General features: G+C 36.8%; 3 protein-coding genes, 1 non-coding gene and 1 pseudogene across 5 annotated transcripts in view; 2 read left to right on the plus strand and 3 right to left on the minus strand.

The window, feature by feature from the left end:
* Positions 1-7,520, minus strand: part of LOC104609643 (uncharacterized) — an 8,113-nt gene extending 593 nt beyond the window's left edge. The window contains exons 1-5 of one of the 2 annotated variants that reach the window (XM_088896248.1): positions 7,216-7,520; positions 6,878-7,124; positions 5,129-5,353; positions 606-620; positions 166-385 (exon numbers count right to left, since the gene is read on the minus strand). In XM_088896248.1, coding sequence (XP_088752374.1) covers positions 166-385; positions 606-620; positions 5,129-5,353; positions 6,878-7,005 — 588 coding nt within the window. In that variant the 5' untranslated portion in view covers positions 7,006-7,124; positions 7,216-7,520. The remainder of the gene's footprint in view (positions 1-165; positions 386-605; positions 621-5,128; positions 5,354-6,877; positions 7,125-7,215) is intronic. The other variant, XM_010276009.3, reaches the window with a different exon arrangement.
* Positions 7,521-21,334: 13,814 nt separating this feature from the next.
* LOC104609644 (dentin sialophosphoprotein-like protein) lies at positions 21,335-72,414 on the minus strand. Its single transcript, XM_010276010.3, has 12 exons — positions 71,929-72,414; positions 69,378-69,604; positions 55,185-55,258; positions 49,008-49,082; positions 48,363-48,721; positions 39,656-39,724; positions 39,484-39,572; positions 22,612-24,828; positions 22,412-22,489; positions 22,170-22,281; positions 22,006-22,056; positions 21,335-21,891 (listed from the first exon to the last, which is right to left on the minus strand). Exons 1-12 carry the CDS (start codon positions 72,277-72,279, stop codon positions 21,841-21,843), a joined length of 3,753 nt encoding a protein of 1,250 aa, XP_010274312.1. The 5' UTR covers positions 72,280-72,414; the 3' UTR covers positions 21,335-21,840.
* A 13,458-nt stretch (positions 72,415-85,872) lies between these two features.
* Positions 85,873-85,979, plus strand: LOC148803026 (small nucleolar RNA R71). Its single transcript, XR_016081563.1, has one exon. It is a non-coding gene; the product is annotated as a small nucleolar RNA R71 (small nucleolar RNA).
* Positions 85,980-112,561: 26,582 nt separating this feature from the next.
* LOC148803027 (dynamin-related protein 4C pseudogene) lies at positions 112,562-113,611 on the minus strand (annotated as a pseudogene).
* A 23,275-nt stretch (positions 113,612-136,886) lies between these two features.
* On the plus strand, positions 136,887-137,285 carry LOC148803028 (uncharacterized). The gene has a single exon (XM_088889151.1). It carries the CDS (start codon positions 136,887-136,889, stop codon positions 137,283-137,285), a length of 399 nt encoding a protein of 132 aa, XP_088745277.1.
* The last annotated feature ends 6,894 nt before the right edge of the window (positions 137,286-144,179 follow it).

The following is a 144,179-nucleotide window of genomic DNA, read 5'->3' on the forward strand; positions in this document are numbered from 1 at the left end:
TGGAACAGGAAACCATGTTTTTGCTGATGAGGCAGTTGCTTTTGTTTTGAAAAACAATGTGAAAGATCGTCCTTCAAGATAAGGACACCCCCCCCCCCAAAAAAAAAAGAAAATAAATTGAAGGAATTAAAAAAATTAAACACCTACATCATCAAATAAGCTTACCTCTTTTTGTCTTGCTTCAATAAGAGCAGCTTCCTTTTCCTTTTCAAGTTGAGCTGCAACCTCATCAAGAAGTTTCTTCCGACCTTCCTCAAGTCGCCTCTGTATTTCCAGTTTTATCTCCTCAGAGTTCAAGCTCTCTTCAACTTTTTTCCGAATTGCTTCCTCAACTCTCCTTGCAGTTTCTTCTTCTAATAGTTTCAACTCTGCCTCACGTTGACGCCTGATAGAACATGGGAAAGTTAAAGAGGATAACAACCTTTGATCCAGATAAAGAACTCAGCATTTTTAATTCCAAAATACGTCTTTTTGATGCCAGAGAGTAGAACTGAATCAGCAAGTGGCATGGCAAGCTTCATGTTTTTTTCTTTCACTATGATGAATGACCAACTAATCTCCGCGTTCACCATGACACTATACAAGCTTATGCTTATAAGGCATACCTCTCTAAAAGATTCCTGATCAAAACATATGAGTTCTCAAACTGGTGAACAGTAGATAAACGAGGCAGCAATTGGATCATCAAATACAACAAGTTGAACTATAGCAGTAGCTTCCTTCAGAAAAAAGCCTGTGGAGAAGAATGTCAAGTAATCTGTTGAAAGGCTTAAAACCTATCATGGAAAAAATTTTCAATCTTGGCAAGAAAGTATACTTCTGACACAAGCAAATGTTTATTCCAATACAAAGAATTCTTCAACCATCAATAGTTGGGGACACAAGCAATCAACGACAACAGCCAATGGTTAACCATCTTTAAGCAGACAGTTAATGGGAAGAAATATCCACTACCTAGTTGAAAGTGGAGATTTAGATAACTTCACCATGAAAGATACTTAAAAGCATCTCATTCATGGCAAAAAACAAATCCCAGCATAGCACCAGAAATGAAAGGCTTCCTGATCAATTCACATCAATAACCACTTTGGCAAGAGTCTACCAATGGGGTCAAACAAATCCAACTGCTGATACCAATCCAGAAATGTTCTAAATGAAAACTGGCATTAAGATCATAGACCAAGAGATTAGGATGGATCAACAGTGCCTACAGGATTTATCCTGAATGAGGAAGCCCAGACACCAGGCCCACTTTTGCACTAAAAATATCATCCAAGATTCATTTCATTATCCAGAAAATATTTCTAATACCTCCCATTCCCCTCCCGACACACACACAAAAGGAAAAAAGAAAAAGGAAAAACTGAAGAAAAGGAAGAAAGTGAGAAAAGATGAAAAATTAACTACTCTAGTTTGTGATATGAAACTATTTCAGGGGAAACTAGAGTTCCCTGGTTACTGGTATGACAGAGACAGGGTATGAGGGTAAGGTGAAAAAAATGATATTAAGTTCAGAAAGGTTTATGTTAACGTGCTAAGGGTAAAAACATAAACCATGGTACAGACACATACATCATGAATGCAGAGGTTAATCTAAAACGGGAAGGCACATCATTTTGTACAAGACCATCAACTATTGAGTTAAGCTAATCTCAGAACCCATATGAACTGGTTATTTGCACAACCATATATGACAGGCACAATACAGATCTGGTATAGTCAGAGAGAACATCTATCTGAATTTGGCATCCTAACAGTCAAATGGAATGAGGGTCTTTTCTCAAATTGCTGGATGAGGCAATAAGAACTAAAGTCAACTAGTAATACTTTTGATAAATATCACCAAAGATTCCATTATCTGTGTCATTGATGTTCATGAACCATCCGGGAAGACTAACAAGTTCCCCAGCCTATAGAAAACTCCAATAAATTAGTTAGTTCCCAATCTTGTCCTTGACAAAGTCATTGTGTCCATGACAATCTAAAACTATAGGTATCTATTAGTAACTACTTTCAATTTTAAAACAAAAACAAGATGAATAGCATAGCTACATAAACAATAATCTATAGTTTTCTAGAAAATAAAGAAACATAGAAATCGCTTTTATGTATGATAAGTAATTGTTCCATTAAGAAGAAAACGTGGATAAGTATAAATTCAATGTCCTGATGGTATAAAAAATAAATAAGAAAATGTCAGCACTCAAGTTGGATGGGATAACCCATCTGGGTGAGTGATATGTGTGGTTTGAACTGATGACCAGATAACCACTCCCTCACCAGAAACCAGATGACAAGGCTTCTAAGTTCTAACTGCCTCCAGATTTCTCTCAAATCTAGGAGATTATCACAATCTGACATCTCTTTCAACGACAGAACTCTGAAAGCCTTTGGAGAAACCCTTTTATCCCTTTCATTGGGCTACAAAATTATCCTAAGATCAGATGTGTAAAACCAAGGGTTATTTTTGATTTCCAAAATAAAAACTGTCGCACCAGCAAAATTATATATTGAATACCCCCTAAGATGTCAGGTAACTCATATACCCCAAGTAGCAGTGTTTTAAAAGTGCAAGGTGGAAAAAAGTGCAAGGGGCATTTTGTGCCTGAGGTGCAAGGTAAGTTGTGCACCTTTTTGAAGCAAGGCACAAAAATATAAAAAAATACAAAAATACAAAAATAATAAACATAAAATTAATTAAAATATAAACTTAAAACATTTGCATTCCTGATTCTACGAGCCTTTTTGTACCAAGCTCCTTGAGGCAAGCCCAAACAAGTCCATGTTAGGGTTCTTAGATTCTTAACTCCTACCAAAAAAATGATTTTATAATTTTAATTGTCTTTTAAAAGGGTATTTTATTTGGGCTTGCCTCAAGGGGCTTGGTTGGGGGTCCAGGGGCTCCCAGCCACAAGCCTTAAAAAAAGAGCAAAATGCACAAAATTTTGAAAACGTGCGCAGGGCGCCTTTTGAAAGTGCTGCGCATGCACCTGGGCACACTTCTTAAATCACTTTCATTCAGGTAGTAGGATTCAAGTCTCATTAGCATGCCATACCAATAATATACTATGGTACATTACTTCAATTTGGGCTTTAATAGACTATTTCATGTTTTAATTGACCAACTTAAAGTTAACTTACACCGAGTGCAACTTGGCATAAGAGACAAACCATAAAGGATTCTTTTTTCAGATTTTTCATGTTTTTCTTTGAGCAAAATAATGTGTTCATGAAATGCATGCAACACTTATAAAAAAAGCCATTACCCAATGTTGGTTCCAGCTATCTAGAATCTTGGTAGGGGTAGACTAGGTACCACCTAATCTTTGGCATTTTTCATACAAAAGAAACACCTGATACATGAAAAAGGTGTGCACCTTATATGAGGCGTGCACTCACTTCACACTTTATGCCATTCATGCTTCACACCTAAAGATTTGCACCCAACAAACTAAAAAAAACAATAGAAAAAAAAAAACCAACAAACTAAAGAAACACCTGATCCACCATTTATGCCTCATTTACTCAAAATCCTGGATAAAAAATGCTTAAAGGTGAAGAACCTCCTTATTCTTGATTCTAATTGTATAATAATATCCCTTGGTGAAGGATATCTATCCATTATGCCAAATGGCCAATAATTTGAAATTTTGAAGAGTTCACTGATATGTAATAGTTAAAATTTGTTTCTACCAACTACAGGCTTGCATGCTTTAGAAAACCATGATTCAGTTTCCTATCATAAATGTTATTTTCATGCTCACAGCTAGATTTTGCACTGCCCAATTACTAAACAAGCTTTTCCTTGGATATTGGACTTGCCACTCTCCAGCTCTTTATATTCTCAATGGCAAGCAGCCCACCTTGATGAAGTGATCTTCATCGCTAACAGTCTGAACTGGAGATGTGACAGCCAGAATATTTTATCCATCTTGGGAAAATCTCATCTATACTATACAGATTCTTAGGGTCCATTTAGTTCACAGTCAGAACTGGAGTGGTATATTCCCATAGCCTGTTTGGTTCGGACAGGAATCTGAATGGGAATTGGAATCAGCTGGAATGGGATTTCATTCCCAAGGGAGGGGGAGGAAATGGCCATTCCCTCATATGGGGGAATGCCATTCCACCAGGAATGGGAATGGGATTCCAATTCCGACCAACCAAACAGTTGGAATCAGAATGGCCCACTCCGATTCCAATTCCAGACCCCTATTCCCACAAACCAAACACACCCTTAGTCTTTTCATTTGTGATTGTGTCTTATTTTTTATCTCTCCTGATTGATGTAACAACACCGATAACCTCATATTTCCACCACTGTAATGATAGTAAGAAATTGGTGAGACAGATGCAAAAACAATGACCAGGAAGGGCATTCCTAAATAGTCTATGCATGTGTATGTTAATTAATTGATGGTTTATATTTAGAATTAGAGGATACTAAATGGATTCTCAAGGGATCACATGTTATAGGCACTGCTGAACCTTTAGTACTGACAGCAGGCACACTAGGCCTAAGAAGATCTGATACCTACATCTGAGTTTTTTCCATAGTGTCCCTGTATAAAACCCATATAGCTTAGCATTCTTTCTTAAGGAGTATCCTCAGCCCACTGCTGTCTTATTGTTCCTTCCAATTCTATGTTTTAGACTGCTGGGGTACTACTTAATATCATATTAATTAAACCTTTTAATCATGTAAATTATCAAAGAATTATTTTACCCTTTAATTCAATATGGATTATGGCAACAAGGGTGCAGTTCTCTATATAAGCTCAGTCATTTCCTGATAGCCTCTAAAGTCTAAAACCTTAAGCAACCAATTAAACCATGTGGACACTGTATATCAGAAGCCCATAAATAACAAAAATGATATCAATGTAAACATCAGTTCTTCCTATTGTAGAAGTGCTTGGAGTAATAAGAATCTCTATAAAGCAAGCCATTACAATCATCTTTACGTTCTATTTCATAGAAACACATCTGAAATACTTCAAGAATGCAGAAAACATGGACTAACAAACTAGACTAATGCCCCAACCAACTTTAAGGAAGACCAAAAAAATTTCCAAATAACACGGACCAAAAAATAAGTCCAAACAAACATAAAAAATGGTCGATATACCTTTTCTTTTCTTCTTCTTCTTCTTCTTTTTTCAATTTCTCAATGGCATTTTTGCGCTCTGTTGAACCAAGACTTGGACTGCGAGACCTGTTTATAGGAGAGACTGTAGTACTCCTACTTCTTTGTCTCTTGTGTCGTCTTGGAGTTGGAGAGCGGCTTTTCCGGCGCCTTGTAGTTGGTGAACGACTTTTGCGTCGTCGTGGGGAAATAGAATGACTTTTTCTCCTGGTGAATGAAGTAAAAGTTAGTAAAAGAACACTTGAAAAAAATTCAAGTAACACAATAGAAACTACTAACAAGTCATTCCCACCATCCATAGTAAGTTACAACATAACATCAGCAGTTACCTCACATACTGTTATGAATAATCTTTGTGCGCTCCATCTTTTATGACATGAAGTCTTGTATGTCCCAATCAAGCCAGCAAAGGACACCCATCGGCACCCATCACCTGCTTACTTCCCAATGCAGGGAAGAAACTATATTTATTTAATTATTTTTACAACGAATATGTGTTTTCTATCTCGCTCTAAAAAGTGTTAGATGTTATGCCCCAAAATATTTTATTCAGTGCTTCTCAGATTTGTATGAACAGAATTGTCCTTGAACTTGGATGCCTCATTATAAACAACTACTTAATAGTTAAATGTTGTTTATAGAATCATCATGTGGAGGACAATATTGGGAGGACATGAACAGAAGCATGAGAGCGTCAAGCTTAAGCTTGTACGCAGTAGTGCTCACTGGAAGTGAAGTCCCTCTGGATGGCTGGTGTCAAAAGTGTGACAACACCAATGGACAAAAATATACAATTAATATATCATACGTGCCCACTTGAGAACTGTGGAGTAAAGATTATGTATTGGACAGTGGCCTTGGGAAAGACACATCAACCTAAGTCTGATGGTGATTTCATTTTCACATTCATGCCTGAAAAATGACATGAGGTTTAGGTAAAGGTCAATATATTCTGCAGTATGAGATGTGCACATTCAGTATCCTAACAGAGTATGAGCATTTGAATTACCAAAGGAAATTAAAAATATTTAAGGGATTCCTCGTTTTTTATCGACTCTTCACCATAGGTATAGATATTAGAGTGGCAATCCACCATCAATAAACACAAAACCCTGTTTGTCAAGATTGGCACCTCCAAGCTTCATGATATTATTTTTGAGCTTAACTTCATATGAAAGTGCCTTGTGCTAAAAACACCATAGAGCATTTTTCAATTACGTACAAACAATGGCTTGATTAATCCTATATTTATGGATCTGACAGGCCAGGTGACAAGCACAAGCAGTTGCGCCACAATATGCTGTATCAATTCAAACATGTTCGCATCTTATGAGTTATTCCACCCATTTGTGATAAATCATAAGACCCCCTCTCCCATTCAAAATCATGAATATAAGCTTACTGCAGATATTAAGAAAGTTTAAAACACTGAATCATTGGTCGAATTCAAGACATCGAATCATCATTCGAGGCTCCACCTTTAAAACATGCATACACCGATCCGAGCATGAAAGAAACTTCTGAGCACAATCAAATAGGTTTCAGATAAAAAGGATGAAGTACAGAAAAAACAAAAGAAAAGGATCAAATACGTACAAAATAACTCAACCGAAATCTATTTGATTTCCGAATGACAGATATTTCATCCGAATTGATGATCCTTGTTCTAAAATCACAAATATTAAAGCAATGGATTGTGATAAGGGTTTTCCGTGTTGGTAGTAGTATCACCTGCTATGAGAATACGAATATGGAGAACGGCTTCGATCTCTTCTGCTTCTACGGCTATGTCTGTGTCCAACAGGAGATGGAGAATGCCGTCTCCTGTACGACGGCGAACGCGACAACGTCCTTGCCATCTCGTTCTCTTAAATTAACATAAAACAAGTGTCCAATCCTCACTGCAAATCTTTTGCTAAAAAATTCTATCTGGCGAAAAGAAAACACACACGACCAAGCTTTGACTACAGCGATTCCCCTGTAACATCCACAAACAAGGAATCAAAAAAAAAAATCTTGTAAAAGGAAAAAATAATGAGATAACCCAGAAGAAATCCTAAATAGAATACCTCTTGAAAGCAACCTGAAAGATCTGCACATGGAGATCTTTAGGGACAATTTCATGGTTACAGTTTAAACCCTAACTCTTAAAAAAATAAGAATCTAGTCCAATCGAAACCCTAGAAAGAGAGATTGAAGAAAATAAAATGCATGAGAAATATGCAGGACAGATCCCTCTCGTTTAAGATAAGGTTGCAGATGGCAAAGAAAAATCTCTCTCTCTCTGTCTGTCTCTGGAGGGAGGAGCCGAGCAGCACAGCAGCGCTAGGATGGGAAAACAAGGCGTTTTTTTCTCAGACAATAAGAATTAGGGGGATCCGTGCGATGCACGGGATCTAACCGAATTATAAGGGAGGAAGGAATTCAATGTTGTTTAAAATAATTAATTATTGTTTCAATAATTTGTTTTTTATAATTATTATTTTTTAATAATTTATTATGAAAATAATTTAGTAATTTGAATTAATTGTATTAATAGTTTTAAATAAAAATAATAAAGTATTATTAATTACTTAATAAAATAATTATTTTTCCATCTTATATGTTAGTGTTCTATTTTATTTTATTAATGATAAAATCTAACAATTTTTTGTAAATATTACTTAAATATTAATAAATATATAAAATTAGGCTATAGCCTATAGTCATAATTAAATTAATCTCTAAATTAACTTTTTTAGTCACAATTTAATTAATATAAGCCCCAACTTGAGGTTTAAGACTGTGGGTAGGTTTAGGTTGATCCTCATCATGACCCAACCTACCCAAGTTGCACCCCTAAAAGCAATAGGATTGAACCAAATAGAGTGTGACCCATGCATGCATTATTTTTGGGGTTTTTTTAACTATTTTAGATAATATTAAAGTTGAAGGAGCTATAGGGGATGGGCTACCCCACTATGTAGCCCAATGAACCAAAAAAAAAAAAAAAAGATCTCGGACTAGATTTTGATAGTATATTAATAGTTTTTAAGGTTTCCTAGCCTAGCCCAACCCACACCTCAAGCATAACAGTATTTGTTTAGGCATAGGACATGAATAGGCTTATCTGTTTAATTATAAAACTATGTTTTTTTACAAATTAATTTTTTATTTAATTTTAACTTATTATAAAAAAATATAGCATTCTTTATATATAAATATACATATATATATTAATATAAAATTTTCCATCTAAAATATTATATAATAATATATACTATTTATGCATATAACTTCCAAGTTGAGCTTAGGGGTTGCTTATTAGGCCCTATTCGCTAAGGCAACCATTGGACTTCAACAAGTTTGATACTTGGTTAAACTTCGAATCTAATTATCATAGATTTGGATGTTAGAACTTGCATCTGATTAATAATCAAATTGGATGTGGATTTAATCCCACCAGTCTAATTAAAATCCACGTCTAATAAAAAATATTATTATTATATATATGTAGTATAATTATGTATACATATAGATATTGTATATAATTATATAAAATTTATAATTAATAAATTTAATATTTAATATTTATATGCATTTATTATACATATATACTTTAAAAATAATTATTTTTTTAATTTTAAAATTTTGGGTCATTTTAAACACAATAAGATTGTTGTGGATTAATTTCAAAATCCAACATCATAGTCATATGTGGATGCGGATTTGGAGATTTCATAATCAAATATTGGTGCAGATGTAGTAGTGGATTTGATATGATTTCGAACCATTTATAGTTCTATTACGAACATTATGTGTGAACTTGGTGCAAATCCGAACTAGACCTAGCTCAAAAGAAAATAGTTGTTTGAGCATGGAAATTTATAGGTTTAGCCGATTTGGCCTAAGTTATAAATCATTTGTTACTTTTTATTATTAATTTTAATTATCCTATCAATACTAATTTTATTAATTTCTTAATTTTTAATAGTTGCTAGAAAAAAAGTTGCTGAAATTTAATATTTTTTACTGATTTTAGTTATTAGGTTTCAAATTATAATTTTCTAATAGTTAACCAATTAATATAATCTGAATATGCAATAAAAATTTGGGTGAGAATAAAAATCTCTCTTTCTTTGGAATACAATACACCAATAATGGAAGACACCTATAAAAATATGCTAAAATAGGTTAATGATGGAGATGGTGGGAACGATGGCTTAGAATTCTTCCTCTCATTATTTGTAAGTGATTTAACTATTATGATATTTTATTAACTAATTTGTAAACTATTATTTGTTTATGGGTTGGTTGGGCCCACACATGCCTTAAAGTATTAGGTCCAACTTGGCCCTAAAATATGTGGGCCTAATGGAGCCAAGGCCCGAGCCAAACTAAAATGATCACCCCTAAGCAAATTGCTTTAGGTTTATTAGATTAATGAGGGTAAGAGAGAAAAAAAATAAAAAAATAAAGGAAAATACAAAAAGGAAAAAAGGAAAAAAACAATTTAATGGAGTAATTGAGAGAGAGAATTAGTGGAGTGGATTATTAGAAGAGAGAGTTAATTGAATGATTAATGAAGTGAGATAATTAAAGGAGTAGGAGTGGAATTTCGGTTGATGTTGTTGAGTTCATTTGAAGTTGTACTTGGAATCAACTACAAATGTTCAATTTTGTATTAGTCTATTTATTATTTTATTAATATCTTATGAATACATAATTTTATTCTATTAGTACTTTGTTATTATTATTTTATTAGTCTTTAATAATTAATATCTTAGTATTTAAAATTAATTTATGAATATTTTATTAGTATTTTATTATTACTTTAATTTTATATTAATATTTTATGATAGTACTATTATTTTACAATATTTGTTAATAGTTTATTAGTATTTTATTATTTTATTAATATTAGGGTTTGGGTTTTTTTTTTTGTCATGAGTTCTTTACTCCTTAATAGAATTTGGAATGGGAATCCCATTGTACCAAGAATAGGATTCGGAATCCCATTCCTATCAAACAAACGGTTGGTCATTCCAATTTTGATTCCAGGCATCTATTCTAGGGAGCCAAATGAACTTTTATTGTCTTATGTTGTATTACTATCCCCCCCTCTCTCTCTCTCTTAAATATCTTTCTTTATGTATAATAACACGCATTAAGATGAGAGGCCTTAGAAAACCCAAAAGTCTTTTTTTCTCTAATAATGTAATAGCTCTCTTCCTCTCTCTCTCTCTCTCTCTCTTTGTGTGTGGACTCTCTCTTAATTGTCTCTCTTTAATAATATAATCTCTCTCTCATTTTCTCTCTTTCTTTAATAATATAATGTCTTTATAATAGTGTACAACTTTATTGATATAATTTGTCTAAACAAAATTGACAATGACTATTTTTTATATTTTCAAAGAAAAAGAAAATAAAAAATGTAAAAAAAAAATAGATAAAATACCTTGGTGAAAGGAGAGACCTAATGACACGATTGTACTTTTCTTTGAATATGTGATAGATGTGTGATCTCACATATCCTATGGTTCCAACAATTTACTAAAACACCCACTTTATTATGTCTTATTGACCTTCTATTAGATGGAAATGGAAATGGTGGTTCTAACCCTAACATCTATTTGGATAAATTTTAGTGGATTTATGTTTTAGTCCCATGCAATCCACCTCTGCATTTTAATTTATGTAATCATCCAGTTATGTAGATCAATCTAGGCACGTCAGCTAAATATATTAAGAGAATAGCCAAAATACCCCTTCCATTACCTACCCTAATGAATCCCTCCTTTCACCAAACACAACAAACCCCTCTTTCTCCTTTTACATTGCGATGATTATGGGTTCGATCCCATACTTCCACCATCATTCTTGGCAAGATTCCATTGTTGCTCTAGCCTTTCGTTGTGGCTCCTCATTCCATGCTTCCACTGTTGTTCTTGCCAAGCTTCCATTGTTGCTTCAGCCTTCTATGCGGCTCCTCCTCTAAACGTAATGAAGCTTCCCTACTCATTGGTGATTATGGTGACTATGGCTCCATTTCACTCTTCCATCATTGTTCTCGTCATCTAGCTTGAAGCTTAACAAAGTTTTAAATGCTCAACAAGCTTTAATTCTTGTTCTACGCTTCTGTTGTGCTTTCCTTGCATCATTTAATTTGTTTGTAGCTAAACTTTGCATAAGAGATTTACAATTGCCCTTTATTATAGGGCTATCAACAGGTTGTGTCCAAGTAGAACTGGGTCTGACCCAGAACCAAACCAAATTTTAAACCCTGAACTGAACTGATTTGTTCTTTGGACAATCGGGTCTGACCGAATGGGCTTGATAATAATAAACCTGTTAAAAATATTAAATATATAAGCATCTAATTTTCCATCATTTCTTTTTAAATATAAGTAAGAAATAAATAAAATAACACAAGCAAACAATAAATTTTCCAATTATTTGATTAAGACAGGTAAAAAACATATAAACTATTAATTATCATTCACATAAAACTCAATATATTATTAAATTCAATACCCAATACATAAAATTTATATGCTTTCCAACAATATGTGGGTTGGGGAGAGTCGGGTTTAGCCTAATACCATACCGTACTTGTACCCATATGGGTTGTAGAATCCCAAAACTTGTCCCAGCACCAAAATCCATCATTTAGGAAAAAAAAATCACCCCATCAAGGCGAGTAGGAGCAGGTACCCACTAGGTAGGGTAGAAATTTTCATTCTTATCTCCATTTCCCTCTTCCTTCCCCTCATTAACAGAAGACAAGAGTGAAAGCCCCGACTTGAACCTGGATAATTGTAGTCAAACTGTTTGACCCACGCCTGGGAAACATTTTGGGTTTGTGCCTGGTCTGAGTCTTAACACATTGACAGAAAAAGTATTTACAGTCTTGAAAAGCATATAAATTAATTGTTCCACATAAACCTTATTGATTGTATACTGAATTATGTGGGTCATGATATGAGGCCTAACCTTTTCCACACTTAAATGTTTTTGATGATGCATTTATTCTCTTTGCACTACCATCACTTATAAATTCCTATTTCCCAAGTGTGAAGAACTTATGTACTTTTTTTGCATTCTTTTTATACATGGGGTAAATTGTAGATTAATACCAGGATTTCAAGACGTGCTAATGTAGTATCTGAACTTTCAAAAACTTTTAGTTTAGTACATGTTGTTAGTAGTTTGTCAGTTATTTATATCATGTGACAATAAGTGCGATATGATGGGTCAACACTTACCAATTAGAAAGGTTTAACTTGAAATGGCAATGAATATTGTCTGATGGAGGCTTAAGGGAAATCTCATCAGATGGGTGGATATGTGATCCTTTATAGAAAATGATAATGTTATGCAATTGAAACAGTTGGCCCCATGCACCTACGTGATTTTCCATATTTCTAGAGATATGTATAGTGTCCCTGCCTTTTAGATAGATAAAAGTCCTTTCTATGATACATAACATGAAACAATGATTAGGTCATGGACTAATATATTTGTGCTATTTGTCAAAAATGGCACACGGATAGTTCGCTAAATTGTTAGACAACAACAAACTCAATGGACCAAACTATGCAAACTGGTTTTGTAACTTTAACTTGGTTCTCACGTCCAAGAAATTGAACAAAAGTGCCACCAACCTGGCACCAGAACGTCCCCTGATAGAACCTCTGAGGCAAGAAGAAGGGAATATTAGGAATGAGAAATGAAAAACTCCCTTGCTTAGTGTTACATCATTGCCTCACTAGACAAGTCTATCTAGAGGCAATTTAATAAAGTAGAAAATTGCAAAGATATTCTAGATAGTTTAAAGTCCATGTATGAGGAGTAAAATTGTTCTACACAGCAAAAGGTCCTCAAATTGTTGATGACTAACAAGATGGTCGAGAACCAACAGGTTCATGACCATGTTGTGAAGATGATAGGTTTATCAATGAACTAGAGGCTCTTGGTTCTCAATTGGATGATGACACTAAAATTAATGCTATCTTAAACTCTTTGCTCACATCTTTCAATAAATTTTCATGAAATGCAACATCAACAAGCTAACAATTAGCTTGCAAGAACTTGACAATATATTGTAGAGAGCCGATGAACTGATTAGAAAAGACAAGCTAGTGGCCATACTTGTTGAATGAGGCAAATCTGGCAGGAAGAAATGAAAGGGCAATAAGAGGCCTTAGAGGAAGGGCGACAAGCAAAAGAAGCAAAAAAAAGACAAATCATCAGATGAATGCCACTTCTACAAGGAGATCGAGCACTAGAAGAACCGTCCTCATTGTCTGGAATCTCTTAGGAATAAGAAAGAAGGTAGTTTCAAAACTCATGTCATAGGGACCGATTTGTTGGTCACTTCTACACCTTGGTGTATTGACTCTAGGGCTTCTACTTATCCATGTAACACATTGTAGGGGTTTAAGGAAAGTAGAAGGCTAAATGATGACGAGGTGGTATTCTATTTGGGAACATCTATAACTGTTGCAACTTCTGCTATAGGAACAATAAAATTAATTTAAAAAAAAGGATTATTATTTTGAAAGATTGTCTTTATGTTCCATCACTTAAAAGAAATTTGAGTTCAGTTTCTAAGCTCTATAAGGATGGCTATTCTATTTTATTTAGTAATAAGATTACAATTAAATTGAGTAACAAATTCCTTACTCACGAAGAACTTGAGAATGGTCTTTACGTTCTCACATGCTTGTGGTATTATCAACTTGACCATAGAAATAAAGAATGTATTACAAGATTGGTAAATGATGGTCTTCTAGCTAGATTTTCTCATAGTAGAAGATTTATTTGCGAATCTTGCCTTTAAGGCAAAATGGGAAAAATATCATTTTCAAGTAAGCTTGAAAGAAGTATAGGCACACTTGACCTTATACATACTGATGTATGTGGTTCCATGAATGTTAGGACATAGAACCAACGCTTTTATTTCATAACTTTCATTGATGAGTATTCATGGTATATTTATGGTATGGTTACATGTACCTAATGAGACATACATCCGAATCCTTTGAAAAATTCAAGGAGTTCAAACATGAAGTCGAGAAACAGTTGGAGAGACAAATCAAAATCCTTCAATTAGATCGAGGGGGTGAATATCTCTCCGATGAATTCAAGGACTACTTAAAGGACACTGTGATTATATAACAATTTTCTCATATAGCTACACCACAATTAAATGGTATATCAAAGAGAAGAAATCAGACTTTATTGGATATGATCTGGTCACTTCTCGTCAACTTAGAGTTACCCATATCTTTTTGGGGGCATGCATTAGAGACTATGATCTATGTGCTGAACTGGGTTTCAACTAAATTAGTTCCTAAGACTCCTTTTAAGCTATGGATTAGCAAGAAACCAAGTGCAAGACACTTGAAAATATAAGGTTGTCCAACACATAAAAAAGATAAGTGTAGACACATTGGAATCCAAAACAAGTCGTTGCTTACTTGTAGGTTACCCCAAGTACTCTATTGGGTATATTTTTTATAACCCACGAGAACAAAAAGATTTTGTTAGTCAAAATGTCCACTTTTTAGAAGATCTACTCGTGTTTTTAAACCTTTTTACGTTTTGGCCTTGATCAAGAAAGTTACTTGATCGAAGTTATGGATAGTGAGGAAGATCTCGTAGCTTATACGGACGCTATGTTAGACATAGACTCCTTGTAGTGGGTAGATGCCATGAAAGACGAGATAGACTCAATGAAATCCAATGGAGTTTGAGCTTTCGTGGACTCGCCTCCTAGGGTGAAAGAAATTTGTTGCAAGTGGACTTACAAGAGGAAGAATGACCCTGATGATAAGGTTAAGACTTATAAAGATCGACTTGTAGCGAAAAGTTACACTCAGAAAGGAGTCAACTATGAGGAAACCTCACTCATGGCCATGCTTAAAGCAAGCTTCCAAAAGTTGGAACATTTGGTTTGACTCAACAATCAAATAGTTTGATTTTGAGCAAAATCCGGATGACCCTTGTGTTTATAAAAAGATAGTGGGAGATAAGATTACATTATTAGTTCTATATGTAGATGACATTCTGCTCACTGGAAATGGTGTAGGAATGTCAACCATAGCGAAGGCATGGTTTTCATAGCTATTCTCTATGAGAAGTCTTGGATAAGCTTCTTACATATTGGGACTTCAAGTCTATAGAGATAAATCGAAGAAGTTAATTAGATTGTCCCAATCTACTTACATTGACAAGATTGTCAAAGAATTCAACATATAGAACTCCAAGAAGGGATTTGTTCCTTTTAGGCATGGAGCCATTCCATCCAAAGGAATGTCACCTAAAACCCCTGAGGAGATAGAGAACATGAGAGAGATTCTCTATGCCTTAGCTATAGGGAGCATCATGTATGTTATGTTGTGCACTCGATCAAACATTGCTCATGTTGTAAGTGTAGTGAGTAGATATCAATCCAACTCAAGACAAGAGCTTTGGACTACTATAAAGAACAAAGTAAAATACCTGAGAAGAACCAAAGACTATTGTCTTGTCTTCTGTGGTAGTTCACTACAGATGGTTGGGTATATAGACACCGACTTTCAGCTTGATCCAGATGATAGAAAGTCTACATCTGGATACATTTGGGATCTTACGTAATGAGTTAGAAAACTAGTCCATGACTGAGGCCAAACACATTGCTGTAAGTGAGGCTACCAAATAAGTAGTATGGATGAAGAAATTCATCCATGAATTTGGAGTCATACCACATTATCCATTTCACTATTGTGCAATAACACTAGTTCTATAGGAGATTGTTGGTAGATGAGACATCCAGATTCAGAAGGTAACATCAACGAAAAATGTGGCAAAGCCATTGACATAGAAAGTGTTTAAACAACACGTGGATAGTATGAGACTGAGGCTTATACCTGATTGGACCTAACTGTAAGTGGGAGCTATTAGATAGTGTATGCCCTTAAATCCAATCAAATTGATGTACATAAGGGTTTATTTGTAAATAGATAAAGTACATTGTTGTTGCATGTTAACATTGATATTTTTCTATTTATTACCCCTTAAATTGGACACTTAAGAGACTCGTGTTAGTTTAGAATGTTTTTAGTCATTGGATAAATTTGGGGAGTTTATTGTGACAAGGCTGACAATGGTGTGCTGCCAAGGAGTTGGAGTGACTTGTCTTATTTGCTAAGGTTAGGCCCCAAGCACAACCAATGGGTGTTTATTAGAAGCACTGAACCCGTACCAATTTTCAGTTATGCCTTGGACATTGGACATAGATGGGCAAAACTAGAAAGTTACACATAACCCTAGACTTGATTATGGTATTGTACTAGGTGTTGGACTGGACTGTCTTTTATGTGCCAACCAATGAAATCCATTAAGGGTCAAATATTTGGGTAGTTTAAGAATTCACCTGAGTGGGTGATCATAGTGATATGATCGGCCCTTTTGTCGGACAAAGTGAATATCATGGTTTACACTCTCTCTAATGAAAACTTAAACTGTAGGTAGTGGATTTTACCTGTGTTTGAAATCTGGTTTTGCAAAATGTATATATATGTTATATACTACTATTTTATGAGAAGGTTTGAAAAAGGTTTTTAATCCCATGATCCATCTGAGTAGAGTGTGGCACTGCACCTTGCAGTTAGGGGAGAGGTCATTCCCTGTCGGGCAGTGTTTTTGATCATTATGAGCCGAGAGGTTAAGTGTAAGAGACCATTACAAGATTGATTATCTAATGGGCTTTATCTTATATGAGTCAATTATCCTTGGGTCTTCATAGGGTCGCTGAACCCAATGACCATTTAGGTATAAATGTTGGGCCCAAACTGGACCAATGCTGATTGAGTCAGGGGTTCATTGTCCTGAGTAGCGAATTCGGCATAGCCTCTTTCAAAGGTTGCGCCGAACCCATATGGGCTTGTGTGGTCCCACGCCATACAATGTCGGGTCTAAAGTGGTCATGCAACACCTCGGGTCATCATCCTTTGAAATAAATGGGCCTAAGGCCCAAAATTAATAAGATTAATTAAGTTGTCATGTGCTTTGGATCAAATTTGGGTTTGGTGTTGGGTATAGAGCATCTATCCTTTTAAAATGATAAGATTTATCTCTTAATAGAGTCTAGATCAAAATCAGATTTGGATAATCTCCTAATTAGATTAGGAGAGTGTTCCATAAGGAGATAAAAGAGAAGAGGGCAAACTAGGTCAGGAGTCTTCACACTCTTGCTCTTTCTTCCTCTCTCTTGTCTTCTAAGAAACCCTAATTTGACCTAGGCTTTCAAGAACTGATTTTAATAAGTTTTTCTTCAAGTTGTTGCAAGAAAAACATTGAGGAAGATCAGACTCACTCACCCATTCGATCCAAGAAAGTTGGATAGTAGTTTTGGAGAAAATAGTGTTGCTGAACTGACTTCACCTATACACTGTGCCATCTTCAATGGAGGCTAGTTTTAGGAGTGATTTGGGCGTGAACTTCCACCTTGGGATTTACTTTTGTGGTATCCTTATCAGGTATAATTTTCCCTTGTGATTTGGTTTCAAATCTGGTCCGATTCAGTGCTAGATCAATTCGAAAAAAATATAGTTTTTCAAAACATCGAGAAATCAATCCCCAGAAGGGTTAGAACATTTTTGAAATTTCACCCAACCATGTAGCATGATTCGGCCATCCGTAAGATGGATTCTAACCCTTCCAACAGAAATTACACTTCACAGACTTTAAAAGAGTAGGGAATAGAACAAAAATTGCACCTGATAACTTCTGATAACTTTAAAAGAGTAAGGGATAAAACATAAACTATAGTTCTTTAGAACAAGGTTCAAAATTTTGATACGTATCGAGGCCTTCCCGATACGCCCCTACAGGGGGTGTTTCGGGTTAGGCAGTGGTTCAGGGGATAGACGAGGCCTTAAATTGACCCCCTGAACCAGATTTGAAAAAAAAAAGAGAAACGGGCACCGATACAGGCTGATACACCCTACTGGCATATCGACCTTGAACCTTGCTTCAGAACTCATGCATTTTTGTTGTTGTTTGTTTCAAAATGTTGGAAAAATGCAAAAGATAAGAGAGGGGGTTTGTGGTTAGGTTGAGGTAATAACAAAGGAAGGGGTAGCAGGAGTTGAAGAATATAGCAAAAGAGGGAGAACAAGGGTGACCAAAGATGATGGTCTCACCATAAAAATAGAGTTTGATTGTGTGGAAACCTTTTGAACCTAATGTTAGAGTTGAGTTAGTTGCCTTAAAAACGACTCCGGTACTGCTAATTTATTCCAAGTGAGGAGTTGAGTCGTTATAACAGAATGAAGGCATGTGTTGGGAGTGTCGTCTAGCATTTCCCTTCAATCCATACATGGTTACAGATATTGTCCCTTTTGTTTGCTCTACACCATAGTTGAAGAAAGATTATCAAATCAAAACTTAATACTCCTTGCATGCATCATCAATAATTTATATTTCTCTTGAATTTTATAATTTTTCTTTGGAAATTGTAGATAGATTATGTAGATTCCTTTATTATAGCATGGATGATGGCAAAAAACTCTATTAAACCCAATGCTCCATCACTCCATGTTATGTAAACATGATCTCAAATCTTCTTAATCTTAGGTATGTGAATATGATCCATGCTGTCGGTTTATATGTTTAAGCCGTTGATTTAAGTTCTAAGAACACTGCAAACATGATCTCAGATCCATGTGGAAGACTAAATCTTCTTAATCTCAGATTTGAACATGAAGCACAGGAGTGGGGCTTTTTGCAATGGAAAAACGGTCAACCACAAACAAATCAAAGCTATTTGGTTTTAACAAAAATTGATATTAAATGGTCCAAAATAACCAAATCTTGAGAAGAAGAGTTAAGTAAAAAGAATAAGATAATTACCTCTAGTTGTAGAAGAATGATGGAAATCTAGCGTCGTTTATATGCATGTGGGAGCATAGCACTTGCTCTTGTGCTGCTAAGGTCAGAAATCTCACGTCACCGTGGTCGGAAAGGAGAGATGGGAACTTACCATTGGCATGAGTTTAGCAACAATGGCAAAACACTCACTCAAAACGACACACAATCATCTTGCTTGGTTACCCTCTCGATCAATGAATGCAAATAGATGAGCAGTATGAATAGCAAGAGAGACTTTTTATGAGAGAGAGAGAGAGTTAAGATAAGGTAAGTTATATGTTTGGTAAATAAAGAAAAGCAGGTGACACATGAAAGACATTTTTGCCCTTTCATATGCCACTTAACTTTAATTAACAATTTTAGATTAAACTAATAAATTTCAAAGTTCAAGTACTGCATTGACACATTTTGAAATTAAGGTATTAAAATGAGATTAGCCCCACAAAGTATGCAATTTACCCTTATATTTAATACGGACTTACACATGTATATGGTCTTACACCAAGTGTTGCACCATATATGCTTGGGGAGCCAACTAATTAGAAGTTAGAAGTTGATTCCAAATAGCCTCTACACCATAGAGCTCTAAAGCTCTCCTTTTTTATCTTAACTTGTTCTAACCTAATGGTCTGTTTGGTTGCTGAGAAGGGGATGGGAAGAATGTTTAGGGAATATTCTAGTTTTCTTGTGTTTGTTTTGAGGAAAACACTGGGGTGGGACGAGAAAGAAATGTGATGTGGGTTCTCACAATTCTTTGTGTGGTACGACCCCACTGAGAAGGGAAAGTTAGTGAGAGAACTTTGTCGAGAGCGTCGGCACCATCTCTGGCAACTTCTTTGCGATTTCCATTTGTTTTGGTACCATTTTTATCTCCTTTCATTGAGTGAGTTTCCATTCGAATCTTGCCGTCTTCTACCTCTATCCCTGTTCGTCTAGACGAACCTCCATTGCCAGAAAGCACCTGAACTGCTATTCGAGGTGTTCATTTGAATGGCAGAGCTCCAGATCTGGCTTTCGACGTTTGCCTCGTCCAGATTTGGTGTTTTCCTTGTACCAAAATGTTCCAATCTCTACCAACTTGTTCTGGTATGGCGTCTGCCATTTTTGGTACCATTTTTCTGGCTTCCGAGTGCCGACATTTTGTTATTTCAATTCCAACTTCCGTATCTTTGCGTTTAGAGATCAATCTCTACCGTTTTTGTGTTGTATTGTTGATAAATTTTGGCATTTTATTATATTGATATACATTTATTTATATTTATTTCTAGGCCAACCACCGAGGTTTCAACAGTTTTTTTTTTTTTCTTCTATTGATTCTTTTCTTTTTAATGAATATAACTTAATACTCTAAGCATGTATCTGTATTTATTTTTTTTCATGGAGATTCTTATCAACCAAACGCTGGAAGCAGATTCTATCGGATGGTGGGTCTCAGGCTCTCAACAAATAAGCACAATGACCAAAAATGAGAAAATAAAATTTTCCCTTCCCATTCCATCCCTTCTCATCCCACTGTTTCCTGATAACCAAACGGACCATAAGGGATGCAAAAACTCTAGGGAGTGAATGCCTGTTTGGATGGGTTTTAACACAATGGCTTCTGGTGTTGTAAGGTAGTCCTCACACCCAAGGTTCAAAGTATCGATACGATCGCATTTCAGCCGTATCGTATCAGTACTTAGAAACGGCCGAAACACCTTTTTTTTTTAAGTTTTTTTTTCAAAGTTTGATTTTTTGAGAAGCTTAAAACATGTTTTTTATTATTAAAAAAGTTGAGGGTACAAAACACCTGGAAACAAGCGTTTCAGACCATATCGGGCGTATCGTATCAATACTTTAAATCATGCTCACACCGTCACACGTAAAACCTTGAAATCATGTTAGGTGAAAAACCCATAAAGCCAAAAATACATTTGGATGAGTTGAAAAAATGATTTTTCCAATGAATACGTCATGAATCTATTTTTGCATTGGCAGAAAAATTGTCAGCAACACATTTACTACATCAGTGAGAAGAAGAAGAGACTCGTTTGGACTTGACCTATAGTTAATAAATGATGTTGCAGGGTCAAAGCTTATTTTGCCTCCATGACGTATTACGCAGCATAAAACTCCCGAGACCCGTAGAATGTGAAAATCATTCCTTCACCAAGACAATGCCGACCTTCTCAACAGAAACTTAAATCACACTGATCTCTGATGATACTGTTGATCCATACTGTTGATCTAATCAAAAGATGATTAGACATGACGAAACAAAATGAAAATGGGCTGAATGGCCGATGAGAAAAATACACTAACAAAGCTTAAAGAAACCTGTTAGGGACCTGTACACTTGAATAATCATTCTTGTATCAATGATATGGATACATATTATACAAATTTACCTTCTCAATGCTCACCATGGAGATCTTGATAGCCAAAACACAGAAGGAAGAAATGAATAAAAAACATTTTTTTCCTTGTGGAAGTGACAAAAAGGTGGACCATAATTGCCAAATTGCAGAAAGTGGTGGCCATGCTGATTCTCTAATGTTTCCTTCCCCCCTGCAAGATTTCTGGGTTTACTGGTTGTCCTTTTGTATCTCGCCTGACACATGATCTAGTAGGCACCTGAAGTTATGAACGAGATCGCCATAGATGAAGCTCCATGACAGAACACCATCCATTACCAACAATTTAAACTCTGCCAAGTGTTTTTAAGCAACCCATTGAGCCCTATCTTGAGACCTTATACAGTCGGCTGACATGGAAATTTTCACATGCAACTTTGGAGTGATAGAGTGAATTAAGGAAATTTAATCTTTTGTATATGCATCTGCGTAATCCTTGATTCTCTGCTTGAGATGCTGTTGAAAGAAATATAATGTGCATCACTAGCCAATAGATAAAATAAAAAGAACCTAGAATAGGAAAAGGATGACAACTTGAAATAAGAAGGTAACACTGGCATAATTAATTACGTTCAGTTCTTCATGAAGCACGATGAATATCTTCTTCAGTTGCTTATGTCTCTGCATAAGTTAGAGTCCCCAATTAATTTATTGATTTGGAAACAAGAAAAGAAAAAAAAAAAGACTACACACAATCAAAACTAGCAATTTAAAATGGTGCAAACATGAACTACCATTCCACACTGACGATACATTTCTCTTAATTGCTCCAAGATGTTATAATATCCTTCCACATCCCTTCCCCTTGCAAGTTCAAGGTCATGTCCAAGTTTCTGGAAGTCATTCCTGCATAGTTGTTTCACATGATTGGTTGAACAAATTTACCATGTTACGGAAGAAATTATGGGCTGCAAGCATGTAATAGTATCACCAAACGAGGAGGGAGGGGGGGGGGGGGGGAGTCCTAATATAATACCTGTAAGCCTCCAAGCTCTTGTTCAAGGAGCAATAAGTACCATATTTCTCACGATACTCTTGCACATATTCCTTGTATCTGTAACATGCACACAAGAATAATCAGCAAAATATTTTGAGCCTGTCCAAAATCAACTGAATATACAATGTCATCAAGGGAAAATGATAAGTTATATGCAACCAATTAGGGAAGTTACTCACTGTGAGAAATCCTTTATTGGACCTCTGAGCTCTGGTTCATCTTTTTCATACTTGGAATAAGAACAACTATCCTCATCAGAAGAAGATTCTCTCCTCCTGTGACTATTATTGGTTCCAAGCCAGAAATCATCCTTTCTTCTTTCAGTGATATCACTTGCAGCATTAGATCTTTGGGATTTAGTTTCTTTCACAATGTCACGAGCTAATGTCTGGCCTGCACCTTTACCATCACGCTGCTGTGATACACTGATAGGAGCCTTCTTATTAGTGCTTCCATAACCTTCGACACCGATGACCTGGTTCGTTGGTGTCTCATTCTTCCTAGACTTACTACCCATGTCTACTGTCTTACTGAACTGCAACCCAACTTCAGAGTCATCAGCATTTACTCTGGAAAACTGCTGTGCCTGTGAAGGCACAACCTTCTGATGAGGCCTCATTGATTCAATATCATCTTCTGGAGTCCTCTTCCTAGATGAGCTATCTTGGTTATTGAAAACGTTAGCTCTCATGTTTGGTGGTGACTGCTTTCTTGATTCTTGAATTGCTTTTGCTGCAGTTCTTCCTTTACTTGAATCTGAAGTCCAGTTATCTGATGCATTTTGTTTACTATCTGATAGTTTGAATGAACCTTTTCTCTCAAACTGCTTCTTAACCCCCTTGGCTTCCTCACCAGGTATGGGCTCACGAAGTTCACCCAGCTCCAAGTCTGAATACTCTCGTCTCAGCATATTACTTTTCCCATTAACTACCGGAGATTTGTCCGCATCACTTCTATTGTTATCCTTGGGAGAAGAGTCCATTTGCGAGTATGCCATATGCCCATCCTTGAATTTTCTGATCTGTTCTCCATGCCTTCTATAATGTGAATCAGAGAGCATTGGGGCTTTGTCTCCATAACCACTCTCCTTCCCACCTTTTGTCTGTGATTTCTCATAGGCATAACTGTCTCCACCTTGTGTTTCTCTATGAACTTTATCTTTCGATATGGGGGAAATTCCATGTGGACGCATGCTCCCCATGACAGAAACTTCTGATTCATCTGCAAAAGCAGAACTCTTTTCAGAAAGTTTAGCACCTCGGCCCAAGTTCTCAACATATCTGCTGGGTTTATCTGACATGTCTGGAGTCTTCCCCCTGGCACTAAGATCAGCAGATCTTTGACCTGGCTTTTGGATGTCAACAACAGATCTTCCAGTTGTTTGGTTGTATCCTTTCTGTGAGCGAGTATCTAAATTTCCATCCCTGCCCACTCTCTCAGTTGTCCTTACAGCTTGGTCCTTATATGGGGCTTGGCTAAACCTATCAGGAGAAGAGTCATTTGGGCTCCCTGAGAAAACTGTCTCCTTATTCCTCATGGAGATTGGTGGTTGAGATGAACCTCCTGCTTTAGCCCTTCCAGCAGTTTCAGATTTCTCATGGAAATTCTTTGTGTCAGAACCTCTTTTAGATTTGACTTTGGATATTCTCTCTGAGCTGTCAGACTGCTCATTCCCCAAGTCATCCTTCATTGCACCTTCTCTTTCATCATCATGGTGCACATAATGAGAGAACTGTTGGGTCTCCTGTTTCTTATCACGGGACACTGGAAAGGGAATAGTCTCTTCTAAAGATCCTGGCTCCACTTTGCTAGGAACTGGATCAGTGATCTCAATTATTTCATTTTCATGATCATCAATGGTTATATCTTCATCAGACATGTTCCCATCCTGTTTAGCTTCAACAATGCCATTTTCTCCTGGTAGGCTAGATGTTCCTGCTTGAATGGGGGAGGTAGGGAACATGGGTTCATGGGTTGGCAATTTATGTTCAACTTCTTTGTCATCATCACTAGTCATAATATCGACATCAACATCAGATCCCTCCTTGCTGCTAGAAGAACCATCACTTTCACTATCACTGCTGCTCCCACTCCCACTTCCTCCTGGGCTTCTGCTTTTGCTTCTGCTTCTACTCTGGCTTCCGCTGTCACTACTGTCACTACTATCACTTTCACTATCGCTATCACTTCCACTATCACTAGAGCTGCCTGCCTGCCCTTCACTGTTGTCAGACAGCTTTTTATCACCAAAGAGATCTGGAGAGTTTTGTGGAATATCAATTTTCTCCACCAAATTTGATTCTATTTTTGGGATCAATTGGCTTTGCTGCTCTGGTTCCTTAGTTCCACTTTTATCTGGAAAGTCTGGGTCTGGAGAATGTGTGCACTCAGGGGAACTGGACGAAAAAAAAAAAAAAAAAATGAACCAGTCATTAAAGCAAAGATAATATCAAATAATCCCATAGAGATAGTTCTAGATATTTTCTGAAGATGAAACTTATATGAAGATTTTTTCTCATGAAATATTTTAAAATACAGTTTTTACGTTTAGAAGCTTCTGCCACATTTTTGTATTTGGAATTTCTGGACACTGGATTTGCCCCATAAAGACGTCGTGATTAATTTAAGAGAAATGAATGATAGAAGTAAATGTTACCAAACATCAAGTTCTTGCAAGTTAACAGAATAATTGAGTGTCTTACAACAACTCAGGGAGGGAGAAAGTAGGGGTAATACATCAAGAAATTATAAGATTTATAGCCCAAGAAAATCAGAAATGCCAGAGCTCTTGGGCTTTGACATAACAGAAGATTTTAACATGAAACTTGAGCATAAAAGACCACATAGATTACACCAGTATAAAAGGTTTATCCATACAAGATTTCTGCCCATCTGTTTATACACTGCCCACTCAGCTCCCAAACTGTAAGATCATTTTCTTTGTTAAGCGGGGTGTTTCCTAAAACTTCCACAGAGACCCTCCTCAGCTGGCATGTCAATGGACCGAGTAAAAACGATAAAATAGCTTGGTGTCTAATTCCAGCAGCCATATATTGGACCATCTAAATGGAGAGGAACCTCAGAATTTTCAAGAACATTAAAACTCAAGATGATGAAATCCTTGGGAAAGCTGTGGCAAAGACCTTTTCATGGCTCTTGGCTCTCTTGAAGAATTTCATAACATCCATGCATCTCACTTTTTTGACCCCAGTAACTTGTTTAAGATGTAATTGATTTTTGTATTTCCGTTTTTTTTTTTTTTTTTTTTTTGTACAGCCAGTCTATATGGGTTAGTTAGACCTGTTCACGGGCCAGGCTTTGGGCTCATCTTTACACTGTTTCAGGCTCAGGCTTCAGGCTGGGGCTGATTCAAGTTTTGGCAAAAGCTAAGCCTGAGCCTGGCCCATGAACAGGTCTAATAGGGGTAGCCTTCTCCACTCTTGCATTATAGTTTCAGATTAATGAACATATCACACATAATCCATTCTCAACAAATAAATAAATAAAGTATTAAGAATAAATGTAAGTAAAAGTGCTGCTACACTTCACCTTTAAATCACATTTATAATCCTCAGAAATACCTAACCTAGCACTTTTCCATTTTTTTTGGATCAATATAGCACCTTTCATTCTCCCCTTGTTTACTACACAAGGAGAGTTATTGTCACAAATGTTGTAAAACATTACATGACCTACCCTTCTTACAAGTTCTTGCCATTACTTGCTTTGTTTTCTGTCTTTTGAGCCAGCTAACTTGTTCCACGTGTTGTCTACACCTATCTAGCCAGTAAATAAGGGAAAAATGGTACAGTTTTTTTTTTTTTTTGAGAAAAAAGGGAAGGTAATTTCATTCATGTGTTACTCTAAACATATACAAGTATGCTTCATGTATGCAAGTAGTCTACACATGACGCTAAAGGATGCACAGTAAACATTCCAAGGATCAGTCTTTTGCACTACTTTTGCACTACAAAAAAGTTAGATATGCAGCAGTTTTAACCGAACAGAATTGAGTGATCAAAATACTCATGAAGGGAGATTCCTTTGAACATCTCATGAACTGAGAACCAGGAGTGCAATGTTGCAACAGCCCACTTAATCTCTTCAGACGCAGCTTTAGCTCTATTATCAAATAATCTGCTGTTCTCCCGTTCTCCGTCCACACCACCCACATCATCACCAGAGGGATTATGCTCCACAAGATCCTAACCCCTTGGTGAGTCCCTGCAGCTTCTGGCTACTAACATGCTCCCTAACTGATCTGGGATAGCATCAACAGCAGTTCACTATGCTGCAAAAAAACGTCCAAATGTTCCTAATCCAATGAAAAGGTGATCAACAGACTCAGAGTAGGAGCCACTGAGAAAGCACTCCAAAGAGTTTTGATGTCTCTATGCATCAGATTCCTTTAGGAGAGTCTTCCCCAGCACAGCAATCCACACAAGGAAATTTACTTTTGATGGGGCATGGAGTAACCAAACCTCGCTACAAGAGAAATCAGCAGCTGCATGTACCAACAAACTACTGTAGAATGATTTGACAGAGCAGACTCCATCTTCAGTCCACCTCCAACATCTTTCATCCTCCCATTCTTGGAAGGTCTAAATCTCCACAACAGTGAGAGGAGCCTAAGAAGGTTCTCAATCTCTCAATCATTTAACTACCTTCCAAAGGATGGGCATACCATCAAATTTCCATGCACCGAATCTGGTTAGCCACTAGAACCTCCCTACCTTCTGCAACGAGAAATAATGATGGGAATGCCTCTATAGGTACGACCCACGGGTGGCCAGTGCTTTTGGCGGGCCGGGCCATGCTTGCTACTTCTTGGATACTTCAGATGTCTGGCCCGGCACAGTCCATGGCATGGGCCCGGGCCATGCCATGCCATGCCATGGGCCAAGCCTTGGGTTAGACCAGGCCAAGCCATGAGAGGTATATTTAAAAAAAAATTGAAAAAAATAATGAAGATTTTATTTTATATGAGAGATATATTTAAAATAAATGAACAAAATAGACAAAAGAAATTGAAAAAAAGTCTTAAAATTTTATTTTATATGAAATTTGATGTATACAATTGGAGTATATATATATATATATATAGACTGGGTTGGGCCGTGCCACGTGCCAGCCTGTGGGCCTGAAAACTCAAGCCCAACACCAGTCCATACCATCGTGTCAGGCTGCGGGTGGCACAACCCGATTTACAGCTCTAAATGTCTCCATTAAAGGTCTGTCCCCACACCAACTATCCAACGAGAATCTGACCCACACCCCGTTCCCCAACCCTGTACCTCTAATGAACTTTCTCTATTCCCTTCCACACCGAGTAGCCAAAGCCACAAGACATTCCTTGTGCCAGGGTACTGGAGATGCTGGTGCCAAACTTTTTGGTTATTATATTTCTCCACATACCATGTGGGGAGGTATTAAACAGACAATGCAACTGGCCCAGGAGAGCAGTATTGAACTGCTGGAGTCTCCTAATACCTAGGCCCCTGGCCTCCTAGGAACTACACACCAGACTCCAGTCCACCTGATGGATTTTCTGGTTTCCTTTCCAACCCATCATAAGAAGTCCCTTTCCAGCTTTTCTAGTCTGTCTTCTGCAGCAACCAAAATAGGAAGCAAGGACATAAAATATTTTGGGAGATGTGAGAGAGTTCCTTTGATGAGGGTTATCCTAGCACTTAGGAGAGGTACTTCACCTTCCAAGCTGATAATCTCATATTAATCTTTCCAATAACTGTACCCCAGATGGCTTTGGAGGTACATTTTGCACCAATATGCAGCCCCTAATACCTTGTTGGAAGACTTTCAGTTCTGAACCCAAATGTATTTGCAAGCTTGAATTAGTTCAATACTTCCCTCGCAGGAATATCATCACTTTTGTTGTAGTTGATTTTCAGAACTAAGATAACCTCAAACCATTCAATCAGTATCCAGAGATAGCTAATCTCTGCTAAGATAAAGAATATCATCAGCATAATGAAGCAAGGGCACATTACCTTCTGAATTGCTCACCTGACAATCATCAACAAAGCCTCCCTCTAAAGCCCTCATGGTCATCCTGGAGACTGCCTCCAACACACATATGGATAATTGCAGTGAGAAATCTCCCTGCTAGAGCCCTGTCAAGCTATTGAAGAAACCTGAAGATGAACCATTTATCAAGCAAGCAAATTTGGGTGTGCCAAACATATCTTGACCCAATTCCACCACAAAGACCTAAAGTTCATTCTTTTGAGAATGTAGTCCAAAAAAGACCAATTGGTGTGATCATAAGCTTTTGTTAAGTAATCCTTGCATAGGACCCCCGGCCTTCTTCTCTTGATTCTAGAACCTATAAGCTCATTAGTCACTAGAACTCCTTCAAGCATAAATCTTTCTGGTACAAATGCCCCATGTGTATTTGAGATAATGCATGGAAGCACCTTATTCATTTGGTTTGCTAGGACCTTTGCCAAGATCTAGTAGAAGCTGCCAACAAGACTGGTTAGCCTAAACTCAGCAAGCTACCTTCCCCCTCCTTTCTTAGACACAAATTTGAAATGTACTATTCAAACTTCTTTCCAGCACAACCTAGTCACGGGGCTTTGCATTGCTCTCATGAAGTCTTTTTTTACGAATAGCCAACGTTTCTTGTAAAATAGCACAGTGAAGCCATCGTGGCCAAGATTCTGATATTCAAAAATTGCATATTGCATGATTCAAAGGGGCAATACACTTGGGAAACACACACACAAAAAAAAAAAAATCAACTTTTGAAAGTTCACCCAGGCCATTTCTAGGAAGGGTATTACCCTTCAAAAGTGGCTAAATGTCCCAACTCTCAAGATTTAGTGTACTGAAAACTGAAACAATATGCCCGATATGCTCTGTATTGTATCCATACTTTGAATCTTCATCATGGCCCAAGGCCGTCTCCCCCTCAAACTTTGATCTCTGCCTGTACTCCTTGTACAGATTCTTGTAATAGCTTACCACTTCTTTTTTAAGTTCTCCCTCATCTACCACCACCCTTCCCTCAATTTCCAGCTGCTTTGTCGAATTTTACCTCCTAAAGTTAGCCATCTGATTGAAAAACCTGTTTCTATCATGAGCGTTGAGCCAAACAATTCTAGGCCACTGTCTCCATTTAAGTTCCTCTTGATAAGCTACTTTATCATAGCTTTACTTAGCCTCTTCTCTCTGCCTTCTTTTTTTGACCACCAACACAGAATTGATTTTATTAATAAAAATCAGGCATGAATACAACAAGAGGTTGTGAAAAAGGAAAAAACACAGCTGTAGAAAAGCTGACCCAATCCAAAATTACAATTGATCCCAAAACAATTGAATTCTTTGTACCCAATGCTTAGCTAGACCATTTGCCAACTCTTGGCAGTTCTTCTTACCCACTTGACTCTGATTGTCATGTGCTTTGATAACCATTTAAATCACCTGAATTCATTCCTCAAGTGCAATGTCACCCCTTCCCCTCCTTCAGCCATTTTACAATAGTTCTTGAGTCACCCTCAATGATTAGTCTATCAATGGCAATCTCTTTTGCCTTCTCGACCCCATATACTGCAGCTAATAGTTCTGTTCTTGCCACATTACAGGTCCAGAATATAGGGCTATGATGTTTCCTTCCTTATCCCTAATGACCCTCCATACCTGAGGGGCCCGGATTACCCAGACAACTCCCATCAAAGTTCAATTTCTTCCAGCCACATAATGGGGGGTGACCACTTCTCAATAGATTTCTGTCTTCTAGATGATGAGGCAGCAATAGCATCCCAAGCCCTAAAGAAGTTTTCAACCTTAAAGTCTGAGAAAAGTTTCAAACTTTTTGCCCAGTATGCCACTCTTAAGGTTATGATTTCTACCAAGGCTTTCATGTTCCTTTCTTTTCCTTCAAATATTCTTGAATTTCTTTCTTCCCAAACTGTCCAAAGCACCGTTGTTCTTGTACCTCTCCCCAAGATCCTGCCCCTCCTTTTAGTGCAGCTAAAACAGTAGGGCTAAACAATCCTTCCAACCTGTCAGGAGAAGACCATCTGCATCCAAAAAGGGAAGAAAACCAATTTCAAATAAAGCAAACAAGAGGGCAAGAGATTAGGAGATGAAAGGCAGTCTCACCACAACTTACACAGAACACACCAGCTGGGGGATAAACACCAAGTTGGTCTTTTCCTTTGAAGCAAGTCAAAGGTATTAATACAACCATGAAACACTTCCCAACAGAAGACACTGATTTTCGGGGGAATGGGAAAGCACCATACTTCTTTTACTAGGAAAGAAGGAGAGGAGGAGGTGGGTACCAAAGAATTAAATAAAGATTTACAAGAGAACAAACCATTAGGACTAAAGCTCCAAACCCTGGAGTCCAAACACACTAGGAACTCAGCAAGCCTAGCAACTCAAACACACTAGGAATTTCAGCTTCTCTAAGGTTCCTGACATGATTTAGAAAGGTAGGAAGAATCTCATGGATGGCCTTCCAAGGAGAAGCCAAGGTAGCTCTACAGCTGCCATCTTTCTTGCTCAGATATCTGATCCATCTCCTTGTCAAAGCTCATTATTATCGTTAGCACATCTGCCTTCTTCTTGTCCACAGATCTAATGGATTTGGACTTCCTGTCTATAATCCTTCTCTTAAGGAGCTGCAGTTTCTTAGCAAAGCTGTGAGGCCAAACCAGACACCTTGAACAACAGCTACTATTCCTTCAACAGATCCACAAACCCCTCCTCTAATAGCCACATATGCTCCAAATGAAATGGCCCAGGCTTCCTATAATCAGCTTTTCTAGAAAGTATGAATGCAACATGATCTGACAACGGTTTTGGAACAGCCGACTGGTATAGATCTAAATAACATTCTTCCCATTCTGTAGGCACCACAAATTTGTTGAGCTTCACTAAAGTTGGAGCTTTCTGATTATTGTCCAAGTATATTTAGCACCCACCAGAGCTAAGTCCATCAGAAAAGTTTATTTGTCCAATGGTACACTTTTTTATGGTAAAATAAAAAAAAGAAATATTTAAGGTTAAACAATTTGCAAGATATATTGAGAACTCAAATAAAAAAGGCCATTACCCAATGTTGGTCCAGCTATCTCAGGTCTTGGGAGGGGTGGACTGGATATGGTCCTAACCTTTGGCCTTCTTTTGCACAAAGTGGCTGCTCTCCAACTCAAACTCATGTTCACACGCTTTACAGCCCGATATTTTGCCATTACACCAAGTAATGGCCCCTACAAAGACTCAAAGGAGGAAAAAAAAACAATACGAGCCCCAAAGGATCATGACTCCATTAAAAGATGCAAATCCAAAGTATCCCAAAAAACTGATCTGAAAGAACTTTGAATCTCAGCAAATTCTCTCTCTATCTATATGGGAATTCCCAAAAATTCTATTGCTTCTTTCCATCCAGATACATCAAACAATAGCAAACGGAACACAACTCCAGATAATCTTTGCTTTATTGCATTCTTACTACCTTGGATTCTTGGCCATGATGCAAAGATGTCACTTGAATTTGAAGGTTGCTAGCCACTTCTTAACAAAGGAAGGAACAAAACCCAAATAAATTTGAAGTACAAGAAATAAACAGATACTTTGAATCCTTTTATTTGCTGAAAGACAGATTAACAGATGCTAGTAGAAAACTGAAAACCCCTCTTCTTCAACAGAATAGTGAGGACGCTGTTCATCGCTACAACCCAGCAAAGGCCTTGACCCTGGGATTGGTAGAGATATTGGTAATCTGTCAAACAGATTACCAACTAAGGAATTGTAGAAGGATCTCACTGTAAATTGATCATTCTTGCAATCCTTCCATCACCTAACATCAGGTTCCACAGGAAAACTAATTTCCTTTTCTAGCTTTTCTAGCAAAACCAAACATACCTCTATTTCCCTGTTAAACAATTGTCTTCTGAAGATGTCACACAATTTATTTATGGTCAATATTCTTCTCTCTCAGCCTATACTACTTGCAGAAGATGTTACACAATTTACCAGCACCACACCAAACATCATCTCAAAAGTAATACTAGATCCATCCGCAACTTTGAATTTTGTCAAGAAAAGCTTTCTGAGAAGACATGATTCCTTTCCAAATCAACACTCTATACATAGAAGTTACTTCTCTAGTATCCCTACTCAATCTAGCTACCCCATATTTGGATATGATCACCTTTCTCCATAAAGATTCTCTCTAAATCTGAAAACTCCAAAGCCATTTAAGTAAGAGAGCTTTATTCATTTCTTTTATCCTTCTCATACCTAGACCACCAAACTTCTTAAGTCTACAAACTCAATTCCACCCAACTAAATGGATCTTCCTCCATTCCACCCTATTATTCCAAAGAAAACCTGTCAGCAACTTCTATAACAATTCAGCAATAGGATCTGCAATGTGTTTTTCTTCTTTTTTTTTTTTTTGATCAATAACTGTGAAATTTCACTAAGAAACAATAAGAAATACAAATGATCAAAGTTAAGGGGAGATAAGCTATCTTAAGTCCCCTCCAACATTTCTTACATATTACAGCTGAGCCCAGAAAAGATGATCTTTACCCACTCCTTTTTTTGCTGAAGTGTCAGCAAAGGATTTAGCACATCTTTTCACAGAATGCAGTCTTACTTCTGTGTAATTTGTGAACTTCTTTCTTTCATTGCTGTATCTCCAAAAGCTATTTTCCTTCTGCAACCAGCACACCACCAGTTTGGAATCACCTTCAATAATCAGTTTACTAATATTCATATCTCTTGCCCTTTGTTCACCTTCCAAAACAGCCAAAATAGCAATCCTAAAGGAATCACCTAAACCAATTGGTCCAGAAAAAAGTACAAGAACTTTGCCTTTTTCTGAACATGCCTCCAATGCCTGAGAGGCCCGTGTTACCCTCACTTCTTCCATCAAAGTTAATATTAACAAGACCACTAAAAGAAGAGCTGTGACAGCCTTGTAAGAAGCTGAATTTGCCACTTTCTTCCAATTTCTAAACAGAACAACCACAGAATTTATCATTAAATATGTCTAAAGTTTTAACCCAATGACATATATTGCATAGGCAAGCTTGACAACACACTTTCAATTAACATAATCTGACATCCTAAAGACAGCAACTTTCCCTTCCAGCCCGCCAATCACTTGTCAATTCTATGTACCATAAGCTGCCACATAGATGGTGATGATGCTCTATCTCCAAATCTCCAATGGGAAGTCCAAGATAAATGAAAGAAAATGGCACACTTGGTAACTTGTTCCTTATCTCTCTTACTACATGCCCTATCAAGCAGTAAAATCATGGGGGTTTCCCCAACACGAATTGTTTGTTGTTGTTGTTTGTTGCAAGTTCCAAAAAACAGTCCCATCTGGCCTGAAAAGATATTGATTCCTATAACAAAAATACAGAGAACATTTTCTTGATTGTGTAACATATTCTTGTTTCCAAAACTGAACCAGAAACACACTCCTTTTTTTTATAATAACCAGAAATATGTTCTTGAAATACAGAATACAGGTTTTGAAAACATGTTTTCCTCTGGTGGTGGTGGTTTGAAATTATGTTTCATAAAGCACACAATATACATGTTGAAGGTAAATTTTTAACAAACCTAAATAAACTTAAAATAGTAAGTGGGTTGGCTAGTTCGGTAGCTAAAGTCTTCAAGACTAAGCAAGGTGCCCCATAAGGGAGTTCCCTCTCTTTAAGTGGGAAGGCCAGGTGCCATTTACCTAGGGGGAGGGGGTAGTTGCATAACTACCCCACTCCCTATTTAAGCTCCTTAGAGGGAAATTAGAAGCCTCCTTGGAGAAAGATTGTGTCTCAGAGCATACCACTCCTAAAGATTCTTAAGAAAAGCCATAGTAAAGAGAGTTCTCATAAAAAAGAAAGGGAAGACAGGGAAGAGAAGGGAAATCTCACTAACACAGGTAGGTGAATGGAAGTCCTCTCTGTAAATACCTCCTATATGTGTCTTCTGCTTTCATAATATGTACTCTTCTCATTCTCTCTTTTGTTTTACTTCTAAAAAAGGAAATAGAGGGAAAGAAACCATCTATGACCAGGTACTTTTACTTGGTTGATACGGTCCCTTTATCAGGATAGGTTAGGGATTAAGCCATCTACAGCCTTATTCCCAAAGGCTGTGTTGAAATAGCTTAGTTTATTCTGGTTATTTTGTTCAGTTTATTTTCTCTTGTTCTGTTTAGAATAACTTAGTTTTTTATTCTGTTTATGTACTGTAAGTGCTGCAGGGGCATAAGGCCCATCTTTTAAGTGTCGCCCTATATAATATAATATATTCTGGTGCCGCCAGAACAGAATTGACTCCCAAACACTTTCTCTTCTCTTCTCCCTTCTCTCTTCTTTCTGTCTGCTCTCCTTCTTCCTTATTTCTTTTGTATTTTTCTGCTAATATGGTATCAGAGCGGTGCAACTGGGTTTAAGAGCAGATTTAACAAGTGTTTTTTGTTCTTCATCTTGCTGTTTTTCCAGACTGAGGTCAGAAAAAGATAACCTACGACTGACAATTTTTGTTACTTCCTTCTTCCTTCTCTTGGTCGTGTACCAAGAAAAAATTCATATGAATCAAGACTGATGAATGCTGCCAGTGGTTGTGAGGTTCAAACCTCTTTTCTGTGGATCATGGGGTCCTGTACCTGAGAATGAAATACATGTAGGTCTCATATGACCTGACTTTACCCTTTTTGGTGCAATGACACTGTTGTATGATCTCTCCTGATAGCTGGTGGGCTTGATTGACTTGGAAGAGTGGTGGACTGTGACTGTTAAACCTGTACAGCACTGAAATCAACCTAAATTTTTATTTTAAGGAACTTGGAGCTGGTCTATGAAGAGTGGTGGACTGTGACTGTTAAACCTGTACAGCACTGAAATCAACCTAAATTTTTATTTTAAGGAACTTGGAGCTGGTCTATGAAGAGTGGTGGACTGTGACTGTTAAACCTGTACAGCACTGAAATCAACCTAAATTTTTATTTTAAGGAACTTGGAGCTGGTCTATGTTCAGATTGTGTCCAGCCTTGAGTGTGTGCATCTCTGGTGTGTTTCTAGGACGGTTTTTGCTGTCAGGAGGGATCTTAGGGTGTGTGTTGAGGTTGAATAGTGACCTGAACCATGTCCTCTGAGAATTCTGCAACTTTTGGAGTTTTTGGAGGTCAAAACAAAAGGAGTTGGGGGCTGGATATGAATTTCCCCATGGCTGTAATTCCCTTTGATGGACTAAATTACCTTCAATGGTCTAGGGGAATGGGGAATTAAACTCTACATTACTACTAAGGGGAAAATAGGGTATATTAATGGTAAAGTGAAGGAACCAAAGACTGGAAGTGCTGAACATGACAGGTGGAACCAAGAAAATAGTATGGTGATGTCGTGGCTCTGGGTTTTCATGCTGTCACAAGTAGGAAAGACATTCATATTGGCTGAAACAGCTTGTGAAATTTGGGAGCAAGCAAAATCTACCTATTTGGAGCAGAGGCACTATGCAAAGATATACCAGTTGCAAGCTGAATCCTCCACTTGCAAGCGGGGGAAGAGAAGTCTCTCGGCGTATTACTCAGATTTGACATCAATTTGGAAGGAATTGAATCATTATCAAAGTGTGAATTGGAAATGAGACGAAGATGCAAAGGCCTACAAATCACTTGTTTCCCAGCAGTGAGTATTTGCTTTTCTTTTGGGGCTGAACCCTATGTATGAGTCTATCAGGGTACAAATCTTGGGAAGTAAGGACTTACCTTCAATCCAGGAGGTTTATGCCTTAGTTCAATCCGAAGAGAGTAAAAGAAGTGTGATGAATTGTATAGAGGGGGAGTCAGTTGCATTGGCAGTCCGAGGAGGTAATAATGCAAATGGTGGAGGTTCTTTTAAGAAGGGTGATATGCAGAAAAGAGTGGATGAAAAAGACAAACTTTGGTACACCCACTGTCAGAAGTCCAGGCACACTAGAGACCCATGTTGGGACCTCCATGGGAAGTCTAAGTGGGCTCAGGAATTAAGTAAGAAATTAGCATCTGATCAAAGTAAGAAGCTAGCTTAGCAGACTCAAAAGAAATATAACTCAGCAAATGTGGCACCTCAGGAGACTAGTCCCATGATACTTCAGGAGCGCCCCCTGGTTTTGATCCCAAGGAAGAGGTATCAATTTTTTCGTGGCCAATCGGAACTATATGGTAGGACACTTCGCCAGATGGATTCTGGCCCTACTCCTACCACCTTTGTGCCTACATCAGGTAACTCTGCCACTGCCTTCCATGTGTCATCTCATACATCTGATTCCCCTTGGATAATTAACTTTGGAGCTACAAATTACATGATTGGTAAGTCAAATTTATTTCAGACATATAACCTCCTCTATGGGAGAGATAAGGTGAGATTAGCCGATAGGTCATTCTCTATGGGTTTCCATGCTGTCATAAGTAAGGAAGACATTCATATGGGCTGAAACAACTTGTGAAATTTGGGAGCAAGCAAAATCTACTTATTTGGAGCAGAGGCACTATGCAAAGATATACCAATTGCAAGCTGAATCCTCCACTTGCAAGCAAGGGGAGAGAAGTCTCAGCGTATTACTTAGATTTGACATCAATTTGGAAGGAACTAGATCATTATCAAAGTGTGAATTGGAAATGTGATGATGCAAGGGCCTACAAATCACTTGTCTCCTAGCAGCGAGTATTTGCTTTTCTTTTGGGGCTGAACCCTATGTATGAGCCTATCAGGGTACAAATCTTGGGAAGTAAGGACTTACCTTCAATCTCGGAGGTTTATGCTTTAGTTCAATCTGAAGAGAGTAGAAGAAGTGTGATGAATTGTACAGAAGGGGAGCCAGTTGCATTGGTAGTCCGAGGAGGTACTAGTGCAAATGGCGGAGGTTCTTTTAAGAAGGGTGATATGTAGAAAAGAGTGGATGACAAAGGCAAACTTTGGTTCACCTACTATCAGAAGTCCAGGCACACTAGAGACACATGTTGAGACCTCCATGGGAAGCCTAAGTGGGCTCAGAAATTAAGTAAGAAATTAGCATCAGATCAGAGTAAGAAGCTAGCTCAGCAGACTCAAAAGAAATATAACTCAGCAAATGTGGCACCTCAGGAGACTAGTCCCATGATACCTTAGGAGCGGTCCCCTGGTTCTGATCCTAAGGAAGAGGTATCAATTTTTTCGTGGCCATTCGGAATTATATGGTAGGACACTTCACCAGATAGATTCTGGCCCTACTCCTACCTCCTTTGTGCTTACATCAGGTAACTCTGCCACTACCTTCCATGTGTCATCTCATACATCTGATTCCCCCTGGATAATTAACTTTGGAGCTTCAAATTACATGATTGGTAAGTCAAATTTATTTCAGACATATAACCTCCTTTATGGGAGAGATAAGGTGAGACTAGCCGATAGGTCATTCTCTACCATAGCCTATCAAGAAACCATCTCCCTTCCTCTCAGTCTTACCCTCTCTAATGTGTTACATGTTCCAAAATTGCCTATCAATTTACTTTCAATTAGTAATATTACTCACTCTTTGAACTGTTCAGTAACTTTCTTCCATTCTTCTTGTGTGTTTTAGGATTTGACCTCAGGGAGGATGATTGGTAGAGGAAGCATGGTGGATGGTTTCTACATATTGGAGAATAAAGTCGATCTTGTGGCTACAAAGTCTTTGAGTTCATCTTGTGAGAGTCACGCCTACTTATGGCATAGTCGTCTTGGTCATCTTTATTTTGAGTCATTAAAAGCTAATGTTTCCAGAGTTATTGAAGTCTTTGTCAGTAAAAGAGTTACAGTGTTAGACATGTCAATTGAGTAAACATTGTAGAAGTTTTTTTTTTTTTTGTTCCTTTAAGAAATAAAAGATCTCAATTTCCTTTTCATATTGTCTATTCCGATGTTTGGGGCCCTGTTACTTTACGGTCTCTACCTTTTGAGACTGGATACAAGTATTTCATTACTTTGATTGATGACTATTCTAGATATACTTGGATTTACCCTATGCGATCTAGAGATGAAGTGTCAAAGATTGTAAAAGATTTTCAGCACATGATTTTTACTCAATTCTAGACCGAGATTCATATTTTCCAATCGGACAACACAAAAAATACTTTCATAGTGATCTCACGGAGTTCTTTGCTTCGTGTGGTTCTCTTCATCGGAATTCTTGTACTAAGACACCTCAACAAAACAATGTTGCTTAAGAGGAAAAATCGTCATCTTCTTGAGTTGCCCGTGGATTACTACTCCATATGCATGTTCCAAAATGCTTCTGGATGGATGTTATGTGTGCTGCATATATTATCAATCGTATACCGTCTAGGTTGCTAGAGTATAAGGCCCCACATCAAAAGAAGATGAAAAACAAAGGGATAAAAACTGTCTACAGTCAAATAGTCAATTTGACTGGCTATGGTTCCCTTCTCGTATTCAAAGTCCAGAAGATTAAGGCTGTCTACAGTCAGAAATTTGTCTGATTGACTATGTCTTATTGTGAAGAAAGGAGTGAGAAAGAAATTTGCTCTGTATTAAAAAGAAAAGAAAGAGGGAAATGTATTGTTTTAAGTTTCTCGATTGTATCTTTTTGTTTCTCATTCTTGTACACTTAAGTATGTAAAGAAACACAAATGAAAAATTCTTTTCAAGAAGTACTCTTTATTCTTTTTTTTTTTTTTTTGTTCTTTATGTTCATTTCTCCAAGTCAAAATCAAAAGGTATTCTCTACTTTCTTGTAGAGGATGTAATTAAGGGGAGCAATCTATATGATTCCCTGAATGGGCCTTAGATTTGATTGAGTGAATTATAATTTTGCACACCAACAAAACAAATAGTGATTCCAATTGAATGAAAATTACATCATTTTTCTTTTAATCATTATTTTTTGTTTATTCTTTAATCCACAATAATTGTTACAAATTCGCTTATTGCTTTTGTTTTTAATGACCTTGATCTGAATAAGAATAAAGAATCTTAAAGAAATCATGCAATTGAAATAGACCAGATTAAGCTAACATTTTTGTTATAGAAATTACAGGGTACCTTCCACTTTCAGATGAAGGTTTCTTGAACGTTTCAAAATCCACTCCTTGTTTTAGCAAATATCTTCCTGGAGCTTGAAAAGTTGCAATCTGATGCTCAAGATAAAAATAAAAATGAATAAGTTCTTTTCCATTTGCTATATGCGTTTACATAAAGGGGTTCCACTACTTACTCTTTTAAGAATAGGATCAATCTTCCTTGCAGCATTGGGAATTGTGTCTCCAAATGCTTTCTCCAGGGCCTAAAGGGGGGGGGGGGATCAAGGTTAGTGTTTGATTGGCACCAGCAAAGTTAACTTCAAAGCATAACAGATATCAACATAGAAAAATCTTTAGAAAAAAAAAAAAGGAAGAAGCCAATTAACATAGTAAGATGCAGTAGCCTTTTAAGACAGGATACATCAATAAGATACAATCCGAGTCCTGCAATTGCATACTGACAAACATACAATTTGTTTTTTCTTCTAATAATTACAAAAAGTGTAAATGATATCAGGAGCAAAAGTTCAGATTAAATGTAATTCACAATGAACAAAATAAATAACTAATTAAAATCACCTGATAAAAAAATTGAAACATAAAAGAGAGAACATAATATGATGCAATAATCATTTCAGCCAACATATATAACATTATACAATCCAGGAGCTGATACTGCACAAAGATGTTCAATTTTTTCCCTCTTCCAAGGAAAGATATTGTACCTAAATAAGACAAATTTTAGTTGTGAGAGCTAAATAGATAGACCAAGTCAATCTACACTCTTTTCTCAATGTGTATGCCATGTCATTGTCATCACCAAGTGTGGTGAGCAGGTTGAAAGAACAAGTACATTTCAGGTCCACAGATCCATCATCTCTTTTTACCTTTTCCAAACTACCAAAAAAAAAAAAAAGACATTGCTTCTTTTGTCTGTTCTTGTTTCCTAAACTAAAGAAAAAGAGATCAAACATAAGTTCAGGTACAGTGATCAAAATACCCCTGGCCACCCAAAAAAAAAAAAAAAGCATAAAACAGCATACAAAGGACTATAAAAACTCAGCAACTATAGAACAGCAATAAAACAAATCTGAAATGGTTTCTTGATACTCCCTCTCAAGTTGTGTATAGATGCCAATCATAGTAAACTTGCTTAAATTTGTTTGTAGCTTAAGTTTTACCACTTATTTAACAAAAACAATAGTTAGTTATATGTCTGAAGTAAAGGCAGGAAAACTACTCCAAATTAGACTTTATAATAAAATGTCTGTCAACTTCTATATGTTTGGTTCTGTCATGCTGAACTAGGTTGTGGGTGATAGTAATAGTGGCTTGATTATCACAATACAACACCAGTGGCTTCTCAAGATCAACTCTTAGCTCCCCAAGTAGAGACCAAATCTAGAAGATTTCTGAAACACCAAGTACCATAGCCATATACTCTGCTTCAGCACTGGAGTAGGCAACAATTGGCTGCTTTTTACTCATCCAAAAGATAGATTCTCACCAAGCAAAGTGCACATACAGACATAGAATGCCTATTATCAAGAGAATCAGCCCACTCTACATTAGCAAAAAGTTCCACTTTCATGTCACCATGATTGGCAAAAAATATACCTTTGCTTGGCTCTTTCTTGAGATAGGCTAAAATCCTCTACGCCATAACAAGATAAGAGCTTTTAAGAGCATGCATGTGGCTAACAACACCTACTACATTTGAGATATTTGGCCTAGTCCTGCATAGATATAGAAATCTGCTAACCAATCGCTAATATCCTCCAACATCTTTAAGAAGCACTCCATTAGTAGCATTAAATGTATGATTCAATCAATTGGAGTATACATAGGTTTTACTCCCAATGCCCTCTTCTTACAAGGACTGGGCTTGGGCCCAAACTCCAGGTTTTTTAATATTTTAGTTTATTTTGGCCTTGGAGTGAGCAGATTGAGCTTGACCTTGGGCTCAAGTCTTAGGTCCAAGTCTAAGTTTGGGCCAGGAATGTCTTAAACTTGCCCAACTTGCCTATGTTGCACTTCTCTTGTTAAGTAGGTTAAGAACATACTTGCATTGGAAGACAAATATCCCATGTTTTAACCTAGCAACTTTGATGCCCAAGAAGTACTGAAGCTCCCTTAACTCTTTAGATCAAATTCTTGGTGCAAAAAGTCACTTAAGCCTATCTATCTGAATAGGATTATTACCAGTCACTACTATATTATCAACATAAACAGTAAGTGCAATCAACAGAGTACCTTCCTACTTAATAAATAAGGCATGAATTAAACAGATTATGAATACCTAAACCTTTGCAAAGATCCCCTAAATTTGTCAAATCATGCCGTGGGTGACTGATAACCCCTTTAGGGGTTGTCCTAGCTCCTACGTGCATGCATGCGTACAGGTGCACACTTGCATGCAAAAATAATATAATATATTTTCTTAAGCTCACAACCGCTATAAGGGATTCTTCTACCACAAGCTGGATTAATATTAAGCTTGCTAGTGGGCACTTGAGTGCTTCATGCTCAAGCTTTATAGCAAGCTATAATTTTAGGGGGTTTGGGGGACTATGTCCCCTTAAATAGCTGCAGCTATACCTTCCCCTTGTTCTCATTGCCATGAAAGCAAGGTGGTAGAACCATATACACCTATTCATGTATATCACCATTAAGAAACACATTCTTTATATCAAATTGGAATAGAAGCCAGACTAAGATGTAGCAAGTGATCAATGTTTTTAAAATCATGTGATACATGACGATTCAAATCAAATCAGGGTCAAAATGATACAAATCATATATATTAATCGCCTTTGGAATTAATCGTACGATTTATAAATAAATCGGTAATTTAAATCTTGAATCATGATTCATACACGATTCAAACGATTAGGTCTGAAAGCTTAATTTAAGAGTAAATGACCATTTAACCCTTCTCCATTTTAATGTTTCACTTTTACATCAAAGGGCAGAATTCTCATTTTAGTTATAAAACATAAGATAGCCTCTTTGGTCGATCAAATGTAACTTACCATTGAAGGCCTTTATGATTGCTTGGAGAGAATAATTCCAATACATGAGATTGAATCATAGTTGGGGATCAAATGGACAAGTTCAAGGCAGCAGAAGGTTTATTTGGTAGAGAAACAACAAAGCTTACTCGGAAGACAAAGCAACCGGGTATGTAATTAAGGCAACTAATTAATTTCTCAATACTTATTAAGTACATTATTTTTTCTTTTGAGTTTGTTATACTTAATCACTTACATATTAAAACTTGGCAAAGCAACCATATAGTGGGATAACTATGGAGATGACACACCAGAATTGAAGAAATTGGCAATCTGTATTTTGAGTTTGACATGCAGTTCTATGGGTTGTGAAAGGAATTAGAGCACATGGGAGCAAGTAAAGTTCCTATTCCTATAATTATTTAATAGATTAAAATTTATGAAAAGGGTTTATTAAATATGAATTTATATAATTCTTGATTTGTAATGTTTCTAGATACATTAAAAAAGAAGGAATCATTTGGAACAAAAGATATTGAATACTTTGGTGTTTGTTAAATACAATTGCCAACTTGGGAACCACCGTGAGAAGAGAAAAGTTGAGCAAGGGCTTGATCTAATTTCTCTATCAGACATGGAGTCAGATGATGAATGAATAATTGAAAAGGAAGATCCTGCCTTATTGATGAAACCACATGGATGGATATAGGAGAGTATTTTACTGAAGTTGAAGGAATTGTAGATAAATAGAGGAAATGCAGTAGGTATTATTTTGTTATTATTATAATTTATAATTTATAACTTTATCATTTTATTCAAAATAATCATAATTTGCTCAACCTTAGGTCCTAGGGATCTACACGAGGAGAAAAAAAGGGACAGTCCAACTTCAAGATGAAGAAGAAGATGACGACATTCAACTTGATGAGAATGGGGATGATGATATAGAAGATGATGGTTGATATATTTTAATGGACTAGTATGTGTGTGCGTGCTTTGCACGTGAATTTTATGATGATGATGATAGTACATAATATGTTTCCAAAATTTTCTACAATTGTTTTTATATTTCTATGTCTATAAAAATTATTCTTATTTGTCACACTTATTATGGTTCATTAATATAGAGATGTGCCCAAATGATTTCTACATAATTTATAACTTCATGAGTTAACACATTTGACCTGAAATGCTGAGTTGATCTACCACTAAACAGGAAAACAATTTCACTTTTGGATTCGCTTTGAATTTTGTATTTTATTTATATCATCCATAAAAAAAACAATTATTGTTTATCGTGTCTAATTTTTAATATGATTAATATAAAATATTAGAAATGTTACCAAATATTTTCTACAAAGTTTCTATCTTTTTCATTTTTTTGTATTTTTATCTTTTCTTGATTTTTATTATTTAATTATGACCCACCACCAAGGAAACAATTTCATTTTTGGGTTAGTTTTAAATTTTATATTTTATTTCCAACATCAATAAAGTAACTGTTATTAATTTTTTTTGATAAATAAGTAACTGTTATTAATCACACTTATCCTTCTTTTATATGATTAACATAAAATATTAGATAAGTGCTTAAATGTTATGTACAAATTTTGTTTGATAGATAATTATGTACAAATTTTTTATGTTATTACATAATGTTTTTGTGTTTTTATATTTTCCATTTTTATTTAATAATGATATCAAGGGTTGACACATTTGACTCAAAAGGTTGAATTGTTAACCTGCCACCACAAAAATAATTTTTATTTTTGGATTGGTTTTAAATTCATATTTCATTCCAACATCATGGATTAGCCCACTTGGCCCAAATGGTTGAATTGCTTACTCGCCACCATGATAGAAAAATGATTCCATTTTGGCTAAATTTTATATCGTTAAAAGTATTAGATGTAGATCTAATTGATAGAATTTATTTGTTTAGTTTTGTGAAAATAATATCTTAAATATAGGATTCAATAAAAGAATGAGAGTAAATACCCTAAGATAAGCCTTAATGAGAAGGAATTGAATGAGGACAAATGTAGTTCAAATTACATTTTGTGCCCTCAATTAGAGGGACCAAATTCAAAAATAGGGGTATTCTAGTTAAGAAGAGGAATCAATGAATGTTAGTAAGAGCTAATACATTAAATATGAGTGAGAAGGATATGAATGAGGATTAAAGTGGTTTTTCAAATTACATTTCTGTCCTTAAAATTAGACAAGGACCAAATTCAAAATTTGGGGTAATTTAGTCAAACAAAAGTTCCACACCATTATTCACAGTTTTAATAATAGTATAGATAATCATTAAATGAAAAATGTAAAAAGACATTTTTTCTTTAGCTTGTTTTCCAATTACTGAACAAAAAATGTACTCTTGTGTCTTTTTTATCAAATAAGCACTAAATGAAGTAAAATAACAATTTTGCCTTTGCTTGTTTTCCAATTCAAACTTTAGAGAGAGGGTATTTGTTGTCCACTGAAAATTCTGGAAGCCAAGGACACCTATTTGCACTTTTATAGATAGTATAAGGCTTCTTAGTTCTTAGTTATTTAGTTGACTTATGAAGTTCTACAGTGCATAGTGAGGCACTTTTTTGTATATTTTGTATAGGGAACCTAAATAGTATATTGAGTTGCCCCAATCATCTTTTTTGTTGACTAAAGTCTTGGATCTATTGTCACTGTCATGTAAAGCTCATATTCATATCAAGACGATTAAAGATATTGATTGCTTTTTATTGCTGAAGAAAAGAATGAAATTAGAGTTGTCATTAGCGTAACTATCAGTCTGTCATTACTACTACCTATTTATATAGTTATAAGATGTTTATTGGTTAGAAAGCTTGTGCAAAGTCATTTTTTCTTTTTTTTTTGAGAGATTTAGGTATATTTTTAGAGTTTTTAATCTATGCCATACATCTAAGTGCAACCCTTAGCCACCAATCTTGCCTTCTACCTTTCAATAGTACCATCAACCCCATATTTCATAATGAATACCAACCTACATTCCATAGGTTCTTTGTTGTTTGGTAAATTAGCTACATCCCATATCTGATTCTTCAACAAAGAGTCCATCTCTGCTTGCATTGCCTCTACATTCCTAAGGACAAACATAGAAGAAATAGAGGCAAGGAAGGCTTTGTAGGATGGAGACAAAAATTGACAAGACAAATATTGAAACATATAATGAGTGATAGGAGAATGATGTTTGCCTTTATGCGAGGCGATGGAAAGATCAAAACAACTAAAAACATGAGATAATGAAGGTGTAACAACAAAAGCCTGCACCATACTAGAATTGTGTCTACTTGGACAGGAACTTTTTTTTTGAGGAATGGTAACTTTCATTTCAAAAAGAAAAAGGTTGGATATACAAAAGAGGATTTATAGGACAGCTCAAATAAGAAAACAAAACAAGATCAAAAAAGATTTCCCTCCCAGCCTGTTTTGTTAAGGTAATACCCAAAACAAAACACTCTCAACATCCTAAGAAAGCAAAACACAATCATTCAAATAGCCAATGTCAATCCCCCTGCCCTCTTCTAATGCCACCACAACTACTACACTCCATCTAACACCTCTTTCCTTTCAACAACCTCATCCCATGATTCCCCTCCCTCCCCTACAAAAGTTTTTTCCATTTTTTCTTCCTTTCTCCTTTCTAATTCTTCAAAAGCTCTTCTAACAAATGCCTCTCCCCCCAAGTAACCCCAAGCAATTTCCAACCTCCACTTCCCTACTAACAATTCTTTTAGGACCTTGTTGTATCCACTTTTCTATTATGAATAAAATTACCTTAACTTCAAAAAAACATTCAGCTTCATGTTTCTCCTTTCCTCCCAAAGAAACTTCAACAGCTTTTTTCCTTATCTTTATTTCCACCATTCTTATCTCTGTCCTCTGCAGCTATAGAAGTCCCTCACTCCACTTCAGAGCAATCTATCGATTGATCCTCATATCTCTGAGAAACTTGATGCACAAAATCCACCCCATTAGAGACCACTCAAGTCAAATCTTTAATTTTTGCACCTTTTCTCTTATACACACTTTTTTATTTATTCGTAGGATCTGCCACAATATATGAAATTTATTATATGCCATTTTATAATATTTGTTTTTTGATAGTAAAATAAAAAGATGCTAAATACAACCACCAATAGGGTGCTAAGACAGAACAACCAAATAAACAGGCAACAACCCAAGAAGAAAGACACACCTACACACCCAACACCCTCTTCCCATCACAAACAAAAACTCAAGAACACTCTCTCATCTCTGGACAAACAGAAAACAAACAAAACAAAAATTCCTACACAAAGCAAGCATCATGACCCCACCCTCTGTCTTCAATCCTTCCCATCAAATAATTCTTCCTGCCCTCCCTCCTCATTCAAAATTTCTCCTTAAAAAACGAGTTTCTTCAGTCTCTCTTCCCTTTTGTTTCTCTTAAGCTCTTCAAAAGCTCTCCCAGCAAAAGCCTCTCCACCTAAGAAAAATAGGCCTACAAATTTGCTAACCTTTACATCTCCGTTGACCTACTTCTCGATCTCTGTACTACCTTCCTCCTCCCACTGACCCTATGAAGAAACCCCAACAGTTCTTTCCAGTTTCCACAACTGCACAACCACCTTCCCTTTCCTTCTCCTCCAAGACTCCACTTGTCAGTAGGGCCTGCACCTATTAAACCTACTTTTAGCCACGAAACCACCTCAGTGACATGCATAATATGAGATTTACTAGAGCTCCTGGGAGTCTTTGAAGGTACCAGAACAGAACTAGGCTCATCCTTTTCGCAATCCTTCCTTTGATGCCCCAAATCAACTCCTAGCTTTCCCACAATACTTTCAGTAACCAGCTGACTACTTCCAACTTCAGAAAAGCACACATAATCTTTCAACACACCTCCTTGATCAAAAACCTGAGGACGATGCCTAGCTACTGTCTCCACTCCCTCATATTTTCCTTCAGCAATTCTTTCTTCCATATCATTCTCAACATACCTCTCCACTGTCGTTGGTGCCTCTAACAAATTTATAGGCCCAATCCCTGCCCCCTCTTTCTCTCCCCCTGTTCTTCCATTGACCTCAGCTGAAACTAAGTCACTCCTCCCTGAACCTTGGAAAAACTAGGAAAAGACCTTGAAACATCTAATAATGTCTATTTTATAATGTATGTGTTGATTAAGGGTTCAATACAGCATTTAGTAATGTATGTGTTGATTAAACCCTAACAAAAAGAAATTACTATATTAACACAAAATGAATATTTTAGTTTAATAATGTCTATTTTATAATTATATCTCAAAAAATTAAGAATATAAAAGTATTTTATAACACAATGTACAAAACTGCTTGGTGATTAGGCAAGGTGAGCCTCCAAGGGCGCCTTGTCGCCTAGACACCTGCCTAGGCATAGCCTTGACGACTATGAAACAACATAAAAAATATTATAAAAACTATAACAGCAACCATAAAACAGCAATGAAACAAATCTTAACAGACCTCTCAATACTTATCTTTTCTTTCTTTTTCTACATAACAATTATTTGAAGATTGGAGAAGTAAATAAAATTTAAATAAGTACAAAAAACCAATCTTACCAAAAAAAGTGCAGAAAACCAATGAAAGGTGAAGTGGAGTTACATAGCAGGTTGGCTAGCCTAAGTCTATGATGTCGGGACTTTGATTGTAACTTATTCTTTATTCTTATTAATACTTAATAAAGTTTCAGTCATCCATAAAAATAAACCAATGAAGGAAAGTTCCAAGCAAATATCATAATGGAAAAAGAAAAATTAGATTCAAAGATCAAATGATCAATCAATTCACTCGAAACAAATGACATGATGATTAAAACATTGCAGTCTCAGTTTACTCAGTTTTACCTTTAAGGTCATCCCTTTTGGGTTCTCCATAAGTAGAGTAATCAGCGTATTCTGCAAATCCATTGGTTTATCTCCTAAACTCACTTTACTTCCTGATGCTTCTCGTGTGGCTCCATGAACAGCCTTCCGGGTGATTTCTCTCTCATTGTTGGAAGCGTTCTCTTTGCTCATCACTGGTGTAATTGCTCCTTCAATGCTTGTATGGCCCTTTGTAAGATTTCCACTTCTCAAGGGAGATGTTGAAGCAGCAAATTGTTCAGGCGGAGATGGAACAGGTGAAACTGATGGCCTGCCCTTAGCAGTAGCAGTTGAAGACAATCCTGGTTTGAATACAGATTTAGGAGGACCACCCATTGCAACTGATGCAAAACATATTTAGGGAGGGGAGTAGAGTGCAGCATGTCAGTATTTTAACATCACCAGTATTTCTAATCAAAAGTCATAACTGTAGAGAACCTACTAAATGGTAACAAGAACATCAACTCCCAGGTGTATGAGTTTTGATGATTATAAGAAAATTCAAAGCAACAAAAAGCTTCAGATAATGAAAGTTGGGAAACACATTTCGTGAGTCCCTTTGTTCAAGCCACGAGGATGGGTTTTCAGGTATTTTTATGAGATTTAAGATTAAGAGTCCCTGATCACCTTGAGTTGATTCAACTTTCCGCTTCTTAAATGCAGGCTCTTTCTTTGACTTGAAGGGCATCCACCGTGAATTAACTATCCAAAGAAAAGAAGAATTGTTAAGTTAGACATGCTTCACAAAGAAATGAAATTCAAAGGGTGAATTTTTTTTTCAATGTGTGATACCAACTGATGATAAGAAGAATCAGAAGCCTAAAAACTAGGCATTGAAATTGAAAAGCATATATTCTGAGTAAGTTTTCTGAAGCATGGGTCTGCAGGTACTTTATGAGATCTATGATTTTAAGACCATCCTCTTAACCATTTGAAGTTAAAATTAAGGGAAAATATATTCATATTGCTATTAGCTATTGGCTATTTTTTTGCTTCTTTCTTTTGGATGAGTAGACATAATGCACCAATGCAAGAAAACAGACATAATCCCATATGCAAATCTCAAAATATACTACCAAAAAATTGATATATCTACACATCTAACAAGGATCAGAAATAATCTTTCCCCAATTATTTAGTCAAAAGACCTAAAATCTATGTCAGATGGATATGGGTACAAGTGTTGGAATCTAATATGGATATGGAATATCAGGGTTTGCCAAGCCTAGTAAAATATGATTTGGGGATGGAATGGATATATTTGAACCTTTATTTTTCAATCAAATACTTTTTACAATAGGTGAATAATGAAATAAGTGTTGGGAAAGCAAACAAATTAAATGCAGAAGATAGATCAACACAAATGACACTAAACAATCAAAATAATATATAGATAATTGTACTAAATAATCAAGTATAACAAATAAAGAATTCATTCCCAAATTTTTCCTAAGATGTCTAGGTTCTATTATAACATATTATGGATTCAACAAAGAGAGGATTATACTCTACTTTGAAGGTGTTCTTTCAGTTCCATTGGTAAAGAAGATTCTAACAAAGCTGAAAAAAGGCCTATTGGATTTCATTTGCCTTTCTAAAGATAATCTTGAAGTAGAAATCAATCTTGTAGCATCACGTACAAAAAGAAATAGCTAAATATACTGAACGGGAACTATCACTAAAATCCAACATCCAATTTAGCAAAACAACAGCCCCTTTGCACAACAGAGTCCAATGAGGAATCCAAGACAAGAAAAGGCATAAGATCCTGCACTCCTTAAACACACTTTCTTACCGGTATTTTAGTCATTGACAAAAATTCCAAGGCATTCTTCAGGAGAAGCCAACAAACAGCATGAAATTTGTTGTCCAACCTCTACTAATAAGATGATCAACTTTCAGAATCTCACGTTGAATTTCTACCCATAAAGCAGGAAAGCCACCTCTCAAACCCAAACCCACAATCTCATGGTTGTCAAGCTGAGAGTTTACCATTACACCAAGCAATGGCAATTAGAATGATGTTATTATGCAATGCAAATTTAGCATAAAAGCAATTAGAATCAGTAAACTATTATGCAAATTTAGCATAGAGGCAATCAAGAATATCAATCACACAAACCTCTTCTCTATCTATTTTTGGTATGTGCCCCCACTTCTTGCATTTCATTAGATATGATATGTGCCCTAGCAATAAGACCCTTTTTGGAAAGACCTTTGGGTGGGAACAGACTTTTCAAAGACTGCTTCCCAAACCTCTTCTCCATCTCATCCTACAAATCTAAGTCAGTTTCCAATTTTGCCCCCTTTTCAAACTTTGATTATCATGGGAATTGGATTTAGAAGGGACTTTGAGTAACATAAAACTAATGAAGTTCTTAATTTTCTCAAAACCGTAGAAGTAGTAATCTTGGACTCTTCATTACCTGACACTTTGACAGAAGGATCTGGTCAGCCACCTCCTCTGGACTATTCTGATGTTCTTTCTTAATTTGCAGACCTTATTGTTCAGTGATTTTTCACTTGAAGGCCAACATGTCTGATTTCCTTCAAAAGAAGAGACTAAACTGGTGCCAATCCCCAGAAATTGGTCTTCTTGTAAACCAAGTGGAGAAACTACTTACCACTTGCTAATTCCTGTCAATTTGCTTCTAGTAAAATGATGTGCAAATGCACAAGTGTCACAAGTAAACTCTTCACCACGCCATCAAGTGCCTTCACTATGCCCGCGACGTGCCACCAGAGCATCATCAAGTGTGTCTTGGGTGGGACAATACATGTATTTTGTATGGGGGAATGCCAATGGCGTTTTTGTAATTATCAGTATGATTTTTCAGCAGTAGTGATGTTTCCTGCTGTCACTCCCCCAAAAGCTTAACTTACTCTTTGAGGGGAGGTAGGTAGTCGAGTGAACTAAGAATGCGCAAAGGTTAACACTAAACTATGTGCTTGTGTTTGCCATCATTTTATGCAATACAAAGAGCCTTTTGACTAATTTGTGTGCCATTGTTGTTGCTTTGTTCCATATGCTTTCTCGACACAATCGAGCGCCACATGGGGCCTCATCGACTAGCCCCATGACACAAGGGCTGCAGTTTTTTTTTTTTTTTTGAAAGAGGTAAAAATGATATCTATATTGGTCAAATTGTCAAAGACTTAAAGTGGCTCACCAATATTTGAAAGAATTGAACAGCTTTACACCTTGCTCTATAGACAATATCTTTAGAGGGTCACAAATGGTGGCCTCTTATTCAACTACAAGACCAAAAGCTTCAGCATTGCAGACTCCACCACTGCCCAATGAAATCAAACTAAATTTTGACAGGTATGTTTTGGACAATCCTGGTATTTCACGAATAGTAATATTTAGAGATGAACCTAGAATCATATTAGCCATGTGCTCCAGACCCATAGGTGATAGGTATTAAAAATTCCATCAGATCTGAGCTGTTAGTGGCACTGAAAGGACTAAGAATGCCCAGATTATTGAAATACAAAAATTTGAAGACGGAAGGGGACTCAAGGGTGGTGGTAAGCTGGTTGAAACAGAATAATCAACGACAATGGCAATACCAACACAAAATGAGGGAGATTAGAAGTTGGTACGAGGGGAAAAACTACATGTTCTTGGGTTCAAAAATCAGAAAGTAACTTGGCTGACACCCTTATCAAGCAAGGAGAAAACATCACTTAGTTGTTTTGAAACAGTGGTGAATACAGAGTTGGAAGTAAGTAAAATTTTGAATTTGTTTTTTAGCGAAGGAGAGGAGTTTGTAAGGAAAACGTTCGAAGAGTTGGAAGAAAAATACTGTGAGAAACCAAAAAATAAGGAAAAGGCATAAGGAAATGATGAATCGGGGGAAGGAAAAGGAAAGTCAATGAGCATTCAAGAGGGGGTGCAAGGCTATGACAAGGAAGAAGAAGATTCTGAAGGTTTTGGAGAACAGGTGGCGGCTCAAACTTTTAAAAAGAATGTGATTCTCGAATTAGAAAGGATTATTGACAAGCATAAAGATTTTTTTTTGGGAAAGCAAAAGTTATTTTATTAAATTGATTAAAGGTGGATTAATACAATTTGATTACAAGAGTGTAATCCCCACATATAAAAAAGTATATTATAAAGATGCCCAATAAAATTGCTGCCTTGCAGCCCCTTGTTTTGCTAGGGCATTAGCTAGCCCATTTGCACTCCTAACCCACTTGAAATCAGCATTTAAGTCCTTCGCCAACCTTTCAACTTCCCTGAAAATATGTTTGAGTCCAAGGAATTTGTCTATTACAATACACCCATGTAATAATTACTTTTGAATCCCCTTCCACCTCCACCTGTCTAAATCCCAATTGCTTTGCCAACCGAAGTCCATGCAGCAATGCCAACAGCTCTGCCTTCACAGAGTTAGTAATGCCAATTGGCCCTGAAAATAAAGCTAAAATCCTGCTCTCCAAATTTCTGATTGCTCCACTTATTCCTGGTATTCCTGGGTTACCCAAGGAAAGTGAACAGTTGCCTAATACCATAAGAAGGTTGAAGAATAGAAAGCTTCATCAAACAGCTCAAGTTTCAAAGGCTTTTTCAAGATTGAAGTTAGGCTTCTTTGGGGCTGGTCCCAGTAAGAAGATGAAGAAAACAAAGAAGCAAAGAGAATCTTCTAATGCTTGTGGAAATCTGGAGTGAATAAAGTGAAGGTAGGTTGTTTGGTCAGTCTTGGGTTGAGATCATGCATGGATGTAATGTTCTATGGTTTTTCTTTGTTAGGTCTTGTTCTATGGGGGGCTAACTTTATCAAGTTCTGACTTCTGAGGGACAGTTAATTTTTTGAAGTTTAAGTTTGGAAGGAAAGAATAGTTGTGTGGGGATTTTGTTGGTTCCATGTTTCCAGGTTGTTGGCATTGGGTTGGTCTCAGTTGTAGTCTGGAGAAGGAAATTGGGTTTGGTCTCTATGTTTCTGTGTGGGTGATATCTTATCACCCTTTGTGCAATCTTCTTCTCTTTCTTCTTAATAATTTTCTTTTTTATTTACTACCAAAAAAAGGGTTTGGGTTAAGCTGCGGCTAGCCTAAACTTTATGGGATGTTTGGCCACTGTAATCAGTGTTGCATGGACATACACACAGACACAGGAGTCAGAACCCAACAAGTGTCCAAGAGTCTGACTCAACAAGATGAGAAAACATGGATTTGCAGACATATCTATCGAAGAGCATATATTATTAAAATGATTCATAAAAATTGATATGAAAGATGGCATTTGTTACCAAGTAACAAATGTTGTCTTTGTTACTAAGTAGCGTTTGATACAAACAATGGCATCATCTTGTACATTAGCTGTTCAGTTATATCAAATAAGCTAGGAGATAAAAAGGAATTGTTATATAGAAGTGTCCTCAAGAATCCATGGAGTGTCAATCTTTGATGCATTCCAACATGGAGACATTGTCCGTTTGGGAGAGTCCAAGCAACATTGGCTGTAATTACTCTTTCTTTTTGAATACTTAATAAAAATTATGATACTAAATCATGTCAAAAGGAAAATTTTGTAAGAGAACCATAAGGTCACCAATGTTGGGATACAGAACTATGGAATATAAAGCCATATGTTATGGATGGTGGTATTTTATCAATGTACAGTGAATTAGGGATGAATATTCTCACCACACTGAAACCCAAATAAATACTTAAAATAAGTATAAGTGGTTTGGGAAAGGACCCCCCAAAACACTAATAAGTACTTATGAAATAAGTGCTATTATTTCTCAAACCACTTATTCACCAAATATACCCTTACTGGTTTAAGGATAGACAAGCAGCCTTGTTTCTTCTTGTTTTACACGGGTGATTCAACCAATACACAGATAAAACAGAAATGATGGTAGCAGGCCTTAGACTTGTTTGTTTCTTTAATGATATTATGATCTATAGAGATCAGATCAGCTAAGATTAGGTGGACCCGAAGAGACTAAATACTATAAGCTAGCTAGATCAATGATAAAAGGGCCTTTTGTTATGGGGAATTGGGGAATAGCTCCTTACCTCATTAATCTTTGAAAGGGAGGGCTATCCATGTTATTTTGTATAACCTTGTGTAGCTCCTTATGTATGCCTTTCATCCGGATAACATAAGATACAGTTATCCTCTTTCAAAAGAAAATGTTTATATGGAGCTGAATGTTGGGAAGTCAAGAAGCAACAAGCAAGAAACCCCTCTCCTCCCAAAATCCTCCCGAAAAAGAAATGACGACAGTAATGACAACAGTGTTTTGTGTTTAGATGAATAGGTGGCAAATCAGAAAGAATAGGATTAATGAGAACAAATTCACGGTAATCTAGCAGTAGCCTCTGTGGGTGATAAAATGAGGGAAAGTAGATTAATATAGCTTCAACATGTACATAGAAGACTACCTATTGCAATAAGAAGTGATATGCTCCAAGTATATAGCCCTTAATAGACATCAGTTGAGGTAGTGAAAAATTATCAATGGCTCACAATTCAGTAGAGGACATAGCCCTTAATCGACTGATATAGTGAAACAGAATTTATGTAGCCGGGCCCATATGGTTGGGATAACCGGATAAGTTTTAGCTGAATTTGAGTATATCAAGAGTCAATTCTTAATTTTTGTCATATCAGTATGTAATATGCCTTCAGTGCAAATTGAATGTTGATTTCACCTTGATAAAAAGTTAATCTATGACAAGAAATGTTTTCACCCCTAAAAAAATGGGAGGATGCTCTGAGAAGCTATGACAAAAGTCAGCTAGGGCATATGGGGAAACAAGAAGTGCAAAAATTCAAGAGAAACTCACCATCAACTGCAGCTGCTGCTAATGTCTTCATTTCATTCTTTACAGACGGGTTTCCATGGTCTAAGACAATGCTTCTGTTATAAGAAAAGAATAATAAACAAAGTCAATACAACAAAAGAAGCATAGCACATGAGGAATGCTTAAAGACATCTTGGAGAATCATACGTATTTTTTTCTTTGATTTTTTTTTTGATCAATAACAATTTCATTAAAATTCATTAAATCAACAAAAGAATAATTACAACAAGGAAGACAAATACTCTTACCTTCCAAATACAACTTAAGCCCTCAAGAAAAGAAAAGAAAAAAGAAAGGAAGAAACAATTAAGTTACAACTTAGCCCAAAACATTGAGCCCCTTTCTACCCCTTGTTTAGCTAATCCATCAGCTACAAAATTAGCTGATCTTTGAACCCAACTCATCTTAACTTCCATCTCCCGCACCAGCCACTTAAATTTCCTCCTCTCATTGCTGTAATTCCATAAGCCACTGTTGTCTTTATTCGGCCACCCTATCACCACCTCCGAGTCCCCTTCAATTATGAGTTTTCTGATATTCATCTCCTTAGCTTTCTAGACTCCTTCCATAACTGCCAAGATCTCAGCTCTAAGGGAGTCACCCACTCCAATTGGGCCTGAGAACAAGGCAGAAATGATCCCATTCCCATCCCTAAAAACACCCCCAATCCTTGATTGTCCAAGATTCCCCCTACTACTCCCATCAAAGTTTAATTTTAAGAATCCAGCAGGTGGGGGGTCCAAGACACTCATTACTGATTTGGTCTGTGTACAGTTTGCAATCTCACCCCACTTCCTCAACATGTCATCCACTGTGTAATCTATGAATAGTTCTAAGGATTTCAGCCACTGTACAGCCCTTATATGGATTATAGCCCTTAGTTCTTCAGCCCCTCTCAACTTCTAAGAAGATCCTAGAATTTCTTTCTTCCCATAATGACCAGCATACTACAGCCCTCGGTCCTCTCCACATAGTCATTCCCCTTTTCATACGCCACCTGAAAAAAGAAGGGGAGAAAAGACTTTGCATGTCTGATGAAGGGTTCCAACTACGCCCAAAGAGAGAAAAAGCCCACTACCAAATTGACTTTGCAAATTGGCAAGACACCAGTAAATGAAAACCAGTTTCCCCATCCGCTTTGCAAAGAACACACCAATGAGGTGACAAGCAAGTATTGGGTCTCTTCTTTTGGAGCAGATCACCAGTGTTGAATCTTTCCAGATAGGCTTCCCAACAAAAACTACCAACCCTAGGAGGAATTGGTCTGCACCAAACCTCATTAACGGGGAAGGGGGGGGGGGGGGTTGCAGGACTGGTGGATTGGCTTAAGACTTTGAAGAAGGAAGCACAAGAAAAAGAGCCAGTGGGGGGTAGGGGTCCAAATTCTAGAGTCCACCTTAGTGGGGTCTAAGAAAACATTATCAAGAAGTACGAGGAGGCTCGAAATACTGTCAAGGTTTGAGTCCCTCACAACCCTTCTCAGACCCAGGTTCCACCCAAGCCAAGAACTGGAAGAGGAAGGGGTGATGAAAGAAGAAACTGGCTCATTTTTAAAATCAGAAAGAGCATACAAAGAAGGAAACTAGTCCTTTAGAGGAGCATTCCCCACCCAAGTACTTTTTTTTCTTTGATAAGTGAGAATTATAATGAATTTGTTCAGAAATACAGAACAAGCATGGAACTCAAACTCTGAGATCAGAGGAAAAGAAAATGAACAACCGAAAATTGAAGCATAATAAATTTAAACAGAAGGAAAAAGGCATTATCTTTAGGAAAAACATTCAATTCTTAATTATTTTATGCATAAATAAAATGTGGAGAAAATAATAGTGCTGAAAGTGAAAACAATGCTTCTTTTTATTTATTTATTTACTTATTTATTTATTTTTTCAATGACAACAACCAATTTGCATCATTCCGACTTTTTTACACATGTATAGGAGATCAATGTACTAGTCTAGGAGTACCAGGACATACTAAACATTTTTTTATAAGGGGCAAACCACTTAAAGCTGAAAACTCTATAAAATATACTATGGATTAATGGTATCTTTATCTTTTCTTTTCATGTGTTGGCCTATTATAATAAGACATAGAGTCATGCACCCTTTGCAGGGTCACAGAATGGACATCCTTTTTCAAAAACTTGAGACTTGAGATTCTGATCTTTTTCATTTTTTCTTTTTTTATAATAAATAAAAGGGGAAATCTCACTGAAACCCACCCAATAAGTTTTTACTTCACCATATACTCACAACAATTTAAAACTTCCAACACCCCCACTTATGACACCATACCCCCCTGATTGGCATCAACTCCCTCACTATCATTGTTCCCAATTGTATGGTGAAGTAAAAATTTGTGAGGTGGGGGTAAATGAAGATTCCCCTAAATAAAAAAGAAAAAATTTATTAAAAAAAAGAATAGGTACATCACAGGGGTGATAAGGGATCACCAGCCATACAATCAAACATAAGAGAGAAAAAATAGATAATAAAAAACATCAAAAGTACAATAGATTAACCCATTGGGAAATTTTCAAATAAAGAACAAAGTCCATTTCCAAGTGCTTCCTTTGAGACCCCCTCAAATTCTGGTAAAATTAGAATCCTTTTTTTTTATGGATTAAATGTGTTTAACAAGATTTGAACCTCCGACCTCTTATTTTCATATATTGCTTAATTGCGACTAATCCACCTCTTAACTTGTAAACTTAGAATCCATTCCATACTTCTTTTTACACAAATCAAGGCAACTTGGTCCCTTCTTCAAGATTTGTATTCAAAGATTTTTCTATCTCTCCTTCCAAATTTCCCAACAAATGGCAAAAGGAACATGGCTCCATGCTATCTTTGCCTTAATGTAGGTCAATGAGCAAAGACTTCTCCAAGGGATCTTGGCTTCCAAATGTCCATGTTAAAGAGGCCGAAAAAGAAACCCCAAATCTGATCTTCCTAGATTGTAGAGATGAAATTGCTTTCCAAAGAAAATTCTGTCATCTTTCTACATTCATTGCATTGGCTAGGGTTATGTTGGAGAAGGTCGATTCAGGTTGCATTTGGGGGATTCATGTGCCCCCTAGAGTGGAAGCTTTCAAGTGGCCATTGTTCTCAACAAGGTGTTAAAAATTGATCATCTAAACAATAGTGATTTGCTGATTCAAACCTGCTGCACTATGTGTATAGCAGCTGAAGAATCAGTTAACAATTTCTCTTGTCCATTGACCTCTTTTGTATCAGAGCTTGTTAGCTTTTTATTTTGGGATTCTTGGGTGTGCTTAGCTTCTATAAAGCAAGTGATTCAGGCATGTCCTTCAGTTGCTATTGGTAGCAAGGTCAATGTGCTTTGAACTCCATTCACAATTTGGTGGCCTATTTGGAAGGAATTAATTAAAGAATTTTTATGCAAAGAAAAACCCAATAATTTGAAAGTGTGTGGATGTTAGAAACTTCATTATGGCTTGGGCTCTTGTTCGTAAGAAGCTCAAGAATTTCAGACATAAAGATTTTGTCTACAACTGGTGAGATTTTCCAGGTATAGAAGGCAGTGTACTATAAAGATATCACTGCTTCAGGCCTTTTGTAAGTCTTTCCTTATAATTTCATATTATTTTTTTCATTACGTATCCAAAAAATCCATACACCCTATGAGTTTTTTTCTTTTATTTTCTTATAGAGCATATTTGTTGTCTAAGTAATCTTTTGGTTAAGTAACCTATTTTTTTTATACTAAAAGCAAATTTTTATTAAAAGAAAAAGAAAATACAAGAGGAAGGTGATAACAAATCACCCAAGAGAAAAATGAGCCTCCAACATAAAAAATAACTCGCTCACCGCCAACAAAACCCCAACCCAAACTAAACAAGAAGAACAGATGGATGAACTTCCAAAAACCAAAAGAGCAAAGGCACGCTACAAGAAACTTCGTCTTAAGCCAAACTATTCCTCCCCATCAAGCTTCTCTTCCTAGTCATCACCCTCATCCCATCTCTCTCCTCCTTCACCTGAAGAGGTCTTCCTTCAGTTCTCCTCCCTATGTCTGCTTTCAAATTCTTTAAAGGCACATCTAGAAAAAGCTTCTCCACCTAAAAAAATAATCCCAACACCTTACCAACCTCCACATCCCTATCCACAAGACTTTTAGCACCCATATTTCCACTAAAGTCCTCCTCCACCATAGCCATTGGCTTGTCACCTATTCCCAAGAGAACACAATCACCCACCTTCTCTCTTTGTTCTTCCCCCAAGGAATCAAACTTCTCCAACACCCCTTCATTGCCATAGGCTCCTTTAGGCTATTGGCACAATCCTCACCATGAATCTTCTTACTTGTTTTCTTTTTTTTTTTTTTTTTGATCAGCAACATAGAAATTTTGTTAAGATTTAAAAAGACGGATTACAACAAGAGGTTGTTAAAACTAGAACCCAATACAAAAAGAATCTCATCACCTTGTTAAAAATGGGCCCAATACAAATAATGTTTGTGTACTCCTTGCTTAGCAAGTCCATCTGCTAAACCATTTGCAGACCTTCTAACCCAACTTGCCTGAATACACACATGCCTTCACCCCTCTTCTCCTATATACTCGTGTATACTTGTTGCTAGGCCCAATTTCAACAAGCCTCGCTTTCAGGCACAAAAAGATCTTCACAACATGCACAAGATGACAAGATGAGATTTACTTGTACCTTTATTTCTCTTCACAACACGAACCCCTCACCGGAGACAATAGGACCTTGCGACTCCCTCTTTCTGCCCAAATTATCTCCAATTCTTCCTACTACCACTTCCTTAGCTGAAAAATTTTCACTAGTACACTGGGGACTCGAATAGTCCTTTGTCTCAACTAGAAAACCGAGCACCTGATTACCAACCGAAGCTTCTCCAATTTCTGGTATCATAGTGTCATGAGGATCCAGACTAGAACCAAGATTGGAAAATCGAAAACTCCCCATAGGATCAGCAGAAGATCAATCAACTCTTGAATCATCTTCAACTGGAACTTGTCGATCAACCAAACTTGACTGTTCACACTAACCCTCCACCAGAACAACACACTTCTACTCCTTCAAGTTCTCCACCCTAATACCTCATAATTACCCAAATCCAATCTTCACTAGAAGACTTTGGTTGTGACAAAAAACCAATTATTTTCCCCTTATTCAAGAAACCCGGATTCTTGAGCCTTTTTCATAATCCCTAAAATGCCCCTCTAATCCACAACTACTAACTCCCTTCCCAAATTCAGGCCCTTCTTGCCCAAAACCCTTAGCTTCACCTTGCACATGTCTCAAACCCAAAGACATAACTCCTGGTCCAGCCCTCAATCCTTCACCTATGCCCTTATCTTCAACTTCCACGCCCCCCCTCCCGATTCTTCAGCTTCCACCAAACTAAACGCAGCATCTTTCATCTCCCTTCCTTGTCCAAACACCACCACCTTATCATCATTGAGCCAACACAAAGGAAGGAATCCTCCAACAAGTCAACGAAGATCAAACCTTTCCCCTGCAAAGTTCAAAATCAAGGATGATGAGACCAAATGGATTTGAGAGACTTCAACCAAAATTCTCGCCAAGTCAAGTTCTTCCCACAATTAGTCTAAGGACCAACCTTCCTAAACTCCCACATGTAACCCTAACAAAACGAAACGTCCGCAAGCTCCAGGCATGAGGGGGCTGCTGAAAACGTTGATCCACACCAAACTCTTACACTTGACTTCACGTAACGTTTCGACCAATGGGCACCATCCACCTACCTAACCTTAACTCTGGACGCCTAACCTTGTTGATTTCACAATCCAAAATATTCTACGTCTCCTCATTACTGTTAGGACAAAAAGAAAAAGGCCAGAATTTAGTTTCCTCACTCTAATACTTCTCGGATGCCAATCCACAGCCACCCACTTCAAAACTTCCCCCTCCTCTGGCTTAGCAATGACAAAACGACCAATAAGGCAGGTCTCTAGTCATCTGACTTGACCGAGGGTACCCCCATCAAGCCTCATGATCACTTCCCTGGGCATTCTACATTGACCTCACAACCACCACCTGGGCTTTCACTGAGCATGAAATGCTTAATCTGGCATGGCTGGAATTTTTTTTTAAAAGAGTTAATTAAGATTCATTAATAAAAAAGGGGGGCAATGGGAAGATGTACAAAGCAGGGGAAGAACCCCTGTAAATTACAAAGGAGGAAGCTTGTCGCTATAAAGATGCTCTAAGAACACTCCACATTTAGCTAAGCCATCTGCTGTAATTTCAGGCTCTATATTTAATGATGGATATGGCACTGAACAGAACAGAATGGTGAAATAGGATTCATGTAGCTGACCCCCTGTAGATGGGAAGGGAGTCTCATGTGAGTGACATGAGATCATGAAAGGTTTCCCCAAGTGAGTAGCCTGAGATGGTTTTTATTGATTCAAGATAGACAGTGGTAAAGGTTGCAGGGTGAATGGAAGATTGTCAATGGGTGCTTTAGAGATGATACATGATAGTGAGGGGCCTTGGGTTTCTGACACTATGTGAGAGAGATTAAAACCCTAGCATCCAGAGCGAGAGTGAACATCTCATTCAGATGGACCAGAATGTCAGTGAACACCTGGTATAGTCCATTGTATTGGTTTCCTTATTGTACTTGGTCATAGTTCTGAACTTGGTCACTCTATGAGAAGTTTTGGGTTTATTTGTGCCCATTATGTGTCAAACTGCTGTTTTTACTATTCTTAATTTGTCTTGGTTAATAAAGTTCTTGTTCTTTCTTTTTCTCTTTTTTTTTTTTATTTGATCAGCAGATTAATAGAGTTATTGTTATCAATTACCAATCAAAAAAATGTTACTAATCCAAAAAGTTTCTGAACTGTGTAGGACATATATGGGGAGAAATCCACTCAGGCATTCCTTTCTGCTCTTCTTTTTCTTCATCCTGCCTTCATCTCCTTTAATTACCTAGGCTGTGCTGCAGAACACAAGGTTGAGGAAGGAGAAGTGAAACCCATTCCTTCTTTATATCTATATGGGCTTTTCAATGGCTCTCATGATGGTTGGGTAACAGTGTTGTGCACAGATACAAACACAGGAATCGGAATCCAACATGTGTCCAAGAGTCTAATTCAGCAAGAAGAGAAAAAATGGATTCACGGATATGTCTATGGAAAAATATATACTATTAATTGGTTCATATTGTTTGAATTCTAACATTATATTGCCAAAAATATTGCATTTTTTGATAGAAAAGAAAAAGAAGAGAACTGATTACAGTCATTGCCAGAGTGATAAGACAGCATCCAAACCAAACACAAAGCCAAAACAAAAATGCAAATAGAAAAGCAAGTAGTTCCTCCCCTGCTTGTAAGCATCGTTAATCACCTCCTTCAAACACTTCTTCCTGACCGTTTCCTTCATCATTCCACACCTCTCCTTCCCCTACTATGTTCATCTCTAATCTTTCTTCCTTCATTCCCCTTTCAAAAGATTCAAAGGCTCTTCTTGCACACTCCTCTCTGCCCCAGAAAAACAAGCCTAAGCCCTTTCCAACCCTCTGACATTCCTATCGATCATATTCTCAATCTCCATTCCTCCTCTCTTCTCCTTATTATTGACTAACAATACCTCATCAATTCCTTTCTCTCCATTGCTGCCTCTTTCTTTCACCTTTAGCTCTGAACTTTCCTCATGTGAATCCAACAACTGGAGCTCCATCCCAACTGAATCTTGAACCTCAAAGCCCCACCCCTCAACAGTCTCCTTGTTCAAAGCCTTGGTCTTTGTTCCTTTTTCCCTGAAGACTCTTATTATACTTGTTAATAGAACCTGCCCCAACCAAACCTCCTTTCAACCTTGAAAAAAAAAAATTGGTAAGATGGATAATTTGAGACTTGCTATATACACGATCTTTCTTTAGAGCCTCTGGATCACTGATAGCTCCACCAATGATCACAGTCTTTCTTTTCTGACCCAAATCAACTCCAAGCCTACCAATTGGAGCCTTGATGTTCAAGAAATCCTCACAGTCTTCCAGCAAGCCACTCTCATCCTCTTTACCCACATTCTTTGCACAACAAAAGTCTTCAAAAAACTTGTCTTCACCTCTTATAGAAGCCTCCCTTGTTCTCCTTCCCTTATCAATGCTCCTTTCCCGTATTACACCTTCCTCCACTTCATCTTGCACTCCAACCTTTTCTTCCTCCTTCCTTCTGAACATTCAGCAACCCAATCCATCAAACCTCTCAACCACTTCAGGTTGAACCTCAACCAAGAAAGAGCCAAAGTGAATCTATGTTACCAACTTGCCAATCGAATTCCAACCTCTCATTCTCAACACTCCCAACAATCTGCTCCCCTCAAACAGCAATCTGCTCACAACAATCAGGGCTTTGGAGCTTATCCGATCCATCCCGCTAAGCGACCTTCGAGATTAGTCTCTTCTTACCATTGCCATCATACCTAGCAACCACCCAAACCCAATTCTCGAGGTTTATTAATGACTCTTCCTTTTCTCCTCAGTTTTATCAACTTAAACTTAAAATCACTCTCCTTGACAACCTTTAACCTGTTAAAACTGAGATGAAGGATCTGTTAATCTTAGAGGACGTTTTACACAAAACACAAGGAAGTTTATTGAGTTTTCTTCAGCTTATGCTAGCTATGGTGAGGGATTCCCATGCCCTAGAGTGATTCTAGGCGCCTTGTGAGAGAATCCGGGTATTTTCTCTCTTCTTTCTCTCCCTATTTTCTCTCTTATTCCTCCAAGAAGCCATTACAGCCATAAAATTCTGATCCAAGAAGACCATTCAACATTCTCTAAGGACTAGAACTGAGCTGGTCCTACATCAAACAGTCATCCCTTTTTCCAGTCCTACGTTTTGAGTTTAAGAAGTGGATCCCAATAACGATGCCAGTCCCTTTAATGACTAGCTGCATCCCTTTGAGGACCTCCTTTAATTTGTCAGCATCCAAGTCTTCCACAGCTTCCTCGCTAGGGGTGTAAACGGATCGAATTCGAATCGGATCAGGCAATATTCGAATTCGAATTCAAATAGAAAATTCGATATCCGACGGATATTGAAAATTAATATCTGAATTCGAATCCGATTAAATATTCGAATATCCGATTCAATTCGAATTCGATTAATTAATTGTTTTAGATAATTAATAAATATATAAAATAAATATTTTATTGATATAAAGTATATAAATACATAAATTATTTATATAACTTAATTATTATATATATTATATAAAATATTTTATATATTATATATAAGAATTAAATAATCGGTCGAATTTGGATATTTATCGAATCGAATCAGGTCATATCCAAATTCGAATCCGATTAACTATTCGGTAAGAATAGGATATCCGAATTCAACCGATTAGATATTTGAATTATCCGAATTCAATTCGGTTATGTCGAATGTTGAATTCGAAATCGGATTTTCGAATACCGTTGACACCCCTATTCCTCGCCAACTTTGTTCACATGTTCCTTAATTAATGCCTCATCCCCGCCCAATTACTTCCTTGCCCCTTGGTCTATCTCCCCTATCGTCTTCAACCGTTGAACAACGTTTCACATTCCCCAACTCACCAGAGCAAAAAGTCTGAGACTCCATACCCCAATCTGCTTTATCCTTCCCCTTGCCTTCTCCTTCTCCCCTTTTGGCACTAGTTTCTACCCTGAAGGATGTATTATCTTCTCCTCTATAAAAGTCCTAAGCTTGTATTCTTCTCCTACAAACAAAATTGTTGATGAATTTGGAACCAGCAGAGATTTCTTCAACTCCCACTAGGATTCTTGCAACATCAATTTTCTCTCACCTTCTATATCTCCCGTTATATTTCAGAAATTTACCACAAAAATCCCTAATGACTTTAAAGAGAAAGAGGCACCATGCATATAGGGGAATGCCCATACCCCAATCCACATTGCTCTTCTTCTACCTTCTTGAATCAGACCTGTCACTGGAAACCACCAGCTTAATCTCAAATCGCATACCCTGCTCTTCTTCTCTTCTTCTCCAAAACCCACCTAGCATCAGATCTGGCTATGGAACATAAACAAAAACAGACCCCCATTCAGCTTCCGTACTCCCAAAACTCTCCCCATACCTCATTGCAAATTTGCCCAGGATTCCATTTTCTCCTCCTTCAGCTTAATTCCAACGAACCTACTGACGAAATTTGCATTTGGAACTTCCATCCTCTCAGCCATTTTTTTGGCCATACTCGAATCACTCCATTTCCAGACGATGGTTTTGACATTGATCATGCAGATGATCACCAAGAGATGGGAACATCTATTGCTGAAAACAAGATGAAGACACATGGACCTTCAGTCAAGAGGTGGGTCAACACCTTCAAGAGCCATGTTACTAAGTAACGTCTGATATAAAATCTGATAAAAAAAAGTAATGTCTGATATAAAAAATGGCATTCATCTTGTACCATAGCTGTACATTTATGTCAAATAAGCTAGGAGACAAAAAGGAAATGTGACATAGAAGTGTCCTTGAGATCTGTGGAGTGTGAAACTCGATGTGTGTCTGACATGAATATGTCAACCATTTAGGAGAGTCCATGCACCAATGTCAGCTAACCAGATTTTTTTCTAATCGGAAATGGTAAATTTCATTAATAAATAGAAGAATTACAACCAGCCACCCCAACAGGAGCACTGACCCCATACAACAAACCCCTGTTACAAAGCTGCCCAGAAAAAATCCTCCCTGCTGACCCTTGTTTATCTAATCCATCAGCCAAGGCATTAGCTGAGGTTCTAACACAATTAAATTTTACATCAAAATCCCTTATCAGCCACCGAATTTCTCTTATGTTTTGTCTATAATTCCAATTCCCAAACTTCCTTCCTGTACCCGACCTATTAACAGCTTGGAGTCTCCTTCCACTTCAATCTGATGAAGGGCCCAAATGTTTAGCTAATCTCAGCCAATGGAAAAGAGCCAGTACCTCAGCTCTTAAAGAGTCTCCCACGGCCCCATCCCTGTTGGCCCTGAGAAAAGGGCCAGTAGATTTCCTTCTCCATCTCTTAGAGCTCCTCCTACTCCAGATGGTCCTGGGTTGCCAAGTGAGTTTCCATCAAAATTCAGCTTGACTCTTTGAGGTGAGAGTGGTGTCCAAGCCTCCTGAGAAACTGATTTAGGTCTTGAGAACTCTTTGAATAAATCCAGTACCTTTACCCAATTGCTACTTTGATGATTGCATTATCAATCAATTCCTCCTATGACTTCTCTTTCCCCTGGAAAATTCGATTGTTTCTTTCTTCCCCGATCACCCATAGATTGCCACTCTTGTTGTTCTCCAAGGTGGTCTAGCCCCTTTTCTTCTGCTATCAGGTAATCAGATATTCACAACAAGTATATATAAAAATTCAAAATTGAACAGCTGAAAAACCTAAGTTATTTGATTCTACTGATTTTTATATAGAATTTTTTTTTTTAATTGGGACTCATTCAAGTATGGGTTCCCATCACTGAAACAAGGGAGAGGAATTTATCAGAACCGTAAGCTATCCATAAGCCCCTGTTATACACCCTTAATGATAATGTGTATATTATATGACAGATATAAATTCCCAAACTTGACATGGAAACTTGAAAGTGAATCTAGGACTTCCCAATAACATCCCTATGAGGATTTGAAAGAACTCCTAAACCAATCCCAAAAGCATCTCCTTGGCATTAGAAACTTGCCTTCTTTATTGTGAACCATAATCATACAGCACATACTGATACAATTAATGATATGCAACCCTGCCCAAGATCTTTCTCCAAAAAGAACTGCATTACATAAAGAGACCCTACCAAATATGAGTTTTGATCGAACTTATTTTCAGAAAGGCATCACCTTTGCTAACTCACCTTAAAATGAAAAAGATACTCCAACCAGGAAAATAAACAGATCTTAATTCCATGGTGCTGATAAATAGTTGCTTACTTTCTCAAAAAGTATATCAAAGAAAAAAGAAGCAAAATTAATTGCGGAAAGGGATTTCATACACATAGTGTCACTGTATCTTATGAATGGTTTAAAATGTCCCTAATTTCCCTAAAATTTCAACGACATATTTCCATTTTCATGGGTAGCAACACAAAATTTTACTGGAATTGACATATTCCTCAATGAACACTATCAGCACTATGTGGAGCACAAGAGATAGCTTCGATGACATATTTCCATCTCTACTTCCATGGGTAGCAACATGAAATTTTACTGGAATCGACATATTCCCCAGTGGATACTACCAGCAGTATGTGGACTACAAGAGATAAGTATCATAACATAAGTTGATGACAATATTGTAGATATGTGGAGTAACAATGTGGTTGCCTATCTAACTTACATAATTACCACTTTGAGCTAGTTCAATATTCATTTTAAACATGAAACATGAAGTTAAATATTACTTTTTGTTTGTGTAATAGATTATTTGATTGATCTATCATGAAACTTTGAATCTTAAGGTTTAACAGGTCAACTTTTTTGTTTTTGATTGGAAACAGTAACATTCATTAATTCTTTAAGAAACTTAGTACAACTGTCACCTTCAAAAAACAAGGTGACCCCTCCACAGATTACAAACAGGCCCAAAAAAGGTTTTGCCTACTAACTCCTTGCTTTGCTAAAGTATTAGCCATTGCATTGGCTGATCTCCTACTCCATTTAAACCTGACTTCAAGCTCCCTTGTTAGTTGCATAATCTCCCTTATAGGTTGTCTAAGGGACCAGGCACCTAAGCTGTTTGTTTGCATCCAACCTATTACCAATTTTGAGTCTCCCTCCACTTCCAACTGCTGAAAACCCAGCTGTTTAGCCAGCTTGAGCCCTTGTAGGAGTGCCAAAACTTCTGCTCTAAGAGAGTCCCCCAGTCCTATCGGGCCAAAATAAAGGGCCAGGACATTTCCTCCCCCATCTCTAAAGACACCCCCGATTCCAAAGGGGCCTGGATTACCTATAGAACTGTCATCAAAGTTTAACTTAACATCCAAACATAACGGGGGCGACCAGTCCCCTTGAATAGCTAAAGAGGGGCAGGAAGAAGCTGCTACCACACTCCACCCTCTAATTAAGTCATCTACAGAAAGTCCTTGAACAGATCCAGCGATTTCAGCCAATGTATGATCTTGATGGTGATCCCTTCTATGACTTCATGTGCTGATTTTTCTTTCCCTTGAAAGATTCTGTTTTTTCTCTCTTCCCACACTGTCCAAACAACTGTTGTCCTCGTTACTCTCCACATTACCCTTCCTCTTTTCTTTGACTGATGAAAAAAGATAGATTCAAAAAGATCCACCACGCTTGTAGGAGGAACCCACCTACACCCAAAGAGAGGAAAACCAATCCCAAATAAGAGTAACAAAAAGACAAGATATTAGTAGATGATTTACCGTCTCACCACTCTTCAAGCAAAGGCTACAAACATGAGGGGATAAGAACCAATTCGGTCTTTTTTCTGAAGCAAGTCCAAAGTATTGATTTTCTGGAGAACCATTTCCCAACAAAAAGCTCTCACCTTTGGAGGTATAGGAGCACTCCACACTTCTTTTATAGGAAAAGAGTAAACCAAATTGGAAGAGTGCACTAAAGAATTGAAGAAAGAAGAGCATGAAAAACAATCGGAGGACTTTTCAGACCAAATTCTATTATCAGGACAAGAATGATCCAAAAACACTGAATTTAAAAGGGAGAAAAGATCATCTGACTCCCTCAACCCTCTCCCGAACCCTAGTTTAACAGGTCAACTTCAGAATGTATTCTTGCCTACAACCTTAGTTTCTTAGCTTTGTTTAATGATTTGGACCAAGATAATAATTTAAAAAGGTGTGTCCGTGCTTCTTTTATCATTTTATAAAATACCATTCTATATTTTTGCACATTTGCATATTTTACAATGTTTCCACCATATCTATAATTTTTACCGTATTTCCATACGATATTTCCAACATTTCCGACATGTTTCCTATATTTGGATGACCAAGATTTCCACCAACACTGACATTTCAAACCTTGCTTATGACATACATATGCAAAGATATGTCCCAGACTTATGAAATAAAAAATATCAAAAAGTTAAAATATGAAGATTTACAAACATTTACAATTATAACAAGTACAAGAAAAGTAAGTATCCCTAATTAACAATATCTTTACATACTTGCGAGATCTAAGTTTACGTTCAGCCTCCTCTGACCGCATTTTCACATGGTTCTTTGTAGATTCATCCAAAATACGTTGTACATTTAGTTTGCGCCATGAACACCCAGATTCAACAAGCAAACCATTTCCATCCCCACCACCTTGTCGTTCTTCATAAATATCACAGAGGTTTGCTGGTTCTTGTGACCATGTAAATCTAAACTCCTTACCACCTACATCAATAACCTGGTGCACTAGACTTTGTAAATCTTCTATTGCTTAAAATAAGCAAGTTAAAAGAATATGAAACCATATAGACTGAAAAGCAGAAGCAATAAAAGTTCAATCAGAAGAACCATGCAATAAGCTCTGACATAACATTTAAGGAGAGAACTAAATATACAAGATATGAATAGAATAACTGCATTTTTTTGATGAATAATAATAAGTTTATTAATTCAGAAGTTGATTTAGAGTTGTGAATTCATACAACATCCAAGGAAGAGGCGCGAGCTGCAGCCCCTCCTTGAATTTTACAAGTAAACTAGGAAAGGAATACAGGAATCACAGCTGAATAGAATAACTGCATTTTTTCTGATCAATGAAATAACTGCATAAAAGAGAGAGAGAAAAGTAATTTGAACCAAGCAAAACAATTCCGTTTAAATTGCTTGTCCGAATAGATATGGTGAATTTCAATGATTAGATCTGTTAATAAACCTTCAAGATGTTACACCTTTATGTATGATTAGGTGGCTACAACTTAATAGATTTCAGTCCATGCATAGAAGCTAATTTATAGTTATGAGGGACAAAAGAGACAAAGGAGAATTGCTTTACATTTTAGACAATCCAAATCTCTATTAGATAAGTTCCTAATCATAATCATTGCACATCCATAGACCAAGAAAGTGAAATTCCATGCATCTACTGCAAATAGTTAAATAAAAAGTGATCAATAGATTTTAGCTTCTCTGAAGAAAATATACAAATTATAAGAAAAATTTTAACCTAACCCAGCATTGAGTCCATTACTCAATACATGCACTAAAGTGATTATCAAAATAGATGAACCACCAAAATACAACTCTAATAAATGCTAGGGATTATATAGCTAAAAGAACAGGAATGAAGATTAAAGAACTAATATTCTAAAAAAGGAAAATTCAGAAGGCCAATGGTACAAATTCCTTGCAAGAAAAAAATGGAGAATTTGATGCCACCAAATAACCCTTGGTCAGGTAGATAAAGATTTAGAAAAAAACATTCAAAACAATAACATGAATTTGTAGTCCCCATTTACAAATAGAGAGAGGAAAAGTATTTCATGGATATCTTCCTCACTCAATGATCTGAAAAAAAAATCAACCTTTTTATGTTGTTAGTAGGAGGTTGCCAGGGCTGTAGCAAGGTATCACCAGATCTGTTGGTCACATATGCAATTGTCCAATCATGGAGATAGCCTTTTCTAAGGCATGTTGCATGCCTAAGAAATAATGGCCTAGTCATTGGATCATTTCAGAGTACTGCTGCTTTGGCACCAAGGTTCAACGTATTGATACCATAAAGAGTTTTGCTTTGACCAAAACTGGTCTTTTTTTATCTTTTTTTGTGTTAGACTTTGGCAGGGGAATAGCAACATTTTCTTTTAACATATAAAAACATTAAAATCATCTAATTCCCCTTAAATAGCATATCGGGGACCTAAAGATATGATATGATAGGCCCAATAGGAAGCATATTGTATCACTACTTTGAACCTTGACTGGTACAGCAAATTAAAAGGAAGAACAGTAAGTAACTAAGGAGTTATAAGTTTTTTATGAATGAACCTATAATCCACAGACAAGCAAAAGAAAGAAAAGTTTATCTTTATAAGCTCCTGTTGCACAAAAATGCTACTCAAAAAGATTCTAATGGAACAGAAAGTAATTTCCAGTTGCTTTTACAAAATTCACTTGTTTGGGAAGGTCCTGAAAGGAATGATGTTTCCTGATTTTCTGTCTCTTGTACTCCACGGGTCAGAGTTTCATCATTTTGTAGCGGCACAAAATCTGAAACAACTTCGTGCTTTTTAGCTACTTTAAGGCGTTCATGTTTGTACAATTTAATTTATATGATCATCATGCCTACCTCATCTAGGTTGCCTTGACAGATTATATTTCTACACCAGTTTTACTAAACAATAATACTATGTGTCCATTAGAGAGTAGTTAAATTAACATTAGTTGGCGTTGGAGGTTCCAAAAGTTCCAATGAGAAATAAAAACAAGGAAACAGATAAACCCAAAAAAATAATGGAACACACTATTCAAAATAATAAACAAAATAGAATAATGGTTGAATCAGTCAATTGCCTCAAATCTCAATCACTCCAATTTCAAGAATTAACAAGAGACACCGTTAGAATAAGGCAGATAGATGAGTTCAATTCAACCAGAAGGAAAGTAGTAACAGAAAATGGTACTCAAGGACACCAAGAAGTTCTAATTCAAACTAAACAGCAGTGCTGAGATCGAATCAAATTAAAAAATAGAGAAGCTTTCAAAGAAATTGAATCAGTTACTTACATTTCCAGACATATTGTTAGTATTGGAGTCGAATTTGATTCGGGCAGTACCTCCCTGCGATTCAACCCGCTTGATCTCGTCGACTATGTCGGGGGTAAGCCGGATGATCATGGCGAAGGCAAGTGGACTTTCCGTGACAAGGCTGAAGGTCTCTTCCGGGGCTGATGGGGCGGCAGCTGGGGTGGTGCTGGCTTGGCGGTTACGAGAGCCGGCGCCACCGATGGTAAGACGACCACCGGCGGCGCCGGCAGGGCGGTTGGGAGGCGGCGGAGGGAAGGGATTGTGGATGCGTTTCGTACCCCGACCACCGCCTCCTCCACCTCTACCGAGTTTTGACGAACCCCCGTACATTCTTGCTCCCTCTCTGCAGATGTTGAGACCGGGCGTACTTTAGCAAATACACGCTTCTGGAGGAGGACGCCGGAGGTAAGGAAGATGGAAGAAGAATAGGAGAGAGAGAGGGAGAAGGAGACGAGTTAAAGAGGGTTTTTTTTTTATTTTCGAAATTTATTTCTGCAATGAATGGATTAATTACTGGAGTACAGAGATCGCAACTTGGGCCTATTGGGTCGGGCTCCTCAAGAGGAAGCCCATGAGTTTGAGCTTGGTTGGATTCGAGTTAGCCCGTCCCAAATTGCTCAGTGTTATTCTGTCGATAGTTGAGCTGAGCCTGCACATTGACTAACTTCATTTCTAAGGGCCCGTTTGGGAGGGCTGAAGCGTTGGTTCAGCTGCTTCCATTGGATTACTTTAGAAAAGAGAAAGTAGCTAAAAAAGCTTCAGCATAAAGCTATGTTTTGGTTTTGGAGTCATTTTTGGCTTTCCAAGGTTTTTACCGTTGTATTGAAAATTAGACCAGACCAAGCGGTTGAACCACTTGAATTATGACCAGGCACCTGGTTGGTTTGGTTATATCCCTAAAATCAGAAGTCACAAATAGACTACCTAAAAGGCTAAAACTGCCAATCTGGCAGGTCCAACTCAGAAAACCAGTGAACCGGTCCCAATTTTAGAAAATCGGTCGATTTTTTGAAACTCTTCTAAAACATAAATATAGACTTTTGGAGGCCATAATTTTGCACTCAGATATCCAATTGAGGTGATCTATTTTTATTTTGGGTAACTTTTCATGATCTATGTGTCCTAAGGGTGCCTTTTTCCACTTTTTTGTTAGAAAAAATACATTTTTTTAGCCTCAAATCTTAATTTTTAATATAAAAAAATTGAAACTACAATGGGTTTGACCGTGGTTGAACCTCTAACCCATGAAGCACTCCCTTTTTCAAGTCAATGCCCAATCTAATTCGTTCAAAGTTAGTTTTTACCAAACATGATCATAGATTGCCAAGGTGAGGCCCACCTCGGACAAGTAAAAGTTCTTGTGTGAAAGCCTTCCCAAATGGGCACTAGGTGGCATATATACCTAGTGTTATGTTGTGGAATTCTTTAGGCTGCATTTGGTTGCAATGGAAATCTAAATCAGATACAAATTTTGCACCTCGTCCAATTTTGCATTTATTTGTTTGTAACTATGATTTGCACTCATTAGTAGTACAAAGTTTATGTTTTTTTTGTCTCATGCACTCACTAGTAATGTAAAATTTGAGTGTGGTTTTGGATAAGAAAACTATGAATGTTGGTCAACCTCCATTGTTGTAGGGGAAGTGTGGGCTATATGGGAAGCCCATCTCTTGGTTAAAAATTACAGAGGGTACAACATCATTACCATTTTAGATTAGTGATTGAATGTTTGCAAGGCCAGGATTGAAGTCATGGGAGCATCAAGCTGATCATATATGATGATAGTCATGAGGCATTGGCCCACCTCAATATTTGTTGCATACATGTCTATCAGGAAGGAAATGCAATATGGAATTGGTTGGTGGATGTTGGTCATGCTAGAAGTAGTTCAAGTAGGATAGGTCCTAGTTCTTCATTTAAATTTTATTTGTTTCTATGATGCTTGGTGGGAGAGCTGCCCCCCAATTTTGTGTACCTCGCTCTCTCTCTCTCTCTTCAGTAAAAAAGAAATAGATTACAGATTACTACTCCATTCTTTGGGGTAATGGCAATTATCCCCCTAAACTTTCATTTGCAACAAAGACCCCTTCAACTTTAGATTCTGACAAAGGCCTCCCTTTCAATTGAGTAATGGAAGAAGCTAATTTACCAAAACACCACTCGAGAAACTTTTATAAAATGGAAATTGCAACAAAAATAAAACCAATAAACTTCTATGGAAAACTTGAGTTGCAACAAACACAATATGCAATTGATATCAACTAATCTAGTAACAAATGGAAATTGAAAAAAAAAAAAACAAAATTGAACCTCCAACACTTGTTTTAGAAAATCAATGGAAAAAAGTGTAGTTTAGGCATTTAGAAATTTTAAACAGTTGTATGAGAATCTTGTTAAGATTAATTGATGGAATGCTAATGGAGGGGGTCTTTGTCATAATCTAAAAGTTTAGGGGGTAATTGCCACCACCCCCAAAGTACAGGGTAATAATATGTAATTTACCATCATGATAATAATAATAATAATAACAACAACAATAATAATAATAATAATAATAATAATAATAATAATAATAATAATAATAATAATAATAATAATAATAATAATAATAACTAACGGAGGGCCCTGAATTGTAACATTACTATTTGCTACATTAAAAAAGACAATGGTTTCTTAATAAGAAACTTGCAATTATAACTATTCAAGTCTTGAAACTCATATAAAGACTTAAAAGAGATCATCATGTGCTCGTTTTTTAAATATTACTTCAGCAAAGCATCTCATATAAAAGAATATGATCATATAGTGATAGTTATGAGTTCTACTTCATATCTGTCCTTTGGTTCACATTGAGAACTCCCAGTTGACTTAGACAATAGGACCGTTCGGCTCGAGAACCGTCCAAGCAACTAGTTCCATTTTACCCCAAACCCAGTCCTTGGTCAAAAACTGTTGAATCAGTCAACGACCTGTTGACCTGGGCAATCAAACCTTCGACTCGTTCAACGGTTTTGGCCATTTTTTATTTTAATTATTTTTTTATATTTTATTTTTGTTTTTAGAATAGGCCATCCGTTCAAACTGAATGATTGAACCGTCGACCTAGAAACCGGTGGCCAAAACGGTTCTGTTTCCATACCATTTTTCTAGATGTCGAACCGTGGACTTGGAAACTAGTGGCCAGAACGGTTCTGTTTCTAGGTTGTTTTTTCTAGATGTTAATAATTAGACGAAATAACTTTGTAGTAGTCATAGTCATGGAAAGGGTGGACATTGCAAGGGATTCCAAAACCTTGAAAGATAAATCCAGAGTGACCTTAAACACATAAAAAAATTAGCGATAAATCCACCAAATTGGAAAAACCAAGGAAAAAAATAAGAAAATTGAGTCCAAAGTTCTACTTTGAGACGGAAAAAAATTGCATGTATGGAGCTAAACATACATGCAATCAAAGAAAGAGAAAAAGCAGATCGTCTTGTAAGAAAAAAAAAAAAAAACATTGCACAAGAAAATCCAAAGAAAAAACAAAAGGGAAGAAATAAAATGGTGGTAAACCCTAGACCATTTTGGAGGATCTTGAAGAATAAGACCAAACACAAAAAAAAAACAAAAGCATAAAATGAAAAAAAGGAACATACCGCACATGCTCAAATAAAACCCACAGTAGAAGAAACCTTTGAATAGTGATAATCCAAAAGCATAAAAGCCATGGTTTTCGAACCGTTGTTGACCTGGACAGACAAACATTTTGGCTCGGGAACCATCCAAGCAACCAGTTCCATTTTACCCCAATCCCGCCCCTTGGCCAAAAATCGTTGAATTGGTCAATGACTCATTGACCTACGCGGTTGAACCATCGACTCGTTGACCCGTTCAATGGGAACCATCCAGGAAACCGGTTCCATTTTATCCTAATCCTGGTCCCTTGCCAAAAACCATTGAATCGGTCAACAACCCATTGACCTGGGCGATTGAACCATTGACCCGTTTAATGGTTTCTGGTCGTTTTTTCTATTTTTAAATTTTTGTTGTCAGAACGGGTCATTCGTTCGAACCAGATGGTTGAACCGTTGACCCAAAAACCAATGGCTAGAATGGTTCTGTTTTCGAGTCATATGAGTCACACGCTCAAATGACATAACACGTATGATACTGCTTAATATACCTCACAAACTCAATTTTTTGCTTGTAATTTTTGTTATCAGAACGGGCCGTCCATTCAAATTGGATGCTTGAACCACCATTTTTTTATTTTTTTAATTAGGAACTGTGTAGGCAACCAGTTTCGTTTTACCCCAATCCCGGTTCTTGGCAAAAAACCGTTGAATCGGTCAATGACCCATTAACCCGAATGGTTGAACCGTCAACCCGTTGACCTGTTTAATGGTTTTTGGCTTTTTATTTTTTTTTTAATTTTTGTTGTCAGAATGGGCTGCCTATTCGAACTGGGTAGTTAAACTGTCAACCCGAAAAATGGTGGCCTGAATGGTTCCATTTTCGGGTCGTATGAGTCACACGCTCGAATGACATAACACATATGATACTGCTTAATGGACCTCACACACTCAATTTTCTTCCTGTTATTTTTTTGTCAGAACGAGCCGTCCATTCGAACTGTTGACCCAAAAACCGATGTCTAGAGCAGTTCCATAAGTTTTTGCTTATAATTTTTGTTGACAGAATGGGTCATCCATTCGAACTAGACGATCAAACCATCGACTCGAAAACCAGATGGTCGAACCTTATGTTTTAATGAAGAATCTTATATATCTATATATAAGATAATAATAATAATAATAATAATAATAATAATAATAATAATAATAATAATAATAATAATAATAATAATAAGGGAAAATTCATGATTAGTACCTTGTACTTTGGGCCTAGTGCCACTTTGGTCCCAAAACTTTAAAGCGCGACAGTTCAATACCCAAACTTTCAAAATGTGTTGTTAGAATGGGCTGTCCATTCGAACCGAATGGTTGAACCGCTATTTTTTTATTTTTTTTAATTAGGAACCATCCGGGCAAGCAGTTCCATTTTACCCCAATCCCGGTCCTTGGCCAAAAACCGTTGAATCGGCCAATGACCTATTAACCCGAGTGGTCGAACCATCAACCTGCTGACCCGTTCAATAGTTTTTGCCATTTTTTATTTTTTTTAATTTTTGTTGTTAGAATGGGTTGTCCATTCAAACTGGGTGGTCAAACCATTGACTCGAAAATCGGTGGCCTGAATGGTTTCATTTTTGGGTCGTATGAGTCACACGCTCGAACGACATAACACGTATGATACTGCTTAATGGACCTCACACACTCAATTTTTTTGCCTATAATTTTTGTTGTCAGAACGGGCTGTCCATTTGAACTGGACGGTCGAACTGTTGATCCGAAAACCGATGGCTAGAACGATTCTGTAATTTTTTGCTTATAATTTTTATTGACAGAACAGGTCGTCCATTTGAACTGGACGATCAAACCATTAACTCGAAAACCGAATGGTCGAACCTTATGTTTCAATTTAGAATCTTATATATATATATTATATATATATATATATATATATATTGAAGGGATATACTACCATTTGGCTTAAGGGGAGACCACCCCTTTCCCTTTAATATATATATATATATGTGTGTGTGTGTGTGTGTGTGTGTGTGTGCGCTAATCCAATGCTTATCGTTAACTAGCCCTTAAGTGGCATTTGAAAAAGACATAAATGCCCTTCAAATGTCTTCTAATTTTCTTTATCAACCATCCAAATGTTAATAAAAAATGACCATTCCCAAATCCTTGCCTCTTTTGTTCAAGAAAGTTGGGGTCACCAGAATACCTACAAAGATGTGACCCCTAACTTTCTTGAATAGAAGAGACAAGAATTTGGAACTATTCATTTTTGGTCAATGTTTGGATGGTTGATTAAGAAAAATAGAAGACACTCTAAGGGCATTTTTGCCTTTTCAAATGCCACTTAATGGTTGGTTAATGGTAGGTACTGAATTGGCACGTTTTAAAAGTTCGGGTACTAAATTGTCACGTTTTAAAGTTTAGGGACCAAAGTGGCACAAGGCCCAAATTATAGGGTACTAAACAGGAATTTTTCCTAATAATAATAATTTGCACCACCTTTCTCAAATTCTCCTACATCAATTCTCTCAATAAGTGGGTATAATATCATCTTGCTTCTTACTTCACTCCCAAACAAATAACCCTCCTATCTCCATTCTCTTGTTTTTGAGACTAATGGCCTTATCCAAGAGAATGGTGAATTAGGTAAAGCTTTAAAAATTTGATTGTCTTGGAATTCAATCCGTATTCTTAGACTCTCGACAATTAAGCTCAAGACCCTTTCCATCAAACTAAACCTTAGCCTTCATAATCAATGTGTAGCATAAGATTAAGGCTAGGTCAATTAAGTTCAATAGTTTATCAAAATAACACATTTGAAACAAATAAACTATTTGAACTAAAGAAGCTACAACTACAAAACAAATAAACAGGATGGTAGTAGGAGCTACAGGGGTTAATAGTCAACAATTAAGCATAACAATAATAGGGACTACTAGCAAGTAGATAGTAGCTGAAAGATAAATTAAATAGTTAAGAACTAAAGCCTACTATCTTGGTTAGTGCTTCTACAGTAATAACGAATAAGGAAAATACATGTAACTATAGAAAAGTAAAGGAGTAGTTGAATGTATATATGTTCAAAGTAACGGTAGTTGCACCTGGTGGTGCATGCCTTAATAGCTGGAGAGAGAAGACCAACCGCTAACTAGTAGCAAAGAAACGGACCTACTACACTTGGATAACTAGGATATGGACTAACTATCAAAATAACCAACTAACTATAAAAAGGTAAATGTTGTTTAATGTAAATAAACAATAAATGTAAACAACATAATAATAAAAGTAAAACAATTAGTGAGTTAGTGCGGTTTTAGTAATGTTAGAGCTCAAACTACACTAATCTTCATTGTATCTTGTAGATGTAAATGAAAACAAAGAAAATAAGTGCAAATTTGCAAGATTTCAAGGTTTCAAGTATTGTTTTGTTAAGTAAGTTAGTACATACAAATAAGATAAACTACAAACTTAAAAGGAAAAGAAACAAAACACAAAAGCACACCAAGAATTTTTATAGAGGTTTGGACAACCCTGCATACACCGTATACCTTAAACCACCACTAAGGATTTCTACTAACTAGGCTTCTCGAGTGACAGCCAAGCCTTTGAAGGGATGAGAGATCCATTATATGGATGGCCGAACCCTGTAGGAAGGTTGGGTGAAATTTAAAAAATTTTTCTCTCTCCCCTCTGTGAATCGCATTCCCTATTTTAGAAAACTGCATATTCAAGGATCAATCTTGAACCAAACCAGACCAGATCTGAAACCAAAAAGGGAGGAGAGAGATATACCTGATACAAAATAACAGTAACTCCCAATGAAGGTGTTCACACCTAAATAGAAGACCAAAAACTGCTCCCACTGAAAATGACAGTGTAAGGTGAAGTAGAATCAGCAGGATGATTCTTCAGCAAGAACTAAATTCTTCAACAAGAATGTGTGTATAAAAACAAATGGATGTTCAATCTAAGGCTAATTCAGGTAGTTTTGATATGCAATAAATTAGTCATCGGCAACGACGCCAAAAACTTGTTGTTTAATTTATGCACAGTTAATTTAGGGAAGTGTACCTTAGTCAAATGTGCGTATAATGATGAGAAAAGTATCAATCCCACAGAGACTAGATCACAGTACCAAATCACTTTTAAACTAACCTAAGTTGAACTCGTGAATCAATTGAAGGAAAAAACTAAAAGAATTAATGCAAATCCAAGAACTTAATAAAAACTGAATTGATGGATAAATGCAACTAGGGTTTAGATTTCATTAAATCAAGGTTATATAATTATCTATTTAATCAAACTCAAGACCGAAATCTTTTAAAGCATCAAGTGTAGCAAAAAAAATTCCTCATGCAAATAATAAAGGTATTGAATTGAATTAAACAAATAACTATATAATCTTAAGATCAAAATCCATCTAAACCCTAGCTAAGAGAATTTAGATAGACATCATTAAATTCAACATACTTAAGAAAATTAAAGGGGAAACACAGCAAGAACACATCAAAGAATGAATAGAATAACAAGAAAATTTTAGCCTTTGGAGGTCGAAGACAAGTGCAGCAACTAAGCCTTCCTCCCTCTTGGATTCGGATTGTTCATCTCCTTCTCTAGCGTGCTGAAACTGCTTCATCTCTTGTTCTAATGTGCTGAGATTACTTCCTCTTTTTTTCTCTTCTGAATTCTCTCTAAGGATGTGCCCCTTTGCCTTGAGTCTATGGTCCTTTTTATAGTGCAGTTTTCTCTCAATTGCTTCTCAATGTAGATTCCTAATTCAACACAAATTAGGTCTCTTAGTTTTTATCTTAGTTGAATTCTTATCTCTTCTGCACTGCCAACTGCCAAACCTGAAACTTGTAACTCGAATTTCACTTGATTGGCAGCGAAATTAGGTTGAGTGATAAACACAAGAGTTGTAGCCCTATCTCTTAGCTTTAATTATCCGTTTGAATAACCTCAATCCGAGTTATAGGCAGAAAGTTATGCCCAAAATATGGGAACTATATCAAAACAGAAAATTTCCCGATTTTTGTACATACATATCAAATCTGATTTCAATGGATTCTCTCCTTCATGGCTACATCTATGATTATATTGATCAATTAAATCGAACTCCTCTTTAAAATTGCACAATTTAGATCCAAATCATCTTGCAAGACAATTTCATCATAATTAGTGCAATACCATGCTAATTTCAAAAACATTATTACCAAAATCATCATTTTAGAGGTATGAAAGTATGTACAAATATAGGCTTATCAAATACCCCCAAAATTAGCTTTTGATCGTCGTCGATCAAAATATGAATAAAATCATACTTAAGCTAATGAATTGATCATGCTTTGCTTATCTTGATTTTCCAAAGTATATGCCTAAAAGATTGTATAAGGTATATAACTTAGAAAACATTCAAAATACCATCCAAGAATTATCATGAATCTTATGCTAACAAAATCTCATCATGAAAATTGAAGTGTTGTGTGTGTGTTTGCCAATTTTGGAGTGTCCTGCATGATTCTTAGTTCAAATTATGCAAACCAATGGATCTTTGAAATTTTTGGATATTCCATAGGCTTGCTCTTCATAATCTTTCTCCACTAATGTAGACAATCATAAAACTTTAGATCAATAGGTCTTTATTAAGCTTGTAATGTAAGGCCTAGGTAGGGGCTAACAAAGAAAGGATAAGGAATTACAAAGCAAGAGAGCATAGAAGGATATGCACATATAAATATACTCTCTAGATATCCCCATATTCTTTATTTTTTCACATGTATTACAACCTTCAAACTTATTTATTTTGATCTTCTTAGGTAGTGAATAAATTTTTCAGCACATAATTTTAGGCTTATGATATATTTTTGAAGCCTCTTTTCTTTCTTTTTCAACACTTTTTTTTTCTTTTTCTTTCATCTTCCCTTCTTTCATTCATCAACATCATTGTGCAAAATTAAGCTCTCTTGAAGGGTAGATCATGGTTTTTCGGGTTTGACAGGTTAAGTACAATGAGTGTTAAAGAAAATAATTCGAATGGTGGCTAATCATATGCTTTGCATATGCCATTCTTTTGAAAAAACTCAAAAGGGTAACTAAGGATTGAAATATATCAAGGATGGCTTGAAAAGGCTCAAATGATCCAAAGATGGCCTAAATCATCTCCAAAGTAATATGTTGTCTAGGATTTTGCCTTAAAGGCTAATCAAACAAGCTCTACAATAACACATAATGATCATATTGTTCCATATAGTTCACATAATCATTCACCAAGTTGTACACAATTTACAAGATCATGATATAATGTGCTCAAGAATTTGAACTTTCATGATACAATAGAGTTAACACGAGAATCAATCAATCCTCAGGATTAGCATTTTTTTTTCTTTTCTAAGTCATATTTGATTTCAATTAAGAATTTATCATAGGCTTTTAGTCATCAAGAAAAATTTAGCAATCACAAACTTAAGCTAAAGCATATTTCGAAAAAAAAATTGTGCAATCATACCATGCTCATGCTTTCGGGTTCACAAAAATTGCAATCTTCTCCCCCCCAAACTTAAATTTAACATTGTTCTCAATGTTAAATAAATTAAAGAGCAAAAAGAAGGAAACTAAACTTCCTTTCGAGTTGGTCTTGGTTTCAGCTATACATGCTGAAATTTCTTGTCCATAGACTCCAAAATTGCAACATACCTTTTATCAATTAAAAGAGAAGAAGGAAACAACAATAACAAGAGAAAGCGAAAATTAAAACAAAACTTAAAAGGAAATAAAGAAACATGAATATGCAACGATTAAGTGAAATCGCTAAGACCATTGGTCCACCTAACCATTCCAATGAATATTAATGGATGAGATTAACCAAGATAATTTGTCATTTCCATAAGCTGAAGTTTTTTCAATTTTATTTAATATTTTTTTCCAAGATATATTAAACCTATTTTTACCAAGTAACCCCCCGATTCCTCAACTAGAGTTCTCAAGTTAGAAATGCATTAAGTGCAAGAAAAACTTATACATTCAGATGAATCATGTGCATATATCCTTATATACCATTCAATTCACACCATGAATTATGTGGTCTAATATATGAATTCCTCTCCCGATTTATTCATATAAACCTAATCAATTAAGAGATGGCCACTCCTAATCGCATTAAGCAAATAACTCATAGACTATATGGCAATCACGATCTTGGAAGAATCATAAAAATACCTTCATTGTCATGGTTAGGCTTTCCACAACCCTAGTTATAAATAAATCAGTTCATAATAAAGGAAATAAAGCAAACAAGAGAAAAGAAAGAACTCATGATTTCGCCCTTGGAGCTGAGATCTCCTCTTTTTCTTGCCGCCACATCCTTCTTGAAGCTTTCTCCCTTTGTTGATCTCCTTCTTGAAGCTTTCTTGATGATCTTCTTGATTATTCCAGAGGAAACTTCAGTAATTGATTGATTCAGTGATGCCACAAGCTGGTCCGCCCCCCCTTTATATAGCTTTAGGAGGAGGGGCTCTCTCCAACTCCTCTTAGGAGATTATCCTCAAAATTAGAAAGTCCTAATTGGTTTTGATCTAATCCTATCCTATTTCTTATCTTATCTCTTATCTAATGATCTCAATCTTCTTTAACTTTCTAGAATTACATTTAGAGTTCAAATCTAAGAGGACTCTGGATTCTTGATTCGAGTGGGCTGCTTTAATAAGTTGGGCTATTACAAGGCTTTTCTGCGAATTGGGCTTCAGCTGTAAGCTGAGCTTTATTATGGATCCGCTTCGCCTTTGGGCCTGATTTTGACTTCGGTGCAGGCCGAATCTGTCAAAACCCAAAACATGAAAGTTGTAGATCTCGCTCTTATCTTTGCAGTGCATCTTGAATCAGCCAAATCGGAGCTCGGATATGAGAGTTAATCTTAGATTACTGAGCAGTGCTGAAACTATAAAAAACTATCTGATTAGCCTTGTTTTCCTTCTTACAACCTCCTTGTTTGCCCTGAATCAAAATACCAGAGTAACGAGTCCAATTAAGTACTAATTAAGTATAAAAGATTGAATATTTAGGAATAAAAATATGATAATTCTTATTCTCATCAATTTCCTATAGTCGATACATACCCTCCACCATTTTTTGGCACAACTTGCACAGGACTTACCCAAGAAGAATTAGAGATAGAAAAGATGATACCTGAATCAAGTCATTTTATCACCTCTTTCTTTACTATCTCTTTCATATTAGGATTTAACCTCCTTTGGGGCTGCACCATAGGCTTGAATCCTTCTTCCATCAGGATTTTGTGCATGCAAACTGATGGACTTATTCCTTGAATGTCGCCAATGCTCTATCCAATCACCCTTTTGTGTTCCCTAAGCACCCTTATCAACTTTCTTTTTCAAGACCTGTCAAGTAAGAAGAAATAATCACAGGTAAGGTAGATGAATTCCCCAAATAAACATATTTTAAATGCGAAGGAAGAGGTTTAAGTTCAAGAGTAGGAGGCTTCTTGATTGATGGCTTGGCTTTTGAAGAAGAGGAAGAAATATCCAAAGGCAACAATTTTTCTCTTTTTGTCACAAATCCTCTTTGCTTTTTTCCCAAATAGCCTACGACCTCCTTATGCTTCTCATCTAAAATTTGTTCTTTCACATCAAAAGAGTTAGCAATGCAATTCTCTATAGGATCATCTAACCTAAATGCATGAAATTTTCTTTCTGCTAAATCATCAATGCAATATACCATTAAGACTTCTTTTTCATCATTGGAATGTTTCATAGCCTTAAACACATTAAAAATAACTTCCTCATCATTAATTCTAAAGCTAAGTTTTCCTTGTTGGACATCAATTAAAGCTCTTCGTGTGGCAAAAAAAGGTCTCCCTAAGATTAGGGGCATATCATAATCTTCTTCCATGTCCAAAACAATAAAGTCAATAGGAAAAATAAATTTATCTACTTTTACCTAAACATCTTCCACTACTCCCCTTGGATATTTGATTCTTCTGTCAGCCAATTGTAGAGAAACAGTGGTAGGTAATGGTGCACGAAATAGAGAAGCTTCCTGAAGAGACAAAGGAGAAGCTCCCTGAAGACAAAAAAAGACATCAAATTAATGCTTGCACCAAGATCACATAAAGCCTTATCAAAATTAATTTCGCCAATGGTTTATAGAATAGAGAAGCTCCCTGGATCCTTGTGTTTTGGAGGTAATTTATTTTGTAGGATTGCTGAGCATTCCTCATTAAGTTTTACCATTTCAAGCTCCTCCAACTTTCTTTTGTTTGAAATTATTTCCTTAAAAAATTTGGCATAACTTGGCATCTGAGAAATAGCATCAAGAAGAGGAATGTTAATATGCAACATTTGAAACACCTCTAGAAATTTAGCAAATTGCTTATCCAAGTTAGCCTTAAGAAATCTTTTAGGAAAAGGAGGAGGGGGTTTGTAGGATTTTAAATAAAGAGCAGAAGAACTTCCCTTTTTCTCCATTGATGACTCGTAGACTCCTTCTTTGACTTCAAGGTTTCGACTTTCTTCCTCTTTTACATGCTCATCATCTTTTTCTTCTTTTCTAAGTTCTTTACTACTTCGGAGAGTGATGGTCTTTACTTGTTCCCTGGGATTCTTCTCGGTATTACTAGGTAATCCTCCTTGTGGTCTTGTCGAAATTGCTTGAGCAAGTTGTCCAATTTGAGTTTCCAACCTTTGAATTCTTGCCTTCGTACTGTTGATAAATTTTTCCATCATATCCTCTAAATTTGGCTTATTTTCTTGTGGATTTTGTTGTTGTTGCTAAAAGCCGGAAGGTGCTCTTTGTTGGTTATTACTCCAAGAAAAATTTGGATGGATTCTTCATCCTAGATTGTAAGTGTTGGAGTAGGGATTGAAATTGGACATGTTGCCACCATAAAAAACAAAATTAGTTTGTTCGGAAGAAGAAAATGAATTTCCTACTTGACAATCTGTACTAGCGTGTCCCCCTTGCCTACAAAGCTCACACGAAGGAAAGGGAACAAAAGAGACACTCATAGCTGAAACCCCCAAATTTTCCAATTTTTTATTTAATGCAGCAAGTTGAGCCGATAGAGCAGTTATAGAATCAACATTATAAATTCCAACTCCCTTTTTATTTGTTCTCTCATTGCCCCATTGATAACTATTGGTTGCCATCTCCTCCAAAAGTTCATATGCTTCTTCGGGAGTTTTCCTCATAAGGGTACCACCTGCAGCTGCATCTAACATTGAACAATTAGATCGATGAATGCTACTATAAAAAGTTTGCACTTGCATCCAAATATGTAGACCATTGTGAGGACACTTCCTAAGCAGTTCCTTAAATCTCTCCCACGACTCATATAAGGTTTCATTATCAAATTGAGAAAAAGTTGTTATGTCATTCCTTAATTTAGCCATTTTAGTAGGTGGAAAATACTTAGATAAAAACTTTTGTGCCAAGTCATTCCATGTAGTAATCAAACCTGCAGGAAGAGAATTAAGCCAATCTTTTGCTTTGTTCCTTAAGGAGAAAGGAAATAACCTAAGTCTAATGGTATCATCACTAACTCCATTATGCTTAAAAGTATCACATATTTCATGAAAATTAGCAATATGAGAGTTAGGGTCATCATTGGGGCCAGAAAATTGCACATTCATCTAGATCATCTGAATAATTGTAGGCTTAATCTCAAAATTGTTTGCTTGCACATTCAACCTCCTAATGCTTGATGTAGTACCATCTAGAGTAGGTATAGCGTAAAAGATCAATGTCCTTGGATTATTTTGGTCTTGAGCCATCTTGTTCTTTCTCTCCCTCGTTTGTTTTTTCAAAGTCCTTTCGATTTCTTGATCAAGGGGTATTAATTCTCCACCCTTAGTGCGTGTCATGCACTAGGAACCTTCAAAGAAAAGAAAAAGAAAAAAATTGAAAATTTCCTAAAAAATTTTATAAAGCCGAACCCAACAAAGATTAAAATGGAAAATTTTAAATCCGAAATTAAAAACAAATAGATGTTCAATCTAAGGCTAATTCAGGTAGTTTTGATATGCAACAAACTAGTCCCCGACAACGACGCCAAAAACTTGTGTAATTTATGCACAATTAATTTAGGGAAGTGTACCTTAGTCAAATGTGCGTATAATGATGAGAAAAGTATCGATCCCACAGAATAGATCACAGTACCAAATCAATTTTAAACTAACCTAAGTTGAACTCGTGAATCAATTGAAGGAAAAAACTAAAAGAATTAATGCAAATCCAAGAACTTAATAAAAACTGAATTGATGGATAAATGCAATTAGGGTTTAGATTTCATTAAATCAAGGTTATATAATTATCTATTTAATCCAACTCAAGACCGAAATTACCCTAAGGTATATTAAAGTTATTTGCATGTGATGATGGATTACCCTAAATTAATTAATAAGCTTTCTCAAGTCATATTAATCCTTTATTAATCAAATTCTACCATCAAATTTCTAAGTGGTTGTCAAAAGGAAAAATAAGCATTAATTTCTTTGGAAACCTCTAATCGTAGAATGGGATTTGACTCACTAAGCTCCCTTGATTCCCATACATGAGCTAATCATCTTTCGATATCATAGTCTATCATGCGATTTTTATTGCCTAGGGATCTAATTCATAACAATCCTTTGGTTAGTCATGCATGAATCATCAAATCATTAAAAGATTGGCCAAATCTTTTAAAGCATTAAGTGTAGCAAAAAAAATTCCTCATGCAAATAATAAAGGTCTTGAATTGAATTAAACAAATAACTATATAATCTTAAGATCAAAATCCATCTAAACCCTAGCTAAGAGAATTTAGCTAGATATCATTAAATTCAACATACTCAAGAAAATTAAAGGGAAACACAGCAAGAACACATCAAAGAATGAATAGAATAACAAGAAAATTTTAACCTTTGGAGGTTAAAGACAAGTGCAGCAACTAAGCCTTCCTCCCTCTTAGATTCAGATTGTTCATCTCCTTCTCTAGCGTGTTAAAACTGCTTCCTCTCTTGTTCTGATGTGCTGTTTCATCTTTTTTTCTCTTCTGAATTCTCTCTAAGGATGTGTCCCATTGCCTTGAGTCTATGGTCCTTTTTATAGTGTAACCACCCCTCAATTTCTTCTCAATGTAAATTCCTATTTCAACACAAATTAGGTCTCTTAGTTTTTATCTCAGTTGAATTCTTATCTCTTCTGCACTGCCAACTGCCAGACCCGAAACTTGTAGCTCGAATTGCACTTAATTGTCGACGGAATTAGGTTGAGTGATAAACACAAGAGTTGTATCCCTATCTCTTAGTTTTAATTAGCCATTTTAATCACCTCAATCCTAGTTGTAGGTAGAAAGTTATGCCCAAAATACTGGAATATATCAAAACAGGAAATTTCCCAATTTTTGTGCATACATATCAAATCCGATTTCAATGGATTCTCTCATTCATGGCTACATCATGGAGCATCATTGCTGCATGGTCCTTCCTCTATGATTATCTTGATCAATTAAATTGAACTCCTCCTTAAAATTGCACAATTAAGCTCCAAATCATCTTGCAAGACAATTTCATCATAATTAGTGCAATACCATGCTAATTCCAAAAACATTATTACCAAAATCATCAAGTTAGAGGTATGGAAATATGTACAAATATAGGCTTATTAGTGTGTCCGGAAGTGTGTCATTAAACACTTCGGAACACTAGTTTAAACATTTATAATTTTATTCCGATTCTCAAACAACTACTAACGTAGTAAAGGGGTGAGAATGGGTTGTATCCATAGGGAAGTGAGGGAAAAATAATCTTGTACTTAGATTTGGGAGAAGAGAACGCAAGTGGGAGTTGTGGAAATAAAAAATTAATTAATTAAAAAAAATAGAATTCATTAAAACCAAATTCGAAAAGTACTGAGAATAACAAGTGCATAATGATCTGTAAAATGCTTATGACTTTATAAGTTTTTGTCTGTTGGCTGTATGTGCTATCTTATAATCACCCTTCATTTCAAACACCTTGAAATGCTAGGGGTTGCCTTTTCCTTCTACCATATTAGTGCCCATTTGGGAGGGATTTCGGGACACAACTTCTTCTGTTTCGGGCTGGGCCCCACGTAGAATTCATAAATGCTGTTGTATTTAATGAAAATCCGGAATTCTTAAAAGTTGTGTTTGATCTCAATCCTTGGATTTGTCATTTGTTTAACATTAGGCTTGGAAAGTAGACAAGTTGCATATATACTAAATCAAATTTTCATACATGATTTTATATCGCCAAAAATGTGATTTCTAACTTATTTTCTATTATTTTCTTATAGGTTGAACATGGTAAAGGAGGATACTTCACACGTGTACATGAAGACATTTGATCAAACTTTACATGACAAGTTTCTTTTTTTGGATTGAGTTTCATGTATTTAAGAACCTAGAATTTATAATAAACACATGGATGTTAAAGCACCTTGAGATATAGTTTATGTATTCAAGAACATTTTTATGGAATTTTAGTTGTGCTTGTATTCGATACAGGAAAGTAGGCTTCAAAAAATAATAGAAAAAATTTAGGATCTAGGTTATGTTTTTAACTACAGTCAATGAAAACCGTTGCTAAAGGTTATTTTAGCTGATTGTTGTTCTTCTGCTACAGACAACGTGAACCGTAGTTATAGGTTATTTTTTTAGCTATGGCCAGTTAATATCCGTAGCTATAGATTGATGTCTTTTGCTACTGACTATTTAAACCGTAGCTATAAATGCAAATTTTGTAGCTATGGCTAGAAAGTCAAATTTGTAGCTACAGATAACTTAAAAACCATAGCTACAAGTACATATATAATTATTTAGATTAGGCTTTAGCTACAGGCACAAACCGTAGTTATAGGTTAGTTATAGCTACGGATTCGTTCATCTATAGCTATTGCCTATAGCCACTGCGATTGTAGCTACCATTTCTTAACCATAGCTAGTCCGTAGCTATAAACCTACGGTTTTTGGCATTTGTACCTACGATTTTGTCTGTAGCTATAAGCGTATTTTCTTGTAGTGCCTGATCCCCATCAATGATAGAATTTGATACGCCATCGAATCACTCACCATCGACAAACATCAAGAATCGAATAGCATGTCAGACCACCACACAGGGGGGCTTCGCCCCTAGTAAGCCATTAATGATATCACCCTTTGCCAACCCCTCCCCCGCTGACAATAGTTAGGGGGCTTGACGCCCCAACCGATACCTTCCCACCAATAGCCAAGGGGGCTAAAATTTACACAAGCTTGCCCATTGTCACAAAGAAAACGGTTGGCAGAAGTAACTCTTAGTATCTTTTGCCAATTTCCTTCCCGTCAATGGTCAAGGGGACTGAAACATACAAATAGAGCATATAACACTAATCGTTGACAGGAAGGAAATCACCAAAAGACAGGGGGGCTAAGCCATAGAATGTAAGAAACTACCACCGTGAACATAAAGCATACAAGATCTATACAAAGCTATAAAACAGGGAAAATCCCCAGACCCAATGCACACAAGCAAATCCATTACAAAACCCAAAAATAAGAAGGCAAAATGCATATCGATAAGCTCCCACTTACCGATAATCAGGGGGGCTAATGTAGGTATATAGTGTCTGCTCAGACCCTCAAAGAACATTAAACACTAAATTAACACCACGAGGTTGCATGCGAACAACCCACAATCAACTTTCCCACTACGATGAACCCGCAATGCATCACAGGTTCTGTGATGAACTCACAAAGCGCATCACAGAACCGCGGTAAACCTATGGTTCGCTGCACGAATACGAACCCATTCACGACTCTAGCCAAGAGAAACCCAGGCTGAGCCCTTGGCGAGAGGCCCGCACGTGCCCAAAACCACAATAGACCCACAACCCATCAAAAGACATGGTGGAGCGCCACGTAGGGTTAATAGGATGCCACCCACTAGGCAATGACGTCACTAAATGCCACGTCAATTAAATAAAGTGCACGAGAGGTAGTAGCACATGTGAGTAATGAGGGATCTTGAGGGGAAGGAAAGCTGATCCTCAGGAAAATCATAATGAGACACATGACGAAACCCTAGTGGTGCACTTAATGATTGACAACAAATCCAATATTCCCTTTCCCAATACGAGACAAGCACTTTTGTCTCCTACCTTTTAGGGTCTCGGGATCTCCCCCATAAATAGAGATCCTCCTCGTATTGAAATTCATTCGGTATTCAACATTCAGCATCCAACACTCTCTCACTTTGATCCCTTGCCCTAGCATCCTTACCCCGAAGGCCAATCTTCCCACTTCCCGGGCTTTCTTTGTCTTTCAAAGAGATCATTCCCCATCCAAGCCTTACCCAACCTACACCTGATTTACATCATACAACTGATTTACATCAATAGGACTTCATTACATCGGGTTCCAATAAGACCTAAGATAGTGGGGCTTTTGGGTGTAATTGGGCTTAATAAAGGTGCCAACAAGACCTTAAATGGTGTTCAATAGGTTGAACATCTAAATACTCAAATATTCTTCACTAATATTACATAGGAGCAGATTTGCATGTAAGAGTTGTCTCTTAATATAAGAAATTACAACACAAACAAACTCATTTTTTAGAGTGGATGCTTAGTTCAGGGAGGAAAATCCCAACAAATGAGTGAAAAATGAGCTCAAAGACTTCAACAAAACTCACCTATAACACTGATGAAGCTCAAGAATCTCCTAAAAAAAGCTCTAGCCTTAACTTGCTCTCTTTAAAAAACAGCTATATACAACATGTACAAAATATGCATAGGTTGTTTTTTACAAGCTTGGTTCAAAAACCTTGCTCTTGCTTTCTTATATCATGAATCAAGTTAAGAACCTCTATTTATAGAGGAGTTGAGAGCAAGTGAACATTTATAGCCATTGAAGGGATTTTACCTTCTTTTTAAATGAATCAAGTTAAAAACTAATTGCTTCTGCCATGATAAGACCACTCGGTTCGGACTTATATTTTCATTAGTTGACAGGTGATAAAAGTGCATTAATTACTTTAACTTGCTTCATTTCATCTCCCATCATCATCATCATATAGAATGGACACTTGCACACTTACTAGTTAAATATAAAAATACAGATTGGCACGTTAAAAATAAAGAAATAATAATAATAGATTTACAAAACAAAGTCATAAAACTTAAAAGGTTAAAGGTTAAATATGTGCACTAGTAGATTCATCCCTTTCAAATATGCATGTATATTTTGACACATCATACAAAGAAACATAAATAATTAAAGCAATAGTATAAAATCAATTGAGATACTAGAAAGAATCAAAGATAATACTATTTACATGGAAAAATAAATAAAAAACAAAGCATAACTCGTTTTTAACTTGATTTCTTAGAGAAAAATTATGAGGAAAACAAAACCATACCTGTTATGCAAGATTTTTGTTCGCCCAACACTTTAAAATATGTAAAACACCTCCGAATGATGATTCTATGCAAAAAAAAAAAAAAAATTCAAAATTGGTTAGGGAAATGTAAGTTGCAAAAATCGTATTTTTGTAAATAAAGAAACAGAAAAAAATAACAAACCTCCAACTCCAAATCCATGGTTGCCCAAGCACAAGCAATATAATCTTTCACAAAAAATGGCACTCAATTTGGTTTAGATTGAAGGGAGAACCAAAAGGTTCTCTTCCAAGTGAAAGCCCTTGTTCATCGTGAAAACCTACTCAAAGAGGGGAAAACACGACTCTGGATGTAGATAATCTAGGTCTTACATTAAACCAAACACAACTTATTGGTTCTCTCTTATTTTCCATTAAACCAAACACAACTTAGAGAAGCTTATTTACTAGGTCTTACATCTTACAAGATAAACTAAAGTTTTCATTATGACCACCCAATTTTATAGATGCGAATGGGTTGGGTTTGATATGGAATTAGAGTAGATCTGGTCTTGAATCGATAAGATAATCATGCAACGCGGTCCTAAACCAGACTTTATTGTTTTTATAAAACCAGGCTCAAACTTGAATTAGTTATTAACCAACAAATAATATCCGCCTAGAATATACCCAATTATATTTAATATCTAACATGTAGTATAACATTTTGAACTTCATTTTTGATGATATAACATTAATTTAAAAGAAAGTAAATGGTAAACCTTAAAATGAATGATTTTAATTAGTAAACTAGGTTCGATTTGATTTGGTTCTATATATAAATAGACCTGACCCATTGACAGGCTGATAGTCCTATTCAACTTGGACTCTTTATGGGCTTCCAGCTACTTAAAAACTTAACAAGGCTTGGATTACACTATAATTGGATGATATATGGTCCGATTGGTGAAATAAGCTTATACACGTTCAACATAGGAGTGAAAACAAATGTCTAACCATTGTCATGAAACATATGCCAAGGGTCTTGGGGGAACATCAGCTTCCTATTTGATGAAACAATCTAATAACTTGTCTCATAGTTAGTGTCTTACGTGGTAATGTATAGATATATTCCGGTGCATCATATACAACATTAGCTAACCATTAGATGAGAGTCACTATAGTAAGGTGGTGTTGTATTGGATATAAACTTTTCATTCAACAACTTTAGGTAGGAATGTCAATACCAACACAATACTACTTAAAATGTGCCTTTGGTTGTGAGGTAGGTTGCACTCAAGTTCAGTTAACAACTTGTTCAAAGACAAAATAATAGTCAACTTCAACATGTTTTGTTCTCGCATGAAACACAAAATTGGTTGTGAGGTAGGTTGCACCCAAGTCATCACATCAAAGAGTAGGAGGTTTCTCAAGGGAAGTGTAAAGCTCATGGAAGAGTAAATGCAACCATATGAGCTTATAGGTGATTATAGCAATGAAATGATACTTTGACTTGATACTTGATTTAGAGACATTGGGATCTTTCTTGAAGGCCCAAGAGATAAGATTGGAGCCCATGAAGATGCAGTTGCCTCCTTGAGAATGTCGGTTGGAAACCGGCCTAATTAGCGCCAGAATAGGCTTGTAAGCATAAGGAGGAAGATGGGCATGAGTAAGCCAAGGTGAATGGTGGCTTTGAGATAGCAAAGTATCTGCTATGGCTGTCTAGTGAGAAATGGTGGGTGCATGTAAGCATTGGCACACTTTGTTGATACTAAATGCAAATTGTAGGATGTGTTAGTGTAAAGTATTGGAATCGCCTGACATTGCTTTGGTATTGAGGTGGATCCAATAGTAGTTCACCATTAGTTTTGGGCAAGGGGGATGTGGGCAACATTAGAGTGCCAATCAATTTGGCACCATTCATTTGGGCTAATGCTAGAAGGTTTGCACTGTAGCACCTTTGAGAGAAGAATAACCTAGTATTGGAATTAGAAGCTTCAATTTCAAGGAAAAAATGAAGTGGCTCAAGTCCTTTGAATCAAAGTAGGAGCCCATAGACTGAATAAGAGAACTAACTATAGCAGGAGAGGAGCCTATGAAAATTATGTCATCAACGCAAATCAACACAAAAAGTTGAAGATGAGAAAAGCACTTAGATAAACAAAGAGATCTTAACTTTGGAGTTACAAAAGCTTTCATTTATAAAAAAAGATGTCAACTTTGGATATTAGGCTGGTGGGGCTTGTTTGAGTCCATAAAATGACTTTTTGACATGACAAACATGATTTAGGAACTAAAGATGATTGAACCCTAGAGGTTTAGTGTAAATAGTCTCACTTAGGTTACCATAAAATGCATTTTGTAATTCAAGTTGTTGAATAACCTAGTGATGAAAAAAACCAAGGAGATAAAAACACACATGGTGGTGGGCTTTCTTATGGCGTTGAGATTTTTAGCATAGTCAATCCCCTATCTTTGATGAAATGCCTTGGCAACAATCCAGACGTTGTACCTATCCACACTTCTGCTGTAATTCTGTTAGGTTTCCATTTTAGGTGGAAGACCCATTTACAACCAATTAAGTTCATATTAGAAGGTAGGGGAACAAGATCCCACATCTCATTCTTAAGTAGAGCATTAAGCTTGTTAAGCATAGCTATGTTCATTTTGGATAACACTTGGCATCACTTACATTGGTGGGTTCAACTTCATCAAGATTGAGGGCATGTCGGGACATAATATAAGACTTAGGCTTACGATTCCTGCTTTTAGCCATGTGATCATGGGATGGTAGGTCTTTAGTGCATGGGAAGGGCCCACGATGGAGTCAAAATTAGGTTGAGTTGTTAAAGTAATAGATGGGTCCACAAGGGGAGTAGTGATGGGATGGGGATTGATGCATAAGTGACAAGAGTGGTCTGTTGCTTCTATGACATGGGGACCGCAATGACCTATCATTGTGTATTTGTGTTGTAATGAGGAGTCCAATATAGGTACATTGAAGGACTCATGAGTTATTTGTAACCCAAACTGCATGAGAAGTGGTCAACATAGAGGGAATCATCGGTTGGGGGGGGGGGCAACAAAATAACTTGATGATGGTCATGAAGAGTCTTGTAATGACAAATTAATAGCAAATGGGAAAGCGTTCATTAAACACAATATGGCAAGAGTTGATCACTTTATGATGTTGACATTTATAGCCATTGTACACTTCAGCAAGGCTGCAACTTAGGCTAGGTTGGCCCAAACCCAACCACAAAAATGTCAGATTGGGTTGGGCTGAATTGATGCTTGAGTGAGTTAGGGTTAGGGTTAAAATTCATGAACCTGACTTTACTTTGGATTGGGTTCGGGTTGATCCTTTGGGCAACCCGAACCTGACTTTATAGTACATGCCATATATAAATATATGTTATATATATGATTTATTATATATTGCTTTGTTTAGATGCATGATAATTGTATAACCCCCACAACATACTATCATGCCTTTATTTGAGATAATCACTTCACTTATCCTAATTGGGAAACCCTAATAATATATTTTATGTTTTTTGAATATTTTATTCTTCACATCCTCTCTATTGTTTGCTGCCCATAAAAGATTTATCATAAGTCATAATAAACTATAGTCATTTCAAACACTTTTTTTGTACTAAAACAACCAATAAAAACATCAATAAAAAAAATACTAATAAAACATAGATTTAATATATGTAGTGAAATTTGAGTCAAGATCTAAGATAAAGAAGTTCTACGAGATTTTAAGGGATGGACAGAAGGTTGAGTTAGGCCTAACTTGAGCCAGCCTAACCCAAAACTGACTTTGGGTTGGGTTAGGGTTGAAGGAATTTAGTTAGGGTTAGGGTTGGGGGTTTATAAGTTAGGATTAGGCTAGGGTTGGCCTCAACCTGAGCTAATCTGGATTGACTTGCAGCCCTACACTTCACTATAACCCATAAATATGCAATATTGAGAGTAGAAGCACAATTTATGAGAGTTAAATGGCTTAGTGAGTGGATAACACTCGCAACCAAAAGCCTAAAGCCATAGATAATCAAGTGGTTTTCCAAAAATCTTCTCCCATGGAGAATTATAGTCCAAAACATAGGTAAGCATATAGTTGATGAGATGCATGGCTATGTAAAAGGCTTCATATATACCAATACTTGGATGGCATGAAGGATGTGGTAAGCAAGTGAATCTGAGCTTCACAATGTGTTGGTGTTTGCACTCAACATGACCATTTTTTCTCTTGAGTGTTGGGACAAGGTACATTATGAGAAATTCCATGCAAGTCAAGAAATGGTTTTAAATTCATATATTCACAACCACTATTACAAAATAGATTTTTCACCTTAGCCATGAATTTGATAAAGATATCATAAAGATCATATTTGTGCATCATTGGAAATGGCCAGCAAAATCTAGTATAAGCATCAGTGAATGTCACATAATAACAATACCCACGAACTAAAGGTATTAGGGATGGACCCCAAACATTAAAGTTGATCAATTCAAGTCAAGTAGAATCGTATTGATCACCAAACTCCAAAATGGTCTCCCATACCATGACTTAACATAAGAACTATTCAAGTAACAAATGCCACATCCAGGAGAAACAGTTAGGAACGAAATGGGGGAGCCACCTGAGGATTCTCGAGGTGTTCATTCCTTTGCTTCGGTGGTTGCTCTTGCCGCGAATCCTTTTCCTGCTGTTCTTGATCCACTGGTAGTGGATATTCCTTTGAAGGTACCTTCGATCAAGTGGGGAGAACTGGCGGTGCTGTTCTTAGAAGAAGATATTGAGAAATCTCTCTCCCCTCTCCAATTTGCTCTGGTTGGAAAATGCTCATATGGTCATCCTTCCCTAGCGTAGATCGAGGAAATTCTGGTTGGTACTTTCAAACTTTAAAAATCCATTGTGGTTACTGCATTAGATCCAAGGCATGTGCTTCTCAGATTTGAAAGTGAGGAGGAATACCTTAGGGTTTGGATGAGAGAGGCTGTAATTATTAAAGACTTTCTGCTAAGATTTCTGAAATGGACGCCTGGGTTGGAGTTAGGTTGGGAACCATCAGTAGTTCCTCTTTGGATTTCTCTACCAATGTTGCCGATTAACTTGTACAATGACAAGTACTTGCGATCAATTGCGTAGGTAGCAGGAAGGGTGCTAAAAGTTGATCCGTCTATTGCTCATTTGACCAGAACAACCATGGCTAGGGTTTGCGTGGAGGTTGATCTGTTGAAAGAAAACACTAGTCATGTTTGGGTTGGGCTCGGCAAGGAGGGTTTCTGGCAGAAAATTGTTTATGAGAACCTCCCCAAATATTGCACTTTCTGCTTCAAAAATGGTCACAGTGAGGGGGAATGCAAATTAAAACTGAAGATAAATTCAAAACCTGAGGGAGAAGTTGCCAAGTCTAAACCCACTTCAACTAAAATGCTTGTTAATCTTGAAGCACCCAGGAAAAAATAAACCGTGAAACAGGTTTATCAGGAAGTTCGAAGAACCCCAACAATGGTCCCAAAAGCTGTATTGATAGAAAACACAGACACAGAATAGATCCAAGATCAGCCACCTGAAACCCCAGAACAATTGATATTACCTGCAGAGGGGGTGCATACATCCTTTGCTTCTAAAGATGATATTAGTTTGAAGCCTGTTCGGCCAGTTAGTCTGGAGACGATCTCTTATCCGTCTAAGAAACCTAACAGGATCTAGAGTTTGGAGGAGCTACAACAATACAAGTTGGAATTGGACGAGAGGCTTTCTCGTAGGGGGTACAACGCTGGCCTCAGTTCTGATGCCGAGCTGCTTGATAAAATTACTGAGAGAGCTCATTGTTCTTCCTGCGACTTATCTAAGGACGAAGCTGGGTTAGAAGTGGAAGCAAAGTGAACGCAGGTGGTTCGCAAGAAAAGGCCTTGCAAAAAATATGTACAGAGTGAGAACAAACCAGTTACTAGATCGTAGACTGGCCAAGGTATGACTTTTTCTATATGTTCTCAATGAATGATCTATTCTGGAATATTAGAGGGATTGCAAATGATCCCTCTATCACTCAACTGAAAAAACTTTGTAAACTGCATAAGTTAGGTGTAGTAGCAGTTTCTGAACCCATGATTGGGGATGATAGACTTTCCCAGATTTTCAGGAGACTCAATATGACTGGTTTTATGGTGAATATCAGTAGTAAAATTGTTATTTTTTGGAATAGCCTTTTCTTTGTACAGTTAATTGAGGACTGTGATCAAATCCTATCGATGAAAGTCACCACCACTGCCAAAGAGAGTTTCGTTCTTTCTATGGTTTATGCCAAATGTGATCGGTTGGAAAGAATGTCTCTTTGGGATAATATTCAAAACTTAGCCTCTGGTATTTCTGAACCTTGGTTATTAGCTAGAGATTTTAATATGATTACTTGTAGAGAGGAGAAAGTGGGGGGAAGAAATCCTGATGTGTCTGCAATGGAGGATTTTGTGGATCTAATAAATGCTGCAGGACTGGTTGATTTGGGTTTCTTTGGAAGCAGATTTACTTGGTGGAATAACAGAGAGGGCTTGGACTATGTTTGGGCTCATCTAGATCGAGTTCTAGTTAATTCAAGCTGGGCACAATCCTTCCCTTTGAAGCCTGTGACACATCTTAATCACACCTATTCAGACCACTGCCCTTTGGTTTTTTCTGTTGAGGAGGAAAGACAGACAGGTCCTAAACCTTTCAGGTTTTAGTAGATGTGGCTCTCTCATCACTCTTTTCACATGGTTGTCAAGGATTGTTGGACTGAGGAGGTTCACACCAATTCATTGGTGAGTTTATTTCTCAAGCTACATAAATTAAGAAGTAAACTTAAGCAATGGAACTGGATGGTCTTTAGGAATGTTCATTAGGCTGTCAAGGAGGTAGAAGACAAGGTCCAATAGGATGAATTGAATCATTTACAAATGAACTCTGCTGCTAGCTTCATGGAGTTAAGGGAGGAGAGGAAGAAACTTCATGAAGTTCACAAATAGGAGAAAATTTTTTGGAGGCAGAAATCTAGAATTTAATGGTTGAAAGAGGGGGATAGAAACTCAAAATTTTTTCATCTGTCATTTAAGCTGAACCAAATGTAGAGCATAATTAAAAATTCTACAGGTGATTGGATTTCTGACCTAGAGGAGTTGAAACAAGGTGCTATAAACTATTTTTGTAGTGTTCTTTCAGAGGAAGGAGTTGTTGGTGATGAGGAGTTGCTGGAAATCATTCCTTGTGTGGTTATTAGGAAGACAATGCCAATCTTTTGGCCGTTCCTTCTGAGACTGAAATTCAAGAGGTGGTTCATGCCATGGACAGAGATAGTACACTAGGGCCAGATGGTTTTATAGGACATTTTTTTGTCTCTTGTTGGGACATTGTTGGAGCGGATGTGGTAGGGGCTGTCCAATTCTTTTTTAATGGTGGTCAGCTTCCAGTGAGTTACACTTCCTCCTTTATTTCTTTGATACTAAAATGCAAGGTCCCTAAGAGTTTCACAGATTTTCGTCCCACCAGCTTAGGTAATTTCTGCTACAAAATTATTGCAAAAATCTTTACTAAAAGACTGGCTGGTATTTTGCCTAAGTTAATTTCACTAGAGAAGGGTGCTTTCATTCAAGGGTGAAACATCATGGATAATGTAGCTTTGGTACAAGAAATGGTAACAGATATTGACAGAAAGGTTGTAGGGGGAAATGTAGTGCTTAAACTGGATATGGCTAAAGATTACGACTGGATGAATTGGGACTTCCTCTTCAAAGTCTTGAGACGGTTCAGTTTTAGTGAAACTTGGATTGATCTGATTAGAAAAATGGTTGTGAATTGCTGGTTCTTAGTTCTTTGGAATGGATGAGTCACAAGGTTTTTTCAGTCCACCAGAGGGTTGCGGCAAGGTGATCATCCCCTTTCACCATACTTGTTTATCATTGCAGAAGAGGTACTCAGTAAGAACTTGTCCAAGTTGGGCGAAAAGAATCCTACAGATGCTTATGTGACTCATAGGGGTTGCCCTCCTATTACCCACATTCTCTATGATGATGACACCATTATCTTCACAAGAGGGTCCAAGTAGGTGTTAGAAAAAGTAATGTCAATAATCCGAAGGCACGAGCAATGTTCGGGTCAATTGGTGAACAAGACGAAGAGCTGCTTTTTCACCTCAACAAAAGCCTCTCACAGTAGAATCCAGATCATAACTTCAGTCACGGGCTACGTGCATAAGCCTCTTCCCTTCACCTACCTTGGGATCCCAATTGGTAAGGGCCGTGTGAAAGCAGAAGCATTTGGTGGGATTGTGTAGAAAGTGGCAGCAAAAATTTTGGGTTGGAAAGGGAAAATGATTTCAACGGGAGGTAAGTTGGTCCTAGTTAGACATGTGTTGAGTAGTATTCTGATATACTTGATGTCTGCAGTTGTAACTCCCAAGAATGTTATCAAGCGACTCGATCAGTTGATGAAATGATTCCTTTGGTCTAATTCGGAGACAGGTAGTCATCACCATTGGATAGCTTGGAGGAAAATTGTGAGACCTTTTTCTGAAGGTGGGTTGCACAGTAAAAGCTTATATGATGTCCAAAAAGCCCTCCGGTTGAAAGCTTTGTGGCGAAGGTGCTGAAGGGCGATCACTTCTATACAGCCATCCCTCTGTGCTATACTTCACGTACCTGAAAGGTGAACATGGAACTACGAGGTGATTTAGTCCTTCTCTCGAGGTGGTTAGTTGGAAGGGGAGCAATCAACTTCTGGTTAGATAATTGGACCATGGATGGTCCTTTAATTGAGAAAGTGATTCATCTAGATGGTCTTAATTTGCAGTTGAGAGTTTGTGATATTGTTAATGAGGCAGGAGTTTGGAGTCTAGATCAGGTTAGGGGTTCTCTTGAGGATGAGGCTCTCTGACATATTCAGAGGTCAGGTGTGAAGCTCTCTAACAGCCAAAACAAGATAGTTTGGCTTCCTGAAATGACAGGGGAGTTCTCTGTTAAAACAACTTTGTCCTTCTATAGGGATGCTCATCCTACGATGGAATGGTACAAGATAGTTTGGAATGCTCTAGTGCCCACCAAGATAAGCTTCTTTGTTTGAACACTTATGGTGGGGAAGGTAGGGGTGGACTTTGATATAAAGGAGTTGGGGATCCCTTTCGTATCCAGATGTGTCTGTTGCCGTGATCACTCAAAGGAGAATGTGAATCATTTGTTGGTGCATGGCTAACTAGCTCAAAAAGTTTGGCTTTTCTTTTGATTGCTTGTTTTGCCGTATGGGAAATCTGGAAGGAAAGAAATAGGTAAATTCAGATGCTCTAATATGGTGATTTGGGTAATTGTGCGATGGATTCATGAGGTATCATCTCCTCTAAATCTCACCCGTAAAGTGAGTTTTTCTCAACAACTCTCTTTACAGGGTTTGGGGATGCGAATTCACTCAATTAAGAATAGGTACGTCAAAGTGGTGCATTTATTAGCAGTTTTGGAGGGTTACTTTAAGTTGAATGTTGGTGGTGCTTCTAGACGAAATCTTGGCCCATGTGGTGGAGGGGGTATCATCAGAGATGGAAGAAATGGTTTTATTAGTGCTTTCTCTAACACTTACAGTTCAGACTCCAATTTAGTCGCAGAGGTTATGGCTTTGCTGGATGGCTTACACCTGGCGGTTGCACTTAATTTAGAAAAGATAACGGTGGAATCAGACTCCAAACTTCTGATAGATATTCTCAATGGTACTTGTGCAGCCCCTTGGAAACTTTGGTTTTGGTTGTCTCAGGTTCAGGAGCTTAGAAATAGATTGGATTTCTTTTGTGTTCATATTTATAGAGAGGCTAACCAACCGGTGGATGCTCTTGCGAAGCTTGGTTGCTTAGAGTCTTAGAAAACTGTTTATGATTGCACAGATACACTTCCTTCACACGTACAACACTTGATTACAGCATATGGTTTAGGTCTTCATTTTTTGAGAATTCATTGATTTTAGGTTGCCTGGACGCTTAATGTTTATATGAGCCATACTCCCTTTTGTATAGAGTGAGGGGTAAGGCTTCACGTCCCCCCCTCCATGGTTTTCTACATATTAGTAAAATTTCGGTGGCCACCCCTCCACCAGGAGTAAACTTTGGGGCTTTAAAAAAAAGTCAAGTAGAATACTTTTGTCTTAATTGATTTGTTCTTTATGTATTTGTCTTCATTTCTTATCCTAACCTCTTCCTCTTGAAGTATGTCAAAGCACCTTGTGGGTATGTCAAAGCACCTTGTCCCACATTACTTGGGAAAAGAGGCGGAGTTCAACTTCTCCTAACCTCTTCCTCTTGAAGTATGTCAAAGCACCTTGTCCCACATTACTTGGGAAAAGAGGCGGAGTTCAACTTCTCCTAACCTCTTCCTCTTGAAGTATGTCAAAGCACCTTGTCCATTACTTGGGAAAGAGGTGGAGTTCAACTTCTCCTAACCTCTTCCTCTTGAAGTATGTCAAAGCACCTTGTCCCACATTGCTTGAAAAAAGAGGTGAAATTTAGCTTTATAAGTAAACTTGCTATCCCTATGGGTAGGGACCCGTAGGAGGAGAATACACTATACATTATGTTCACATGCTTGTAGGGGCTTGGGGGTGCTTTTCATTCAAGCACATTGAGCCAAGTTAGGCTAGGCTTGGGTGTGAGTGAGGGTGTGTACACATGCTACACGATATCCTTTTTATATTATTATGTTAAACCATTTGTTATTAAATTGTATTAAGTGTTTTTCTGGTTTGAACATTATGACATCTTTTTCTTGTCTCTTCGAATAGGTGGTTTGCACACCACTTGGGAGAGACATATCTCTTTGTAAGGATAGTTATGTTTCTATTCAGGTGGCTAAAAACTCTCAATAAATAGAGTGTTGGTCAACTTGCTGGCACAAATTACTCTAAGAGTGTTATGTTCTTCTCTACCCATTAATTTTGAGCATGTTCCATTGGTTATTCATGGAGTTTTGATAAGCGAGTGCACATCTATTAGAAGCATGTGAGCTGTTTCATCTTGGAAATTGATTTATAAAGACCCGGTTGCACTTTAGGAGTAAATGCAGTTTTAAGGAGAGTGATCAAGTGGCACAACTCAACTTGTTCATATTCTATACAAGATATAATTTGCTATTTTATAGTTTACAAACAACTTTAAAGGTGATTTCACACCACTATCATGCTTTAGATTATTATTTTGCAACTTTAGATGCGATCTCGCACCATTATTTCACTTCAGTTTGTAAATTTGCACATCAGATCATAGGCATTACAGTGTTTCACACTTTTCTACGGGTCCGAAAGGCACAAAATAATAAATTCCATTCTCCCTTTACTACTATATTTCCAACAACTGATGTGACAGTTTTTTATTTTGGAAAAAAGTCATGTGGGAGAATATTCCTTCTTACTCTTGTTAGCTTTATAATATAAACCCTTGGACAAATACTTTCTCTTTCCCAATATAATTTCTTAGCATGAACAATGAATCAAAACATGACCATGTTGGAAGAGTTTCTTGTTATTTTGTGCAACTAGGAAATGTGCATGTGTGTTGCACATAACAATTTGATAAAGATAAATTAGGGCCTGAATTTTCAAGTGTGACAACCAAGTACCTTCATCTTTGGCAAATATATACACAAGTTCAGTACTATTAACTAACATCATTACATGTGGTCAAATTATAAAATTGCTCATTATTTACTAATTTATGTAAGATTAATGCCACAAATTTAGAACAAAAATAAAACAAATTATAGAGATTTTTCTCTATTGATTAAATGGAAGGAATCGAAAACAAAGAACATGCTATATGCTTTGAGACTAAAATCAGTCCAAGCCTCTAATGATTTGATGTAAATACGTCCACTCAAAGATTTCAAAGTCATAAAAGAAAACAAAAATGATTACATTAAGTACATCAATGGTGGTTCCCACATTTAGCTGTTCTCGACAAATACAAAGGTAAACTACAATAGTTATCTAAATTCACATCACTCTTAAATTTGATACATAAAGAACCTTAGTATGTGTATCATGTGTCCCATCTACAACCATATAAGTGAACTTTCCTTGTTAGGATGGAAGCAAAACTTGTAGCCTGTATGTACTTTGTACATGAGACTACGTAAGTGTCATACATATGACAATTAAGAATTTGACTATTTGCATTTAATATTATTTATATCAGACAATTTCTATTTTTTGTGAATTGCGTGTGACAAAGCACCAGATTTCAATCAAGAGGCTCTTACTTGTTTGGGCATTTTAGTATGAGAATAAAGATGGTTAGAGGGGATTATGCTGTAGTTGTCATCGCTTTCTATGTAAGTTTCCTTTAAAGTATTATAGTTTCCTATTTAGAAAAATCAACTTTGACTAGAATGAAACCCTTGAACTGGGTTGGTGATGTTCAGTTGGTAAGTCAGTGGTAAGTTGGTGCTTCTTCTTAGGCAACGTGATCGGTAAATATGGTTCGTATTTTCAATCCTTGTAACCTTTACCTTGGTGGTCATCTCTTCAAGGTAAGTGCTTTTGGTTGTTTTTGTATTAGTTTTTGCTTAGTTAGTGCTTAATCCCTTTTGAGCAGAGTCCCAGGTGACTGGCTGTAGAGTCTTCACTCTCTTAAGTGTTGCTTTGGTTAGGAGAGATGGAAGAGATCAACTTACAAAGTAGTTCTTTATTCGTAACACATGAGTTTTAGTTTTTCTTGAATGATACGAGTTTTAGTTAGATTGCTTAGACCCAGTTTGGAAGGAGCACAAATACAAATATGTACAATACAAATACATATAAAATGTAAGATTTTGCACTCTACATATTTATATCTGTACGTACTCCTTCCAAACAGAGCCTTAGCTCTTCGTTGCTATTTGCTCCTTGAGGGCTAATTAGCTGGTTTCATCCGTTTGTAACCTTCTTTAAAGTTGTAATAATTTCTAGTTGGCTTAAGTCCTTTTGACATTCATTCAAAAGTTTCCCAGCCTTGGGCCTTGTGCTTTCCTTGGAAAGTTAAGGCTTTGTCTTAGCTTTCTCTTTTCTAGAGATCCCCCTTTCCTTCTCTTCTCCTTCCTATTTCTTCCCTGCCTTGTTTCTTGCTCTTTTTCCTCCCCTCCGTCGCCTTTCCTGTGTTTGTTTCCTTTCCTTTCCACGTGGTGTGAGTCCCCCTCCAATATATGGAGGACATCAATTCTTTGAATGCTGAGTTCCAAAATATGTTGAACAATGAACACCATGCAAATATTGGTGTGGTTAATATCCAGGAACACATACCTCCTCACATCCAAGAACAATGGCAATTATCATTCATTTGTTAGTTATTCCCCCTTCTAACAGACCAGTTTGACGAATTAGAGCAGGGTTTGTATATCCTCTGGAGATTAGGTCAGAATCGGTTGATTATTGGACCCTTTCAAAGAGCCCACTTTAGGCTGGAGTTCAGATTTGAAGATGATTTTACCAGGGTTTGAGACAATGGTCCCTGGTAGTTCAATGGCCAATGGGTGATTCTTAAACCTTGGGTCCCGGGGCATGCACAATATGAATGGAGACTGCATGAAATAGAAGTTTGGGTCTAAATCCATGACATCCCTTTTGAAATACTCTATGTGGATGTCGAAAGATCTTTAGCCCAAAGGATAGGTCTTGTTCACTCCGTCTTGGTGGTGCAAAACTTCATTAGACCAAAAGCCAGGATTTTAGTGGAGCAACCCTTAAAGATAGGGTGCTTTTTTAGTGCACACAATCGGGTAACTTTTTTGGTATGAAGACCTTCCCTGTGTTTGTTACCTTTGTGGCAAAATTGTCCACTTCTTTTGGAGATGTTCTTAACTGATGGTTGATAATGATAGTAACAGCAAATACTGTAAAAAAAAAATAAGATAGAAAAAAAAAGAGTAGAACTTGGTTGAACGGGAGAAAGGTTTTGTAGTATTCTGATTTTTCTCTCTTATGTATCGAACCAGTACAGAGGTCTATGTATACTAGATGAAGTCGGTTGAAGGTGAACCGACTTACATTGGACTTGGGCTGACATTAATTACCTTGGGAGAAGAATCGATAGACCTTGAGAATTAACTAGATTTGGAAGATGCAACGAGTTACATTGGAATGAAACAAAAACATTGAAAATAGATTATCTTTACTGATCTTCGAGAGAGTTCATTTAACGACTTCTGAAAATGTGTACCAACATTTAATATTAACCTATGTCTCATACCCATGGTTGTTCTCTGAAACAATTCTTCAATCAACATGTCATGAAACATCCTAGGCCTTAGCTAAGGGATGAACTAAACCTTTATAGAAATTGGAGGAGACCCCAGTTTAGAGATTTTCTGCACATTCCTAAGACAAGCCCGGATCTTGTCCAAGCTATTCCACCAGTCGTTAACCCACCTCTTCGTGAGGACCAAGCTGACCCAACCCAAGTGCACCAGGAGGATGTCCAGTCTGATACTTTAGCCCTTACTTTGTCATCTCCATCTAATCATCAACGAAACCCTAACCACTCTGGCCAGTTGTCACTTAGAGATTCTGTGGAAACCTTCCGTATAGCAGCGAGAATGCATACTCTCAACTGACTCCTATTCAATGACATTCCAAGTTCTTCTTCTCTTGTCCGAGGAAAAAGGCCTCGGATTGATTTCCTATTCACTCTTGAGGTGGAGGACGAAAGGCCTACCCGTACTTGGTTATTTTCTCATTGCATTTTTTATCCTAAGGGCGATGGTGGTTGGCCCAAAACAACTCCACCACCGCCAATGATCATCATAAGTTAGAATTGCTGAGGGGCGAGCTGCCCTAAGGCAGTTCAAGGGTTAGGAGATTTGTGTAGGAAATATAATCTAGATTTAATTTTTCTATGTGAAACAAAAATCCCCATGTAGAAAATGGAGAGTCTTGCTAATCGATTAAAATATGCTAATTCCCATATTATCCCCCCTGAAGGTCGAGCATGAGGACTAGCGTTTCTTTGTAAGTATGGGGTATGTCATTTTGAAGATTCACTCCTCTTCCAATTTTGGTTCTTGGATTATTGGATTTATTTATGTTTTCCCTCGGTTAAAGCTCACAGAAATATATTTTAGCTTAATCTAAAGAATTGGTTTAAGGAGATAAACCTGCCTTATGTGCCCATAGGAGATTTCAACAAAGTAGGTTCTGTTGAAATTCTGGAGCCCAATTGTTCTAATGCAGCAATAGAAATACCTTCAGAGAGTACAGGAATCTAATTTTAGATCTCAACTTATTGCAAATTGGTATCATGGGTAGTGGGTTTTCCTAGTCAAATAAAAGAAGGATAGAGCTGTGTCTAACTAGAACTCTTGATCGAGTGGTTGCCTCTCTTGATTGGGTATCATTATTTCCAAACTCGTCCCTCCATTTATTTTCGATATGGGGTTTTGACCACCACCTAATCATTTTGGACTTAAATCCTTAAAAAAAACAGTACCCTAAACCTTTTATTTTTTTTTGAAATGTGGATGTAACACCAAGACTGCAAAAAATCTTAATAGAAGGTTGGGACTTGGGAATCCAAGGGTATCCTGCATACAGAATATACCTGAAGTTGGACACAAGTAAGAAAAGTCTATGCCTTTAGAATAAAGAGATTTTTCAAGATTCTTAAAATAATCTAAAGAATCAAACCCAAGAGATAAAGTCCAAATTAACCACTTCTAGAAACAATTTGAGGACCTATCTAACCAAGTCATGAAAATCCTTCGGAGTCAAAAATCCTTTCAACTTTGGTTGCACCTAAGAGATACAAACACCTGCTACTTCCATAAGAGTACAATCTTCTGTTAGAAAAGAAATGCCATAGATGGGATAAAAAATTACCAAAACAATTGGGTGACTGATCATAAACAGATAGGACAAATTTTTGTGGAGTATTTTACTAACCTGTTCTCCTCTCAAGCAAACATTGACATTTCTGGGGTTAGTGATTTTTTCCCTTTTATTTCTGATGAGGATAATCATATGGTCCTATCCACCCCCTTTGCAGAAGAGGTAAAGAAGGCTCTTTTTAGTATAGATAGCCTTAAATCTTCTAGCCCCGATTGGATGCCAGCCTTATTTTTTAAGGAATATTGGGACATAATGGGACAAGACTTAGTTTAGTTAGCCTAAGAATTTTTTTTTGAATAAAAAGATATTAATTAATGAGGTTGAACCACACATTTATTTGTCTTATTTCAAAAAAAGTGGACTGCTCCAAAGTACAAGGTTATAGACCGATAAGCTTGTGCAATGGCCTATACAAGCTCCTGGCTAAGATCATAGCTTCGGGGCTCTATAGGCTTTTAGAGAAATGTATAGCTCCTACTCGAGCTGCATTTGTCCCAGGTAGACAAATGATGGGTAATGTTATAATAACTTGTGATCTAGTGCATTACCTTAAGGGTCATAGAGGAAGAATTAGGTTTGTGAGCTTAAAGTTGGACATGTAAAAAGCCTATGATAGATTTGAATGGCCCTACCTCTTAGAGGTTCTTAAGGCCCTAGGCTTTTCTCCTAATTCTTGCTTTCTAATCCGTGAGTGTATGTCTTCAGTCTCTTTTTCAGTGCTTATTAATGGCACCCCTGAGGATCATTTTCCCCTTACTAGGGGGCTGAGGAAAGGTGACCCTTTGTCCCCTACCTATTTATTTTGGCTTCGGAAGGTCTGCCAAGGTCTTTGCTTAAAGCTGACTCTGATTGTCAAATCAAAGGCATCCAAATCTCCTCTTTATCTCCCTCATAGAGAGGAGTTTGATAATCTAAAAATGATTCTTTAGGATTTTCAAAGTCTTTCTGGTCTGGTTATTAATTTTGAAAAGTTGGGAATTCTGTTTAGTAAAAATATACACCCCGACATTAGAAAATGATCAAAAGACGACTTCACATCCAAAGCCTAGATGCTAGATCCAAGTACCTTGGAGTCCCCATGATGTGGGGAAGGAATAAATATAATAGGCTCAGCTTTATTTTGGATAACTTGAGAGATAAACTTAAGAAATGGAAAATTTCAGCCATTAGTAAAGCAGGAAAAGGGTGTTAATCCAGTCGGTTATTCAAGCTATCCTTGTCCATTGTATGAATGTTGTGCAATTCCCCATTATAACCATTGACAAGATAGATCAAATAGCCAAGGACTTTTGGTGTTCTAGATTTGAATCCAACCCCACCCTTTTCGATGGTGTAACTGGACAAATATAACAAAGCCAAAAGAGTGGGGTGGGCTAGGGGTTAGAATTGCTAAAAATGTCAATTTAATTTTCCTTTAGAAGCTAGTGTGGTGGTTTTTAAATGAGCAACACAATCTTTGGGCCCAATTATGGGAAGCCAAGTATGTAGGGAATGAGCACTTCTTTCTCTATAGAATTAAGAGGAATGCATCCCCATTCTGGAAATCTATCTATCTTGAACTCATGGATCTATCAAAGGAGATTGGAATCCTGATATCTCCTCAATCTATGTTCCCAGTTGGTAATGCCCCTTGGATTTAGTCTTAGGGGTTTTCTGCTATGATCCCTCAACCAATTCCCTCGAGCCTTAGACAGGTTCCCATATATGATTTTATTTTCCATGATCAATGGAATCAAGAGAGATTAGAAGAGTTCCATATCCAGGAAAATGCAAACTCTTATTCTCCTTGAAATAGCCCCATCTGACTGGACCTGGGTAGGTCATAGCTTGGGTAAATTTTTTATGAAACAAGCTTATTTGTCATGTATTAGCAGTGTAGATGTTGGACTTAGTCCTCAGGATAAACGAGTTGTTAAAAAAATTTGGAAGCTCGCTATATATTCTGCCTCGGTTTCAGTTCTTCATGTGGAGAGTCATGTTCGATTTTATCCCTATTAAAGAAAAACTTTTTTTCAAATGATCATGACATCCGTAGTGTGCTTTGCCAGCATGAGGGGAAATCTACTAACTGAATGTTTTTTCATTGTTTGTTTACCCAAGCAGTTCTTTTTTCAGCTCAATGGAATATAAATTTGAACCACATTTTCTCCAACTTGTGGAAGGACCATCTTCTAACATTAATTAATTCTATCCCAGATAAGGGTCTTCTATCTAACATTTTAGCTTGGTATGCCATTGCCCTTTACTACATTTGGCTTGTCAGAAATGATAAAATTTTCAAAGAAAGAGTTGTGAATGTTCAATGGACTATTGGTATATATGACAGTTGGTCAGGTAGGAGATATTTCTATAAACAACTCCTTACCTTCCTCAAGCCCAGTAATCAAAGTTTCACGACAGATAGACTTTATTCTTTTCACGGATGGTGGAACAACTCCTAATGCAATCTCTTATGGATGCATTTGCTTATCTCAAAATTTGTCTTGTTCAGGGATCCTTGGTGGTAGGTAGGTCGGAAAGACAGGAGAGGAGCACGAAGAACTGGAAGCAATCCTTCAAGGTCTCTCTTTTGTTCCTAGGTTTTCTTCTGGCTCTGTGGTGTTATTCACAGTCTCTTTGCAGATAGCAAACTCTCTCCAGGACAGGCCTCCTGTTGACTGGACAGGGCAACATCACAGCACACAAGGTAGTCCAACACGCAAAAATGTACCATGATAATTTTTTTGTGCTCCAAAGTTACCCACACTGACTACCAAATGTGCTGGACTGGACTTTGTAAATATTCAGTTCCTCTAATATAGTTTCTTTAACCATTAAAAATCTTTGACTATTGAAAACTTTTCCGTAGGAGTTGACAACATTGGATCCCATGTCTTCTTGTGATTAAAACATTAAAAGGAAATTTCCTGCATGGCATGATTGAATTTTGATCCAAAATTTCAGCTTTTGGTCTAGTAATTAACCATCTTGTTTGTGAGCATCGAGGATTTCGAATTTTGAAGAGGAGATTATGAGGTTCGTGAAGAGGAAATGAGGGAGGAATATGAGTGTTGAGATCTTTAGTGGATTACCTTCTTCTTACCCACTTTCAAACCCAATTTTTCAAGGTCAACTGATGGTTGCCAAGAAGATTATTGCTAGTGCTGGACCCATGGAAAAAAGGAAGAAAAAGAATGGAAGTTTGATGGGAAGTTGATGAGCAAGGTGCTTTTGGGACTTTCAAAGTTTTGAAAATTTACATGACATCACTTGTCCAACATAACTAACGAAATGCTAAGGGTGAAAATTTAGTCTATATGTACCAAGGTTCAGGATGCTCGGTTATTGCTCTTGAAAGCTTAGGCTACCCCCAAAGTATAGGGTACCTATCTATAATTTTTTTTTTTGGTTTAGATAACAATAATTGTAATAGCAATAATTATATGGAAGATGTATCTAGATTTTTTTTTTTAATTTGTTCTATAATCTTTTATATTTCCATATACTTTTAAATTTTTATTATTTGATTTTGACGCTTTTTTTTGTATAATATAATGAATGTATAATATTAGCGATGTCTCCTAATTTTTCTATAAACTTTTCTTTTTACTTTTTTTCTATAGATTTTAGTATTTTTATCTATTTTTCATTTTTATCATTTAATTGTGGCATCATGGGTTAACCCAGACTATTGAATTCTTGAACCATTCACCGAATGCAAACATTTTCCTTTTTGACACAATTTTAAAATTTGTATTTCATTTCCACCATCAATAAAATTAATTCTTATTTGTCACACTTATTTTCTTTAATATGATGGCTATATAATATTAGAGATGTGCCAAACTTTCCACTAAAAATTTTCTTTATTTTTTATAGTTTTTAATTTTTATTATTCAATTATAACAACATTGGTTGTGCCACTTGGTTTTAAATTTTGTATTTCATTACATTATTGATAAAAAAATTCTTGTTTATCACACTTATCTTTTTTTAATATTAATTAATATATAATATTAGATATGTGTCTAAAATTTTTCTATTTAATGTATTTTTATGTAATTATTTTTATATGCTTTCTATTTTTCAAAACATATTATTTAATGAGGACATCATAGGCTGATCCAATGATTTGGATAGTTGAACCATTAACCCACCACTCAAGGAGCAAAATGGTTTCATTTATGGATAGTTTTAAATTTTGTATCCAATTTCCATCATTAATAAAAATACTTTTTATTTATCATACCTAGTTTTGTGTAATATAAAAAATATATAATATTAGAGTTGTGCATAAAATTTTATAATTTTTCTTTTTATGTATTTTTAATTTTTTAGTATTTAATTAAGGGTAAATTACAAAGACCCTCCCGTACTATGGGGTCTATAACAAAGACCCCCCTGTACTTTATTTTGCAACAAAGATCCCCCTGTACTATGACCATGAGACAAAACCCCCCTGGATAGTTAAGATAGATGATAGAATGCGTTAAATTACCAAAATACCCCACTAAACTTTTTCTATTTTCTTTTTTTGCCCTTTTTCCTTTCTTCTCTTCTTTTCCCCTCCCTCACCGTCCTCTCTCATTCTTTCCTCATATGGGCGATCCTCCAACCTTTCAAGCCCCAGTTCACACTGCAAGACGCTACAGTGTACTAGTTTAACATCTCCGACGGGAACTTCCTCACCTAAAACTATACATATTAGCCTCCTTACAGAAACTATATCTGTGTGCCAGAGAAAATGGCAATGGAGTCAATTGGCATCCAAGAAGATTTTCTTGAGGGATTCCTTTATAGACCCAAGAATCTGCATGAAAGTAGTCATGGCTTCCGCTAGGGAGGATAGATGCTGGGGAAATTTGTTAAGCTCAGAAACGTTCAGGTTGAGCTTGTCGTTGATGCTCGTCACGATGTCCGGCAAGCATCTTGCAAGACTAGAAGCTTGGATTTGCACCAGTCTCCTGGCCAAAACAGGGATGCTCACGATGGATTTGTCATTCTGCGAGAGAAAGGGATCCAACTGAAACAGTCTCACCTCCTCAACCCTAGCCTCCTCGTTCTTGATGCGATTCCTCACACAGATCTTTAGGAGTTTTATCACATTTGGTAACCACCGCTAGCATCCTCTCGCCGGTGGTATCAATGCGCTGAGACATTCTAATCGATTCGCAGGTTGGGAAATCAACAATAGCTGTAAGACGTTCAGAATGATGCACTCCTTGGGCGTTATGGACTCCATTATGATGTTGGAAATCTGCTCGTAGATGTCCTGGGGTTGGCCAAGAATAGGGACCCTAGTTATCCCAGGCAAATCAACCATGGTGAGGTCAATGATGCCCTTCTTTTTCACCATGGGAAATGCCTTTGTTGTTGCCGGCGATCTCGTTGGTGGCATCTACAATGGCATCTCTGACATGGGTTTCATTAGTGTCAACCTTCTTGTCATGGTACTCCAAGTAGAGTTCTGGGTCGGTTGCAGAGTGATGCTGCAAGTACATTACGAGAGGAACCCGAGTGCAGATGCCTATGCCCTGAGGGAGGCTGATGCCGGTGCGGGACTCGAGAACACTAGACTTGCTGGAGGATTGGTCTCCGATGATGACAATGGTGGGGAGCTCAATGCCTTCCTTCATCGTCTTGAGGTGGCACAGCTGGTCAACAGTGTCAAGGAGGGGCCGAATCTGGTCACTATACGTGGAGTAGAGAGGGACGGCATCGTGGATAAGCTCATCGTCTTCTTCCCTAAGACCAAACCTAGTCATTTTCTCTTGGATGCAAGTAGTTTTGCAGTTTATAGAAACTCTATCCATGTGTTGTCTTGATCAAAATCAAGATTAATGGAAAGCTCAGGTGGAAGGTAGGTACTTGGATCTCCGGCTTATATCACCTTTGGTAGTCGGAACACAGGGATTCCCTTCAAAACAGCCTTCAAGTACCAGTTGGTACAATCCTACGGCGTCGATGCCTAAACTCTCAACTCTGAAGTTTGAAACAAGCAATCATCGTGGCTGTAGTTGGGATTAAATGGGTTCAATCCAGACGTTGGGGTATTTTCAATTCCCATCTTCAAGGGTAGTATGGGGATTAAAAAATATTATAACAGTCTTTTTGGACGGAAGGCTAATGGAAGGGGATCTTTGTCTTACAATCATAGTACAGGGGGGTTTTGTTACAAAACAAAGTATAGGAGGTCTTTGTCACAGACCCCATAGTACAGGGGGTCTTTGTAATTTACCCTTTAATTAATTATGACATCATGCATTCACCTATTTGACCCAAATGGTAGAACTACATACTTGCCACTTAGAAAAATCAGTTTAGCTTTTAGTTGATTTAAAAATATATTTTATACCATTAATATTAGTGTTTATGGATTTAATTAGTGAAAATTTATGGGGATGGAGTGAAATACCTTAAATATAGGATTCAATGATAGAGAATAGGAGTTAATGCCTCAAACATGAGACTTAATGAGGGAATGAAATGCTCTAAAAAGTAATATCCAAATTACAATTTTTGTCGTGACCAAATTTAAAATGAGGGATATTTTACTTTAAAAAATCCAGAAACAAGAGGAGATATTCACACTTTTTATAGTATATATAAGTGTGAATTTTTTTTGGACTAAAATTACCCACACTTCTTTGTTTGAGAAAGGGTAAAAAGCCAATTTATTATAGTTTTAATGGCAGTTTTATCTACCTTAATGACAACATTTTTGTATTTAATCCATCTCTAATTGTAAGGGTTGAAAATGAAAATTCAATTATTACTTTCCACCTCATTTAATCACCTCTCATTAAGTCTTATACTTAAGGTATTAAATCCCATTTTCTCTAATTAAATCCTATATTTTAAGTTATTTTTCACTGATAATTCCTACTAGTTAGATCTATGTCAATATTTTTTAACAATATAAACTCATATATTTTAAAACTAACTCAAAAACAAAGCCATTTTTTATCCAAGTGGTGGTTAAGAAATTCAACCATCCGAATCAAATTGATCAAACTATGATGTCATAGTTAGGAAATAAAATTTTTAAAATAGAAATAAATATAAAAATTTACAAAAAAAATGTATAAAAATTAGACACATTTATGATATTTTTGTTAATCAAATTAAAAAAGTTTAATAAACAATAATTATTTTTATTGATAATTAAAATGAAATACATAATTTAGAACTAACCAAAAATGAAATGTAAAAATTAATAATAAGTTGTTCAACTTTTGGATTAAATGTGCTAACCTTTAATGTCATAAATAAATAATAAAAATTAATAAATATAAAAATACAAAATGAAAAAAATATAAATTTTGCAAAAAAATGGATTTCAGCACATGTAAAATATCATGTATTTGTCATATTAAACAAAAATAAATGTGACATATCAGAATTATTTTTACACATAAAAATACAAAAAATATATATATAAAAAATTGAACACATCTATAATTTTATATTTACACTACTATTAAAAATATGAATAAGATTGTAGAACTTTCTTTTGACTAAAACCAAGGTTTTAAAAACAACCTATAAACGGAATCACTTTGGCTTCTAATTTCCGGATTAGCAATTCAACCATCCAATTTGAGTAGGTTAAACTGATAAGATGTAAAGTATAATATAACTTTTTATTTTGGTTGTTAGATTAGGATTGAGTTAAAGTCCACCATATATATATACTTTATTATGAGAGGGGAGTGTAAGACTTTGAGAATGAGGTGACTGGTTAAAGTTGAAAAGTGAGGAAGAAGAAGAAGAAGAAGAAGAAGAAGAAGAAGAGAAGGAGGCATTGTTGGAGGTGGTTGTCACCACTACAACACTGTTTGCCCTCTTCTCATATCTCTCCCATCTCACTAAATCACTCTCAAATCACAGATTGTTTGCTTCATTGGTGTATCTCAAATTTTAATATAAGATCGTTGTTTAATCTCTCATCTCTTGCATCACTTTTTCAATTTATTCATTGGAGTTGCAATTTTTTTTTTGCTGTTATAACTTAAAAATAATCACAAAAATGAGAAAACTCAAAATCAAAATGAAGAAAACTAAAAATCTAACTAATTTTGGCCATTGGGAAAAATCGAACAAGATTATGAGATATGAAATTTTCTTTTTCTTTTTCATTTTTTTTTTATTTTTTAATTTCTATTTTAAAATAAATAAAAAAGTTGGAATTAGTTTGGAAGCAACCCAAGAACTATTAATCCGGTTGAACATTTTAATGGCTAAACCATCTGGATCATCGGTTCACTTACCATTTCAATGGTTCTTTGTAAAATAGTGGTTTATGGCTAAAATGGAATTGGTGATTGACTGGTTCCCATGCCAAATGGTTTGATTGTAATGTTTAAATTGTAAATTGAATTACTACTTTCCACATCATTTAGTTCCCTCTATTTAAATATTACATTTTTTTATAAATGAACAAAAGAAAAAGATACACCAAAAAGATAAAACATTACAAAATGAAGAGTCTAGACAAACAAGTAGGCCTATCAATGATACTTGAAACTTCACAATTTGGTCTAATTATCACATATTTGGATGAGGTGTTTATGTAATTAGATTTGAATTCTGTAATCTACATCTGATTAATAATAAAAAACAAAAAATAAAAATACATAAAGTTTATAGAAAATTTTGGATATATTATTGCTATAATTATCGTCATCTAGAATTACCATGTACAAAGCATGTGCATACTTACTAGTATAGATAAAAATACCTTAAATATAGGATTCAATGAGAGAATATACAGGAGTTAATGCCTTAAATATGAGACTTAGTGAGGAAATGGAATGCACTAAAGAGTAATATCCAAATTACAATTTTTGTTTTCACAATAGAGAGTGACCAAATTTAAAATGAGGTATATTTTAGCCTAAAAAAATCCATAAACAAGAGGAGCTATTCACACTTTTTATGGTAGAATTGATATAGATAAAGACAAACTAAATAAATTGTGGAGGGGAAATCATGTTTTTACAGAGCACATGGAATTGAATTTAAATATCTAACATGGTAATGACATGGGATGCTTAGGCTATGTGACTATGTTAAGCAAAATTGAGGTAAAAGGACATTCCCAATTGGGCCAAGTTGTACCATCTACCAAGTCCAACCCAAACATTATCTTTGGGTTATTTTGTGTTAGATAAATTTATGTTAATATTTTAATTGAATTTCAAACTAATAAAAACTATTTTTAAAGCTTATATGATAAAAGAAAAAACAAAACTCTTAGCATTTCTTCAAACCACAAGAGTAGTGAGCATGAGTCTTCGTTTTCACAACAATAATGGAAGGAAAACAAGAGACTTTGACATGTGATTCAAAACCAAAACCATTAAGTGCCATTGACAATAAAGACAGGCACATAGTTGTTTGTCATTTCCCCTTTTATAATTAACTAATCTAACCTACCAACTTTGTTTAGTGCTTGAGGTTTGTCAACACCTAATTTTTACTCGGTCCATTGCCTAAACCCTAATTCACCCCAAATTTCCGATCAGACCCTTCCAATCTCTCCAAAACACTAAAAAAACCTAAAAAACTCAACTTTTAGCCTAAAAATACCTAAATCCACTATCAAATTTGCTTGATACCAATCTGATGGCCCCGATCAACCCTCGTCTACACTTTGACCCTCAGATAAGACATCACCATTAGAATCAAGACCTCAAAGAATACTTACCCAACAAATCTCAACTTAAAATTCCTTTGTTAACCCTCTTATCAAGTGAAGATTCCATTTCGACCCCTCTCATTAACATAAAACAAAAATAACCTAGATCCCCTTGATCCAAACATATCCAAGCTGATCAAACCATACGATCAACCCCTAGACACACTAAAACATCTACCCATAAAGTTTTAACCTAAGATTCTCCCATTTACCCCTTCATCAAACTAAGATTTTGTTCTGAATTCCTTTATTGACCTAAATGCCTTGATCTTAAATCCCCTGAATCAATCAACCATTATCACCAGATCCCGGATACCTTGAAATACGTACCTATAAAATTTCATCCCAAAATACCTTCGTTTACCCCTTTATTGCAATAAGATTTCATTTTAACGTTTTAAATTGACCAAATCAAGCCCATTCCATATCTGTCCAATCTACTACCAATTAGTCCAATCTGACCATACGAATCAACCCAGAATGCTTATAAACCTTACACTACCAAATTTTAGCTAAAATTACCCTAATTTACCCCCTCATAAAAAGATTTCATTTCAACCAATCTTATTGGCCCCCACATACAAAACCACTCTCTATGGTAAGACCCATCTCAACCCTTCACATTTTGACCCAAAATCTCAACCATCTATCTAGAATCCCAGTTTAACCTTCCTTAGACCCGGTTTGACCTTACTTTCCCAAAATTACAAATATACCCCTAAATTTCTCTAAATTTATGAAATTACCCTTAAACCTACATATTAAAGCCCACCTAAGTTTTCATTTAAGGATATACACTATTCATTGTCACTCTTTCTTTGACACACAATGGTAGAGTGTAGCAGAGCTGCGATAACCTCCCTTCATAGATCTCTTCTCCCTCTCCTTCGATTCCATTCTCTCATCTTCTCCCTTTCATTATCCTTTCTATTTCTATTGGAATGGCACAATGGATAATATAATCTGTATGTGCATAGAAAGAAACAAGTGCAGATAGCAAGAAAGCAAAAGAAAGAAAAGAAGAGAGAACACTAGATTTAACATGGTTTGGCCAAATTGCCTACATCCACGAGCAACAACTCAGAGTTTTGCTTCTTCAATATAAACAAGAGAAAATACAATAAAAATGACCTCACCATAACCTCACCCATACCCAACACCCAATACACCTAACACCACACTCCTCTCAACACATAGAATACAATGTATACAATGAAATGAAAATGGACTGAATAGAACAAAGGAGGGGACCCCTATTTATACTTGTATAGAGGGCTACAATGGGAATTTTGAAGATTTAATACTTAAGTAGTAAAGTTGTCTTTACCGCTAAGTAATATGAAAAGGTGGACTTACTCGGTGGACCACCGATTTTAATTTGGTGGGCTCAGTTAGTGGGCCACCATTTTGTTAATTCGGTGAGCCATTGACTGGCCCACCGATTGCACTTTAACATTCTCCCACTTAAAGACTATTTTCATAGTGAAAAACCCTCTCGAGAATAGCTTCTGATCATCTTTTGTTAAGTGGCTTCAAGTCCTAGAAAAACTCTGCACCAGATAAACTTCTCTCTCATTACAGGCTTTGTTAGCATATCAACAACGTGATCGTTGGGGTGAATCTTTTGTACTGAGATCTGCCCATCCTCAACTACTTCACGAACAAAGTGGTACTGTACATCAATGTGTTTGGTTTGAGCATGAAAGACGGGATTTCATGCTAGGTGTAATGTGCTTTGAATGTAACAATGAATAGTCACCACTTCTTGCTTGATATGGAGTTCTTCAAGCAACCTCTTTAGCCAAATACTTTCTTTGCATGCTTGTGTAGTTGACATATATTCTGCTTCTATTGTAGATAAGGCCACTATAGATTGCAATTTTGATGCCCAGATCTCTATGCCATTAGCTAAAGAAAACACATAGCCAGTAGTTGATTTTCTATTATCATGATCTCTTGCATAGTTTGCATCTACATAACCAACTAGCTTCAACCTTTGGCCACTATAACAAATGGAGATTTCAAAAGTACCCTTCAAATAATAAAGGATTCTTTTCATCACAGTCCAATGATCTCTTCTTGGATTTGCTATGAACTTACTAACTGCTCCCACTGCTTGTGCAATGCCTGGTTTGGTGCACACCATGGAAAACATAAGGCTCCCTACTGCTGATGAGTATGGCATATGGGACATCTCTATCTTCTTAGCTTTAGTGCTAGGGGATTGTTCTAAAGACAACTTGCAACCAACAAGAAATGGGATACTAGCTGGTTTGGATCCTTGCATATTGAAGCGACACTAGATCCTTTGAACATAACTCTTATAAGTTATCTAGACTTTCTTGTTCTTTTTGTCCCTATATATCATCATCCCAAGAATTTGATTAACCGCCCCCAGATCCTTCATGTCAAACTCCCTAGCTAGATGAGCTTTCAGTGTTGAGATACTTCTTTTATTAGTACCTACAACTAGCATGTCATCAACATATAACAATAAAATGATGAAGTGATCATTACCAAAGTATGTGTAGGCATAATGATCTGCTTCACATTTGCTAAACCTAATAACTCTGTATTTTGATGCCTTAACGGGCATCATTTTAGGGTTACCTAGGCCTAAGAATAGTCAAAATGTGCCCTTTTCCCAGTTAAATTCAATATTGTGACCTCCGAGGGTCCCTGTACAAATCTTAGGAAAACCAGGGAAGTTTCAGGGTTGAAATGCAGTTTTTGGGAAGTTGGTGTGAGTTCCAGTTGAGAGAGGGGGTGTTTCTGTGAAAAACTGAGCACAGGAGGGCGCCTCCTATCTACTAAACCCAGAATGGTGCCTCTCCTACTGTATTAGCATACTCCCCTCTCCTTAGCAAACCCTAGGGTGCCTCCCCACTCATTCTTTTCACCTTTAACAAACCCTATCTGCCCCTAACTGCTAAATCCTCATCTTCCATTCCTTTTAATCTCCACCCTCTATTCTAGGGCGCCCTATCTTTAGCATTCTAACCCTAGGGTGCCACCTAGCTTTTAATCCCCACTATTCAACCTTTAGCCACTAGATCTCAACCCTCTATTTCACTCTCTATCTCAGCCATTCACTTTAGGGCGCCACCCACTCCTTTTAATCTCTACCTTTCAGCCCTAGGCGCCTAAATCTCCACCATCCAATTTTAGGAGCCCAAATCTCAGCCATACATAATATTGGGCGCCTTCTCCTTCTCTTCTCAACCTTAGGATCACCTTAGAACAATCCTATCCCTCCATTCTCAACCCTAGGGCACCCATATTTCTGCAAAAACCTAGCTGCTGCCCCCTTCTTTCTCTCTAATCCCAATTATGTCCTCCCTCATCTATAAAAAGGATCCCAGGGGCCCTAGAGAAGGGGTTGCTCAATTCACCCAATTCACAAGGCTAAGGTTTCTTGAGGAGTTCAAGGGTTGTAGGAGGGGTTCCTACAAGCAGTCCAAACAATTTGCAATTACCGCTACTAGATTTGATCTACTATCCCTTTTGTTTTCTTTATTTTCTTTTATGTTATTTTGTATTGGATTCTGCCCCTAGGTAAGACGGATGGCTGTTCTTGAGAAGTTCAAGGGTAGATGAAGAGGAGAACACCTAGGTAAGAGGAGTTCCTACTTGTAGTTCGTCTAGCCACTATTGGCACCTCTGAATCCAGATCCCAACCAGTTTCCCATACTTTTAGATTTACTTCGCGTGTTTTTATTTTTCGTTCTTTAATTTCCAGTTTTTATTTTATTTCTGCAATGTATTTTTATAAAATTTAATATTTGTTTTCTTTTTTGCAGTGAAATTCGGCCAGGTAAGACGGAAGGCCTAGCTTGAGGAGTTCGAGGGTCAAAGGATAAATCCGGAGACTGCTACCTCTGACCGAGTTGTAGATTTTTTATTTAGTTTTTTATTTCTGTTATTTATTTATTTTTCTGCAATTTTTACTTTCAACATTGTTAAAATTTTATTTTAATGGATTTTAGTTCAGTTAATTAAATTTTGTGTTTCTACAAAATTTTCGGATTGAAGTACATAACAATTTTTCCCTCGCTTCCCTATGGATACGACCCCTTTCTCACCACTAACTGCGTTTTGTAGTTATTTTTAGAATCGGAAAATTTATAAATATTGAAACTAGTGTTCCAAAGTGGTTAATGATACACTTCTGGGCACACCAAATTTTTGGTGTCGTTGCCAGGGAAGCAACGGAGAAAAAATTTTATTTGCTTTGTTCGGATCTGTTTCATTATTTTTTTATTTCCGTTTGATTACTTGATCTATAATCTCATTTTAATTATTGTTTCTTTTTGATTTTGCTAGATGTAATAGAAAAAGGTGGGGTACCGGTGCGTTGCCGGACTGCTGAAGTAAAGAGAAGAGAAGAGAAATTGGGATTGTGATTCAGGTGTAGTCGTCCCAATTTAATCCTATTTTCTTTGTTTTTATTTTTGAATTCTTTTTGGTAAAGTAGTGTTTTCGAATTCTTAGTTAATCATTTTTATTTCTTGATAGATCCGATTTATTTTTTTAGGATTATTTTTTTGTTTTGTTCTTAGATCTATTTTTTTCTATTTATTTTTGGGTTCGAATTGAGTTTTTCATTTTTCATTTCTAGAATCAACCACTCCTGTAACTTTTCGTTTCTATGATATTTTTCTTTTAGTACTAGGTGCGTAATTTCCTTAGTTGTTGTTTTCTTAATTTTTTTTTTGTTTTTATTGATTTCTGTGTTCTTTTAAGTTCTGAATTTGTTGCATAGTCTTATTTTTTTTATTATTTTCTGTTTAATCTTTAGTGTAGCGAACTCCCTTCTTAATCTTCATTTCTGTAGTATTAATTTTTTTTGCAAAATTAGTTCCTTTATTTTTCTATTTTCTGTGATTAATTGTTGTTGTAATTAATTGCTCCCTTAATTAGTGGTTTAATTGAATATTTAATTTTTAATTAGGAAATTATTCAAAAATTCAAATTTGAGTTTAAATTTCAAAATTTGAATTTGAATTTGAATTTAAATTTCAAATTTTGAATTTCAAAAAATATAAATAAAGTAATAAAATAATAAAAAAAGAAAAATATTTTAAAATCTTTTGCATTTGCATTCCAACTTTTACGGTTTGATATGTTCTAGAGCATGCATCATATAGGATTATTTAATTGCTGAAATTATCTTGTTAGTTGTTAATGTGTTAGGTTTTTTCATTTTTAATTTCTCCTTTTGCTTAGTTAGTTTGTTTTATTAATTTATGTTAAATTGTTGAATTGCATATTAGAGATAACTGTTCATGCATTGTAATTAGTTGCAATTATTTTATTTATTGTGTTTTTCCGTTAATCCATTTAAGGGCAATTCAATTTAAATAAGATAAGGTGGGGATTTCATCACCCTTCCTTGGCCCAAAACACACCACCCGTTCACGTGTGGTTTACTCTAAACCTTAATTTAAAATTTGGATAGCAAGATCCTTTAGGGGGCCCCACACATTTGGTTTAAATAGCGTGCTGAATTTTAGGGAAGCTTGTGATTACTTTCCATAACCAGAGGTTGGTGTCTAAGGAAAGAGGTTAACCGGCTAAGCCTAAGCGGGTTTTGTGGTTACTTAATTAGGTCCTTGCAAGTGCAAGGGGAGCCTCCCACATCCCCACCTCTTACCTAGCTAATCAAAGGAAGTGGTGTAATTCCAAGTGAACCTAAGAGGATTCACATTGGTTGAACCACTAGTTTAGGAAACCTTAGTTCAGCCAATAGGTCGTGTGATTGAATTGCTTGCATATGAAAAAAAAAGTTTAAAACAAAATAAAATGAATTCAATTGCCGGAATTTGTGGAATGAGAAACTACTTCTAACCTGAGCCACGGATAGATTGGAACCATGTGCCTCAACAAATGGATAAGATTAATGGGATGGCCCAAAGACTTGATTAAGTCCTTGCATTTCGTCAATAAATTGGCCGATACCCAATCTTGTCATCCTACCCAACAAGTTCCATCTGTGCCAACCCGGCCCACCAAGTTGATGATTGTCCAACGGTAGTCCAATTTTTTCCATTTATCCAAGAACAGGCTCAGGCAGCCCAGAGTTTCTCGAGGCCTAATAATGACCCATTTTCAAATACTTACAACCCTGGGTGGAGAAATCACCCTAACTTTTCTTGGAGGACACATTAACTTGACACACAGTCCCAGCAGTACCATCCATCTAACTCCATGGCCCAGCAATTTCAGAGGCCACAAGTGCAAAGCCAATTCCAGCAGACTTACCCTAGGAACCAGCCGATCCAACCTTATTGGCTTTACCCACAACCTCCTCAGATTAGTACAGTTGATGACAAATTCATGCAGCTTCAGTAGCTGATTCTAACTCAACAGTAGTCCATCGCTAGACTAGAAAGCCAAATAGGACAGCTAGTCGAAGCCAATGCGAGGAGAGAAGTAGGGCAACTACCGAATCAACCGGTTGAGAATCCTAGAAATCAGCTATTGGGTTTTCCTCTATAGCAGATTTAACCACCCCTTAAGAACCCTCAGTTTGAAAATGCTAAGGCTATTACGACCTTAAGGAGTGGGATTAGAGGACCCGTATGAGAAAAAGAAATTTGAAAACATCAGTGAAGAAGAAAAGGAGCAAGAAGACCATAAGTTAGGGGGCGAAGAAAAAGGAAAGGAAAATTTAGAAGAAGAACCTATAGTGAACCAACATGTAGTTCCCTTTCCAACCACACTCACAGCCAAGCCATTGCGAAAGATGAAAGAGACTCAACGAGGAGATTAGGGAGTTATTCAAGCAAGTCCATACTAACATCCTTCTCTTCGACGTGATCCAACATGTCCCGACCTATGCCAAGTTCTTGAAAGAGTTATTTACTCAAAAGAGGGAGCCACGATCGGCCCCACAAAAAGTGATGCTCTCAGCAGATGTTAGTGCAATTTTCCTGAACCAACTCCCCCGAAAAATGAAAGACCCTGGTGCTCCTCTAATAAGTTGTGTCATCTCTAGAATCACTTTCAATCGGGCCCTATTGGATCTTGGGGCCAGTGTAAATCTGCTCCCCTCTATTATTTATGAAAGGTTCAGGATCGACGAGTTAAAACCTACCTCGGTAATTCTGCAACTCGCTGATTGGTCAGCCAAGACTCCTCGAGTGTTGTTGAGGATGTCATTATCAAAGTAGAGGATTGTTACTTCTTTGTGGATTTTATCATCCTAGACATGACCCCAACCGAGGAACTGAACCATAACCTGATAATCTTAGGACATCCGTTTCTAGCAACTACCAATGCAAACATCAACTGTAAATTGGGAGAAATGGACATTTCATTTGGGGAGTAGAAAGTCTGATTAAATGTATTTAGTGCCACTAAGTATCCAAACCTAGGAGAAGATGAGTTCAAGGACGACCTTGTAGATGCCCTGTCTACCCTTTGGTTAGCCCAATCTAAGCCCTGTTAATGTAAAGAAGAAAGCGAGTTTGGAAGTGTAGATGTGAGAAGCGAGTGAATGCATCTGGTTGAAGATGTTAAACTTAGTGTTGGTTGGGAGGCAACCCAACATAGTTGTTTTTAGGAATTAGAGTTTTGTCTCTTGATTCGGGACCAGTTGGCAGACCTTAAATCCCTTGGGAAAAACCCTCTTGATTGTTCCCTTTGGACCAAGACCCTTTTGCATCAATCTAGTTATGCCATTGGGGACAATGTCATTTAAGTTGGGGGTGAGGAAAGAGAGAAAATTTTGAAAAACAAAATTGAGAGAAAAATTTTGAGAAGCTAAGCCTTTAATTATGTAGAATAAAAATTTCACTAAAAAATTTAAAATCCGTTTTTTTTCATTAAAAGAGATTCCCGAATAGAAAAAGTTGAGGAAACTGATAAAAGAATATTGAATTTTATAGAAATTGGTAGCAAGTGATAGGAGTTAAATTGGTCATATTTGAATATTGTCAAAACTGTTTAGAAATTGAAAATACTCCCAAGTTTGCCCCTATAAAGATAAGAAGAGAAAGATTGAGAAATTAGACAAAAATTCTTCAAATTGTTAGAGACAGTGGGATACCCTGAACAGTGTTTCAAAAAAAGAATAAAAGGTCAATGGACACTCTAGACTTAGTAATCGGGTCTCTTCACCTAAGTTAAGTGTCGAGATTCGCATCAAATGGGAAAGGGAAGGCTAGAGACACTTACCTAACACATAGAAACCGGGTTTTTCAACTAAGTCAAGTCTCGAGATTCGCATCAAATGATGGAAGGTAGCAATAAAAATGTGTGTGCACATTAAGTTTAGGGTAGAAATCCACTGTCAGTAATGATAAGAAGAATAACCGCCTGATTTTAAAAATCAATCTCAGCTTATTGAGACAATTGGCAAATGCAAGGGTATATAAGATTTTTAAGCCAAGTTTCAGTAATGTTTAAACTAGGACGGTTTTACCCCTTAAACCCAATACTGATCTATATAAAGTTTGAGAATTCTGGAATCAGGATACTTCGCTAATGTTGTCAAGGATGATCTTGCAATAGGAATGATCTTTTTACTCAGTGTAATTTTAAGGCCGCATTGCTATGGGATTAGCAATGGTTAAGTTGGAGGGTGTGATAACTCTGTATTTTGATGCCTTAACGGGCATCATTTTAGGGTTACCTAGGCCTTAGAGTAGTCAAAATGTGCCCTTTCCCTAGTTAAATTCAATATTGTGACTTCTGAGGGTCCCTGTCCAAATCCTGGGAAACTGGGGAAGTCTCAGGGCTGAAATGCAATTTTTGGGAAGATGGTGTTAATTCTAGCTGAAAGAGGAGGTGTTTCTATGAAAAACTGAGCACAGGAGGGCACCTCCTATTTGTTAAACCCAGAATGGCGCCCCTCTTACTGTATTAGCATACTCCCCTCTCCTTAGCAAACCCTAGGGCACCTCCCCACTCATTCTTTTCACCTTTAACAGACCCTAGCCGCCCATAACTGCTAAATCCTCACCTTCCATTCCTTTTAATCTCCACCCTCCATTCTAGGGCGTGCTCTCTTTAGCATTGTAACCCTAGGGTGCCATCTAACTTCTAATCCCCACCATTCAGCCTTTAGCCACTAGATCTCAGCCCTCTATTTCACTCTCTATCTCAGTCATTCACTCTAGGGCGCCACCCACTCCTTTTAATCTCTACCTTTCAACCCTAGGCGCCTAAATCTCCACCATCCAATCTTATGAGCGCAAATCTCAGCCATACATAATATTGGGTGCCCTCTCCTTCTCTTCTCAGCCTTAGGATAACCTTAGAGCAATCCTAACCCTCCATTCTCAACCCTAGGGTGCCCATATTTCTGTAAAAACCCAATTGCTACCCCCTCTTTCTCTCTAATCCCAATTATGTCCACCCTCTATAAAAAGGATCCCAAGGGCCATGTAGAAGGGTTTGCTCAATTCACCTAGTTCACAAGGCTAAGGTTTCTTGAGGAGTTCAAGGGTTGTAGAAGAAAATGATGCTCAGGTCTTGTCAGGAGGGGTTCCCGCAAGCAGTCCAGCCAATTTGCAATTACCGCCATTGGATTTGATCAACCATCCCTTTTGTTTTATTTATTTTCTTTTATGTTATTTTGGGTTGAATTCTGTTCCCAGGTAAGACGGAAGGCTGTTCTTGAGAGGTTCAAGGGTAGAGGAAGAGGAGGGGTTCCTACTTGTAGTTTACCTAGCCACTATTGCCACCTCTGGATCCGAATCTTAACCAGTTTCCCATAGTTTTAGATATACTTTTTATGCGTGTTTTTATTTTTCGTTCTTTAATTTCCAATTTTTGTTTTATTTCTGCAATTTATTTTTAACAAATTTAATTTTTGTCTTCCTTTTTATCAAGTACGTAACAATTTTTCCCTCGCTTCCCTGTGGATACGACCCCTTTCTCACCACTAACTATGTTTTGTAGTTATTCTGAGAATCAGAAATTTTATAAATATTGAAACTGGTGTTCTAAAGTGGTTAACGACACACTTCCAAACACACCAAAGCCCAAACTCACAATGAAGGAATCAAACCACTTATACGAACACCTTGGTGCTTGTTTTAGACCATAAAGGATTTGGTCAGCCAACAAACCAGATCCTTTTTGTTGTCATCGACAAAGCCTTCAGGTTGTGTCATATAAATCTCTTCTTCAAGATCACCATGGAAAAATGCAAACTTAACATCTAACTGCTCCAACTCCAAATCAAGTACTGCAGCCATACTCAATATAATACGAATAGTAATTAGTCGAACAATAGGAGAAAATATTTCGTTGAAGTCGATACCTGATTTCTGAGCATATCCTTTTACAACTAGTCGAGCTTTGTATCTTTCGACATTCTCGTTAGTGTCATTTTTGAGTTTGCATGCTTTTTGGTATGAATAAGACTCATGCTATTCTGTTATGCAAGCATAAGCTATTACATAATCCTGAAGCTAGACAAGAGTTCTTGTAGCTCTCCTCGATCGACCTTGATCATTGTGAGTCTCTCCTTCAAATTTTTCAATGTGCTCATCATCAGTTTCATCAACAATTGCAACAATTTGTTGCTCTTGAATCTTTTGAAAATATTTCACTTCAACTTTCTCTAGTGTCTTGGGAGAGCGATTCACTAGATAACATGCTGTATTGACTGCTTCTGCCCAAAAGCACTACTCCAGTCTAGCTATACTTAACTTGCTTCTAGCTCGAATCATAAGTGTACGGTTCATCCATTCAGCAACTCCATTTTGTTGTGGAGTTCGAGGAACTGTATACTGTCTCAAAATTCCATTCTCACTACAAAAACCTTCAAATTCGTTCGAGGTATATTCCTTCCCATTATCGGTTCTCAGACAATTAACTCTTTTTTTCTTTTTATTTTCAACTAGAGCATTGAACTTCTTAAAATATAAAAAAGTATCCCTCTTCCTACGGAGCATATACACCCATACTTTCTTGGAGAAATCATAAATAAAGGAGACAAAGAATAAGAAAGCTCCAAGAGATTCCATCCTAGCTTCCCATGTATTAGAGTGTATTAGATCTAATATCTCTCTACTTCTAGCTTTAGACTTGGGAAAACTAGCTCTATGGTGTTTCCCAAATAAACAATCTTCATAGAAATTCAAATCAGTAGATTTTAAACCAAGAAGTAGATTTTGATCAAGAATTACCTTTGGTCCTACCTTGCTCATATGAACCAAACATCTATGCCAAATCATAACAAAATCGGACACAACATTTGCAACGATGGCATCGCCGACCATGGTATCTCTGATCAAGTGATAGGAAACTTTTTTGCAGTTCAGGAACATGTTGTACACCAGAGATTGTACGAGTGATGCCATCAAACATAGTAATTATGATGTCTCCAACTCCCACTATTTTACATGTGTCGTGTTCGCCCATGTAAATAGTCCCACCATCGTACGATTGGTATGTTTAGAACCAATCTCTGCATGGTTTCATATGGAAAGAAGCACCAGAATCTAATATTTAGTTGTTCTTTAAGTTTTCACATGAATCAATAGATAGTACCTCATCATTTTTTGATGAATTACTTCCTTCTGCGATGTTTCCTTGGGAATTATTTAAAGTTGGATCTTTGTCAGAGTTGGGATGATTTTGATCTGCTTTGGATTGCCTACATTCTTTTCGAAGGTGACCCTTCTTACCATAGTTCCAACACTTGAGTCCTTTCCTTTTGCCTCTTGACTTGGATCTTGTTTGATTTCTAATAGAGTTGTTTCTCTCATTTGATCTACCTTGTACCATCATTGCATCAATTGAAGAACTCACCAACTTTTCTACGAGATTTTTCTGTAAGCAATATAGAAATAGTAGATTGTAATTTAGTATTGCTCAAATTCATTATCAAACTATCCCAAGAATCTGGCCTAGAGCAAAGCAAAAGATCAACTTTTTCTTCATCATCAATACGTACCTCAACCACTACTAATTTGCTTACTAGATTGTTGAACTCATTCAACAATCTAGTAGATTCTAATGATAGATCTTTAGTATTGTTCAAATTCATTATCAAACTACCCTAAGAATCTGGCATAAAGCAAAGCAAAAGAGCAACTTTTTCTTCATCATCAATACGTACCTCAACAACTGCTAATTTGCTTACTAGATTGTTGAACTCATTCAAGTGTTCTTGCAGAGAGGTTCTGTCCTTCATCCTTAGGTTGTAGAGTTGTCGCCAGAGAAAAATTCTGTTGGACATCGATTTCCCCTCGTAGAGATTCCGTAACTTGTCCCATAAACCTATGGTAGTGGTTTCCTTGGACGCATTGAATAGAACTGAATCTTCTAAAGCAAGAAAAGTATTAGTCGTGGCTATCTAGTTTTTCTTCTCAAAATCTTCGTCTTTCATATCAGCGGACTTCTTCTCTTTTCCTTGTAAGGAAATTGCACAATCTTCTTTCACCAATACAGCTTGCATCTTCAGCTTCTAGATTGCATAGTTGGATCCATTGAATTTTGGCATATTGAACTGGGTAGAGCTCAAGCTTGCCATATTCAACACGTGCAATACTAGAACAACAAATATAGATAATATAATTGTAAAGCTCTGGTACCAATTGTTGGAATGGCACAACAAATAATATAATCTATATGTGCACAAAAAGAAACAAACACAGATAGCAAGAAAGCGAAAGAAAGAAAGAAGAAATAACAACATATTTAATGTGGTTCGGTCAAATTGTTTACGTCTATGGGTAGCAGCTCAGAGTTTTGCTTCTTCACTATAAATAAGAGAAAATACAATAAAAATGACCTCACCAGAACCTCACCCATACCCAACACCCAATACACCTAATACCACACTCCTCTCAACACAATGAAAATAGAATTAGTAGAATAGAGGAGGGACCCCTATTTATACTTGTATAGAGGGGTATAATAGGAATTTTGAAGACTTAATACAAAATTGTCTTCACCGCTAAGTAATATGAAAAGGTGGACTCACTCGGTGGGCCACCATTTTGTTAATTCGTCCCTCCCTCAATTTTGAATGACCATTATATTGGAAAGTTTGCCCTCTTGCTAGTCTCCCAATTGTTAGTTGGTGTAGTCTTTGGCGTTGGAGAGAATGATCTGAACTTAGGAGATCAGTACCCCCTGTTGTAAAGTTCAGTTTCAAGCCAACATACTGTTCCGGTCAGTACCTTTCCCACTTGTAGTTTTGCCTCTTAATTTCTGATTATATTACGGTAGTGAAGCTCTATGGAGTTATTCTCTGTAGACCTTTGGCCATCTCTAGAGTGCAATCCTGATGATTGAATTGTTTAGAGATGGTAGTGGGATTATCGCATATAGATCTGAAGAGGTGAGGTTTAGATGAGGATCAATCACTTCTGTACATTTTTAGTCATTGTTTTTTTTTAGTATTGCTGATAATGCTCCTATTGATCTCATTTCCTTTTTTCTGATTCTTTGGACAATAAATCTTGTTGAATAAAAGATCCAAAGAATTACAGATTTTCATTTTTTTTCCATTTGCTTGATTGCTTTATGATAACAACCATAGTATCTGTTGTGTTAGAAATTTATTTTGATTTGGCATTTGCTTCATTCGGTAAGTTCTAGGCGTGATCTGATCAATTTTAGTTCTTCAGTTTTGCTACAATTTGTTGATTGGGTGTGCCCAAATTGAAGAACTTGACTGATTAATAAATTAAAGAGCAGAGATGGTCTTTTAGTTTGAATATAAGTCCAAGCATTCTCCAATAGTCCGAGAGGTTTGAACTTCTTCTCTCTTTAGACCATTCCAATAGTCTTTTGTTTGCTATGTAATTTCATTTTATATTAGTACAAATGCATGAAACTATAAATTAGAAAGGTGCAAAATTCTCATTCACCACCTGTGCTTTCAACTTCACTTTGCCTGCTTTTAAGTTTTATTTTACTCCATTTACATTGCAAACAAATAAATTTAATAAATGTAAATAAATCAGAATTTTCATTCAACTAATTTGTTCTCCCATACTTTTGCACAAATACAAAATAATATGGCACTATGGCAAACAAATTAACTAATCCTTACTCCTTAGGCTTGGTTTGTTTTCACACCGGAGTAAATATTCCATGGGAGTGCAAATAGTGTGAGTGTAAATTCTGGTTTACTTTTGCTTTAGATTTGACTGTCTTATTTGTTTTTGAGAAGTAAATTGATGTGGTCCTCAATTTAATTACATGAAAGAAAAAGGAGGTGAGAATTAATTTGTTTCTGAGCGAGGTAGGGATTAAGATGGTATGTTGTCAACATTTCATAGAAGAGAAAGTTGAGATAGGAAGGTAATGCAAGTTTTGCATAAGTTTATTTTGAGATGAAAAGTTGAACTAATACCAACGAGTGCAAATGAGACTAGCTACTAGCTAGGATTTTGGGTCCATTTACTACTAAATTGCTTGCGTGTAAAAAACAATTTACTTGGTTAGCAACATGGTGATCTAATTAGATGAACCATTTGACCTAATTAATGGGGTCACGGTTTGGACATTATTTCTCTTTTCTTTTCCAAATTTTTGTATTTAATTTCCATCATTAAATAAAATGATTATTTATCACATTTACTTTTTAATTTAGACATCATGGGTTGACCCATTTGACTAAAATGGTTGAATTGTTGGACAACTACATGGATGGAAAAAAAAATTTCTTTTGGGTTGATTTTATTTTTTTTCCATTTCCATTGTTAGTAAAGGTAATTATTATTTTTCATATTTAGTTTTGCTTAATATGATATAAATTAGAGATATGCCTAAATGATTTCTACTTTTTGTATTTCTATCCTTTTTAAACATTTATTATTTAATTATGACATCATGCATGAGTTAACCTATTTGATTCAGAAGATCAGATCATTGACCTGTCACCTAGATGAAAAAATGGTTTCATTTTCAAATTGGTTTTAAATTTTGTATTCTTTTGCATCATTAATAAAAATAATTGTTGTTTATCAAACTTATTTTTCTCTTGTTTTAATTAGCTAACTACCCCACTAAGGGCTTACTTGTAATTTTCTTATAATCAGTGATTAATCATTTTAATGAAAGGATTAGGGGAAGAAGGCAGGTATGAATAACCCTTCTCTTCACCCTTCTCACAACCAAACTCTTCTTCTTCTTCTTCTTGTTGCTTCTATCTCTTTTGTTTCTCTCCCTTTTTTTTTCTTTTTTTTTCCATACATAGTGTGCATGGAGAGTTGAATCAAATGATTGATTGAAGAAGATATTCAACTCAGTTGGTAGTGGTTTCTTGGAGAAAAGGGAAGTTATCCTTCTCATCTTTTTAACAGTTTTTGGTTTTTTCCCCAAAACCTTAATCAACTAAAGAGTTTTGATTGTGGGTCCCATAAGAAGCTTCACCTTGGCACTCAGTTGATGAAGGGGATCGTTTTGATTACCTTGAAGATTGATCCAAGCTTTGCACAGTTTTATGAAGCCTACAGGGAGTGGATGCCTTCTTTCTATTTATCCCAGGTTCTAGGTGAGATGCAATTGGTTGTTAGGGATCTTTGAAGGTTGGTACTTGGTATTTGTTATTTCTTGTCTTCTTTATTGGTCATCTGAAACTGTTTTAGGAGTTGTTTGAGGAAGATGGGTGCTTTTGGAATTGAAAATAAGATGAGCTCAGAGTCCGGACAGGTTCCGAGAGCACCTGTAGACTCTTTATTGGTTGTGACCATAGTCAAGCTTGATGGGACTAACTATCTAGCATGGTTATAATTAGTAAAGATACATGTTTGTAGTAGAGGCAAGTGGAGATATATTTCCAGTAGCAAGAAAGCACCAAAGGAAGATAACATGTCTTATGAGAAATGGTTGCAAGAGAATTACACTGTTATTTGGCGATTAGTGAATTCGATGCAATCGGAAATTAGTCAACACTATTTGTTGATGAACTCTACTAAGGAAATATATATTGTATAGTGTTACTGAAACCTATTCACAAAAACTGAATATGGCTAGGGCTTATAAGTTAAGAAGTAATGTGAACAATCTAAGGAAGGGGGAGAAACCATTAGCAATTTACTTATCAATCCAGAAATCCTTGTGGCAAGAGATAGATCTCATGGAAACAGTTATCTGGGAAAGTACAAATGATGTAGAGACATTGGTGCAGTATGAAAACAAAACACATTGAGAAAATCTTCAAAGAAAAGAGCAAAAGTCAAACTACTAGAAAGAAGAATTTTTCATTGAATAATTAAGAGAAAATTCAATATCAAAAATTGTCTTAGTTTTCCCCTAGCTACTCTTTATATAGGCATACACTCTTATGGATCCTACAAGAAAATTTCCTAATCTATGAAAACACTCCATAATAGAATCCTACTAAAACTCTTTAAAAAGAAAGTCCTAATTGAACAAAAATACAGAAATCATAATCTAATACTAATTTGGTAATTATGAACTAGAATAGAAGTCCTATGTTGACACTATCTTGGTAAATTCAAACTAAGATAGAAATTTTGTGTTAGCGCTATCTTGGTAAATTCAAATTAAGATAGAAATTCCATGCTAGCACTAGCTTGGTAAATTCGAACCAAAATAGAAGTTCTGCACTGGCGCTAACTTGGTAATTTCAAACTAAGATAGAAGTTTCATGTAGGCACTAACTTGGTAATTGATTACTCGGTTGGGTCAATGACGTCATCCAAGATTCTTATGTGTTTTGGAGTGGTCCCAACTTGCATAGAACTTATTATCCTTCTCCTATACTACATCATCCTCCCCCGGGTTGGGGAGAATCTGTCATCGGATTCAAATCATCATCTGACTGATCGCCAACAAATGGTACCAAGTGTTTGACATTGAAAACATCATGGGTATGTATATGGCTGGGTAGCTTTAGTCCATAAGCTTTCTCGATGATGACTTCAACTATCTCATATGGTCTAACCTTCCTTGGTGCCAGCTTTCCACGTTGCCCAACCGGTAGGTGTTCCTTTGATAAATGGCCCAAACATAGCCTCCCACATCAAATACTACTTTCCTCCTATATCTACTAAGATGGGTCTTTGAAAACCAACTTTGTAAATGTTTACTCAGTTGGTCCGAATCATGTACTACATCATTCTCCCCGGGTTGGAGAGAATCTGACCTCAGATTCATGTTACAATTTAAGAAGCTGCCAACATACACTGCTGCATTTGCACCGTGCTTCTTTGTTTCTAACCCTTTGATAGATAATTGGTGATGTAAGCCTCCAATACGAATTGAGATTTATTCATTGTATATCTTAAATTTTGAAGTATATTTCATGCACTTCATAGAACCTGAATCTTCTTTTATTGACGCTTTTGAACATTGCAAGAGTGTTTGCCAATAAGGATCTTCATAGAAATGCATGTAGACAATGTGATCGTAATTCCCAAGATGATAAGTATTATCTCCATCATATTGAGATTCATAATGAATGATAGCATATTCCTCCTTAATAATTGGTTCTTCATCATAGATTGGAGGTTTATTCCAATCCACATGTTTCTCTTCAAGAGATATTGTTGAAGAGAATGGCCATACAAGATTTTCATTACAATCCTCAACAATATTAAAACAATCAACAAAGTCATAAGATTTGATTTTACTTTTAGACTCTGAAATTGCTAATTGATCCACAGAACTCTAGTCCATGAATTCATTTGAGGCTATACCTCCATTAAAGTCTAGGAACTCAAACTTGAGATCTGTTTCCCATCGTTTTTGTTCACCACTTGCAACTACAACCAGTTTGGTTGTTTGTCAAGTAGAGAAACCTCCATGAAACTTTGGGATCCCAATATTGAAAACCATTTCTCATTGTTTCTAGTCACCACCCACAATTACAGTCGACTTGGTTGCTTCCCTTGATGATGAAAGGGAACGTGTGGAGATACTTGCATTGGAGTCACTGTCCACTCACAGCGATTTCAACTCCTGAGCAAGTGCCTCGACTTGTCTTCTCAGCTTCGCTATTTCTCCTTGTGTTTTGTTGTTGGGTTCCTATTCCATGATGTGAGCTACTTGTTTCTTCTTAGGAGCCATAATTTAGAAAAGGATCAAACATGAGCTCTGATACAAACTGGTGTGGTACGAAAGCAAAACACATTGAAAATAGCTTCAAAGAAAAGAGTAGAAACCGAACTACCAAGAAGAAGAATTCTTCATTGAGTAATTAAGAAAAAATTCAATATCAAAAACTGTCTTAGCCTTCCCCTATCTACTCTTTATATAGGCATACACCCTTATGGCTCCTACAAGAAAGTTTCCTAATCTATGGAAACACTCCATAATAGAATCTTAGTAAAACTCATAAAAAAGAATGTCCTAATTGAACAAAAATTTGGAACTTATAATCTAATACTAATTTGGTAATTTTGAACTAGAATAGAAGTACTGCACTGAAACTATCTTGGTAAATTTGAACTAAGAAATTTCGTGCTAGCGTTATCTTAGTAAATTCGAAGTAAGATAGAAATTCCATGATGGTGCTAGCTTGGTAAATTCAAACCAAAATAGAAGCTCTGCGCTAGTACTAACTTGGTAACTTCGAACTAAGATAGAAGTTTCATGTAGGCACTAACTCAATAATTGATTACTCGGTTGGGTCAGTGATGTCATCCAAGCTTCTTATGTGTTTTGGAGTGGTCCCAACTTGCATAGAACTTATTGACCTTCTCCTGTACTGCATCATACATATAGAAAATTAGTTGAGAGGAATAAGGTTTTTGAACTCCTAACAAGGTTGAATCTAGAATTTGATATTACTAGATAGAATATCCTAGCTAAAGACAATGTATCTTTGTCTCAGGCTTATGCCATGGTGAGCAGTGAGGAGAATAGGAGGATGGTTCAAGTTCAAGGGACTATTCCAATTGACCATTTTGCTAATATGGGGTTGAAACCTAAGATGGCTACAAGTGGTACAGGGAAGAAGGAGGTTATATGTGAATACTATAAGAAACCAAGACATGCAAAGGATAAATGTTGGAAGCTACATCCAGACCTTATTCCAATCCATTTTTAAAAGAAGGTAAAAAGTGGGAAGACTAGGAGTGCCAGTGGAACAATAGTGTCAAATAATGATAAGAGTGCCATAGATGATGAGAAAGCTTCTAGTGAGTAGTTAGCTATTATGAAGGTGGAGTATGAGAAATATGGGAGGATGATCAGCCACCTTGAGAGTGCAGCCACCTCCTCCAACTCTTCCCCTATTCTTCCTTTATTCTCGATTGACAACATTCTAATAAGTTTCCTTCCATTGCAATTGATAAGGTTATATAAATCCATATTTGAATTCAATCTTTTTCCAAACAACCCGACTAGGAACTTGTCGTCTTATACCAGACATCTTCTCTGTTGATTTCCACTCAAGGAGCGATAATAGAGTGTCGAATGGCTGCAATTCAGGGATAAAGAAATGGCAATGAACTGCATGAAATCATTGAGAAGCTTCATCATCAGTAAGGAAGCATTTAGGGTAGTTAACTGTAGAACATTTTCAACAGCTGGTGGTAAGGCAAAGAAAGGTTCAAAAGGTGGTGCCAACGATGCTCCAAAAGCATCTATACTGAGAAAAGAAGTGAAATACACTACTGTGGTTGGTGCTAATATCCTTAAGGATGGATTAGATCTCAAGATTGTGCTAGACTCTGAGTACCCAGATCGTTTGTGGCACCTACTCGACAAGAAGCCTCCATTTAGTGAACTTAGAAGGAAAAACATAGAAACTCTTCCATACGCTTTGTTAAGCTGGATAACCAAGCTAGGGTTAAGGAAAATAATGCTATCAAGGTCAAGAATTTATTTGTTTAATTAGCTAGCTGCCCCCCTAAGTACCAATAGTGGGCTTACTTGTGATGTTCTCTTCCATACGATGATCTCTAGGTTTTCTCTTGTTTTAATTAGCTAGCCGCCCCAGGGCTTACTTGTAATTTACTGATAATTAGTGATTAATCATTTTAATGAAAGGATTAGAGGAAGAAGTCAGGTACGAACAACCCTTCTCACAACCGAACTCTTCTTCTTCTTCTTGCTACTGCTATCCCCTTTCTTTAAATCAGTTTTCTTATTCTTTTGGGACTGTTTTTCTTCTTTTAATTATGACATTGGTTGACTTATTTGACCTAAATAGTTGAACCATTGACCCATCACATAGATAGAAATTGGTTTCATTTTTGTTTAGTTTTCAATTTTGCATTCAATTTCTATCATTAAAAAGATACCTCTTATTATCATACTTATTTTTGTTTAATAAAGTACATATATAATTTTAGGGATTTGCCTAATATTTTCTACAAGTTTTCTTTATTATTTGTATATTTATCTCTTTATATATTTTTTTTTAGTTTCTTAATTGTAGAATCATTGGTTCACCAATTTGATCCAAATGATTGAATTACTTATTCATTACAATAAAAAACTTATTTCATTTCTGGGTTGGTTTTAAAAAATAGTTTTGTATATATTAAAATTATTGTCATAGACTTAATCAATATAACTTATTTAATCAATATAATTTTAGGCCATTGTTACAAGGCCTATCCGAATTCACTGTAGGAGACAATGAACCCCTGAGTCCATCACCATGGGCTCTTGATGGGCCCAACATTTACACTAAATGGTCCTTGGGTCAAGCCACCTTATAAAAACCCAAGGACTATGGGCAGATGCAAGATTAGCCCTTCAGGTATTACCCTCAATGGTTTTACACTTAACCTCTCAGCCCATAATGATCAAACACTATCTGACAAGAGATGACCTCTCCCTCGGCTGCAAGGTACAGTGTTGCATTCTCTACTCACATGGATTCCGGGAATTAAAACCTTTTGCAAACATTTTGAAACCATAATATATATATATATATATATATATGTATGTATATCCCTATATAAATATATTTTGCAAAACAAATTTCAACGGTTTAAATCGACTGCCGACAGTTTTGGTTTCCATCAGAGAGAGTGCATCCCTGATCATTCACTTTGTCCGACAAAGGGGATGATCCTGTCACTATGATCACCCACTCAGATGAATTCTTGGACTGTCCCAACATACCCAAGTTTTGACCCTATCTAAGGATCTCACTGATTGGCACATCAAAGACAACCCAATCTGTCACCTAGTGTAGTATCATAATCGAGTCTAGGGGTCAGGTGTAACATTCCAGTTTTGCCCATCTATCTCCAAGGTCCAAGGCAATACTGGAATTCTGGTCCGATTCAAGGTTTCAAGAAAACCCACACTGCACGTACCTCATGTCTCACCTTGGCAGCTGAGACAAGCCACCCCAACCAACTTGGCAACACATCAGTGTCAGCCTTGGTAGGATAAATCTCCTCAAATCTATCGAACGGCTGTAAAGATTCTAAACTAACATGAGTTTCATATGTGTCTAGTTTAAGGGTATTACACAGAAACACACCATAATAACATGAATCAAATATGTACTTTGTTCATTTACATTAAATGTCATAATGTACATCATTCTGATTGGAGCTAAGGGCATACACTGTCTAACAGCTCCCACTTGCACTTAGGTCCAATCTGGTATAAGCCAGAGTCCCATGCTTTCCACATGTTTCTCAAACACTTTCTATGTTAGTGGCTTAGTCAATAGGTCTGCTACATTTTCCGCTGATGCTACCTTTTGAATTAGGACGTCCCCTCTTCCAACTATCTCCCGCAGTACATGGTACTTCCTCTTGATGTACTTCGACTTCGAGTGGGCTCGTGGCTCCTTAGCCTAAGCAATGGCTCTAATGTTGTCACACAACAATGGAATGGGTGATGTGCTAGATGGAACTACTCCCAATTTGTGAATGAACTTCTTCATCCATACGGCTTCTTTGGTAGCTTCACTTGCGGCAATATATTCGGCTTTGGTTGTGGAATCCGCCGTGGACCCCTGTTTGCTGCTTTTCCAGCAAACAGCACATGATCCTATCGTGAAAATATAACCAGATGTAGACTTTCTATCATCTGGATCTGACTGGAAGTCGGCATTAGTATACCCCTGGATCTGTAGTGAACTACCATCGCATACCAGACAAAACTCTTTTGTCCTTCGAAGGTACTTTAGTATGTTTTCCACAGCGGTCCAATGCTCCTGCCCTGTGTTTGACTGGAATCTGCTTACCACACTCACTGCCTGGGAGATGTCAGGACGAGTGAACAGCATGGCATACATGATGCTCCCTACGGCTGAGGCATAGGGAACATCCTTCATGCCCTCAATCTCTTTGGGAGTCTTGGGAGACATGCCCTTGGAGAGAGTGACTCCATGCTTGAAAGGAACATTTCCTTTCTTGGAGTTCTCCATGTTGTATCTCTTGACTATCTTGTCAACGTAAGCAGATTGGGATAATCCTATTATGTAGGAGGCTTCTCCAAGATCTTTCATGGAGAATTGTTGTGAAAGCCATACTTTCGCCATAGTTAACATTCATACATCATTCCAAATGAGTAGAATGTCATCTACATACAAAACCAGGAATGTAACCTTATCACCACTGGTTTTCCTGTAGACACAGGGCTCATCCAGATTTTGCTCAAAGTCAAACCGAATGTTCCAACTCCTAGAAGCTTGCTTAAGTCCATATATGGATTGATTTAGTTTACATACCATGTGTTCCTGACCCACAGCTATGAAACCTTGCGGTTGCTGCATATAGATTTCTTCACTAAGATCTCCATTCAGGAACATAGTTTTGACATCCATTTGCCAAATCTCGTAATCATGGTACGCTGCTACAACTAGCAGGATCCTAATGGATTTAAGCATGCACTGGCGAAAATGTTTCCTCATAATTGATTCCTTCTTTCTTAGTGTACCCCTTCGCAACAAGACGAGCCTTGTAGGTCTCAACCTTACCATCGGGGCCCTTCTTCTTCTTATAGATCCATTTGCAACCAATTGCTTTTACCCCAGGGGGCGGATCTACCAGAGTCCAGACTTCATTGGTCTCCATTGAGTCCATCTCAGCTCTCATGGCATCTACCCACTTCAAGGAGTCTATGTCCAACATAACTTCCGTATAAGTCCCGGGATCCTCCTCACTGGTCGTGGCTTTCACCAAGTAATTGTCCTAGTCATAACCGAAATGAATTGGAGGCCTGGAAACCCGGGTAGATCTTCTAGGTTGGTCATTAACTAGAGCTTGTGGGACATCTCCCACTACCCCTGAGCTCTCCTCATCAAGAACAACTTCTTGACGATGATTGTTCAGGATGTAATCATCTTCGAAGAAATGGGCATTTCGATTACAGAACACCTTCTGTTCTCCTGGGTCATAGAATAAGTAATCCACAATGCCTTTGGGGTAGCCTATGAATACACAACGGCTGGTTTTGGATTCCAATTTGTCCGCACTCGTTCTTTTAAAATGTGATGGACAACCCAAAATCTTCAAGTCTCTCACACTTGGTTTCTTACCGGTCCTAAGCTCATAGGGAGTCTTCAGAACTGATTTTGTTGGAACCCGGTTTAGCACGTATATCGTAGTCTCTAATGCGTAACCCCAAAAGGATGTGGGTAACTCTGAGTGTACGAGAAGTGATTGAACCATATCCAATAAAGTCCGGTTCCTCCTCTCTGACACACCGTTTAATTGTGGCATAGCAGGAGGAGCTACTTGTGATACTATCCCATTGTCCTTTGAGTAGTCCCTGAATTTGTCAGAGAAATACTCGCCACCTCGATCCAATTGAAGGGTCTTAATTTCTCTATCTAACTACTTCTCGACCTCTTGTTTGAACTCTCTAAACTTTTCAAAGGATTCAGATTTGTGTCTCATTAGGTACACATAACCATACCATGAGTAATCATCGGTAAATGTTATGAAATAAACGTGCTGGTTACGTGTCCTAACACTCATGGGTCCACATACATCAGTATGTATAAGGTCAAGCGTTCCTGTACATCTTTCAAGATTACTGTTAAATGGTCGTTTCGTCATCTTACCTTGAAGGCAGGGTTCATAGGTTGGAAGATCTTCTACAATTAGAAAATCCAAAGGACCATTCTTTACCAACCTTGTGATATGATCTATATTGATGTGGCCAAGTCGGTAATGCCACAGGCACGTGGAATTAACTGTATCACGGGTTCTTTTCTTGGGGATATCATCCGACGTAGTTTCGGTTATGTTAGTTTCCAGAGAGGGATGGAGAACATAGAGACCATTCTCAAGTTCTCCGTATGTGAGGAATTTGTTATTTCTTTTGATAATAATCATATTACTAAAGAGAATAGAATATCCATCCACACACAGTTTTGAAACAGAAATCAAATTTCTTCTCAAAGTGGGTACATAAAGACAAATTTTCTGTACAATAATTCCCTCTCTGAAAACTAACTCTATAGTTCCTATAGTTGTAGCTTCGACACTTGCAGAAGTACCCAAGTAAAGAGTCACCTCTCTGTCACTCGGTCTTCTACTTGTCCTGAACCCCTGCAGTGAGTTATACGCATGAGTTGAAGCCCTGGAGTCAATACACCAAGAAGTAGAAGTTACCAACAAATTGGTTTCTATGACAAAGGATTTGAAATTACCTTGTTTCTTGGTCTCCAGGTACTAAGGACAGTTCCTCTTTCAATGGTCGGCCTGCTTGCAAAAGTGACAAACATTTGATGCTTTATCCTTCCTCTGCCTTTTGGACTTGGTAGCTTTCTTCTGAAGCATTTTCTTTGCCTTCCTCTTCTTCTTGCCCGATTTGTCGACTTCAACAAGCATGGCAATGGGCTCATCCTTCTTTATCAGTTCTTCGGCCCTCTGCAACATATTGCTAAGTTCTTGGATGCTAACATTTAGCTTATTCATGTTGTAGTTCATGATGAACTGATTGAAGGAACGAGGCAAAGAATTTAGGATGGCATCAACCTTGGTGACATGATCAAGCCCGGATCTAAGAGCCTCAAGTTCATTGATGTATCCCATCATCTTAAGACAATGGTCATGAACTTGCTGGTTCTTGGACATCATCTTCAGACTGTCCAAGATATCCTTGGACAATTCGACCTAATCGAACTTGTTAGACAGTTTTGTATGCCCTTAGCTTCAATCAAAATGATGTACTTTATGAGTTTATTGTAAATGAATAAAATTGCATATTTGATTCATGTTCCCTTGGTATGTTTCTGTGTAATATCCTTAAACTGAACACTTAATGAGACTTGTGTTAGTTTAGAATGTTCACAGTCAGTGGGTCAGTCTGGGGAGATCTATCCTGATAAGGCTGACACTGTGGTGCCACCAAGTCGGTTGGGGTGGCCTGTCTCAGCTACCAGGGTGAGACCCTAGGCACATACAGTGTAGGATTAATTGAATCTTTGAACTGGACCAGATTTCCAGTACTGCCCTGGACCTTGGAGATTGATGGGCAAAACTGGAAAGTTACACCCGACCCCTAGACTCGATTATGATATTGCACTAGGTGTCGGAATGGGCTGTTTTTGATGTACCAATTAGTGAGATCCTGAGCGGGGGTCAAAACCTGGGTATGTTGGGACAGTCTGAGAATTCATCTGAGTGGGTGATCATAGTGACAGGATCAGCCCCTTTGTCGGACAAAGGTAATGATCGGGGATGCACTCTCACTGATGGAAACCAAGACTGCCGGCAGTTGATTTCAATCGTTGAGATTTGTTTTGCAAAGTATATTTTATATGAGATATAAAAGTATATATATTATGGTTTCTAAAATGTTTGCAAGAAGGTTTTAATTCCCGGGATCCATAGAAGTAGAGAGTGCAACACTGTTCCTTGTAGTGTATGATCATTATCGGCTGAGAGATTATGTGTAAGACCATTGAGGGTAATACCTGATGGGCTAATCTTGCATCTGCCCACAGTCCCTGGGTGTTACAAGGTGGCTTGGCCCAGGGACCACTTAAGGTAAGTGTTGGGTGCATAGAGCCCATTTGATGGGTTTCAGGGGGTGCACTGTCCATAATAGTGTATTCGGCTAGGCCTTGTAACAAAGGCTGGGCCGAACCCATGTGGTTGATCTGTAGATCAATGCTTGGGTCCCACGCCATACAAGGAAGCCCAACTGGGCAGTAGTTAGGAAGGTTAAGTGAGCACATAAGCTTAATGGGCCTAAAGCCCATTTCGAACTGGGCTATTTAATTAGTTAATTATGGAGCGAATTCTGAGATAGATTAGCAGATAGGATAGGGTCTTGACCCTATCCACTCAGAGAGTCCAGATCTGAATGTGATTCAGATCTAGAAACCTCCTAATGAGATTAGGAGAAAGCTAATCTAATCTGTAGATAAGATAAGGGTTTATCCTTATCACCTAAAGAGAGGGCTGATCCAAATATGATTTGGATAAGTAGCTTCTAATTGGATTAGGAGCTGATCCTTTGGGTTTACAAAAGAAGGAAGGGGCGGCAGCCTTTAGATGAATGAGACATTCACATCCTCTTGAGTTCTAAAAAACACAAAAGAAAGAATTAAGCAACCCTGCAGAATTCTTTCTTGCCGCCTCCTTGTTCTTGCTGCCCTGTTTGCCAGTTCGATCTCCAGTTGTGGGAGAAGTCAAGATTCGATCTTGACATCAGTTGTTTAAGAAAGAATTGATAGGAAGTTGTGCTCACGTGCCATCCTATTGTTTCTTGTGAAGGATAGAATTCTTGGAGAAGAACACTGTTGATTCTGCTCCATCCTACACTGCGCCATCTTCAGTGGGAGTAGTCTTTGGATCATTCC

The sequence above is a fragment of the Nelumbo nucifera genome, chromosome 1 (genome assembly GCF_055504915.1).
Source record: "Nelumbo nucifera cultivar China Antique chromosome 1, China Antique-T2T, whole genome shotgun sequence".
NCBI lineage: Eukaryota > Viridiplantae > Streptophyta > Magnoliopsida > Proteales > Nelumbonaceae > Nelumbo > Nelumbo nucifera.

Bases quoted from the DNA above. Each gene is read 5' to 3' on its own strand.
- LOC104609644 (XM_010276010.3), bottom strand. From the start codon at position 72,279: ATGTACGGGGGTTCGTCAAAACTCGGTAGAGGTGGAGGAGGCGGTGGT. The intron at 48,722-49,007 runs GTGATCAGGGAC...GTTTTGCATCAG, and splicing joins GAAAGTTGAATCAACTCAAG to TTGCAATGGGTGGTCCTCCT. The intron at 22,282-22,411 runs GTATTATATTAG...ACAACTATGCAG, and splicing joins AAGAGCTTGGAGGCTTACAG to GAATGACTTCCAGAAACTTG.
- LOC148803028 (XM_088889151.1), top strand. From the start codon at position 136,887: ATGGCAATGAACTGCATGAAATCATTGAGAAGCTTCATCATCAGTAAG.